Consider the following 144,179-nt stretch of genomic DNA (forward strand, 5'->3'; position numbering starts at 1 on the left):
GCATGGTCGTCATCCCCTCGTTTGGGATGTCATTAATAAAAACATATTGGAATCCCTTGAGGAACTTGGATAACTCTAATTCCTTTTGATTGGTTATATCTTCTTTTGCTAAAACATTAAGTTCATTTTGAAAATCATTAACAAAAATCATATACACGCTCTTTATTGATTTATTGAAAGCTTGCTTATGTACAATAGGTATGGTACTATCCAACTCCTTAGCATCTATGTACATATCTTTTTTCCTGAACCTAAAGTAGATTTGCCTTTCAGGGAATTTAACATTGGCAGCCATGCAATCAAACCATGGTGCCCCTAGGATTACATCCTCATGCTTGAGAGGAGAGATGAAGAAATCCTCCTTGTCCACATAGCTTTGGACATGGAGCCTCAATTTCCCAATTAAGGGAGTGATTGATGCTTCTTGCCCCTTGAAAGCACAATCGACAGGTAGGACATCTCCCATCTCATAGGCTTGGATGCCTTGCTTGGTGGCCAACTCTGTGGATATGAAATTGTGAGTAGAACCAGGGTCAAAGAGAATAAAAGCATCATGCTCTCTTACCTTTCCCCAAGCATGGCATAGAGGAGATCCTTTGTGATGAGCATCCTCTTCTTGAATTTCAACCAAGGTAGCTCTAGGAGGCTTGTTACGTGTATTCTTGTGGGGGCAAGCACAATAGGCATGCCCTTGCTCCCTGCACTTGAAACAACGGTTATCTTTCCGATAATGATCTAGCTCTTCAGGAGAGAGTTTATTTTTTCCTTTAAAAACTCCCTTCTCCTTAGCTTTGTTGTTGTTCGCGTTGCCTTTGGGAGACTTTTGGACGTCGTCCTTCCACTTAGGCTCATTACAGTCCTTGTTTTTCGTGGGCTTAAGATTTCTCTTAGCCCTTTGTTGGAAGTTGATTCTTAAAGCCACCATGGTATGATGTATGACCGCAGATATGGTGTGTGGCCTTTGGGAGTTAACATACTCCACCATATCCTCAGTTAAACTCGCACAAAATTGTTGATTTTGCTGTCCAAAATCCATCTTTTTGAAGACAGTGGCTTTGAGGCGTAAATCCCAAAACTTGTCTACATATATTGTGAATAGAATTGTAGGGAGAGAGCTTAAGCTTTGCCATTTGGTGAGTACTTTGTCTTTGGCATCGATTACCAAAAACTGCTTCATGATGGAGTCTCTTAAAGCTTTCCATGTTCGTGGAGCTTCACCGTTTTCTCGTAGACTAGACCACCATTGCCTGGTGGACTTTTGAAAATGCATAGCTACGTGACGTAACTTTTAGGACTCCGTGAAGCCCTCATCTCCAAACGCCGCAACGAATTGTTGGATAAAGGCCAAGACTTTGTTCGTAGCATCAAAAATGCCATCGTAGGTAAGGAAAGAGATGTTCTTTCCTCCCTCTCTGATCTTTTTGAGATTGGATGACCTCTTCCAAGCGGCATAGGATTTCCTATGGCCTCTTCTTTTAGGTGGTTCGAGAGCTCCACTATCACTTTCTTCAAAAGAGGAAGAGTATGAGAAGGATGGAGAAGAGGGTGACCTCTTTCTTGCCTTTTTCTTCCCTTGTTCCTCCTTGTCTGCACCATCACTTTCTTCAGAAGAGGAAGAGGATGAGAAGATGGAGAAGAGGGTGACCACTTTCTCGCCTTTTTCTTCTCTTGTTTTTTTCTCTTCCCTCTTTGCATTATGGTGTAGAGAAGTATGCGATGGTCTTCTCCGTTTAGGGGGTGTTGTAGAGCATTTTGCCCGCCGTCTTTGTGGAGCCAACTCCTCCGAGGTGGCAGGAGATTCACTTCTTTCTCGTTCTTTTGGTGGGGGCTCTATCGTTGAAACTTGGGTTCTCCTTTGGGAGGGAGATGCCTCATCAAGTAGTAAATTTTTGAGCCCTTTGTACGGATCCTCCTCTTCTTCCCTTATCGGAGAGAGCCCTCTTTGGGAAGTCTCACTAGGAGGTTTCCTAGGTACTCTCTCTTCTTGGTGGGGAGTTTGGAGAAATACCATGGGTGCACAATTGCTGTAGCACTTCACCTTGGAGGGATGGGTTGCCTAGGGCTTGTTGAAGCCTAGAAACAAGATAATTTACAAGCATAGGGGCATCATTAGTTGATCTTTCATTAGCAAAATCAAAGCTATCAACATTCATTTCAATCTCTTTTCCCTTGTCAGCCATACTATCAAATTTTAGGTGTAAATTTTTACTTGTACTTTGGCACTTCAAGCCCTAGTTGTTACTCCTCTTCACCTTCAAAGATAAGCACTCAAGCATCTATACCCATGGCTCGAATATTATTAATTGCAAGGAATAGAAGAGAGGGTTCAACAGAGCCAAGACAGCACCAGTTCCTGTCAAGCTTCTAATAGCTCAATAATGGTTAAGCCATAAGCAAGCCCCGTAGGACTCCATTATTAAGACCATAGCTCTCGACGGTATCCCCGTTAACTGCATAAAGCAGGCATGCTTCAAGGATGAAAAATCCCTATTCTACTTACTCTTTTGCAGTTAATAACACCAACCATTTGTAGTAAGCTTGAGGACTCTTCTTGAGCAAGAAAAGAGAAACCAATGGCTCTGATACCACTGTAACATTTAATGCACTAGTAACTTGTGTGTAGCGGAAATTGATAACATAGTGAGCATTTCCTTAAGAACAAGTTCCTTTTGAGCATAGAGAGAGTAATTAATTTGAGAAAACAATATAACAATTTACAGCTAGCTAATTTGGCATTGACCATACTTGAAAAGAGAGAGAAATAGAACAATTGACAACATTTGAGGACCGGATTTACATGGAGCCTGTCCCCCCTCCATAAAGGCTTTGTATTATAGCTTCTCCTATCAAAGGAGACTTTTGTACAATACAATTCTTGTGTTCCTTGATAAAACTCATTGGTGCAATGACGTTGGAAGCTTCATGCACCAAATTGTGATTGAAAAACACACCTAGTATCCCTAACCTCAGTCCCAAGACCTCACACACCTTCAAAAATGGCGAGAGCTAGTAGGGAATGAGGATAGATTGAGAGGAAGAAGATGTATCTTTCGAGAAAGAAGTATTCTTCTCAGATAATCACTCCAATAGCATAGTTTAGCTTAGTGATTAGCATGGTAGAGGAGATGGGCATGCCATTGAAGCTTGGCTCTTGGTTGGATTTGCATTCCATAGCCAAGAGTTGTTGGTGTAGGCCTCCACTTCTCAATGCTTGGAGAAGGAGATGGAGTTCTTGGTCAACAAATAACTTGTGTGTCTGTGTGTAGCAATGTGTATAAGACTAAAAATGCCAAGATTTCTCTCTCTTGGTCGACCCTTCTTGCTTTTATCTCATGATGGCCTCTCATTGGCTCATGCACAGCTTAGCCAATCACAAATTAGAAGCATAATTGATATCCTTGTGACATGTGTCCCCCTTTCCCCTTTTGTGATAGCTTTTGGTAATTAAATAATTCATCTAAACTCTCATTGGACCTTTTTGTCCTTTGGCCAATAGGAAGTAGGCAAGCCATTGGGCTGCTGAATGCTCATTGGAACCCTTGGTAGACTATCCAATAGTCTTCTAGGGAGCTTAATTTCTATTGATTCTTTTATCAAACATTTTTAAATTGATTATACTAAATTTACTCTAGCCTAATTCTCATTGGTCCACCTCTATGGCCATCCAATAGGATTTGAGGGGAGATTGGGAGCAACTGGGCTAGGAGCCTGACATATGTCTAGTATTCCCTTTGTGTAAAGGAGGAGCTTTGGAGAGAGTGTGTGTGTGTATGTGTGTGTGTGTGTGTGTGTGTGTGTGTGTTTCTCTATCCCCTACAATAAGGGCTCGCCCCCTCCTTCCTAGGGATGTGGGAAGACTTTTTAGTCTTCCCATGACCATCCAATATTTCCCCTACTTTGGCCTTTGGACAATACAATTAAAATTAGGAACTTTAGCCTATGGAAGTCTTAATGGGGTTGAACCTTAGGTCTTTTAAGCCCCATTGAAGCACATTGCTTTTTTTTGCAGATTGCCCCCCTTTGGATCCCTATTTTCCCTCCTTTGCATCCCCGACAGAGACCGGTCTAGCAGCCTTACCAATATTCTAGCTTTGACTCCCTTGGTACTTCCCCATATTAAATGATCTTAGTTTAACATGAGAAAATCATTTGGGAGTATTAGATATTAGTTTTATGACAAACACCATGCTTCCTCACCCTACTTATAAAACCCACGGTTGATCTTTGAATATTATTTTTGAATATACAAGGCACATAGAAACAAGCCCATGTATAACTTGGTTAAGAGCCTGACGATTCACCCACATATGCATGTGACCATATATTCTTCTTCATTAAAAACGGTTTATGCCCATGGTAAAGGAGCGGGGTATAATGAGTTTTTTTTTCATAAATTGGCCAACATTAGTTCTACTGCCTATCCCCTATAGTGGTTCAAATTCTAAGCTAACTTGCTTATCCTTCTAGAACTAGGTATCACCTCAATGCTATGATCCACCTTGATGATGTTGTTGTATGTGGAAGTAGCTTCTTGGGAGTTCACCCATCTAGTATTACCCCTACACATGCATGCACAAACCTAAATCTAATAACCAATGTAGGTGAGCTATAGCCTACACAATACCAAAGGGTTGGGACTAGGTTTTATGGATCACATAATGCTTGGACAAGGAGAAGCTTTAGTAGTGTTAATTTCATAAAGATCAATTATCCCTAATTGAGGACATATTGTGGTGTGTAGGGGTGAGCCTCATCAGACAGACCATAGTGTGAACCATGATGTAACCACCTTGATCATAATATAAGGAGTTTCACTCCATATGCGAGGCAAGCCATTGTTGGATAAGTCTCTCTTTTGTAAAACGAGTAAGTTACTTTGGTGAAGTTGATGAGCATTAGGAGGGTTTTTAGGAGTTTCATTTTTATTTTCTTTGTATTCTACAATGGAGCACGTGCTTATGACGAGCTTCTTGGTTGACCCGAGGTAGTGACTTATGTTTGCTTCCTCACTTCCCTTTCTTGATGATCAGCTCTTGCCATCACTATCAACTACAGCCTCTTGCAGTACATACGCTCTCCCCCCTTCCGAGTTCAATATTCCTCAATGCTCTTTGCCCAAATTGGATGCCTATTGGGTGTGCATTGTCATACCAGCAACGTCTTTTGTTCATTGATCGCCCCCTCCATTGGCTGCTTTCTACTTATCCATGATGTGCCAATGCTCCTTGTGTGGATCAAACGTTCATTTGCATACGACACTTGAAAGAGCACATGTGCATATGTGTGCATGAGAGAGAGAAGAAGGAGAAGATGGAGATTGTATGTGGGTGGATCCAACCTCATAGAATGGTGAGAGCCCCTTATCTCTATACTAAACAGAATACATAAGTGGTAAGTGAGTGGCTGGACACTGTGTAAGTGAGTGGCCAAGGTAAGGCACACTAATTTTACCCCAGCAACATTCCACTTAAAGGCAAGTGTGTTGATAAGTGGATCTACCATAGGACCTAGTAGAATATGCAAAATAAGGAGAATCTTCTCTCAATATCTGCCCATTGGACCTCTCAATATACATTCATGTCATCGTGCAGCCAGGCTCTAGCAATGTGTGGAAGTGTGTATCTCCAATAGAGTGCACATGCATATCTCGCAAGTATCCCATAATGACTTGCATAGCTATGTTAGTGTCAATCATCTCACGACTGACAATGCCAATGGCAAACGCTCCCATTGCAACTGCTATCTTGAGTCTCGACACTAGAAGGCCGTACACGAGACTCCCCAAGGTAGATGATAGATGCATTATATTTGCTAGCTAGTCCCTGGTATCTGTATCAATTCTTAATGGAACCTCTGTCAATCTATCCGTGTGGCAGGCACCTCAATGCTATGTGCATCAACTCCAAGATCCACATGTCCTGACATAATCATATCAACCTCTAGCATGAGCCTATTAAAAATATATATATCAGCCATCTCCGTAGTACGAGGCATCTTTTATAGGAGGATAAACCTATTGCGTCTCGCCAGAGCATGATTGCCCCAACTCTGTATCTACAAAAACATCGTGTACAGTGATGTAGAGATCCGCAAAAAAGACTCGTCTTGTCTTTTATTGGCACGCCTGCAACACAAACGCGAAGAAACATTCTCGTACCTCATATACATGCATATGATAGACCAAGTCACTCCTAGCCCCCTTCACCAATCACTAGCGATCCGCAATGCATGTGGAAAGAATACTCTCTAAACAGTATATGACATCCACAGTCTGCTAACTGTCTGATTGAGATCAAACTTTGTCTCAGCTGAGGAGCATAACTCACATCTTGTAGTGTATATGATGCACCATTGGGTAATGACAAGCATTCATCTCCTACACCTGCAATGTCATATGTTAAATTGTCAGTTGGATACACACTGCCAAGACTCCCACTACAGAAGGGCTAAACCACTCACCACACGAGTGTGATGTAGAGAAATGTATTCCCATCCAATAACAGGAAGAAGTATCACCTTGTCAAAGGTGGGAATAGGCTCTAATAAAAAATTCAGACAAGCGGCTGAACTCAAAATTATCGAGTTCAGTTATTATGGTAACTGCATAGTGGATAATCAAAATCAGAGGCCCATTCCAACAACTATAAATAAGACCTGCTATTCATTTTGTGGGTTACCTTGTTGTACCTTGTTATACTTTCCACTATCATGGAATCTATTGTCTTGGAGCTCTGTACACTCTTGTAACTCTTTTATCATTAAGCCAAGAGCAGACTATGGTGCATACTATTGTACTCCAATTACATTGATTTGAATACATATTCCAATTCCAGTCTTGTATTTCACTTTACTCTATTTATACTTGTCTGATCTGAACTAACTCTAATGGACCAACATGGAATAGCTGTCACAAGTGACCAGCTCATTCCATTTTGAAAATCATGGTGGCTTGAGCTAAGTTGCTCTTGAAAGAATAAATATATGAATACATATTCCAATTCCAGTCTTGTATTTCACTTTACTCTATTTGTTTGGATTATACTTGTCTAATCTGAACTAACTCTAATGGACCAACATGGAATAGCTGTCACAAGTGACCGGCTCATTCCATTTTGAAAATCATGGTGGCTCGAGCTAAGTTGCTCTTGAAAGAATAAATATCTCCCATTTGGTGTAAACTAGCTGAAATTCACCATGTCGCCCAGACGAGCTCCATGAGGCAAAAGGCCAACAACGAGATTCATAAGTCGGTTCAGCACCATCCAGGAGGAGTCAGAGCAAGAATTTTAATAATGAGAGAGATCGAGGGACAATTGATGATTTAGGGGATTCTCAACACTCGACTCGCTTTAGAAGGAGACATGAGGGGATAGCAGATTGATGGACTCGATCCAGTGTATCTCGTAGGTGCAAAAAACATATTGATGACGTTGAGGGCGGCAATCAAAGCCACAGATCCACAAGACAGAAGCCATCAAAGAAGCTTGAGATAGATACAATGATCGAGACTGATGATAATGACAATTGTGAAGTAGACACATATCATTACAATAAAAGATGATCCAAAGACAAGAAACAAGTTTTAAAAGCTAGATCTAGTCATCACGAATGTTCTTCTAATCTGAAGAGTTCTTTTCTAGGCTTCAAAGGGGGAAGGAAAGACAATCCAGACGTACACATTCAGGAATTCAAGCATTATTCTGAGTTGAAGGACGTTGATGAGGATGAATGGAGAGAGTATTTTCCTCAAACACTAAACGAAGAAGCCAAAAGTTGGTATTACCATTATTCAACATGCCAGTTCAAATTGTAAAGCAAACTAATCAAAGCATTCCACTTGGAGTATTCAGACAACAGAGGAGATGAAGACATTTTGTACGAGCTAGACAAGATAAAGCAAGGCAAATTGTCAGTCAGGATCTATTTTGAAAAGATCAAACAATCAACCAGACAATTGCAAGAACCTCCATTGGAAAAGAGAATGAGAGCTTGGTTTTTGAATGGTTTTAGAACTAAGAAGCTAAGGGAATACGAAGTTCCAGCACCTATGTATAAATTCAATGATCTAGTTTAGCGAGCTTTGAAATTGGAACAACAAGCCAAAAAGGAAAAGAGCCATAAGAACAAAGACTCCAATAATAGTGAAACATTGATTGAAGGGTCAGATTCCAGCACAAGTTCCAATGTCAAAAAATATATCTGAGATGGCCAAAACCATATCTTAAGTTGGAAAGGTTGAAACGTGGTGTTCCAAGTGCAAGTCTAGAGACCATAGGTCAAATGAATGTTCCCAGTGCACGTATTGTAAAGCTTATGGGCATGTGTGGAACAATTGTGGCATAAGGATTCATCACTTCAAGAAAGGGAAGGACTTATCCATGATTGCACTGATAAATTCAAAAGCAGCGAAGACAAATGGGGCAAGTAGCTCCAAAGAGAATGAGACCAGTACGATGTCGTGCAGCTCCGCTCCCATGCTAAGAAAGATGCTAGAAAAATGCACATCAAGTTGTTTGAAGCCTACATGATTAATGAACAGTAGTTAAAGCCTGGTAACAGGACAAGTTCAATGCTGAATGTATGTCAAATGCGGTTAAAAAGGCCAAGAGATGCCTTAATGACGCGAAAAGTGATTATGCTTAAAGTGAGCACAGAAGGAAGATTATGATCTAGAACTGCAGTGCTTGAAGTGCTCTACCAGCCTGTCTTTACGGCTCGTCGATTGGAGCTACGGTGAAGAAGTTATGGCAGTTCAAAGTTTGAGTCGATTGCAGATCCGTACCGGATTGGGAAACTGCAACCGAGGTGACAGAAAGGAAAAGAATGCACGGGCTTGAAGTGCTCACTTTGTGGAGCACATCGGTCTTTTCAGTTCAGTGATCGGAGTCCCGGTCGCCAAGATATTGGCCGATTAAGATACACGGGGGGCCGGCTCCGTACCAGTCCAGTCGGCTCGGTCGGTGTCTCGGCTGGGAGTTTTGTCTATTTTCCAGAGATTGGGATGTTGGAGCAGTAGTAGCTTGATGAGTCTCATGCCCAAGATGTCATTTCATGCAAGCATTGGCCTCCAAAGTTTTCCCATGGTCAGAAGCCCAAGGGCCGCCCACCTTAAGCAGTGCTCGCCCAATTGAAGAGCATAGGTTGCCCAAGGCAAGTGGGTCCAAGGCTGCCCATATAATCTAGTGACCGCTCAAACCCATAAGGAATGGCCGCCCAAGAGCATTAAAGCAATGGCCAAATAAGGCTTTAGTGTGTAAGCAAGGACATGAAAAAGAAAAAACGCATGGCGGGCAGACAGAGGAGGCGCGCAGGTGAAGAGATTCACTGGTAGCGGCTTGTAGAGAGCTCAAACATCGGCGAGCATGAAGCGAGAATTGTCCAGCATGGCAAGGTGACCCGCTTTGGCATCAGTGTTGGCGAATTTCGTCAAGCTCCGAAGCCGACCTGCCACGTCGTTGATGAGGCTCCCACGCCACGTCAGTCACGGTGCCGTGACTGCGTGGTGGGCAATAAACTCAAGGAGGCTATTATAAGAAACCTATCAACGAGGAGGGTAAGAGGAGGAGAGAACGGGGAGGAGGAAGGAGGCGCTCTCTCTCTCTCTCTCTCTCTCTCTCTCTCTCTCTCTCTCTCTCTCTCTCTCTCTCTCTCTCTCTCTCTCTCTCTCTCTCTCTCTCTCTCTCTCTCTCTCTCTCTCTCTCTCTCTCTCTCTCTCTCTCTCTCTCATGCTTGATTGCAAGCCAACGGAGGCATCAACGAAGAGAAGGGGCAGGAAGCAAGCGAGGAAGACGAGGCTATCAACGCGGAGAAGGCGGGGAAGAGCTCCATCTCTCTCGCTTTCGTCCTCGAGGAAAGCAAAGCTTTCTCTCCCTCTTGAGCTTGAACAAAGCAAACAAAGCAAAGAGAACTCGTGCTCTCTCTCGCTCTATCTTTTGAGCTTGGACAAGGCAAAGCTTTTGTATCTCAGCCTAAGCAAGAACAAACTCTCTCTTCAAGTTTTCACAAGGGGCAACCTTGCTCTCTCTCCCTCGTGCTCAATCGATCAAGGGAGGGCAATTGAGCTCCAAGCTCTCTTGCTCTTGAGCTTGGCCAGAGATTGGAAGGGAAGAAAAAGGGCTTTCTCTCTCTCAGCTTGAGAAGCAAAACGGGTCTCTCTCGCTCTCTCGAGAAGGGGAGGCAAAGCAAAGCGCTCGGAGAGTCGGCACAAGAGGCAAGCATTGAAGAAAGATCTCTCTCTCGATCTCCAACCAAGGCAAAAATAAGTGGTAAGAGGAGTTCTTTCTCTCGTTCTCAAACAAGCTTGAGAAGTTGAAGGAGGAGAAGGCATTCTCTCTCTCATGCATAAGCAAGTGACTAGAAAGATCTCTCTCTCAATCTCCAACCAAGGCATAAAGAAGTGGTAAGGGAAGTTCTTTCTCTCGTTCTTAGACAAGCTTGAGAAGTTGAAGGAGGAGAAGGCAGTCTCTCTCTCGTGCATAAGCTAAAGAAGCAAGAGGTCAAGAGCAGGAGAACGAAAATTAAGTGAGTATAAAGCAAATAGAGTAAGAAGCTGCACAATATTTGGCAATAATCAAAGCTTGATGATTGAGGCAGTGAACTCAATTGAAGCTTGCAGAATCCGCGAGGTATTTGAAGCAGATGAAGCAACACGAGGAGTTTCCATCACCATCATCCGTTAAAGATTACATTAGAATTTTGTTAAGTCCGGTGTCGTTAACGGCTCGGCTAATCCTGTAAACGGGGGCTTAAACTCCTAATTAGCAGATGATTCAAGTGACGGTGCTGCTAACAGCCCACCTTGGCTAAAGATTAAGTTGTACTAAGATGTATTAATTGATTAATTGATGATTACGATGATTTCCAGATTCAGTTACATCAGTAGTTCTTGTTCTCTCTCTTTCACACCTCCCACAGCCAGAGGCCCGGCGCCTGCCCGGCTCACGTAGCGAACACATATCCCCCGACATCTTTGGTGAACCTGACGCAAAACGAGCCGGGGTGGGAGGTAAAGATGGAGAATTTAGAGCAGATGATGAAGATGATTGCATAATTAAGTGCGAACGGGTTTGATGATAAGTCAACAATTCCAGATTTTTCAAAGATGCTTCAATTGGTTCAAGGATCTCTGCTTGAGATAGAGACCATAAAGAAGAAAAATCAAATCGATGAAGCTTTGGATGCAGCGTTAGATGCAGTATACGATGAGAGACGACTCTTTGATGGATACGATCCAAAGGGTTACCTAGAGTGCTACGAGCTGGAGACCAAGGTAAGAGGGATACCAGAAGAATTGATGGTCAAATCTTTTTAGCAGTTAGTGAGTTCAGATGTGAAGGAGCAAATTCAAGAGGTTACCAAAGCTTGCAACGGCAACTGGGAGTATTTCAAAGAAGCTATTGTACAGGTAAGATATGAGCAATATGAATGCTATCAAGAACAATGTGCAAGTCCACCAGATTACGTAGATATTCGAGGACAAGAACGATTAAAGTTAGAAGCTGTGATTGATGAGTTTGTTATGCAGGATGCTACTTTTTTACAGGCTAATGATGAAGACATAGTTGAAGCTGTGTATGCAAAGTTGGGTTTTGCAGATGTTGTGCATGAAGTAGAAGGCTTTGAGGGTGAGGCTTTACAACTTCAAGATACGCATGGTGAATTTTTCAAAGAATCTACACATGCAGTTCGGAATACACAGAATGAATTTTGCAAAGAACCTATGCATGCACTACATGAAGAAAAGAAAGTAGGGGATAAAAACAGTGAAGTGGCTAAAGCTCAAGAAGAAATTTTGCAGGTAAATGAGTGCAGCCAAATTCAAGTAGACATGCAGGAAGATTCAGTTACAGCTGATAATTTTGCTACTAAACCAGAATTAGAGAAAAAAAATTCTCGTACAGATTCTACCATAGAGGTGATTGAAGATACTGGTACAGGTTTTGCCAAAGAGTTAATTAATGATACAGATGTTATGGGTCAAAGCAGGGCTAATGTTGAGAGCAGCAAGACCATGGATTTTGGTATACCAGATTTATCGAATTTGGATGTACCAGATTTTGAAGACTTGGCTAAGCAAGAGTATGTGCTTGATTCAGAGGGGGTGCAGACTCCTTCAATGACAAGTTTTTGTGAAGCACAACTACAAAAGTGGAAAATCGGTCTTAAATGTGATGATAACGAATCAGAGGGGGTGCAGACTCCTTCTTTGAAAAGTTTATGTGACCTAGAGCTACCAATCTGGCAGACTGACCCTGAATTTGATGATGGTGATGTAGAGAGGGAGCAAACTTCTTCTCTATCGACAATCTGCTACACACTGCTTACACTATGGCAGAATGATCATGAAATTAATGATGTTGATTTAGAGGGGGTGCATAGTGAAGTGCAATCTCTTGATGTCGAATATGATTGGTTTCATTGTGCCGATGATACAGACAGGGCAGTAGATGAAATTTTCAATGTGCATGCTGAACTTTGTGCTACAGAAGTGCAAAGATATCTGGGTGAGGGTGAAATACTTAAAGAGAAATTTACAGCAGAAGCATTTACTATGCATGTCACATGTGGAAATCTTAGTTTATAGTAGCCTGAGATGTGTAAGATGGAGGAACCTTCTCTAGGTGTGGACCTAGACCTTATGTGCTTACTAGATGAAGCTTTGGAAGGGTTCTCAAACACAGATGCTAAGGATACCAATGAATTCAGAATCATGCATGAGCAAGTTTGTTCAGATTCAGAAGACGATGAACTTATGCAGTTGTTAGATGATGCACTACTTGATTTTGAGCCTCTACGAGATAGAGAATTGTTTTCAGATGCATATTTTGAGCCTAATGAAGAGGATTTTACAAGAGACTTGATGTATTCAGATATGCATGATCGAGATTTTGATACTAGTGTGAGTGAAGGTGCACTGCCAATGCTTTTACCTGTGATTGATGATCGGCAATTGGATAAGCCAATTGCAAAGGGCATATGGCAGTATCTGATGCTACCTGATGCTATATGGAATCTGATGTTTCCCCATGATGTAGGGGATTTTGAGCTAGCTTTTGACCCAGGAGGTGACAGATATATGCATGGTCCTGGGCAATGGACTTTTATGCCATATGATCCAGGTGGTTTGTATGAAGATTTGTGGGTTAATGTATGTTTATGCTGTAATGATTGGAAATTATTGTATTTTCCCTATGATCCTGGAAGATGGTGCAAAATTTTTAAAGGAATGCTCACAATGGGACAAATGATTGGGTTCCCGTTTGATCCCGGGGGCTACTAAAGTGCAAGTTGCTGATTTGAAGAGTACCAGTTATCTGTTGTAGCAGGTTCCATGGTACAAGATTTTGTTTTCTAGATCTATGTTAAGTCAGAAGAGTTTTCAGTTATGCAGTCAATAAGATTACATGGCTTGCTTCCAGTTGACTTCTTTGGATAATTGATGAAGTATCTTCACATCTATTGAGTTGGTTCTGCTACCAGAACTTGAGGTAAAGGACTTGACGGCCATTCCGTGTGCAGACATAGTAAGGCATACTTGAGTTTGACAGGGTTCCTTAAAGAGAGCTTAATGGTCAAGCCGTGTGCATAAGTAACTGGAGCACTTGAGTCTGGCGGGGTTCACTAAACAAGATATTCATAATTGAATGCTTTGAAGATACGACAGATACAGTTCAGAGATTTTTGATGGACAACTACCTAATGATTAAGCTAGAACATTGATGATTGGGTATAAGCCTTATTTCATTTTTCATACGTTTACCAGTTACGTGAGTCTATTGATGATGGCAAAGAGCTTAAGGTACCTGTAGCAGATGCAGATTGAAGTGCTATTGGCACAGATCGGAGGTTGTGCAGGTTCAGAGGGGGTGGCTGTCGTGCAGCTCCGCTCCCATGCTAAGAAAGATGCTAGAAAAATGCACATCAAGTTGTTTGAAGCCTACATGATTAATGAACAGTAGTTAAACCCTGGTAACAGGACAAGTTCAATGCTGAATGTATGTCAAATGCGGTTAAAAAGTCCAAGAGATGCCTTAATGATGCAAAAAGTGATTATGCTTGAAGTGAGCACAGAAGGAAGATTATGATCTAGAACTGCAGTGCTTGAAGTGCTCTACCAGCCTGTCTTTACGGCTCGTCGATTGGAGCTACGGTGAAGAAGTTATGGCAGTTCAAAGTTTGAGTCGATTGCAGATCCGTACCGGATTGGGAAACTGCAACCGAGGTGACAGAAAGGAAAAGAATGCACGGGCTTGAAGTGCTCACTTTGTGGAGCACATCGGTCTTTTCAGTTCAGTGATCGGAGTCCCGATCGCCAAGATATTGGCCGATTAAGATACACGGGGGGCCGGCTCCGTACCAGTCCAGTCGGCTCGGTCGGTGTCTCGGCTGGGAGTTTTGTCTATTTTCCAGAGATTGGGATGTTGGAGCAGTAGTAGCTTGATGAGTCTCATGCCCAAGATGTCATTTCATGCAATGCTTGGCCGGCAGTGGTCGTAATTGACAATACCCAGCTGACAAGAAATTAACTTTGACACCTTTTATCGAATGTGATGAGAAGGCTTTACTTCAATGCAATCACCTATGCTTGCATCTTAAAGGTATGCAAGATTATACAAGAGCTTGATACGGGCATCGAAGTTCAAGATGATAAGGCTAGTCAAGGAATGCTCACACAGAAAGCCATGTTTGGCAGTGCTTTGTTAGGTATGTATGCCAAGTGTGGTGCCAAGCCCATTAATAATGGCCAAGGGCCACAATTATGCCTGCCTTGTTGGCCGCCCAAGCATTGGCCTCCAAAGTTTGCCCATGGTCAGAAGCCCAAGGGCCGCCCACCTTAAGCAATGCCCGCCCAATTGAAGAGCATAGGCTGCCCAAGGCAAGTGGGTCCAAGGCGCCCATATAATCTAGTGACCGCTCAAACCCATAAGGAATGGCTGCCCAAGCGCATTAAACAAATGGCCGCCCAAGAGCATTAAAGCAATGGCCAAATAAGGCTTTAGTGTGTAAGCAAGGATATGAAAAAGAAAAAGCGCATGGCGGGCAGACAGAGGAGGCGCGCTGGTGAAGAGATTCGCTGGTAGCGGCTTGTAGAGAGCTCAAACATCGGCGAGCATGAAGCGAGAATTGTCCAGCATGGCAAGGTGACCCGCTTTGGCATCAGTGTTGGCGAATTTCGTCAAGCTCCGAAGCCGACCTACCACGTCATTGATGAGGCTCCCACGCCACGTCAGTCACGGCGCCGTGACTGCGTGGTGGGCAATAAACTCAAGGAGGCTATTATAAGAAACCTATCAACGAGGAGGGTAAGAGGAGGAGAGAACGGGGAGGAGTAAGGAGGCGCTCTTTCTTTCTCTCTCTCTCTCTCTCTCTCTCTCTCTCTCTCTCTCTCTCTCTCTCTCTCTCTCTCTCTCTCTCTCTCTCTCTCTCTCTCTCTCTCTCTCTCTCTCTCATGCTTGATTGCAAGCCAATGGTGGCATCAACGAAGAGAAGGGGCGGGAAGCAAGCGAGGAAGACGAGGCTATCAACGCGGAGAAGGCGGGGAAGAGCTCCATCTCTCTCGCTTTCGTCCTCGAGGAAAGCAAAGCTTTCTCTCCCTCTCGAGCTTGAACAAAGCAAACAAAGCAAAGAGAACTCGTGCTCTCTCTCGCTCTCTCTTTCGAGCTTGGACAAGGCAAAGCTTTTGTATCTCAGCCTAAGCAAGAACAAACTCTCTCTTCAAGTTTTCACAAGGGGCAACCTTTCTCTCTCTCCCTCGTGCTCAATCGATCAAGGGAGGGCAATTTAGCTCCAAGCTCTCTTGCTCTCGAGCTTGGCCAGAGATTGGAAGGGAAGAAAAAGGGCTTTCTCTCTCTCTCAGCTTGAGAAGAAAAACGGGTCTCTCTCGCTCTCTCGAGAAGGGGAGGCAAAGCAAAGGGCTCAGAGAGTCGGCACAAGAGGCAAGCATTGAAGAAAGATCTCTCTCTCTATCTCCAACCAAGGCATAAAGAAGTGGTAAGGGGAGTTCTTTCTCTCGTTCTCAGACAAGCTTGAGAAGTTGAAGGAGGAGAAGGCAGTCTCTCTCTCGTGCATAAGCAAGTGACTCAAGCTAAAGAAGCAAGAGGTCAAGAGCAGGAGAACGACAATTAAGTGAGTATAAAGCAAATAGAGTAAGAATCTGCACAATATTTGGCAATAATCAAAGCTTGATGATTGAGCAGTGAACTCAACTGAAGCTTGCAGAATCCATGAGGTATTTGAATCAGATGAAGCAACATGAGGAGTTTCCATCACCATCATCTGTTAAAGATTACATTAGAATTTTGTTAAGTCAGGTGTCGTTAACGGCTCGGCTAATCCTGTAAATAGGAGCTTAAACTCCTAATTAGCAGATGATTCAAGTGACGGTGTTGTTAACAGCCCACCTTGGCTAAAGAGTAAGTTGTACTCAGATGTATTAATTGATTAATTGATGATTACGGTGATTTCCAGATTCAGTTACATCAGTAGTTCTTGTTCTCTCTCTTTCACACCTCCCACAGCCAGAGGCCCGGCGCCTGCCCGGCTCACGTAGGGAACACATATCCCCCGACAACGAGTGTTGGAGGGGGCAGAGGTGAGTGCCAAGGTGGTATTGTCCAGGACAGAGGTAGAGCTGACTTTGGTAAATGGAGCCTAAATTGGTATACTTGTAAAAAATATGGCCATTTTGTAGGTCAGTGCCCAAAAATTGGCAAATCAGAAGGATCTGAACAACACTTGAACCAATGTCAGTAAGGGCAATGACCAGAAGCAAAGGTGTAGTCATTAAGAAGATTCTAGAATAACCTGAGAAGAATCAGGCTACTGAAATGAAGAAATGGGAGCATCAGAGAGACACATGGAAGGCAAAAGGCCACTAGAATGAATGAATCTATGATTGCTACAGTAAGGAGTTTGGTTGAAGAGGTAAGGCAAGCTAGATTAGACTTGACAAAAGGCTCGAGGTACTGACTTGGTGAAGGATCAATCTTTACAAGATCAGTTGACTACTAGATAGAGGAAGTCAGCTTAGACAACCAGTTGGTGGATGACGAGTATTCCAATTCAAGAAGTAGTTCTGGTAATGAACAAGACCAGATATATGTCAACATCTATGAAAGAATTCAAAATTTGACAGTAGAATTCGACGACATCAGACACCATTGTTTTGATGGACAAGGAATAAGCTGAAAGACAGAGATAGCAATACCTAGATCCGTTCACTAACTCAAACACTAGGAAAAGGACAATTCAACTGGATAGGTGTGCACCAGAACAATTAGAGGAGGAAAAGTTTAATTTCAGATCGGCAAGCAAAATCTAGTTAGACCAATGTGGGGAATTGAGATCAAATTGTTGATAGACCAGAGATGGATCTAAACTTGTATATGTAGCAAATTCATTTAATGAATATTCAGCAAGTATCTGTATTGAATAGTACTAGTATTGAAAAGGAAGCAGAGTCACTGGCCAAACGAAAAGGAAGAGGTCCAAACTGGCTACTTCTAGATGATCAAAAGATTGAAGAATGGAATCTCAACAGAAATGAGAAATCCAAGATGGTAAAGGTCAACAAACTTTTGAAGCTAGAGATTAAAGAGAAGACCAAAGCTTTGTTCAAAAAATACAAGGATTTATTTGCATGAAAACACATTGATTTGAAAGGAGTTGATCCAAAAGTGTATCAACATCATATACCACTGAAACATGATGCCAGACCAGTGAGACTACAAATGTATAGAATGAACCCCAACTATGCTAAGAAGGATCGAAAATCTCATGGAGGCACGATTCATTACTGAGATTTCAAGTAGTGACTGGTTATTCCCAACTATAGTGGTTCCAAAGAAAAATGGGAAGTTAAGGGTATGTGTGCAGATTACAAGAAGCTTAATGCTCAGACTATCCAAGACCCCTTTCCACTCCCATTTTATAGATATGCTAATCAATGAGATTGTTGGCTACAAGATGTATAGTTTTATGGATGGCTATAGTGGATACAATCAACTGAACATTGCACAAAAGATAGAGCCAAAATGACATTCATCACTGTGTGGGGGGCATTCACGTACTTAGTCATGCCATTTAGACTCTGTAATGCTCCAGCCACTTTTCAGAGGGTGTATGATTGAAATATTCAGTAAGTTCTTGCACAAGTTCCTGGCAATATTTATTGAAGATTTCACTATTTTCTCTAGTGAGAAAATGCATCTAATATTCCTAGAAATGGTATTTGAGACATGCAAGGAAAAGAGGATTTGCTTGAGCCCATTTAAATTGGTCTTTTTTGTATGGAAAGACCAGCTCTTGGGATATCTCATCTCTAGGAATGGCAATGAGATAGCTAATGATAAGACTAAGTATGTTCATCATGCCAGGGCGCTGACAAATGTTTCTATAATGAGCTCTTTTCTAGGATACATTAATCTTGATCGTAGATTTATCCATATGTTTGCAAATAAGGCACTTCCCTTGTATGAATTACCCCAAAAGGGGAAGAAGTTCATTTGGGCCCATGAATGTGAATAGAGTTTCCAGTGCTTGAAGGAGGCAATCAATAGGAAGCCAATCCTTTGCCAACCAAACGGGGATGTAAATTTTCATGTGCATGTGGATGCGTATGGAATGGCAATGGGGGCTATATTGGCCCAGCCTGATGGGAAGACGGGATATCTAGTCTACTTTGCCAGTCACCGATTCAGTTCAGCTAAACAAGGGTATTCCACTACATATCAAGAAGCACTGGGAATGGTTTTCAGTGCCACAAAGTGTAGACACTACTTGTTGAGTAAGCTATTCCACCTCTACATCGATCATCAAGCACTCCTTTTTTAATCAACAAAATAATCATTCAGGGAGGTTGATCAGATGGATGATATTGTTTATGGATTTTGAGTTTAGAATCTTTCATAAGCTAGGAGAGACACATTGTGGTGCAGATTTTATTTCAAGAAGTACAACGAGATGCAAAGCTTCAGACAACATTATGGGCTTATAGATTTTCTTATACAAGGTCACCACTAGCATGACGCCTTTCAAAATGGTCTATGGTACAGAGGTAGAGGTACCAATGGAGTTTGAAATTTGGATTCAGGTAGCAAGCCATGATGGAATATGCAATGGTTCAACAATGAAGGAAGCGCTTGAATGACAGCAAGATCAAAGTCAAGGAGTTCAAAAAGGGTGATATGGTATTGATTTACTAGTCTAAGCTGGGGCCCAAGAAGTCTAATATGAAAATTGCATGTTCAGGATCTTATGAGGTAGATTGGGTGTTCAACTTGTACGCACATGCATTCATATGAACTTTCATTCTCGTGCTTGTTGTGAATATGATTCATCGTAGCTAGAGAGCGCAATCTTTGACTTTCAACATGGTATTAGAGCCACAGTGTTGCTCTTTTATATTTAAGGAAATTAGTTCTGCATGCATCTAATCATTGACAACAATTGTGGATCTTGGTGTGGTTTAAATCAAGTAGACATTTCATTTGACATGCAATCTCCATAGAAAGGGGTGTCTTTTATATTCATTCGGATTTGAGATTGATAAAGAAGAGAAGAGAGAAAGAACAGATCCATGGCAACTAGCTCCATCATTCATCTTCTACTAACCCAAACCCAATAATGCTACACATCACTACAAAGACATTCAATGTATGGGGAAAACTTGTCAACAATGCTCAACTCACCTATGAACCTCTTGAGCCATAACCACACCACACTTCCTCTACAAATGGCACCCATGCCTACCATCAATAGTCTAAGCTTCTTGCTTGAGCTCGCTCAGTTGGCTTGTTGACCATTGGCCACGCTTGTAGTGGCATCAATTTACCCTACTACTGTAGAGCAGTCCACTTGTCATCACTTCAAACTCAAGCTTTTCATCTTGGAACCTAATTTACTTGAGCTATATTTGTTATCTTGCGTGCACATACACACGTTCTCTTTCACTCTCTTATGTGTGTACTTCGATTCCATCTACCTTAGCATAGAGACCCCAGCCATCAACTTTTAATATGACATAGGTCCACACAATATGTCTAACCTTTGAATATGATTGACACAATAACATATTATAAAGTGCAAGCACATGTCTACAAATTGTACATGTGCTCATTTTAATCAGCATGATCTCATCAATTATTGGGTTGAGGTTAATTCAATGTGTTGATAGTTGTTGAATTTGTGAGAGATATGACCAATAGGTTTTTTTATCATAGAAGGGTGGAGCACCAAAAACTTTTGTTTCCATCTTTACAGTTATGTGCCATAAAAATGTATTTTCGTGAGGTACCTATCTTCACTTATCATAGTCTTCTAGTATTTGTGAAGAGTTTGTCGTATCAACAAGACAATGTTTTGCTAGGGTAAGCTTTTGGAAGAATGAATAGATGCATTCACTTTGCGAGAAGTAAGCTTTCTCATGCATTGTGTGTTATTTAGCATTGCATTGGGAAATACCATACCTCGCATGTTCTTATGTGCATTGGAAAATCTAGATTTTATTCACCTACATCTTTTGCATGTTCTATATCAAGTCCCACATCATAATCCCCTTCTTGTTGCAAATGTTTTGTTAATCTTCAGTAGAATCTTTTTTGGTTTCTTTCGCTTTTGTGAGCTTGCATACTTGGGAAGAAGTTCGTAGGGATTGTTAAAGTAATGCCCATCATTCTTGATTATGTCCACATTGGCATCATGCATTTTGTCTTGAGCCCGACACTAGTCAAGGTGTCATTGTTCTTATCAACAAGGAATAAGAGATAACAAGGGCATTGCTCTTTGCAATAGTTTCTTGAGTCCTTTTTATTGTTGTTTCATCATACTGACTTTCTACACAAATTTATATTCCTTTGTTGTTGTTGTTCTAAATTGGCATGCTAGCATGTTCAATCAAGCTCAAGTGAGCAAGGGCCTTCTATAGTTTTCAAGTTCTCTTTGTATACAACATTAAAACATCTAATCTTTGAGACATTGGAAATGTTCAACTAGCTATGTCGAGCAAAAGATTGTTGTTGAAGATAATGAAAACTTGAGCAAAAATCTTTAGCCAGACTTGCATGTTGAAGTATTGGTGTCAAAAAAAAAAACTGGAGTGATTACTAAAGAATGGTTTATGTAAGTACTTATGAACCAACCAAGTTTATGATCATGCTGATTGTATTGATGTTGAAACTGGATTAGAAATTACAATATTCCATCTTACCAAGATGAGTTGCATCTCTAAACATACATAGGATTCCTATGGAGTTTTTTTTTCTTAATATTGCATTGCTTTATGTTGTAATGAACTCATTACAAAAGAGAGACTTACCCAAGAATAGCTTGCCTCACGTATGGGAGTACAACTCATGATTCACACTATGGACTATCTGATCGGGCACACCCCTACACACCACACCTTCCCCCTTAGGAAGAAAAAGATGGACATCTTTTTGTAATTGAAATAGAAGGGACTTGACATGATTGGATCATCTCCAACACCTCATCCGAGAGGAGCAATCATACAACCGCTTAGGGATTGGGGACTTGACTTGACAAGAAGGAGCATAGAAAGCATCTTGACATAGGCAAAGCAATAGGTCACTATCCTGTTCGAAATGGCTATGCAAGGAATGCTCGTAAGGACTGTGTAGTAACAAACAGAGATGCAACAATTTCGATGGCATACATCTCTCCCCCGATGGGTTTAGTGTGGTAGTGCTTATTCAACCAAGCTACATGCTAGAAAAGAGAATGTTAAGTTGGCGATGGAAAACAAAAGGTCTCATGCAAATGAAATGAACCAACTATATTTGAAAAATTGAGAGGAAAATTTGGCAAGGTCTGTAGCTTCTAAAGGTTGGTTGTCAAAAGGCACTGCTGCAACACCGTTGCAGCAACTCCATTTGACAACTCTATGGGGATGGATTCTTCCTTGGATTCTTGCTCAAAAGTCCTTCTTGGCTTTACTTTGTCAATAGATAGACCATAGGGGCTGAGAACTCTACAACTTTGTAGAAGAAATTGTCAGTTGATTTGGAGTGTTTGTGAATCAAAAATAAAAAACACAAAGACTGCTTTTTTGGTGTCGGGGTAAAGGCATTGCGCCTTTGCTCGGGGCCAGACATTTGGTGTCCTGCTGCCCATTGTATGTACATACACATTCCTTATTCTTCATATACAAAAAGAATAATGAGCTCCTCCTTGGAGGTTGCTCCACCCACACAGTGTGTCTTCTACACTTCTCCTCCCTCGCACTCTACACGCACCACGCATTGCTTCCGCTCCTAGCGTTCTCACAAGTGGTATGAGAGCTTCAGTTTTGGGTGGGTGTAGTGCAACAGTCGAGTTGACGGCTTCGTAACGACAAGCATATTTATGATAGTAGATTCAAGAAAAGGGAGAAGGGAGTAGCTTGGCAACGTGTGCACATCACAGGTTTGCGAGCAGTTTTGCTCGTGTACACAAAAGCTTCTACGTCCACATTGTGTGCACACAGATTGCAGCGCAAGAGAAACCCAAATTGCAGATCTAAGCTTAGGCATGTATATTCAGCTTGTATAGAGCTTGTGTAGCAAGCCATTGCTGAGTTTTGTGGAGAGAAAGCGGGAGCAAGAAGTGTTGCAGTTCTTTTTTGCTGTTTTCGGCTCTCGAAATAGTGTTTTTTTGCATATCTCCTCCATGTAGAGTCGGATAGATATGACCCACGAGTCTAGGTTGGGATCTTGGCACATTTTGGATGTGATGGTGATATCCATTTTTTGAAACTCTAATCATAATTACAGCAAGTGCAACAGCAACAAGTTTGTGCTGCATTTTTGGACCAAAAAAGGATGTTTTTGGCATATCTCTCACACCTAGACGCGTATATATGTGATCCAAGAGTCTAACGTTTGGATGTGCTATCAAAATTTTTGAAATTCTGAGCACTGAATTATGCACAGTAGCTGTAGCAACCTCAATATATCGAAGCTTGGCAGTTTGATTCCTACATTGCAAAGCATTGTGCGGTTTGCATCTATGGCTATGTATGGCACACTTTGGTGATATTTGAGAGGGAAGTCACCGTGCTTTTGTGTATACAAGTGATGCTTTGGGATGTGACTTTTGGATTGTTACACAAGCGGATGTGGTTTTGTACGCATTGTATGACTGTGTGGGGCGTTCCAGAGAGTCGTTTTAGCATGAGTCTGTGCAATTTATACTATGTATGCATTTGTGGACATAGCTTGAGCTAGGTATAGCTCGCAGGTACCAAGTTCACATGTATACAAGAGTTTTGGACAAGTGAAGGTGTCCATAGAGCTACTGATGGGAGAGTGAGCTTGGTTGTGATGCTTATGGTATATGTATACCTTATGTGGATCTGTGATTGAGATGGATTGGTCTTGGAAAGGTTTATGCACTTTTTCTAATTATGGTCCACAAGTTTTGTCTTGCTTCTCTTTGTCGTGGTTGATTGAGTTTAGTCACTTTTGACTTGGCGTATGACATTTGTGGATGAGAGACCAAGTCTCTATTTTGCGCATTACCAAAACGGCTTCATTGATGTATTTAATGCATTGTTTGTCTTGCCGATTGTTTATGGTTGAGATGTTTTGAGTTCTTACACAGTTTAAAGGGGAAACTCTGTTGGAGCAGGTTGGCAACGTGTGCGTATCATAGGTTTGCAAGCGCTTTTGCTCGTGTACACGGAAGCTTCTACATTGGCACGGTGTGCACACAGATTGCAATGCAAGAGAAATCCAAATTGCAGATTTGAGCTTAGACATGTATATTCAGCTTGTATAGAGCTTGTGTAGCAACCCAATGCTAAATTTTGTGGAGAAGAAGCAAGAGGAGGAAGTGTTGCAGTTCATTTTTTATGTTTTCGGCTCCTGAAACAGTGTTTTTTTGCATATCTCTGCCATGCGGAGTCGGATAGATATGATCCAAGAGTCTAGATTGGGATTTTGACACATTTTAGATGCGATGGTGATGTCCAATTTTTTATTCTGATCATAATTACAACAAGTGCAACAATAACAAGTTTGTGCTGCATTTTTTGGCCAAAAAAGGATGTTTTTGGCATATCTCTCGCACCCGGACTCGTATATATGTGATCCAGGAGTCTATCGGGGGGTTTGGCACGTTTTGGATGCGCTATCAAAATTTTGAAATTATGAGCTCTGAATTTTCTACAGCAGTCTGTAGCAACCTCAATATATTGAATCTTTGCAGTTTGATATCTAGATTGTAGAGCATTGTGCGATTTGCATCTATGGCTATGTATGGCACTGCTACGAACGAGAGCACAGAGAGCCCTACAAATATCAAGAATAACATAATACAATCCATAAAATTGACGGATCTGTGTATTTGGCACATCCACAAGCGGGATATCATTGGTCACACTCATCATTCAATAATCAATTCTCATCAATCTCAAGTCCAATTCCATGCATACTGTCGCGACATGCAATTGTCATATACCAAGTCCAAATCCAATATAAATCCAAATCCAAATATCTGCCAACATATTTTCGGGTAACAAAAGCATGCTAGGGACAGTGGTGGCCAACAACTGCAACATGATTTTGTGATCGGAGTTACCTAAATTGGTGAATCTACACCAATAAGATGTGTTGCCTAAATCGACGAATCTGCACTAAAGCTGCCTAAGCCGGCATATCTACATTTAGTACTGTTTAAAATAGTGAATCTATAATTTTTTGGTGTGCTTCCTAAATCAACGGATCTGCACGGACAAGTGGTGTTGCCTAAATCGGTGAATCTACACTAGGATGAGTGTTTACACACTACCTCGACAAATCTATGTGCAAGTGACCAATGGACTAGACAAGGCATAAAAAGAGAAAAAAAATTACTACTTGTTTGACACCACATTGGAGTAAGGCTGAGTAACAAAGTACGTACAAATTGTTGTTTATTAACTCAAGGCACCTCGGGTCATATGAGTTGTTGCATAGCTCAATGTGAGATGATCTCAATGGCAAATCCATTTAATATATGTATAGCCACAACGTTAGAAATTTTTGATTTGATAGCTCAGAAGATAATTCAAGTACGTAAGTAAAAGAGCCTTTCCTTATTAAAAAAATGTGCGGCATTTATTAACGGTGTTTATCAAGTATGTAATCAATTTAGGGGATCTTTATGAATGCTTTGTTCTTAAAAGAAACTAGAGAGAGGATAGGACTTAACTAACTGGTTCTCTTCAAGTGTGCTTAGTCTTGATGGTACGCATGCATTAAAACAAAAGAAACTAGAGCGAGGAAAGGACGGTTCTCTTCAAGTGTGCTTAGTCTTGATGGTACGCACTCACTAAACCAAAATAAAGGTGGCAAGCCACATTATGCTCCAAAAATTTAAAGAAATGTTGAGCTATTAACCCCATGTCCTTTAAAAAAAAGCTTTAACCAACTGCAAATATAAGGTTCACAAGATTATATGTTACATGTTTTTTCTTTTTATAAGATAGATCGTAAAAATCATGCCATAATAATTCACAATTCTTAAGTAAAATGACAACGTAAAAGGGTCAAATAAGGTCCAACAAAATTGCTATATAAATATTTGAGATAGCTGCTAATATATTCATTTTTTTCTCGGGAGAATGACTAATTTGGATTCTCTGCCAAGGCCTCTATGTCTTTAATGGGCTCGTAATTTATGTAGTAAAAACTTCAGTAATTTGTAAGCACTATAAAATTTGTACCCTATACATGCATTTCATACTACTTTATATCATCAGCTTAATGAAGGAGTGGTGCAAAAACTTTGTAGTGTAGGTCAACATCGATTGGAAACTGCAAGGAAAGGTCACAAGATTAAGCTTATAGTGGAAATATTTGAAGATATGAGCAATTAGAAATCTCTACTTCTTGGGCCAGTTTGTACTTGCGGGTGGCCTATTTTTATCTATATATAATGAAGATGAAGTGTTCGGAATTAAATTTTATTGGTCAAAAAATAAAAGAACACCCATGAGTTTCACGAGTGAGAAGTGACAATTGTAGCTTAAGTATTTTCTTGCTGTTGGATTTTGATTATATTGATGAAGCCTAGCCATGTACAAACAACAATCTGCAACTCCATGTGAGTTTAACATTTTCTGAATTGCATCACAACTTTGCTTTTTGAAATAGGGACTTGACATTCTCAAAGAGATGAGAAAATACACAGACACTAGGGAAAAACCAGCATGGGGAGAGTAACTACATTTTGAAGTACAACTTCTTCACATACACTAAATTGAACATAAATACAACTTCTTTCCATTCATTAAATTATACATAAATACAACTTCTTTGCATACATTAAATTAGACATAAATACAACTTCTTTGCATACATTAAATTAGACATAAGTAACCCATGTGCACTGCATACAAATAAGTGCACATCCATGAGGATTTAACCTACCTCAAACCTATGCATATGGGCTTCCCATACAACACTGATTTCCATTTTGTTGTTAACACGGTGCACTATACACTGCCAAATCTTCTTGTGAGGAGTCTCGAATACAAAGGTAGACCCCGCAATTGGTTTGATCATTGACATCGACGATCGTCTAAAGTGCAGGGGAGAGGGGGGGGGGGAGAGAGAGAGAGAGAGAGAGAGAGAGAGAGAGAGAGAGAGAGAGAGAGAGAAATAAAATGAAATGCTATATTAATTGTCTTCAAAAGGCCAAAATTACCCATGACACCAAACTGATACAATCCTTGGGGATCTAAACCAATGCCTAGGTACATAAATAAAATGAAGAAAAGTGAAAAACTAAAAAAAGAAAGAAAAAAGACTAAGATTAAAAGCCTAAAATCATAGGAAAATCATCATTATCATCGTCAATGCCCGCGGATGCCTGGCAGCGAGCATTGTATGAGGAAGTATTGTGCCTGTTGCTCCTTGTATCAATGTCGTGTTGTGTAGATTATTATTTTTTTCAAGTTATGGAGGGCGCTAGAGGTATATGCCACGGTGTTGCCCATTAAATATAGGGTTGCCATCGAGCTGCAGTTCCGAATGACTTCTTGTGTACTATTAGTATCCACTATTCTTGTCGATTACCATGCTGCTATCTGCAATGCATTACGGGTCATTGATAAGGGGGGAGAGAGAGAGAGAGAGAGAGAGAGAGAGAGAGAGAGAGAGAGAGAGAGAGAGAGAGAGAGAGAGAGAGAGAGAGAGAGAGAGAGAGAGAGGGAGGTTGCTAACGTTCATAGGGTGGGGAGGGGGGGTGGCTGCATGAAACACACACAGAGAGAGAAGGTGTGGGCGTCACCAAGCCGATGAGTGAGAAAGATTGAGAGGTTGCAAGTGTATGGGCGCCCTGAGTCACAGAGAGCAACGAGAGAGAATTAGAGGATAGTATGCAATAGATTGATGTTGTGTGACTCAAGGTGGAGCTCAAAAGCATAATATTGGTCAATCGACTAGAGGACTCAACTCACTATATGAGTGGGGGTTGCGTTGCATGAGTGGGGAGTGGTTTTGATGATGGTTGCACGTAGAGAGAGAAAGTCGAATGGTGGTTGTGTGGTTGGCGTTGAATGGCACAAGTGACTCTGTAGTTGTCTCACAAACGACGACCAAAAAAATAAAAAAAACAGTGCCACCATATATGAGAGGAGGGTGCCATGCATCGGGATGATGGCTATGAGGCTGTGCTACGATAGTCGATGCCAGCTAGTAAGTGAGGTGCTGAGGGAACTAGCACCAAATCCATGAGGCTGAAAATTGTGTGTACATGCGCGCAATCATTTGGCCAAAGAAAGAGAACAGTGAGTGTTGTGATTGTTAACAAACGATGCCGAAGTCCGTGACGTGGCGGACGACGAGCAACCTATGCTATTGTAGGTGTTCCCTTCTTGGCTAAATTTGAATGTAGCACATTGTAGGAATTTGCTGCTACAGAGCATGCCCTAGAGCTAAGAGCGTAGCCCTGGTCCATGAGTTTTCCATTTTCGATTGGCGATAGAGAAATCTCTCTGTCAATGATAACCATACCACTAATGATCAATTTTTAAAGGTCCTTAATGGGTGTTTCGCACTGCATGAAGTGCTTTCAACGTCAAATTATCCTTGTGCTTGAACTCCCTTGAAGACCCGAGATCTTGAGGGTTTCTTTTTTATGTTGATCCATGCAATCTCCGGGTGTTTATTTTGATTTCTTCCTTCTGCTACTACCCATCGGATTTGCATCCCTTTGTCTTAACACTCTTCTTCTTAAGCTTGTAACACAAAGCATAGCCTATCATTCAGGGAGATGTTCTTATAAACTTAATGCTCTCTCTAATTACATCTACATTCTATTCTATATTTTTATAATTATTATTAATCCCATATTCCCACTTAATTCCCTAAATCGATTCTATAAGCTGAAACAATCATCGCATAAGTATTTTTATAACAAACATCGGTGGATATTTACTATATATAATTAATATGATTACACTAACTCTCTTAAAATGATTAAAGATTAATGTTAAAGTCTCTAAATATTTTGTCAAAATCATCGAGAGATAAAACAACAAAATTTAATGGAGTAGAAGAGGTTATGTAACTTATATGTAATAATGTAAGTCTCCATAGACATGTTTGCTGCAAGCCCAAGAGCATAGTCCATGCTCTGATACAATTGCTACAAACGGGAGCACAAAGAGCCCTGCAAATATCAAGAATAACATAATAAAATCCATAAAATTGATAGATCTGCATACCTAGCACATCCACAAGCATGTAATCGAAGCTATACAAGAACAGAGAGTGACAAAGAGCGAGAGAACACGTGCAAGTGCACCTCCTAGAACGGAGTGCTACACCGGCACGACGAGAAAGAGGAGAGGAGAGGAGAGAAGAAAGACACAAGCACTAGGTGCAATCTCCCCCCGATGCAAGAGTGAGCGTTTCCCTCTTGCACGTGTTTACTTATAGATTTCTTGAATGCTAAAAAATGAGTACAAACTGCCAGCCGGTCATAAATGGCCGAAGCTCATAAAGAGCACTTGAATAATAAAAAATGTACATAAAATATATATCTTGCTCCATAGTCCATAGCTCGGTTAGCTTTTCCCACATGTTAGTTGCATTAAATAATAAAATATTAATTCCACTACAGGCACATTGTGGTGATATTTGAGAGGGAATTCACCTTGCTTTTGTGTATACAAGTGATGCTTTGGGATGTGACTTTCAGATTGTTACACATGAGGATGTGGTTTTGTACGCATTGTATGATTGTGTGCGGCGTTCCACAAAGTGGTTTTAGCATGATTTTGTGCAATTTATGCTATGTATGCATTTGTGTTTGCAACTTGAGCTAGGTATAGCTCGCATGTACCAAGTTCACAGGTATACAAGAGTTTTGGACAAGTGAAGTTGTCCATAGAGCTACTGATGCGAGAGTGAGCTTGGCTGCCATGCTTATAGTACATGTATACCATATGTGGATCTGTGATTGAGACAGATTGGTCTTGGAAAGGTTTATGTGCTTTTTTTAATTATTGTCCATAGTTTTTGTCTTGCTTCTCTATGTCGTGGTTGATGGAGTTTAGTCACTTTTGACTTGGTGTATGACATTTGTGGATGAGAGATCAAGTCTTTGTTTTGCGCAATACCAAAACGGCTTCATTGATGTATTTAATGCATTGTTTGTCTTGCCGATTGTTTAAGGCTGAGATGTTTTGAGTTCTTACCGAGTTTATAGGGGAAACTTTGTTGGATTTGACACAGACTCTCTCCATTTTATGCATATCTGCAGTTTTTCTCTCCGAGGGTTTAGTGGCTGAGTGTTTGACTCCCATTTTGACAGGTTTTGTCAGTCTTGTACACACTCTCACAGGAGTGAGAGTTGCATATGATCGTGTTGCTATTAAAACTTCCTACTTAACCACCCTTTTTCCGTCTCTTCTTGGCCTGCTTATCCTCCTCCAAATAATTGTTGACTTCATCAGTTGAACACAGTTTGGCTTTAGTGACAAATGGCAATCTCAACACATGGGATAGGGCTGATGCTATGGGTTGTATTGATTTGCCATTGATTTTAGCAGCATCAATGTATGGGTCAAGAGTATCGATGACCTGATGAATAATCCTATCATCAAAGTTCATCATGGTAGCTTCCAACACTACCTCTAAATTTTAGAGTTTTGAAAGGCTTCTTTATGCTTGGTGAAATATATATATATATTTTGATGTTGTTATGGGGTACAAAGCATTCTTGTTCAGTCTGATTGGGCAATGTCTCCATTTTCTCAATGGTTGATCCACATCTACCTGCATCGTTTTTTAATATGTGCTTGGTTTTGTCTATTTATGAGTCCTGTGAGCAGTCTTGTGAAGTAGAAGAAGACTCGCTTGTAGTGGATAGTGAACCAAAGCAAAAAACCCTAGGTGGTTTTGGCTGTGTTGTGAACGCAATGGAAGCAAAAGGAGATAGTGGGGATGCTGCATGCTCTGGATCTTGTGTAAAAGGTGAAGGCACATGTTGTGGCATAAGGATCTCTACGAGCCAAGGAACAAGTTGCGCGAGGTGTTGACAGGAAAGTGCATGATCGCACACTCTACGCATAGCTATACATATTCTTGCCATGAATGGTCCACGCTCTTGTTGCCTTGGGTTTATGGCCGTCACCTGTGACGTGGCACTCATGCATTGGTTGGGCCACCTAATCATTTTCAATGAGATTTTGCCCATGATTGTGTCCTTCACTTTACACCAGTGACCATCAAAGTTGTCAGATTCTATTGTTTTTTCACGTGTCTGAGTTTGAAATGGAGTTATACCCAAGCAATCTATTGGTTTCGAAAAATCCTGTGTCCCTTCTTGAACTGGTCTGACATGAATACATTTAATGGTTCATGATTTGATTTTGAACCGACCTCTTGCACTGGTGTTGTCGGTACCTCATCTAATCGTGCATAGTATAGCTTTAACTTTGCCCCATAGTAAATACATGGCAACAATAGATCTCTCAATCTCAGGTAAAGTAGTTGCCAAGATGGAGAGCTTGTGTTCATAAAGCAAAACTTGAGCTTAGAGCGATCACAAGTTTGAGCAGACAATTACATTAAAGATGAAAGAATGTGGATGGGTTGCATTCAATTGAGATCCATGGTTTATACCAAGGTGAGACCTTTTAGATTGCATGTGGGATTAATCTCCTTGTTTAGCATCACCAACTCACCATTCTGAGCAATCCCAAATTAAAACAAGAGCATCTTAAAAACAAGACAATAGTCACCAACTTAGTGAGTTGCTTTGAAAGACTAATCATTTCAAATTTGCACAATCAATGTGAGATCCTTGGAAACATTGATTGAAATGTATATTGCACAACTTGAAATACTCTAATAATCACTACTTGTACAAATTTAAGATTCCCAAGAAATATCACTTTATATCTACAAGATGACAAGAATAATAATTCCATCATTTAGGTAATGCTTATAAATCCTTGTAATTTTGACTCTATTGACAAAGGACATATATGATGTTTTAAAACCGTCGAAGAATCTCAAGACCGTGAGGACAAGATAGGGGGTTTGGCAAAAAGGACTACTATCAAAGCCAATTAAGTTAATTGAGCTATGTGGAGCCAACATAAGCATCACATTGGATATAATTATCAAAGCAACATGTGCATCAACAACCTAACCAATGCCTTAAAGAACATATTCACATCAAAGGCTTCCCAACTTTGATGTTAGTATGGACTTCAGCATGTTAGTAGCAAAACTATTCTTCAGTTACAAGAAGGAACATGGTGCTCTTGGCATCGAGATCCTCCACATTGTAGATACTAAAATTAGTCTACAAAGGGCAAATCAATAACCAACAAATGATTACTATGGGGCTTGAGATAGCACAATCGACAAGCTCTTTGATCGTTGATGTTATCATTGTAGGCCTTTGGCTTCCATCCAAAGTGATCCCCTTAAGTCTTTGACCTCATTTTAAGCACAGCTGATGGTCGCAAAATGAGAGCAATCACCATTAGAGATCCGTAAATGACAATTGAGCAAACATTAAAGAATGTGGCTAATTTTCACATTTGCACTGGATACAAATTGCATAAACATGATGGAAACACGCTGAGCTTTTGAAAGCTAACAATCAGGGCTTAGGGTTTAAGCTTCGACGACGAGCAAGGTGATGGGAGGCCGAGGTGCCTTGCTAAAGGGGCTATGGCAAGTACAGCTGCAGCGCTCGCGGGCGCTTCAAGGTTACAGCTACATATCAAGCAGGGCCATGTCTAGCAGGTTGTTTGTGGGAGGGCTTTCGTTCACGACAGAGGAGGATGGTTTGCGCACTGCGTTCAGCAAGCATGGCGAGGTTATAGATGCCAGAATAGTAACAGACCGCGAGTCTGGTCGTTCCCGGGGATTTGGATTTGTGACCTTCCTCACGGAGGCTGATGCAGATGCGGCAAAGGACAAAATGAATGGACAGTGGCTCGATGGACGAGTGATTAGGGTGGACCAGGCAACTCCCCGGCCTGCGCCACCACCGCCGCCTCCTCGGTTGAATGTGCCACCACCAGATGAGCAACCCAATCCCCAGGATTGGGGTACTATATCGTCTCCCATTGCTGCAGTGCCACAAAATGCCGGGCTAGTGCAAGGTCCTGGAGTGGTGGCATCTTCTGAACTCCCGAGCTTAAGCTCTTTAGCTTCCTCGCCGTCACCTCCACCACCCATTACCGGCTCTGTCCCCCCTCCCCCTCCCATCACATCAACTCCGCTGCCACCACCCCCTGTAGAGCCTGCCCGGCCTTCCTTTAACTTCAATTTTGATTTGAGTGCACCTGATCCTAGTTATGTACCCAGGCCAAGGCCTCCCAGGATTCGCCCCAGCATGATGGACTATGAGTTTGGGCTCTTCTCAGACACATCCAAGTTCCCCTTCAACACTAACTTTGGAACAGGTTTCCTGAAAGTGAGGGGCCCTGAGGCTGATTTTGATTTCTCAGATATTAAAGAGGCATTAGCTCGCAAGAAGGCTGCTGAGTTAGCAGCAAAACAGGAAGCAGAGGCAGCAGCAGCAGCAGCTAAAGAAGCTGAAGAAGCAGCAGGGACTGCAAAGGAGGAGGGAGCTGTAGCCACAGAGGCTACTCATACCACACAAACGCAAGAAGCAGCTGTTACACAGAAGGAATCGCAGGAAACAGTACCTGATGCTACAGCATCCGAAGCAGAAGAAGCAGCAGGGACTGTGAAGGCGGCAGGGGAGGGAGCTGTAGCCACAGAGGCTACTCATACCACGCAAAAGCAAGAAGCATCTGTTATACAGAAGGAATTGCAGGAAACAGCAGCTGAAGCTACTGCATCGGAAGCTACTACATCGAAAGTAGAAGCAGCAGCAGGGGCTTTGAAGGCAGCAGAAGAGGGAGCTGTAACCCCAGAGGCTATTCATACCGCACAAAAGCAAGAAGCAGCTGTTACACAAAAGGAATCACAGGAAACAGCAGCTGAAGCTTCTGCATCGGTTTCTTGCGGCTGATGCTTATTCTTTCAACACAATAACTGAAAATATGAGGTGTGGCAGAGTGTCCAGGCATGATCTATTGTTTCACCTATGCTGCCCTCTTCGCCTTCGCTCACCAAATTTTAAGGTGTTTGCGGATAGGACAGAAGCAAGTGGGGATGTAAGACTTCATGAATCAAGTCATTCACTATGCTTGCTTTCTTAAAGAAGAACATGCGTCGACAGTGTAGTCAGTTTTTCTGTTTCAAAATTGATACTTTTGGGTTGTGAGTATGTCCTTGCACCTTGTTTTTGTGGGCTGTTTTGCAGCGCACATTTACAGCCCAGCTTTTGTGGACCATCAGCATTCTGGGAACTTCTATTTCTCTGTGTCTGGAACTTTATTGACCAAGTTGTGTAGTGAACATGGCCGGACTTCATGCAGATGGGTATTAAGGTGAAAGTTTGTCAGACTTGTTTGTTCTTCAGGTATGTCTTATACGCACATTTTTTGAAACTTGAGAGTGCTAATTGAGAATGTCTGCAAGAATTTCCATTAAATCTTAGGGAGTTGTCTGCTATTTTGCATGGGGCGTCCTTGTTAGAATACTATCATCTCAATCTTCAACTTTAAAAGTGGCATTTTTATATATATGAGTTCTGTGCCGTGCTAGAAGAACATATTTTATGCATGTTGACATGTCACGTGGTTTCATTTGATGAAAAGATATTCAAGGAGAGTGAGGCAAAGAATCTACTCCATTTCAATTTTATCGCTCCTTTTGTTCGCTTGTCAATCATTAACTTTTCTTGAAGCCTTCATTGGCAGAAGCTTTCATTTTTTGGTGAACTTGAAAACTCTTCTAATTTTTTCAATGGTTTGAGGTCTCTATGAATAAATTTGAAGAGGAAAGTTGAAGCATCATCATTGAATAAGTATGTAAAGTGAATGTTGTGTGAAGATGTTAAATACAAAGCTGAAGTAAATAGATAGTATATTTGAGAGTAATGAAACTCAGCTTGGTATCAATAATTATTGGAGAGTGTTAGGAAGCTCAGTTTGTGGGTTCCATGATGTTCAACCTTCAAATTTCTTGTGTAGGACTTTATTTCAGGCCTTTTCATTGTAGCTCTCATTGTTAGGGTATTTTGGAAAGGGATGTGGTAGCTATTGTGCAAGCTATGTTTGAGCGCTTAACTTCTTGCTCGAGGAAGTGGTGGAGTTAATAGGTCATGTAATGTCAAGTTTTCGAGGTTATGATTAATCTTTTTGTGTTATCCTTCATTTCAAGCCTTTTTATTGCATGTTCTCATTTTAGGTTATAGCTTATCACAAGAAGTAAGATATTGCAATTTTGTCTTGTATCTAGCGGAAGTTGTCATTCTTTTAAAAGCTTGCGACTTTTGTTTTATCGACCTTCCTCATATATTTATTTGTCACTCTTTTGCTTTATCTATTTTCAAGTTCTTGCTTCCAAATTATCATATGTTTTGTATTTATGTTTCTTGATTGTATGTCCTTTGCAAATGTATGCACATGTGCATATATATGAGTGCATGCATATATATGTATGTTTGAAAGGTATATTTAAAGACAGACGAACAAATGCATATATACACATGTATGTGTTTATGTATACGTCGATGTATACATTTACGTGTGTGTATACATGTATATATATGTATGTATATATATGTGTGCTTGTCAATCTTTGCAATGTGGAAGTGTAGAGCGAAAGAATGAACTAGAGAGAGAAAGACAGACCGATTTCTAATTCAACACACTCAACAATGTATTAGATGATTACTAACAGTGGGGTCAGGCGTCTTAAACTTAATTTTTTGACCCAATTCTCATGTCAAATAAGTAAAGAATATCTAAAATTGACAAAATAAATAAATAGGATCACATAGGGCATTCACTTTAGATACATAATTTTAACACCCTCTCTGTAGCTCATAGTGGATATATGTAGGCAGACAGTCAACAAAGAAGCTACCATGGACACCCCAGATTTGCAACCATAAACTTGTCACCGATGATGATGCCATCCTAAGCACCCCCTCATAGAAATTTGAATTGTAGACCATACTAGTAAAAAAACGTCCATTCAAGGTTGTGAACACATTAACGTCCACTTTGGAATACACCGTGTCCATAATCTCTCTCTCTCTCTCTCTCTCTCTCTCTCTCTCTCTCTCTCTCTCTCTCTCTCTCTCAATGATTTTGAAGTTTCTTTTCATGTGTTGCTATTGATTTCTTGCTTTGAGTGTCCAAGCTTGTAACACCACGCCACACTTGCAGATCACGAAGGAAAGGTTGGATTTTGATGATCCTAGATCTTTTCTCATTGAGGAGGAAGTCGTCTTGCTCTCCCAAAGCAAGGCTCAAGTTTCGAACGCTAATGAATCCACAAAGACTACATTGGAAACTAAACAAAAGTGCAAGAGCCATTGTTACAATTTTGGAAACAATGGCTATTTGTCTCCGGATTGCAAATTCAAAGGTAAAGGCAAGAGCTCTCAAAAGCACAAAGGCAAAGGCAAAGGCAAGCTTGATGAGGACAACAATGACAATGATTCTATCGAGGACTCAACCGAGTCTGGTGCAGACCACGCTGGCAAAAGCTAGTGTGTTTTAGTCCGTTGGTAGGTGCTTTAGCAAGAGAGGCACCTGGGCGATAGAGTGATGTGGTGCTCCCGATACTTGATTTTAACCCGCGTGTCGAAGTTCAAAGCACATTGCATCTAGCAAGATTCAACATGACGTATACTAATCACTATGGATGTGTTAATTACATCCGATGAATTGCGACTTTCTTCGAGCGCAGAGTCATGCATTTCGTGGCTTGACCATGCCAGTACCTTCAGCTCCGAACCTTATCGATCTGGAGTTTGCTGATGACACTATGCTGATGTTGCGCTATTTGCTAGCAGCTCTTGATGCCATGCGGGAGGCCTTGGAGGTTTTTTGCATTGCCAGTGGTGCACGCATTAATTGGCATAAATCCTATGGGTTACTGGTTGGCAGTGATGACATACCTACTTGGGGGGTGACTGATGGTTTCACATGGCTGCAGTCGGGTCAGACATGCAGATATCTTGGCTTTCAGGTTGGATTAGACATTTCCTCACAGCAACAGTTTGCACCCGTACTACAGTCTATTCGCAGGAAGCTATGTCATTGGTCTTCACGTCATCTGTCGTTGGCTGGCCGTGCTTTGGTCGCCAACTTGGTCATTCTGGCTACAGTATGGTATACGGCCTCCTGTTGGATGCTACATTCTGGTGTGATAGCTCAGCTTCGCAGACTCGTGCATAATTTTTTATGGAGTGGCACAGATGGGACTATTGATACTCGTGCTTGAGTTCGCTGGTCCACGATTATTCGTCCTAGGACAGCAGGCGGCCTTGGCATTATTGATCCAGAATTACAGAGCCGCGCCCTTCTTACCAAGCTTATTGTTCGGGGTCTCTTTCCCGGGCAAGAACCTTGGAAGATGCTTCTTCAGGCCGCTCTTTCCACAGCGACTCCACGCCTCGGCACTAGAGATGGCCATACTTGGCAAACAGGGTTTCGTTTTCTCTTTACGGATGCCCCCTTGTGCACCAACACTCTCTCACCCTTCATCCGCTCACTCCTTCAGATTTGGGTATCCATGCAGCGAGCTATCATACGCTCAGCTCCCTCATGCCGTGAAGAGATTGAACGCCAACCTCTCATTTGGAATGATGCAGTTCTTGATTCTTCAGTTAATCCACCCCGTCAGCTTGGAGAGAGGACCCACATTGATTTGGCTGCTTGGGACACTGGCCCTGCTGCCTCTATGCGGTTGTTTCATGAGACACGTATGATGGATGCAGATTTGGTGGCAGAACATTATGACATTGGTCGCGGGGTAACAGACAGACTGCTTGAGATTGATTCCGCCATTCCTTCACACTGGGACGCAGTCAAGCGAGACACGGTTCAGATGCCTCCACATTGTGGCTGGGAAGGCCTCTTTGCTCAGAGCACTCTCTTATTAGTTCGTTTTGACACCATGCTGTTCACAGTTGAGACTGACTACTCTCCGGGGATGCATGCTCGATTGACATATGCTCCCTCCTCTCCGCACCTTCTCTACAGCGGCGCTCGATGGGAGGCTATACGAGTAGTTGGCTCTCGCGGGAGGAGGCGTTGTGTTGACCTCCGTTTCGCTTCCGCTGATGCTGCACTTTGGAGGCTTTGGGTGTGGGAGGGTCGTGCCCTATCTCAGCTTTATTGGGGCCCAGGAGAGTGGCATTGGCCTCATCCTAACCTCACCGGTGCACATGTATCATTCTTTGAGTACACTGTCAGAATTGGAAGATTCGCATTGATGAGACAGCACACAGAGCAGCCCACTCGTATGCGTTTCTGGTCACATTCAGGTCTCTCCCATGCCTATCTACAGCAGTTTTGGTCAGCCATCTGGATTTACATGTGGCTCGTCGTATTTCCTTTTTCATGTGGATGATTGCACATGCAGGACTTCCAGTTGGGACTTGGCTAGCTTCTATGGGTCATGATCCGTTATGTACTCGCTGTCCTTTGCGACTCGCTGAGTCACCTGCACATTGTCTTTGGTCATGCTCGTCTTCTCATGAAGTGTGGCTAGCAGTTTGCTCTTTACTTAGCAGAGCTGGTGTTCAGCATGGATTTCTCACTTGGGGATCTGTCTCCTGGTTGATGCCAATGCCCGGACCGCATCTTTTCTATGAGGGCTCAGACACAGATCCAGCTCTTATGCTTACCTCCACGGGTTATTGGCGAGGGACTTTGGCTATGTTACCACAGATTGCTTGGCAGGGGGATCCTCAGACGCGTGATGAAATCTTCTCAGTTATCACTAGCATTGCACTATGGAATGTTTGGAGAGCTCGTTGTCTTCACATTCTCAGTGCGGCTCCACAACTCCTTCCAGATACCCTCACTGCCATTTGGTTGGACATCATTCACACCCTCATTTGGCAGTGGGATTCTTCCTCGGGTACATCTAGAGCAGCCAAGGCTCGTCGATTTGCCTTCCTTCGGCGTTGGGCTCGATCTCCACTCTTCTTCACACTTACAGGTGGACAGATTACATGGCATTATGCACCTCCTCAGTGGTTTCTCCTCCACTCATCATATAGACCACCATGAGATTGTTCTAGTAGAGTTGTCACTATAGTGACTATCACCCTTACATTCAGCTTGTACACCCCACGTGATAGGCCTTTTTGGCATCCGCTGGGGATTATATTGTACTGAGAAATATACAGCCCTGATTTTTCCAAAAAAAGAGAGAGAGAGAGAGAGAGAGAGAGAGAGAGAGAGAGAGAGAGAGAGAGAGAGAGAGAGAGAGAGAGAGAGAGAGAGAGAGAGAGAGAGAGAGAGACGGCATGGCGGAGTGATGCGCCCAGAAGCATTGGTCCCAAAGATTGGCGCTCCTTTCGGTACTTCTTTATTATTGCTCACAGCAAAGTACAACTCGTGAGGGACCTTTGCTCTCAGACTCTGCGTCCATATGCTCTGCAGAGTGAGGCCTCGAGGTCCTTATAAACAATACAAGGGATGTCCAAAAGCAGAGCCCCAAAAGCAATCAACTCTAAAGCACTAAACCTTAAAAGCATCTGCTCCCCAAAGGTAGCGTTGGAATCAGCCAGCGCAAGTTTGCGAAAATCCGTACAGCCCTACCACGTGGCACCAACAACGCAATTCGAAAAATCCGTACAGCCTTGTCAGCATTCGTACAATCTTCCACGTCAGCATGTCAGTGCGTATTACGAAGAACAACCTTAGACCTCAAGCTTTGGGATTTTTAGGGTTTGGCCCCTTGACCGGTGCTTCATTAGTTCTTTACGTTGGTTGGCTCAGTTTCTCTTGTCCACTCGGCCATTTCTCTTCCAATTGGTCATGCCACATCATCACTTTGTGACGTGGCATGACCGTATTGATTGGATGAGGAGAGCCTTGGCCTAGCACTCTTAAGATTTGAGCAAAATACCAGCATCCGAATTTGACCACTCGTGAATTGTGTAACGCGGTGGCACCTATAACGGCCAGTACGCAATTGAAGGCGGTACTAATTCGTTTTACTTGCTAATTTCACACAGACGATTGAGAAGAAGAGAAAACACAGTTGCGTCCAGCGACCAGTTTGTCTCTGCGCTCACGGAAACTAACACCTTGTAGGCCCCAAAGACTGCGCCCCTTTCGGTATTTCTTTATTCAATTGAAGACCAACGATTTGTACACTCACAACAAACTCTCACCAAGCTCTCCAAACCTCTCAAGGGCTGAATTGCAGGTTTTTGACCCAATTTCGGCAGCAAGCCGCTAAAACTTATGTAGGTAAAAAATACAAGTCTAGGACGCATTCCCTTGCATTTCAGAAGCTTTCCGGTGAGTTGTAGCGTGTAAGTAAATTTCAGCCGGCTGCTTTTTTTTGTTTGGTTATTGACAAGTGCCCAAACTCTTCAATAACCACCCCAAGGCTACCCTGGTGTTATCTTGCAATTTAGGAGCGAAACACTAAACCTGCAAAGAAACGCAGCCAGCTATAGTTCTCTGTTTTGGATTGTTTTGAGCGTAGTAAACACGTCTATGCGTGTCTTAAGAGCTCCCGCACGAATCCCCTTTGATTTGGACGAGTTTTTACGCGAGAAAACTGGTCTCTTAGTAATTTATGGCGATGGAACTGCGTGTGCCTATGGGGGATTAGAAATTATCTAATCCGGTTCCTGTTTAGAAGGCTCTTGCCTTGGCAAACGCGCATAAAACCCACAAGACTGTACATAGTCATCTCCAACTAGTGGGGCATTGCCATAAGTGTAAGGGGGAGAGATGCAAGAGAGCAAAATCATCGCGCTACATGAGACGAGGGAAGAAGGCAAGCTTTCCACGAAAGCCTCAAACTTGAAAATCCGCTCACAAAAGTTGAAAATGCAGCCTCCGCTCTCATATTTGGGCGCCCCTAGTGGGGAGAGGACTTCTGGGGAGTGTGGTGTCTTGCAGGTTGCTCTCCTAGTGACATGTATCCTCTATGCCCCTTATGGTTCCGTTTCCTAACCCCTCCCAACCTATAAAGTTGTCAGTGAATTGTTGAGTGGCCCAAATTCTATTGAGGCGCACTAGTGTTATCGGGGAACGCCCTTTTTCGGCCAGGGAACGTCGGAACGGTGTTCCGGACACTTGCAGGTGGAAGGAACGTTCCAGAACGGCTAGACGTTCCGGGTGGCAGTCTGTCACCGGAATGGTCCGTTTTGGAACGGGTGGAACGATAGGGAACGAGGTCGAAACGGCGGGCAATTTTTTCTCAATATGGCAAAAAACACCATCATTTTGAAGACCCTTGCTTTCAGCCTTCCCTCCCCACTTATAGAAACACTCCCCCACCCCTTCACGTCTCCATTCAAGCTCTCAAGCTCTCTCCCTCTCAAGACTCAAGCTCCCTTTCGAGTCTCAATTTTCAAGCTCTCTCTCTCTCTCTCTCTCTCTCTCTCTATCTCTCCAATGACAAGCTCTCTCCCGCTCTAGCTATAGTTGTGAGGATTCGTGGTGCTAATCTTATAATTAAGACTAAAACTTCATACTTAAGATCAAACTGAGACTCAAGAGATTGAATGTGTGTTTGATTGATTGAACGAATGCTTGAAAACTAAGTACAATAGGCTCCTTATATAGGAGACGAAGAGACAAATGAAAAGACACGTCTCATGGTGAAGAGACGTGACTTTAAAGACCCTTGCTTTTTGCCTCCCCTTAGAGAAACACCCCCACCCCTTCACGTCTCCATTCAAGCTCTCAAGCTCTTCCCCTCTCAAGACTAAAGCTCCCTTTCGAGTCTCAACTTTCAAGCTCTCTCTCTCTCTCTCTCTCTCTCTCTCCCCAATGACAAGCTCTCTCCCTCTCTAGCTATAGTTGTGAGGATTAGTGGTGCTAATCCTATAATCAAGACTAAAACTTAAAACTTAAGATCAAACTGAGAATCAAGAGATTGAATGTGTCTTTGATTGATTGAACGAATGCTTGAAAACTGAGTACAATAGGCTCCTTATATAGGAGACAAAGAGACAAAAATGAAAAGACACGTCTCATGGTGAAGAGACACGACTTTAGACGTAAAGACATATCCTTTCGGCGAAAAGTTGCAACCATTGGACAAAGAGTCTCAACCGTAGAGCGAAGAGGTGTGACTAGTCGTTGAAGGAGTGTGGCTTTTGGCGAAGAGGCATGTCTCTTGAGCGAAGGGTCGTCACCATCCAAGCCTAGGGTTCTCCTTGGCATGGCATTTTGCGTATCTGCAACTAGGAGTAGATGCAATACTGCAACAGTCACAATCGTGACATTCCCTCCCATTTAAAATGAGAGCCCGTGTTAAGAAATGACTTCTGATGTTGATAGAACTCGGGAAAAGCATTGAATCTCCGGAAATCTTTAGTCCTTGAGTTATCTGAAACCTTTGTCTTCAACTTTTGCTTCTTGTGAAACCTTTTTGCTTTGATTGCTAAATCCCATGTCATTGCATTGTTCAAAGATTTTTTAGAGGAATCTGACATAATCAGGTTGACTGCAACAAGAGATTGATCTTCAAAATCCTTCATGTGATGTAAGATTTCTGGCTTAAAATCTTCCAATAAATGCAAAATATTTGGTGAAGAGGAAATATTCTCAAGGCACTTTTCAGATGGGGTAACTTCAACTTCGTGAATCAATGGAGAAGATTTTGGATTGAGACTGCAATCATCTTCCAATAATGAATCCCAAGATTTTGTCACTTCATGACTTGCAATTGGTATATCATCGTCCAACAAAGAATCAAAGAAAGCATAATTGTCTTCGGACTCGGAACCTGCAGTTATGTCCTTATCTTTGTCTGGTAACGAAGGACCACTTGGAAAACTTCTTGCTTGAAACCAACTTTGTCTTTAGCAATTGATTCGGCAGAAGTTAATGAATTAAAAAATTCATCAATAATAATTTCTGCATCTGCATCGGAAATCATATTCTCTTTTTAATCGACTGTATCATGTTGTTTGACTTGTACACGTGAGGCTTGAATCACTCGTTCGGCATGATAAAGCCCGTGGAAAACCAATTCACGTTCATCTTTGAACAAACTGATAGTATGTCCTCGAAAGCTAATAGTTCGATCATATTGAAATAACCAATGCTGTCCAAGAATCATGTCGTAGTAAGATAAAGGCATGACCTCAAAATCCAGTTGATCTGCATAATTTTGAATTTTGAACTGCAATTGTCGAACTGTTTCATCACATGCTAAAATTGATCCATCTGCTAATTCCACATCATATAAGTGAGATGTCTTTTGAGTTGGCAAGCCAAGCTGTTGAACTATCTGAGTGTTGACGAAATTATTGAGCATCTGCTGTCCACCAAAATGTTGATGGAGCGACAATTAAGAGTTCCAAGAAGACTCAAAACTTGCTTTGAGAGAGGCTCCAAAACTGAAGAATAAAACTGAGCGTGCTTCATAAGACTAGTCGTATCCTCTGAGACACGAATTGTGTTGACCACAAATTTTTCTTTATCTTGAGCAGAAACTTGTTGTTCAGAATTTGATGATGTTTACGCATTGGAATTTCTTTTCAGATTAGATGGATTCGGTTTCTTTGGACATTGATACCATCTGTGGTCACCACCGCAAATTGTACATAATCCTTCCTTCTTTGAAGTCGAAGATGCATTTGACAAAGAGCCTTGCTGAGTATTGGAACGTCGATCTTGAGAAAAATCACGTCCTTTACCACGATCAAGTGGAGGAACATTTGAAGAAGATCTGCTTTGAGATTGCCGATCTTGAGAATAGAACCTTGAAGTTGAATAAGGTGTTGTTGCTTGCTATCTGAATTGAGATTGATGCTGCTGACTTTGGATATAGCTTTCTTTGCGATTGCGCTCTGAAAAGCGAGTGGTGTTTGAAGATTTGGCACCAGGGAGAAATTTCCGTGAAGGGGATCGATTATTGCCAAGACGCTCCACATAGGCTATTGCAACATCCAAAGTGGTAGTTTGTATTTGTGCACATCGTCCTTTAGGTTGGGTTCGAGTTCGTCGATAAAGCTGTGAAGTTATTAGAGGGACTAAAGGTCTCTATCTCCATAGTTAGTTTTTGGAACTCTGTGATGTACGCGGCCAAGGAACCCGTCTGGCTCAGGCGACGAAGAGAGGACCACCGGGCATGAAAATCCGCATTGGCAGGTTCGAACGCCTTGCGAATAGCACGCCGGAATTTATCCCAAGAAGGTGTGTGTGTACCATCAGCAACCCGTCGTTGCCACCAAAGAAATACTGTGTCCTTGAGCAAAGAACTAGCAAGTGCAACTTTTTAACTCTCTACTAAGTCCGTGTTGGACAAGGACAAGTAGACCTCCATTTTGAATAGCCATTGGTCTAGCACGTGCTTGTCGCAGCGACCATTATACGGTTCCGGTAGTTTAACATCAAGCTTCTTCTTTTGTGCAGCATTAAAAAACTTATAAAGTAATTGAAGTTCGCGATTGTCTACCTCATCAGTTGGATCTGACTCGTTTGGCTCGTCTAGTGAAGCTTCGGAAGAAGGTGTTGAATCAGCATATGTAGTCCGAGAAGTTGTAGGACGATTCCAAGAATTGTTTTGCGTCTGCATGTGATCCAAGCGACTGTGAAGTGATGCGAGGCTTGTGGAAAGTGTGGCCATTTGCTCCTTGATAAGAGTAAATGGCATCGTCAGATTGACCACCTCCGTCCTGAGAATTTGGCATGGTTACGTCTCAAAGGGCTCTTGAACATGTGCTGGAGTAAGTGCTGGCACTGGTACTCCGACAACGGAAATTATGTTTAGAATGGGTTCCAGCTTTGCGGTCGGGTAATAATCTCGAATGAACTACCACTTCGAGTGCAAAGTGTTTTTTCCGCCCCCCCCTGAGAGAACAACGTTCGGAGTTTGTTGTCGGCTATGATGGCAAAAAGTCTCGCGCGCGCAAGGTGCACACAAGTCCAGCGCGAAAGAGTGGAAGAGAGGGTGACACCGGTTGTAAACAGATGCTGGAGTTCATTTTAATATGGTTGGTTTTTGTGGGGTTAATGTATGTTATTTGGGGGTTTTAATTGATCAAGTGAGTGAGTTCACATGGGTTTTAAAAAATTGGGGTTCTTTGGCAGTGGACAACTTAAAAAATTAAGTTGCAAGTGTAAAGCCTGATGAGTGCGCGGCGGTGTGTGCAAGTGATAGAGCACGCGAGGAAGTACAAGGTGTGTGCAGAGAGAGGTGGCGATAGCCTGCAGGAGAGAGGGCGCTAGTAGAACGAAGAGGGGGAGAGAGGGAGCGCTACTCGTTGGCTGGGGGAATAAGTGAGTGAGTTAAAAAACTCACATTCCCTTTATTAATATGTATAGGACCAATTTAAGATTAGTGGCCAAGTTCACATTGATTAGTAACCTTTAAAATATACATTAAAGGGGGCCATTTGGGCCTTTAACCCAACAACCTCCCACTTAAAGGCATAAATGGTGCCTTTAAGCTACGTGACTCTTACCATCTCTATGCATAGATGATGTTGTGCTTTGGATAAGCACTAACTGAGAGCATCAGCTGGATTTTGTGATGTATGGACCTTAACCAATGTAATAAGGCCATCCTCAAGCACTTCTCGTATGAAGTGATACCGCACATCAATATGCTTTGTGCGTGCATGAAACATGGCATTCTTTGCCAGGCATATGGCACTCTGGCTATCACAACCAAGCATAGGTGCCTTGGCAGGCAAACCAAACTCACTGCATAGGCGTGCTAACCAAATAGTTTCTTTAGAAGCCTCAGTGGCTGAAATATATTCAGCCTGTGTAGTAGACAATGCAACGATCTTTTGCAATCTAGAACACCATGAAACAACACTTCCCGCAAGAGTAAACACATAGCCACTTGTGGATTTCCGTGTATCCACATCACCAGCCATGTCTGAGTCACAAAATCCCTTCAACTCCAATGGTCCTTTACCATAGCAGAGGCATTTGTTTTTAGTCCCTTTCAAGTACCTCATAATGGACTTCACTGCATCCCAATGCAACTTGCTTGGATTAGCCATAAACCGGCTCACAACTCCCACTGCATGGGCTATGTCAGGCCTAGTAGCAACCATAGCATTCATAAGTGAACCACAAGCTGAAGCGTAAGGCACACTTTGCATGTCATTGGCTTCTTCTTTTGACTTGGGACAATCATCCTTGGAGATCTTGACATATGGCTGTAATGGCACACCAAGAGGCTTTGCTTCAACCATGTTAAATCTGTCCAACGCCTTTTCAATGTACTTTTCTTGCGACAAATACAATAGGCGCTTGTCTCTTTGCCTTGTAACACGCACCCCAAGTATACGTTCAGCTGCCCCAAGGTCTTTCATTGAAAATGCAGATTTCAGTTGCCCTTTAAGAGCATCAAGAGTGCTTCTTTTCTTTGCAGCTATCAACATATCATCCACATAGAGCACAAGAATGATAGGGCTGCCATCCTCATCACGTTTGGTATACAAACAATGGTCTGCATGGCTTCTTTTGTAACCATGTTTAAGCATGAAGCGATCAAACTTCTTGTACCACTGTCTACATGATTGTTTCAGCCCATACAAGCTTCTATTGAGCATACATATCATATGTTTCTTGCCAAGAATAACAAAACCCTCGGGTTGCTTCATGTAAAGCTCTTCTTCCACATCACCATGCAAGAAAGCGGTATGTACATCCATTTGGTCCATTTCCAAATCAAGAGTAGCACTATGGCAAACAATAGACGCAAAGTGGTCATCTTCACAACAGGAGAGAACACTTCTTGAAAGTCTATGCCCTTGGTTTGGACATATCCCTTTGCAACTAGCCTTGCCTTATACTTGGGTTTTGCATCAAGTGTCTTGATTTTATACACCCATTTGTTAGGAATAGCCTTCCTTCCTTTGGGCAATTCCACCAAATCCCAAGTATGATTAGCATGCAAAGCTTTAATCTCTTCCTGCATAGCAAGCTCCCGCTTGTCGCTGTGCTCACATGTCTTTGCCTCTTTATACGTAAGAGGCTCTCCCTCATCTGTCAACATAATGTAATGCAAAGAGGGATCATATCTACTCACAGGCCGTCTTTGACGAGTAGACCGTCTCATCCAATGATCCACATTATCCGGCAATGGGTTTACATCAGGTGGCATGATAAAATCATCAACAATGGGTTGTTGTACATCATTTTCAGCACCATTTTCAACATTGTTTCTTGGCTGCAAATGCCCTTCAGGAGCCTCAATTTGCTATCCAACATCATCTGTCTCAAACACCACTGGTGAAGGAGTACGAGCGGAAGTGCGACGCGAGAGAGAGTGCGAGAAGAAGAGCATGACGATATGGTGAACTCGCTCTACTGTAATGTGTAGAGCATAGTGAGTTCTTATTAGGTTTTTACGAAAGAATATGTGTACATACCTGGCGGCCCGCCCACTTACCTGGGCGACCACATTGGGCTTTATACCCCAACAACCTCCCACTTAAAGTCCAATGTGGTACTTTAAGTGTGAGAGAAGCTACTATACAAGCTAATATACAAGAGATGTAGAGAAGTGATGTACTACCCTACACCTAACTGCTTGCGAAAATGCGCAAAGCTCTCTGAGGGAAGTCCTTTTGTAAGTAGATCAGCAAGATTTTTTGTGGTGTGAACTTTGACAAGTTGAAGTTGCTTATCCTTGAGCATTTCCCTGATGAAATGATACTTCACATCCACATGCTTTGTCTTTGAGTGATAAACTGGATTGCGAGCCAATTGTATAGCACTTTGACTATCACAATATAACACAGGCATCTCTTCTTTGATTCCCAAATCTGTTACTAGTCGATTAAGCCAAATTGATTCTTTGCATGCCTCTGATGTTGCAACATATTTAGCCTCTGTAGTAGACTGAGTAACACATTCTTGTAATCTAGAACGCCATGATACTGCTTCACCAGCCAATGTAAAGACATACCCTGACGTAGACCTTCGGTTGTCTAAGTCACCTGCATAATCTGAGTCTGTAAAACCCTTTACACTTAGCTCCTGACTCCCATAGCATATACGCATACTCTTTGTAGCTTTCAGGTATCTCAATATTCCTTTCACCGCCTCCCAATGTTTCTTGCCTGGGTTTGACATGTATCGACTTACTATTCCCACTGCAAATGCAATGTCTGGGCGAGTAGCAATCATTGCATACATCAAACTACCCACTGCAGACGCATATGGAATCTTATCCATTTTAGCTTGTTCTTCCTCAGACACAGGACAATCTTGTTTGCTAAGTTTCACATATGGTGGCAATGGAACACTCAGTGCCTTTCCCTTCTCAATATTGAAACGTTGCAAAACCTTGTCAATATACTTTGTTTGAGATAACCAAATCAACTTCTTTGATCCGTCTCTCTCAATGCGCATACCAAGTATATGACTTGCCTCACCCATGTCTTTCATGTCAAACGATTTTGCCATCTTTGACTTCAAAGCTGAAATTTCTTCCAAGTGCTTGCCAGCAATCGACATGTCATCCACGTACAAAATAAGGATCAGCCAACTACCATCCTTAGCCTTCTTTGTATATAGACAGTGATCGAACTCACTACGTTTGTAGCCTTGAGAAAGCATAAACTTGTGGAATTTATGGTACCATGCCCTCGGTGATTGTTTTAAGCCATAAAGACTCTTTAACAACTGGCATACCCAATCTTCCTTGCCTTTCTCAACAAACCCTTCTGGCTGCTGCATGTAAATTTCCACATCTAAATCACCATGCAAGAACGCTGTCTTGACATCCGTTTGGTGCAACACCAAATCTAATATGGCAACCAATGCAAGAAAGCATCTCAATGTAGTCATCTTGACCACTGGAGACTAGACTTCATCAAAGTCAATGCCTTGTTCTTGCTTAAAGCCCTTGGCAACAAGCCTTGCTTTGTACTTTGGTTGAGTATCATGAGCGGTGATCTTATACCTATAAACCCATTCACAGGGTAGAGCCTTTTTGCCCCGTGGTAATTTAACTAGCTTCCATGTCTGGTTTTTATGCAGAGCTGTCATCTCTGACTGCATGGCCAATTGCCAATTCCCGGAGTCCTTCATTTGCACTGCTTCCTTGTAACATGAAGGCTCATTGCAATCAGTCAACATGACATAGTTCATAGATGGAACAAACCTATCAGGAGGTCGCGTGACACGTCCAGATCTATGCACAATAGGTGGCTTAGGCTCAGCCACAACCTGTGGTTCCACTCTATCCTGTCCTTGCTCCTCTTGAGCCGTGACATTTTGTCTTGCACGTGCAGGTCCATCTTCTTGGAAGACAACTCTTCTAATCTCCTCAACCCTCTCTGGTTTAGAATGATATTTGGATTCATTAAAGTGAACATCATTGCTGCGGACAACCTTTCTGGATTCGGGATCCCAAAGTCTGTACCCCATCTCACCAGAATTACCATAGCCTAGAAAGATGCACTTTCTACTCTTTGGCTCAAGTTTGTTCCTAAATTCCTTTGGAACGTGAGTATATGCCTCACAGCCAAAGACTCTGAGATGCTTGTATGAGGGCATTTTGCTTGACCATACCATCTCTGGCACTGAATGCTTCTGCAAAACCTTGCTAGGAGATCTATTTACAAGACGAACAGTTGTTGATACAGCTTCAGCCCAAAACCCATTTGGCAGCTGTGCATTAGACAACATACTTCTGACCTTCTCTTGTATGGTCCTATTCATCCTCTCAGCAACACCATTTTGAGGAGGATTGTAAGGAGCAGTAAGTTCACGTTTTATACCTTTTGACTCACAAAAGTCCTGAAAGGCCTTTGAAACATACTCTCCAACCATTGTCAGTGCGTAAGCATTTAAGCTTCTTGCCACTCTGATTCTCCACAAGTGTCACAAACGTTTTGAAAACACTAAACGCTTCATCCTTGTGCTTGAGAAAGTAAACCCATACTTTCCTCGAGTAATCTTCTATAAATGTCATAAAGTAAGAAGCTCCCCCTAGAGATAGGTTAGGCATAGGTCCACACAAATCACTATGAACAAGTGCCAACTGTGTATCTCTTCTGCTGCTTCTATGCTTATGTGGCTGCTGTGTTTGCTTACCATACAGACAATGTTCACAGAATTCAAAATCATTAAATGAAAAGCCAGGCAAATAACCAGAACGAGACAAGATTTCCATTCCCTTCTTGGACATATGTCCTTACCGGCTATGCAACAAAGAAACGTTCGGCTGCTCGGTTACATTGATTATATTTTTAGAGACATTTGATACATAAATCATGTAAAGTCCTCCAGACTTTACTCCATGTGCTACTGTCATAGAACCCTTGGATATCTTCCACATGTTCTGTCCAAAAATGGTGACGTAGCCAGCATCATGAAGTAAACCTGTGTTGATCAAGCTCTTTGTAATTGCGGGAACATGTCTCACATTCTTCAGCGTGAAAGAAGAGCCATTTTGAAACTTCAATTGAACATCTCCAACACTTAAGATCTCACATGTCTGCCCATTGCCTAGCCGAACATGATCTTTAGTGGTCACATAAGAAGTAAACCACTCCTTGTTTGGAGACACATGAAGTGATGCCCCTGAGTCTATAATCCAGTCACTCAGTGCATTTCCATCAGATGCTGTAAGAATAGCTGAGTCCATTGTATTCTTCAAGAAGTAGATGTCTCCTGACACTAGACTGTCATCCTCTGCAACAGTGTGTCACATTTATTTCTTGAATCTTCACTGAGGACTTGTTCTTCTCACCATGGTCTTCAGCTTTCTCTTTGCCTTTTTCTGCTTTCCATTCTTTGCAATCTCTTTTCATGTGACCCTTCTTGCCACAATGGTAGCATTCTATGTCACTTTTGCCTTTAGCACTGCGGGACTTGCTATGAGACTGATTTCTCTTTCCACCTTTGTACTTTTCTTTGGTCCTTCCCCTGACAACTAAGGCTGTGCCTTTGCCTTTGTCCATTGTCTTTCTATTGGTTTCTTCAGTAAGCAGACTTCCTTCTACACCTGCTATGTTCAAACCATCTGGAGGTGTAGAATTACTCAAAGCTGTGCGAAAAGTGTCCCAACTTTCCGGCAATGTGATCAACAGGAACGTAGCTCTAACAGGTTCATCAAACTTGACACCTTGAGTTGACAACCGACTATAGATTGTGTTGAATTCATTCAGATGATTGGACATAGGTGTCCCTTCTTTCATCTTCAAGTCAACAAGCTTCTTAAGCCAGTATACCTGTGAAGCTGCACTCTGCTTCTCATAAAGATCACTCAGCTTTAACCATGCTTGATAAGCCGACATCTCGTCTGCTACATTGAAGTAAACGCTTTCTGCCAAAGTCAGCATAATGGTAGAAAGTGCCAATTCATCCATTTCGCTCCATTCATCTTCGTCCATATCTTCTGGTTTTATCCCCTTGAGCTTTATAGGTTTTATCTGCTTCTTTTGTACCAACACGTGCCAAATCTGCTTCTTCCACAATGGGAAATTGGTTCCATCCAGCTTCTTGATATTGTAAAGAGCAGTGTCCTGTGATCCAGCCATAGCTACGCTTCACAGTAGTTTACTTTTCTGGGAAAAATTCGGCAGAGTTTCCCTTGTAAACTGACCTCTGAACCAATATCAACCTATCAAATGAACCAAGAAAGCTTCAAATTCTGGAGAAATTTTTGCAGAGTCTCCTTTGTAAAATGGCTCTGGTGTACTAAAAACAGACCAGAAAACAGCTCAAAAAACACTGTCTCTCTGACACTGTAAGCTGCGGGTAAACCTGTCCTGCACCTGTACTGTCTGTCACTGTCCTGTCACTGTCCTATAAGCATAGACTGCGACAATGCCTCAACGGCAGTAAAGCAAAGATGCAATCCCAACTGTCTAACTCACAGTCAATATATCCTAGCTGCCTATCTAAGGGTGCTCGAGGGATCGCTCCAAGACCTGTATCACCGAAAGGATCTCAACATTCGAGAATCCCCCAGCTCAATAAAACCTCACTCGACCCTCAACAAAGGCTGCAGTAAATCTGACAGTACATAGACTTCCCACAAAGTCATACATCCACAAATTTCCCACTGTATGCTGTAACCGTTGCGGCGGTTGTTTGCTGCGTGACTCACAGCCAGTAAACCCTCAACAGACATACATCATCTCTGACAATACAGCCCATGTGGAAGTACCTGCAATGTCAGGATGAAATCTGTAATATCAAACAGCAAACACAAGCTACCTGATGAACTAGTGGATGTCGCCTATAGTCTGTGTGTAGATGCGCTCGTGTCGTATGTGACACGCCTCCAAGAACTGTGAGCCGTCCTTCGATGTGTAGACAACCACAAATCAACACTCTGGGAGTGTCGATATCCTTAGCACCTGCAGTCGTAGGCCGAAAACCCCAAATTTGCAGAGTCGGATCTGCACCCGTCGAGACCACGTAGTCAAAAATGGCATGCGCAGAACTTTGTCGAAGTCGAACGGTGTCCGAGATGACCTCAGAATGAAATTCTGAGAACACCAAGCCCTTCGGGCTTGCCCACAGGATTTGGGGCCGTGTCTTCGCCTGTCGAATTTCACTCCAATCTGAGCTGGTGACTCTAGCCTCTTGCAGTGCTGCCCCGAGCCTCGATCTGAGCTCTGATACCAGTTGAAGGAGTACGAGCGGAAGTGCGACGCGAGAGAGTGCGAGAAGAAGAGCACGACGATATGGTGAACTCGCTCTACTGTAATGTGTAGAGCATAGTGAGTTCTTATTAGGTTTTTACGAAAGAATATGTGTACATACCTGGCAGCCCGCCCACTTACCTGGGCGACCACATTGGGCTTTATACCCCAACAACTGGATCATCTACATTTTCAGCTATATGCGGAGCAACCTGAGGGTCAAAAATAGGCCTAACAGGTGGTTGGTCGTGCTGAAATTTGACCCTTTTATGGTCATGCTTTGAGGCACAATTGTTTTGAAGCAGCTTTGTCTCATTAAAAACAACATCCCGGCTGCGTACGACCCTTTTGAGCGGAGGTAACCAAATCCTGTAACCCATTTCGCCTTCTTCACCTTATCCCATGAAGAGGCCTTTAATGGACTTGGCATCTAGTTTACTCCTCAACTCAGGTCTAACATGCACAAAAGCCTCGTAACCAAAAATGCCTAAGTGATCATATGAAGCAGGCTTGCCAGACCAAACCTCTTCAGGGATGTCACCCTTCAAAGACACGTGAGGGGATCGATTGCATATATGCACAACACTTTTCAAAGCTTCTCCCCAAAATCCATGAGAGAGATTAGCTGTGGACAGCATGCATCTCACCCTCTCACAAAGTGTCCTATTGAATCTTTCAACCACACCATTAGAAGAGGGGCTGTATGGCACAGTAAGCTCCCTCTTAATGCCCAAATTTTCACAAAATTTGTTAAATTCAACACTTGTGAACTCTCCCCCTTTGTCCGTACGCAAGCATTTCAGCTTTCTACCTGTTTGGGCGGTCACAAATGCATGAAATTTCTTAAACGCAGCAAAGGCTTCATCCTTAGATTTAAGCAAATAAACCCAAATTTTCCTAGAATGATCATCAACAAAGGAGACAAAATAACATGCACCTCCCATAGACTTAGTAGGCATGCTACATACATGAGAATGTACAAGATCAAGCACACAAGATTTACGAGACACCAGCGTAATAAGAACGCTTTACTTGCTTGCCATATTGACATTCATTACAAAAGTCAAGCTTTGTGCCTTTAGCATCAAGCTTGTTCAAAGTACAAAGCTTAGAAAGGCCCTTTTGGCACATATGGCCAAGCCTCTTGTGCCACAACTCCATGTGAGAGTTAATTTCAGCCAATGCAATAAACTTGCCTAACACGGCCGTTCCATGCATGCAGTAAAGTGTCCCTTTCTTTGTGCCCTTTACAATCAGCCTTGAGCCTTTAGTCATTTTCCATGATCCTCTCTCAAACAAAATGTTGTAACCATGCATATCCATCTGACCAATAGAAAGCAGACTCTTCTTGATTCTCGGCACATATCTAACATCATGCAAGACAAGCTCGTTTGTGCCATCTATGGAGAGATGCACAGTGCCAATACCCTCAATGGAACATGCATGATTGTTTCCAAGGTATACATGGCCACGCTTGCCTGCATCAAAAGTAGAGAAACACTCCTTGATAGGAGTCACATGAAATGAAGCACCGGAATCAACAATCCAAGTCTGGGATAATGCATCATTGACAATCAACAAAGCATCAATAAGATCACTCTTGGTGATCTACATGTCCTGTGAATGAACATTAAGAGAAACATCAATGTCATAAGCATCATCATCTGACAAAGTGGCACACAAGACGTCCTCTACATCTGACAACTCCTCAATCACAACACTAGAAGCCACATTGGCTTTCTCTTTGTCCTTTGAGCTATCCTGTGCATCTGTCTTGACTTCCTTCTTCTCTTTCTTTTTGTCTCCGCCATTCTTTTTCCTTTCTAACTCGGCTTTGTAGTACGTGCAATCGGGTTTCTTGTGACCTTTCCTGCCACACTGATAACAAGTCACATCACCCTTGCCTTTGCTGGTATTTCCCCTTTCCTTACTGTTACTCTTACTCCTTTGTGCATAGGCATTCTTCTTTTTTGTCCTGCCTCTAACCATGTTGGCAGAGCTGCCTCCCTCTCCACTTGCTTTCCTCCTGATTTCCTCATTCAAGGTAGAACCCCCAACACCATCAAAGGTCAAATTGGGGTTATTCGACAATGAAACCACCAATGTTTCCCATGACTCAGGTAAGGTCATAAGCAAGAAGATAGCTTTCAGCTTATCATCAAAAGGGGGCAAGCTTGAATCCTGTAACTGCGACAAAGTAACTGCGACAAAGTACCTGCGAACAACGACAAGTGCTCTGCAGCGCTCTCGGACTCATCTAGTTGCATGGCAACAAGTTTTCGCATCAAATGCACTTGGTTGACAGGCGTTGTATTCTAATACATTCCCTTTAACTTCTCCCACACATCAAAAGCACTTGTGAGACCTTTCACATCAATGACTGTCTCATCGGTCATAGCCATTTTAATGTATGTAACAGCCTTCTTGTTCAGGCTAACCCATGCTTCATCCGTCATATTCTGCGGCTTTACCTGTTCAAGTGTCCCTTCACAATCCTTAAGAAATAGGATTCCGTGGATCTTGTCTTTCCAAAGGTCGAAACTTGTTCTAACGAACCTCCTAATCTCGAAGAGATTCTTCACATCCGAAGAAGATGAGGCCATAGTTGCACGAATAAGAGGGCTAATACACTGAATTTTTGGGCAAAATGCATGAAAACCGGAGTATAGCCTCACAGAGGTGTGCACTACAGCTCCAAATGGTCACAAGAGCAATTTAGGGCAAAATAGGTCGATTTGGGCACAAAAAACAATTTTTGAAATTTATGCGCAGGAAATTTCAGCGAGCAAATTTGTGCTAAAAAACAACAAATTTAGTTGTTTTTAGCCTCATAGAACATACATAAGGCTAATGCATAGCCTTTAGTAGCATGTATGAGCAAAAACCCCAATTTGTAGCATCAAATTGCATGAAATTGAGCCACAAATGGTCATACATAGCCAAAATTTGTCAAAACGTGCGTAGATTACATCAATTTGCACTTTCCCCAATGTAGTCGCATCATAAAAACACTTGCAAAAACCTACGTAAATCTGAAATTTGCTGAAAATACCGGTTTTGGGACTTGTTTTTCGGCAATTTCAGTGTTTTCGGGTAGCAGGGTCTTAGCAAAGATGTTCCCACACCTTAATACATCATTTGCAAAACCTGTATTTTGCTGTCATAACTAGTAATTTGCTGATTTTGACCTAATTTCAGCCTGTTTTAGGTCAATTTGACTTGCCGGGAGCTCTCTAGTGTCCGGGGACAAGTCCTTTGGCGATAAAATTGCAAAATCTCGCGTGAAAGTTGACCTCATTGGCTGAAAATCAGCGTTTGCAGGTTTGGGAGAAAACCCTAATTGGGCTCTGATACCAGTTGATGAGCGTGCGGCAGTGTGTGCAACTGATAGAGCACGCGAGTAAGTGCAGGGTGTGTGTAGAGAAAGGTGGCGATCGCCTGCAGGAGAGAGGGCGCTAGCAGAACGAAGAGGGAGAGAGAGGGAGCACTACTCGTTGGCTGGGGGAATAAGTGAGTGAGTTAAAAAACTCACATTCCCTTTATTAATATGTATAGCACCAATTTAAGGTTAGTGGCCAAGTTCAATGTGAACTTGGCCAAAGGTTAGTAACCTTTAATATATACATTAAAGGGGGCCATTTGGGCCTTTAACCCAACAAAGCCTAGCCAGCGTAAGGGAAAACAGCCAGTGTAAGAATTTAGAATAGCATCCTGCTCTGAAATTCAGCCAACATTTCAGCTCAACGCTTCAGTCTCAACCCAGTGTTTGCAAAATCCAAGGCAGCGTTTTCATAATTCAGCCCTTCTGGGTGTGTGGCGAAGGGTGCCGCGAAGGGGCACATCGCCTTGGGAAAAGGTGCGACCATTTGCAGGGGAAGTGGCCGATCGCGATGACCTTTCGTTAGAAAGGGTGCGAGCACGGAGAAGCGAAAGAGTGCATAATTTTACCGGGTACATTGCACACACTCATGGCTGTGCCGTTCTGTTTATGTTGCTTTTATATCGGTATTAAATCAGTTACCTCATACCATCGATGAAGAAGTTGAATTCCATCTTTCTTTTGCTTCCGTATAACTCCGGGAGAGGGGATAGAGTGTAGTGGCGAGGGTGAGAGGCTTACAACCTTCGGGTCCCAAGAAAAAAATTTGCTCTGATACAGTTGTGAGATTAGTGGTAATAATCCTATAATTAAGACTAAAACTTCATACTTAAGATCAAAATGAGACTCAAGAGATTGAATGTGTGTTTGATTGATTGAACGAATGCTTAAAAACTAAGTACAATAGGCTCCTTATATAGGAGACGAAGAGACACAAATAAAAAGACACGTTTCATGGTGAAGAGACCCGACTTTAGACGTAAAGACATATCCTTTTGGCGAAGAGCTGCAATGTCACTTGCACATCTAACCCTATGTGTACGTGGACAAGCTGCTTCATGACATGGGTTCAATTCAGTTCAGTCAGTTTAGAATAAGAAGTGATTTGGCACTTTTGTGAGTCTGTTCGCAGACTATGCATGCCCAGACACTTAGAGTAGATGCATATCCTCTGGTTGCACACAACATGATTATCAGATTTCCATAAGAACCCATCAGGAGCATTTTTACGGTGCATAGACCTATTTTCCCTATTTTTGACATTTTTCACTTATTATTTTTAAGTGACTTTTGTTGGGAACTAGGTAGGGCAATTTTGCTAAGCTTGTATATAAGAAACCTAGCGCTAGCAATTTTTGGCAGAAGAAGCAGCAGGAACCAGATGTTCATCAGGCAACTTCTCAGCAAGACCCGTCCCTCCCCCCCCCCCCCCCCCCCCCCCCCCCCCCCCCCCCCCCCCACACACACACACACACACACACACACACACAGAAGACCTAGCGTTTTTGCATTGCAAGGCCTAGCGTTTTCTACCCAGATCAGCCTTGGCGATTTGGATTGCAGATTAGCCCCGACAGCAGCAAGACACAACCGGAGCCCTAGCGTTTTTGGCATCAAGACCACAGATCAGCCATAGCGTTAGCAGATTTGTCAGACAAGAATCAGCCCTAGCGTTTTTGCATTTGCAGAACCTCCCTGTGTTTTGCAGATTCTTCGTGACAAGACCTCAAGAAGGACTAGCGTTTTCAGTTTTCAGCAGTCAGACTCCGTAGTAGAACCCCCGCGTCTCGTAGATCTCACCTTCCCGCAGTAGATCCTCGCCGCACGGTCAGATCTAGCGGAGTTTGCAGATTCAGCTCGGAAAACGCAGATGTTCAGCCTGTCTCGTCATCGTCCTCATTGTCGTGGACATCGTCGGCAAGTCCAAGCATTGTAGAGATTTGTGCAATCAATAGTAGACCGCTCTCGCCATAGAGAGTGGGGCCTTCGGAGGAGGGTTTTGACAACATTCTGGTGTCGTATTCTTCCCTCTCTATCTCTTAGTCTCATGCATCTTCATTCACAATGTTCATCACTTTGTTTGTGTCCATTGCACTCTCTCACCAAAGGAACGGAAGGCTCTCCCTTACGTAAGTAAAAGGAACCCTTGAGCATAGTTCGGAGCACTCATCTTGAGCAAAGTTCAACATTCACTTCTGCTGCACCTTACATTGGTATCAGAGCTTTGGCAGTGTTCTGTATCACTCAAGAAAAGAACCACAATTTTTTTTTTTGCTTGTTGAGGTCGCACGTAACCCAAGTCCACTTGGGCGTGTCGATTCCTAATCGTGTTTTTGAAGAGTGACGGGGAACCCAAGAAAGAAGGGCTTGTCCAGCCTCCCCTTGTGCCTCTTTTCACTCATTGAGAGTGAACCGTGCACTTAGCGACCGGCCAATCGACGTGAGGTGGGAAAAAGCAATCTTGGTGTGAGCGCAAGGCCGCCAAGGGGTGCGCCTGCGGAAAAGAGCAGAACTCGGGTAAGAGAAGATCCTTCTCTAACACAGATTGCAAGCGAAAGAAGAACCTCAAGAACCTCAAGACTCCAGAATCTTAAGAACCTCAAGACTCAAGAACCCAAGAACTCACGACCCTTAAGAACCTCAAGACTCAAGACCCTCAAGAACCTCAAGAACCAAGATCCACAAGAACCAAGTTTCTCGTGAACTTACAAACCCAAGACTTCAGTGGATGGTCATCACTCGAAGCGGAATGCATACTTCGTTTGGAGGTGGTGAGCATGAGGGTGGTGAAGAAGAATTTTCCCCACCAGGAGGTTTTTCCGATCCCCCCCCTTCCCCATCTACGCCAAGGATTGCACTTACTCCTATGGAGGCTTTTGACAAGATGATGATGGACAGTAAGCTAGAAAGCGACGAAAGAATGGTAGCCATAGAACGTAAATACGAAGAATGAATGGCAGCCATAGCATGTGAACGCGAAGAAAGATTGGCAGCCATCCAGAGTAAATATGAGCAAGCACGCTTGGAAGCCAAAGAAAGATAAGCAGAATTTGATCGCGAGAACAAAGCAAGAAAAGCGACCAACACATGAAAGAGTTCTTGTGACTCTTTTCTATTTTGCAGGCGCAGTTTGAACAGAATCAGGAGACGGAGGCTCTCTCAGTCTCCTCTTCTCCAAAGCATGACACACATGATTTGGATGATAATGACAAGCATGATGACGAGCATAATGATTTGCATGATCAAGATGTGATTATTCACGAGCATGATGCTTTGCATGATCCAGATGTGATTGTTCACAAGGTTGATGGTTTAGTTGATACTTTTTCTAGTAAAGCTAACCTCATTGCAGATTCGATCAATCACGAAGCATCGATCTTGGCGCTCGAGTCGAGTTTCAAAGAACTCCCACAGGAAGTATTATGTATACGAGTGATTAGTCAGCACGCATTGTTCGAGTGTTTCATTCGTGATGCTTTCCTGTATTTTAGTTATCGTCCTTATGTGATTCCTTTTCGTAGGCAAGACAATTGCACGTTGAGCACGATTCACTCATGAATGAGCACGGATGTATGCGGGTGATTCATGAAAAGTTTGCACCCAAGGAATTCACATTCTATGTCTCTTCCTTGGCATCACACAATATCCGAAAGAGCATAAGAAAGATTGAGCATCAAGCATCGGCATTTCCATTGTGGTTTGCCACAGTTGATTGATTTAGATCAAAAAGTCCAGATTCGACCCCATTGTTTGCGTGTGCTTGATGAATGGTTTGGCACTCCGTCACTTTGTTCATCTGCATTGCATGCACAGTTTGTTCGAAAGAATAGTTTTTTTCCAGTCACTTAACATGGAATGGGTATGTTCATGTTTGTGTGTTGGAAGTGCTTTCAAGACTTTTCATCCTTGGAGATTCTTGAAGAAAGTAGACACATGACTCTAGACGAAGTTGAAGCATTGAAGGAGCTTCAGAAGACTGTCACTTTCGGCGCGGCCCAAAGAAGCAAGCGTTGCAGACCTTTATGAAGTTCAAGTATCACATAACCCACGCGTCAGAGTGGCCCGGCGAAGAGTCATTTCCAAGATTTTAGACATTGTTGGCGCTCTCCCTCGACGCCATACAGTTTGGTACTAGTCCTCACTTTGAAAAGGAGGAGATGTCACGTGCACATCTAACCCTATGTGTACGTGGACAAGCTACTTCATGACATGGGTTCAATTCAGAACAGTTAGTCTAGAATAGGAAGTGATATGGCACTTTTGTGAGTCTGTTTGCAGATCGTGCATCCCTAGACACTTAGAGTAGATGCATATCCTCTAGTTGCACACAACATGATCATCAGATTTCCATCAAAACCCATCGGGAGCATTTTTACAGTGCAGAGACCTATTTTCCCTATTTTTGACATTTTTCACTTATTATTTTTAAGTGACTTTTGTTGGACACTGGGTAGGGCAATTTTGCTAAGCTTGTATATAAGAAACCTAGTGCTAGCACTTTCTGGCAGAAGAGGCAACAAGAACCCGGTGTTCATCAGGCAACTTCTCAGCAAGACCCCCCCCCCCCTCCCCCCCCAACACACAGAAGACTTAGCGTTTTTGCATTGCAAGGCCTAGCGTTTTCTACCTAGATCAGCCTTGGCGATTTGGATTGCAGATTAGCCCTGGCAGCAGCAAGATACAGTAGGAACCCTACCGTTTCTGGCATCAAGACCACAGATCAACCATAGCGTTAGCAGATTTGTCAACAGAACAAGAATCAGCCCTAGCGTTTTTGCATTTGCAGAACCTCCCAGCGTTTTGTAGATTCTTCGCGACAAGACCTCAAGAAGGACCAGTGTTTTCAGTTTTCAGCAGTCAGACTCCGCAATAGAACCCCTACACCTCGCAAATCTCACCTTCCCGCAGTAGATCCTCGCCGAACGGTCAGATCCAGCGCAGTTTGCAGATTCAGCCCAAAAAACGCAGATTTCAGCATCTGCGTTTTCAGCGCGTCGTCGTTGTATCGTCGTCATTGACATCGTCACCGACATAGAGTCAAAATTCAGCAGATAAAGATTTGCAGATTTCAGCCCTTAGCATTTTCAGATTTCAGCCCGTCTCATCGTCGTCGACATTGTCGGCAAGTCCAAGCATTGTAGAGATTTGTGCAATCAATAGTAGACCGCTCTCGCCATAGAGAGTGGGGCCTTCGGAGGAGGGTTTTGACAACATTTTGGTGTCGTATTCTTCCCTCTCTATCTCTTAGTCTCATGCACCTTCATTCACAGTGTTCATCACTTTGTTTGTGTCCATTGCACTCTCTCACTAAAGGAACGGAAGGCTCTCCCTTCCGTAAGTAAAAGGAACCCTTGAGCACAGTTCGGAGCACTCATCTTGAGCAAAGTTCAACATTCACTTCCGTTGCATCTTACATGCAACCATTGGAGGAAGAGTCGCAACCGTAGAGCGAAGGGGTGTGACTAGTCGTCGAAGGAGTGTGGCTATTGGCGAAGAGGCATGTCTCATGAGCGAAGGGTCGTGACCATCCAAGCGTAGGGGTTCTCCTTGGCATGGCACTTTGCGTATCTGCAACTAGGAGTAGATGTAATATTGCAACATAGTCACAATCGTGACAATAGTAGGTTGAAACAACCTTCAAATAGGGTTATTTGTTAGTAGTATTAGTCAAAGGACTTTTAAAAATTTCATTATTTAAGTGGTTTTAATGCCTCTCGTTCCGCGCCATTCTTGTTTTGGGCCCTTGGCCGTTCCCTTTGGGGGGGGGAGGGGGGTGGTCCCATTTCCCGTTCCGCGTTCCGGGTAACTGGATTGTTTGAGAACATGGGCACTACACTCAAGTTCTCGTCTTCGTTTCATCCACAAACTGATGTAGACAGTGAGAAGAGGCTAATTCTACTGTCTTAGATCTGCTGAAATGCTATGTGTCAGATAATAAGGGCAAGTGGGAATAGTATTTGCCTATGCTTGAGTATGCGTACAATAATACGGTGCATTCGTCTACTGGCAAAGCACCTTTGAGATTGTTCAAGGCGGCGAAAAGGTTCCTCCCATTTTGCATACAAAGGACAAGGTCCTTGAGGCAGATCGATATATTGAGAACATGGATGAAATGTATTAGAAAATTAAAGTTGCCTTGGAGAAGACTCAGGCAAAGCAAAAAAGGCTGTTGATCGTCACCGTCGTGAGTTGCTGTTATCGCGTGGTGTTTGGGTTCTGTTAAGGTTCAAAAAGGCAAGGTTAAAGAAAATGAAGGGCAAGGAATTGCTGCTTCCTAAGCTCAGTATGCGTTACTACGGGCCTTTTCAAGTGCTTGACAAGATCAACGATGTGGCTTACAGTCTGAAATTGCCTAATGCGTGGAAGATTCATAATTCGTTCATGTAAGTCTTCTTAGACCCTTCGTGGGTGATGTGCCAGATGAGGATTAGCCAAAAGTTTACGAACTTGATGAGATCTTGGTACCTGAGCAAGTTTTGGCACATAAGGACAGAAAAGTTAAAGGACAAGTTGCAAGACGTTTTTTGGTGAAGTTCAAGAACTATCTGCCTATGGATGCAAATTGGATGGGAGAGCATGAATTGTCAGAGTCACCAAATGTATTGCAGCTTTACCTTGAAGCCTTTGGGTTACAACCTACTTATGCCCCAACCCAACATGTGCAAAGGAGGGGTAATGATAGAGCTAGCACATCAAATATACATATGAATTCAGTGTAATAGATGGAAATGACAAAAGGATGAAGGTCTTATTAAGTCATTTGTATCTATGTGTACGACCTTTCTTGCGGATACATGCGATGATAAAAGAGTGTTGATAGCACAAGATCATCAGTGGCATGTATTTATGGTATGCAATGGAGGACGTTTGCGATTTCAAATGGGGGGTATGTCACGAGGACGTGGCAGCTGTTAACTGTCACGAGTCTGTGGCAACTTTACTTGTTGATTTCTTTTTGTGGGAAATTTATTTGACTTGTTTGAAAGCACCCCTTTGATAATGCCAATCCCCGAGTTGCATGGTGTGAGGCAGACAGTGAGAGTCTAGGCTGGACGGCCAGTGAGCACTGAAGTTGGGCAAATGGACTAAGGTTAGCCACGGTGGGGCTACAAGTGTAAATCACTTGATAGTGGCCGACATTGCATTTTCCGATGTGGTTCGAGTGGTGATTGATGGTCAGACGACCAATGTGAGTGCCGTGGAAGCATCTCCTAAAATTTAGGGAACTGCAATTTTGGACCTGAAAATGTGTTCGCGTCATTAGCTCTGGAATGACAAGGGGAATACTTTATTGCTCTGCTGCCAAGTCAACTGACGCATCAGTTGAGATATTTTTAGCCAAGTTGGCCAAAGTCGAAAACTGGCTAGGTGTCACTCTGTGAGCACTTTTGCCACTCTGGGCGAGTCTACAAGAGAAAGGGGGCGCCATTTTCAGCTGTAGGCGGATGGCAACAGGTTGCAAGAGCTATGGAGTGCTTCCTTTCCCTCTTATGTACAGTGTGGTGCCAGAAGTGATGCCCTGCACGCTACGCACTGCTCTCTCTCCCCCCTACGAGCAGTTATGTTATGCCCCGCTAGTGGGCTTCTCATTTGACCAATGTACAGTTGGGTGGGTTCATGTGCGATTGCCGAGGCAAGAGCCTCTTGCACAGGTATTGGATTAGCTAGTGGCTAATCCCCCGCAGGTACATGTGAATTCAGAGAGGTTTCGCGTGCGAAATCTCGTCCGATTCAAAGGGCAAGTACCCCTACTGGTGCAGGAGCTCGAGGACATGCTACGGATGCGACCGACACGCGTAACGGAGCTCGAAAATGGGAATTACAGTCTGGTGTGTATTTTTGCAGGTTTAGGGTTTCAGCCCTAAACGGTCTCTAATACCCCCAGGAGGTTCGGGGACGCGAAAGGACCGCTGTGGAGGTGATCTGGCGCATTTTCGAGGCAGAAAACAGAGAATTCATCGTGGTGCAGATTCTCGCCAGGTTTTGCGAAGTGTCCGTATGCGTCGGGAAAGTCATCTATTGCATGGGGATACTGACTGTGGAGTGACCTAGTACAGTTATGTTGCCGAAATCGGGCAAGAACAAATGAAATTCAGCCCAGATTGTGCGGGGCAGCTTGTAGGAAATCACAGGTTTTATTCCCTTTGTTAAAGAATAAAGAAATACCGAAAGGGGTGCCAACCTTTGGGGCCTACAGGTGTCGTCGTCTGCTTGGGAGCATTCTAGCTTCCTGGGCGTGCTTTTGTTTTGAAGTGTAATTCCAGCCTCAACTACAGGTTCCTTTTAAGTCATTGCTTTGTGTCGTAAAGTCAAGTGTTGAAGAATTGGGTGAAAGCTAACGTCTACCGCCCTACGGGTTGGTTTCATGGTTCCGTTGCCGGGATAAGATCACTTTTTCCTTAAGAAGTGAGCCTTGGTTGGTTTGCGGCGAAGACACAAAGCACAGGAACTTGGAATTACAGTATGGCTGACAGGACAAACAATGCTAGAGAAGAGGGTTCCTCTTCCCAAGGTAGACAAGCTATTCCTTTACAGTATGAAGTTGGTGAGAGTTCACGACCTCCATTGTCTACGCCTTTTGTTCGTGTGAATGCACAGCGAGAACAGGTTCAGGGGTTCTTGACTGGGCACTTTGAAGAGGATGCGTTCAGGACACAATTAATTGGTGCTGTGAATGTCTTCACTCAGTTGGTGCAGAATCCCAGGTTTATGGATTATCTCCAACCACCATTAAGGTCACAGCATGCAAGGGAATGCCCTCAGCGTACAGAGCCCATTGAGGCTCAAGCCCAGGTCCCTCATGCGACTGAGCAGGATAGGGAGCATTCACATGTTGCAGAGTTACGTCAGGCTCCTAACAGGTCCCTTCTGTCCATGAACAGGTGGCGAGGATCCCTACTCCACAGGTTTTACCAGTTCAGCCCGCCACCTTTCAAGGTCAAAATTTTGCATTGAATGGACACGGAACCAGTCTCCAGGCAATGCGTCAGGTTTTTCCACCACCCACAAACATCCTGGGTATTTCGGGGGTGGATCCGTGTTCCAAAGTATGGCTGGTTATCCGGCTGGAAACCAGTAGTACATGCCTGGAACAGTGTTTGGGTGTATGCATGGCATGACGCCAAACCCCATGTACGGTAACATTGGCATGCAGCAAGGCTTTCAGAGCAATTAGGGCCAGTTTGGGGTGCCACAGGTCAATTTTGGAATGGCTGGTTTTTCTGGACAGCAGCCAGATATGGCACCTTTGATGCAAAATCTCAATGACCAAGGGGAACAGATGGTCCCTACTACAGTGCCCATGCTGCAGACGCTTCCCTATGACAACTTGGGGCCAATAGAGAAGCCAAAGCCATACAAAGGAGGAGGTGCAATTGTGAAGTTCAGCACCTGTAGTGGCTTCGAGGATAAAGCAAAGGCTCTTACTTTCCTTCAGCAGTTTGATACAGCTTAATAGCTTATGCAGGAGGGAATTTTACAGAAGCCTCTAAAGTAAGAAAAGCTATCACTTTCTCAAAGGACAACGCGCTCACATGGTGGACGACATTGTTAATGCAAGGACACGCATCCGCCACTTGGGTTTACTTCAAGCAAATGTTTGCATCTGCTTGGCTGTCAGATGATTTTGAAGCTGACATCATGACAGATTGGCACCAGCTTACTTCGGCTACATGTAAGAGCTTGCTGGAGTACAATAGGAGGTTCTGTAAAGCGTTACTCTCAGTGACCTCCTACAGATTTGTGCCATTGATAGAGCAGATAGAGAAGTATTGTTGTGGGTTGCCTAAAGGACTTCGCGATTACTGTACCAAGAACAGAGTGGCTACCCTCACTCAGCTTATGGAAGTTGCTAACACTGGTCTTGCCTTGTTGAAAGGAGAAGACAGTGGGTTTCTGAGCAACGAGAAAGGAGGGCAGCAAAAGAAAAATTCAGCAAAGCAGCCCTTTATGAGAGCGGCTCCTGAAGCGTCCCAGGGCCCAGCTAGGTTCAATAAAGGCAAAGGTTCAGCCGAGACTTCTAGAGCGCAGGCAAGGAAGCAGAAAAGGAAGCCTTTTATACGTAAGACGCCCGAGGAAAAGGTCTTGATGGTTGAAAACAAGTGCTTTATATGCCAGCTGACTCAGATGACAAAGAGGACAAGAAAGGAAAGAAGCCGTTTAGTGCCAAGACATGTTGGGCGACAGGCCTAGTACAGATGCCAGTGAGTTATGCAGAGCGTGGGGTAAAGTTAGAGACCAGATGGCACTTATCTTCTTTGATCCAGGTGCCAAAGCGAACTTTATCACGCCAAAATTAGCTATGAAGCTGGGCATCAGAGTTGAAGAGATGGGGTATACCGCAGAGGCAGGATTGGCATGTCCTGGCCACTCAGAGTGCGTTACTCCCATCATTGGAAAGCTACGTCTGCATATTCAGTCGTATGTGGACACAGAAGAGTTGTACATCATGCCGCTGGAAGGATGTGATGTCTTGTTGGGGATCCCCTGGATGTTCCAAGTGCATGGAGTCTTGGATGCCTACAACAAAAAGATCACTGTACAGCATAGGGGCAAAACTCACATCTTGGATGTAAAGCTAAAAGGAGAGTCGGTCCCTATTGTATCTGCTTCTGCTATCACTTCTGTATAAAGAATCATTTTTCTGCGTACTTGGTTTTTGCACGTGATGTTTCACATAGTTGCCAGTCAAATTTATCTGTGTTAGATAAAGACATGTTAACATTTTTGCAAAAGTTTAATGGCTGTTTTTCTGATTCATTATCGTCTCAACTACCGCTGGAGAGGCTCGAGGATCATGCCATTGATTTGGTGCCAGGTTGTAGCCCACCAAATAGGCCACCGTATAGGGTTAGTGAGGCGCAGCGGAAAGAGATTATGAGTCAAGTAGAGGAGCTCTTAGAGAAAGGGCTGATTCAGCCTAGCTCTTCACCTTATTGCTCTCCAGTGCTCTTAGTATAGAAAAAGGATGGCTCGTGGCGCATGTGTATTGACTACCGTGTGTTAAATAAGAATACCATCAAGAATAGGTTTCCTATTCCAAGGATTGATGATATTCTTGACCGCCTAGAGGGTGTGGCGATTTTCAGCAGGATCGACCTTAAAAGTGGGTACCATCAGATTCGAATTAGACCTGAGGATGTGCATAAGACTGCGTTTAGAACGACATTTGGTCTCTATGAGTTCTCAGTGATGCCATTTGGTCTTACGAATGCTCCTGCTACGTTCAATAGGATGAGGGATAGGATTTTCCGTCCATATCAGAACTTTGTTGGCACATTCTTTGATGGCATGATAGTCTACTCGAAGAATGAAGAGGAGCATAGGCATCACCTGACCATTGTGTTCGAAGAGTTACGCAGGAACATATTGCTCATCAATGGCAAGAAAAGTGAGTTCTTCTTGGAAGAGATCCACTTCCTCGGACACATTGTGTCAAAGGACGGTGTCCGAATGGATCCTGCGAAGGTGGAAGCAATCAAGACATGGCTAGCTTTTTAAGGATTGTGCACGATGTCCGTAGCTTCTTAGGGCTATGTTCTTACTACAGAAGATTCATTTGCAACTTTGTAGAGATTGCTTCACCTTTACATGCTTTGCAAAAGAAAGAGGTCACTTTCAGATGGACCCAGAAAGAGATTTCAGCTTTTAATCTCTTAAAGGAAAAGATGACTTCAGATCCAGTCATTGTTTTGCCAGATCTCAGGAAGTCATTTGTGGTTCAGTGTGACGCTTGTGGCAGTAGCATTGGTGCAGTGCTAATGCAAGATGGCAGGGTAGTAGCCTATGAGAGCAGAATCTTGCAAGGGCCAGAGACGACTGTAACAAACTTGGACACTCCAAGTCAAGAATCAACCGCGACAGCACCAAATAACCACTTCAAAACAATTCACAGATCACAATAGATTTGCACTGGCCCGGCGGAGTTCCGTGCCTAGAGATATTGGCCCCAAAGACTGGCGCCCCTTTCGGTATTTCTTTTTATATTAATCAATCATCAAAGTACAAAAGAGCGGTTAGGGTTTCACTCTCAGACTCTGCGTCCCGATGCCCTGAGAAGTGAGGCCCTCACCACTCATTTAAAGGTTACAAGGGATGCCCAAAAGCAGAGCCCCAAAAGCTTTAAAAATCAAAGCATCAGTTCTCTCTCTTAGAGAGAGTCTCTTTTTTTTTTTAATTAAAAAAAAGCAAGTTCTCTCTCTTTTATGCAAAAAGCAACGCCCAAAAGCTGCCAGCGCAAATTGCGGCGCAATTTCCGGAAAATCCGTACAACCCTGCCACGTGGCACTGGTGCCATAAATTAGCGTTTCAGCCAGCAGTTAGGGTTTCCAGAAATTAGGGTTTGCTGCGAATTAGGGTTTCTGGCAGTTTTTAGGGTTTGCAGGAATTTTAGGGTTTCTGGCAGAAATTAGGGTTTCTGCTGTCCGCCACGTCATCACTTTGTGACATACCCCCCTCTTGAAAGCATTGTAATCGACCACGATTACGCCTGCAAAATTGACAAAAGCCATAAACCGTCTTAGCAGACACTGACTGTTAGTACCTACGTACTAGGAACACACATCTAGCACATGTACAAAATCGACAGTCACATCACACGACATCACCAGACATCACAGGACATCACATGACATTCAACATTCATTCGGATCTTAGACCATGATTTATCGGCAATGTAGCTAGCAATCACATCTAGGTCCAATCGGGACCTCATCGATGTCCGATTGACTAACCCCTATTGCAACCATGTCTATTCGAGATCAATCAGACCAAAATGCTGCAGTCATTTCGGCTATCAGTTCCTGCACAAAAGAAGTGAAGAAACAAATCAGTATCATTATCAGGAATTCCATTTCATAAAGTCATCCAGTAGAATACTGTCAGCTCTCAGTATCCCTGAAGCTCAAAGAGACATCAGTGACTTTAGTATCAAAATCGAGGCATCTGTTGACAAAGGAGTGGAGTAACTCCCCTCTTGTGCATCCCACTGCACCAGATCTTCGGCCAAGCTGAATTCTGGGTTCCATTTGGAGTAGACTATGCTAAACCAAAAGCATCGAGGTAAAGTTTCACAATCCGAGGAGTATCTGCTAGGTTCTCCTCCTCCATCCACTTCGCATCAAATGCAGGAAAGTTCTTGAACTAAACCAAGAACCGCCTTCGGACTTTACCTTTCTTCGTATCGTTATGTGCCAAAATCTGTTCAGGACCAAGGATCTTCTCGTTTTCTTCCACTTCGGGTTGCTCATCAGGCTCCCCATCATCAGGCACATCACCCTTAACAGGTTTCAAGAGACTCACATGCAATGCATTGTGAATCCTCCAAGTATCTTGCAATTTCAATCGGAAGGAGACATCATTTATCTTGTCAGTAATCTGGAAAGGTCCGTAGTATCACATACTAAGCTTTGGAAAAAGCCTCTCCTTTCCCTTTTTCTTTCTTAGGCGTGCCTTCTCAAAAGTAAGAGCACCCAATCATCCTCCTTCAGTTTCCAGTCGCGACGATGGCGATCCGCTGCCTTTTTCTGTCGTTCTTGAGACTCCTGCAAAGTCTCGCGAACCTTGGCAAAAGCCGTATCCAAATCTCGCGAATATTCATCCGCTTCAAATTTCTAATCTTTCGTGCTCAGGAAGGATGGAACCTTCGCAGCAGTTTCAACAATCTCACATGGCGTCTTCCTCGTCGAAGAGTGTATCGTGTTATTGTAGGCAAATTCCACCAAAGGTAAGTTCTTTTCCCATTGAGTCTTCTGATGCGAGATACAAGACTTCAATAAATCTAAAATCACTGAATTGGCAATCTCAGATTGCCCGTCAGTCTGCAAGTGGAACGTGACGAGAACTGCAACCGCGTGCCAATGTTCTCCCAAATTGCCTTCCAAAACAAACTCATAAATTTGGGGTCTCTGTCGGAGACAATCGTCTCAGGCGTGCCATGTAATCGGAAAATCATCGTGGTCATTCTGTATTCTCGGGAGATAAAAAAAAATGAAATCCATTTCAATATTTTCCCAGGGGCGGGTGGGTATGGGTAAAGGCTGTAACAATCCCTGTGCCTTATGCCTGTCAAACTTGACCTTCTGGCATACCAAGCAACTGCGCACAAACTCTTCCACATCCTTCTTCAGTCTCCGCCAAAAGAAATCTCTCTCTACCCCTTTCATGGTGGTAGCAATGCCGCGGTGACTCGTAAAAGGTGGACAGTGGCAATCAGTCATAACCTTTTCCCTCAATGGCTGTGTAACGCACAACATAGTCTTTCTCATCAAGTAGCCTTCCCGAAGGGAGTATCCAGCTACTGTCTCCCCATCCCGTATCCGTGTGAAAATATCTGCAAAATCTGTATCTGTGGCACACTGATCGACCATATCCTCGAAGCTCCTATGATGTATCGCGGAAATAGCCAGAACCAACGGTTTTCGAGACAAAGCATCTGCCACCACATTCTTCTGTCCCTGCACATGGACAATCTGGAAGTGGAATTGTGACAAGATGTTCACCCACCGCATCTGCTTTTCCGAAAGCTGCTTCTGTGACAAGAAGTAGCGCAAACTCTGATGGTCTGTAAAAATAGTAAAATCTGCTCCGAGTAGGTAATGCCGCCACTAAGTAAGAGCGTGGATAACCGCCAAAAGCTCTTTCCCATAGATCTGTGCTGTCATAAGCTATGACATGGCCTTCTTGCATCAAGACCGCACCCAGACTACGTCCACAAGCATCACAATATACTTCAAATGACTTCTGCAAGTCCGACAAAGTCAAAATAGGTCCCGTAGTCAATTTCTCTTTCAATGTCCGAAAGGCAGTCACCTCTGTGGGTCCCCACGAAAAAGGTACTCCTTTCTGTGTCAAGGTATGCAAAGGGGAAGCAACCTCTGCAAACTTTCGTATGAACCGCCTGTAGTACGAACATAGTCCCAAGAAGCTTCTAGCTTCATGGACATTCCTCATATCGGGCCAATCACGGATAGTCTCTATCTTGGCCAGGTCTATTTGCACTCCTGCTGCTGACACAATGTGTCCCAAAAAGTGTATCTCTGGTAGGAAAAATTCACTTTTTTTTTTTTTTTTGCATTAATCACTAGCGTGTGATCTTGTAATGCCCGAAAGACTTGAAGCAGATGATCTCTGTGTTCTGCCTCATTCTTCGAGAAAACAATGATGTCGTCAAAGAAAGTGCCAACAAATAGCCTGTACTCTCGAAAAATCCTATCCATCATCCGGTTAAATGTCGCAGGAGCATTGGTTAAGCCAAAAGGCATCACCAAAAACTCAAATAACCCAAAAGTCGTCCGAAAAGCTGTCTTGTAGACATCTCCTGGCGCTATCCTGATCTGATGATATCCACTCTTCAAGTCAATCCTGCTAAAGCACGAGGATCCCTGTAACCTGTCGAGTATATCATCGATCCTAGGAATCGGAAATCTGTTCTTGATGGTGATTTCGTTGAGAGTGCTATAATCGATGCACATTCTCCAAGATCCGTCTTTCTTCAAAACCAACAAGACTGGAGAGCAATACGGTGAAGTACTAGGCTGGACAAGACCCTTTTCCAAGAGGTCTTTCACTGAGTTCATAATCTTTTCATTCTGTACTCGGCTCACACGATAAGGTGGCCGATTCGGTGGCGTGCTTCCAGATATCAGATCAATGGTATGATCTTCAGGTCCTCTCAAAAGCAATCGGCATGAGCGTGGAGAAAAAATCTTGGCGTTCTTTTCTTCAGGTCAAAACATATTCAACCTTTATCCATCGTTGAGTTCTCCCAAAAGAATGAGTAAGAAAACTGAAGTTCATCAAGTACAATCTCTAAGCCCTTCATTTATCAAAGTCGCTTTCTCGGCCCGGTAGTCAACCACGGCGTAGTTCTTGTGGTACCAAGGGATCCCGAGTAGAACGTCACTCGCGTGCCCAGACACCCCTGTCATTGCAAACAAAGTTTGCCAATGCTCGGTGTAATGGCAACATCCCATCCGGGTGCCAGTCGAACTACCTCCGCCTGTGGCGTCAGTCTGTCGGGCGTAGTTCCAAATCGAGCCGCCAATTCCAAGTGAAAAGAAGTTGGCCTTGGCTCCTTCAAAAGAGCTTCCTGATCCTTCACTTTGTCCCGAAAGCGGCAAAGTTTGTACTTTCATTCATTAGATTCGATGCAGGTCTCACGCCATGTGGTACCAGTTCTACTTTTCTATCTGCCTTTTCTGCCACATTCCTCAGCTGCTCTCGAACTCTCAGACCTGTCGTCGTCTTTATCATTCAGTTCTTTCTGTGCCTTATCAGGGCACTTTGCGGAAATATGTCCATGTTCCCCGCATCCAAAGCACTTCCCCTCTCTGATGAAGCGAGCTCTCTCCTCAAGAGTAAGCTTGGGTCGTGCATCCTTATTTTTCTCTGGGTTGCTCTTTTTCTTTCTACTTTCATTCCCAGAAGTCTGTTCGGCTCGTTGTGTCATGGCCTCATCTGTGGGGTAGGTCAGACTGCCAGAGTGAATGGCAAAGCCCCGCTTCGCATGACTCATCAACTCCTGAACAGAAGCTGACTTCTGTTCCAAGTTGTGATTTCGGATCTCTGTAGGTAGACCCAAGGTAAACCGCTCAATCTGTTCTCTGAATGAGATCTTCTTGAATGAAGAGGCGGGTAGAAAAGAGCTCTAGAATCTTTCACAATAAGAATTCACTGTATCGCTCTTGGTCATCCGGAGATGGTTCCAAGCAGCTCGTACATCTCGTGCATATTCTTGCGTCAACCAAGAAGAAATAAAAAGCTTCTTAAATTTTAGCCATTTAACTGGCGCACTCTTGTTAAAGAAGCGTGGACCACCAAGTACGAGCATTCCCCTTAAGGTAAGAGGTAGCTCTCCGAATCTTGGAGTGCTCTGAATAGCGTCCTCGCGTGAAAGCGATGTCAAACTGCTGTATAAAAGACAAAGCCTTCGAAGCATCTGAGTATCCTGAAAAGTATCAAACTTGATCGAGTGGCCACCTTCCTTAAACTCTCGGACTTTCTTGCTTTTATCTTCGAGAAAGTCATACTGGTTAGCTTTGTAAAAAAAAATTCTTCTTGTTCGCATAAAACTTTCCGTCATCGGAATCTGAGTTGTCTGTAGACGATTCCTCAGTAGAACTGTCAGTCTTTGGGCGAGATGTAGCCTTCTTTGCCTTTTTTCTTGCCTTTCCGAAGCTTTGTTTCTTGCTTCGCTTTTTTTTTTACCTTTTCTGTCTTCTTCGCTCGAATCTAAAGAGCTAGAAGAACTGTCAGAAGAAGAAGAAGAACTGCTGGGTACTCCTTCAAATCGAACACGCTTCTTCTGTTTCTTTGCCTTGACAAGCTGACTGACGACCCAAATAACCTTGGAAAGTCAGTGCTTTTCTTCTGCTTTTTGCCGTACTTTTTGGCTTTCTTTTGCGCGTCAAAAAGCTGAGCAATCCGTGCATCAACCACGTTCTCCAGTTCCTTCTCCGTATATTTCTTGGAGGCAGAAGGTTTCTTGAGAGCGGGTTTCGGGAGTGGTGTTGTGGTTCTCTGCCACTCCGTCTGTACCTCTTCCAAAGAGGTCTGGTTCATATATTTTGCCATCTTCGGGTCCTTGGCAAAATTGAGCATCATCTTTGTTGCATTGCCGATCAACTGGCGACGCTCTATCTCTCGCCGCTCCGCCTAAGTAGGCCAAGGCGGGCCATACTCTCTGCCTGAATCTTCGTTGTGATCCCAGCCCGCATCTCCAGATGCAAAGGGAGTCGACTGATCATTGCCTGAAGCCATAGGTGCCGCGGAAAAAAATTCGGGGATCGGATTTCCTGTAGAAGAGAAATCGGCCGTGCTCTGAGACCACTGTAACAAACTTGGACACTCCAAGTCAAGAATCAACCGCGACAGCCCCAAATAACCACTTCAAAACAATTCACAGATCACAATAGATTTGCACTGGCCCGGCGGAGTTCCGTGCCTAGAGATATTGGCCCCAAAGACTGGCGTCCCTTTCGGTATTTCTTTTTATATTAATCAATCATCAAAGTACAAAAGAGCGGTTAGGGTTTCACTCTCAGACTCTGCGTCCCGATGCCCTGAGAAGTGAGGCCCTCACCACTCATTTAAAGGTTACAAGGGATGCCCAAAAGCAGAGCCCCAAAAGCTTTAAAAATCAAAGCATCAGTTCTCTCTCTTAGAGAGAGTCTCTTTTTTCTTTTAATTAAAAAAAAGCAAATTCTCTCTCTTTTATGCGAAAAGCAACGCCCAAAAGCTGCCAGCGCAAATTGCGGCGCAATTTCCGGAAAATCCGTACAACCCTGCCACGTGGCACTGGCGCCATAAATTAGGGTTTCAGCCAGCAGTTAGGGTTTCCAGAAATTAGGGTTTGCTGCAAATTAGGGTTTCTGGCAGTTTTTAGGGTTTGCAGGAATTTTAGGGTTTCTGCTGTCCGCCACGTCATCACTTTGTGACAACGACCATGCAGGATTATGAAAAAGAGTTACTGGCTGTGATTCATGCACTCTTAAGTTGGAAACACTATCTGTTAGGTGCTGATTTTGTTGTCCAAACGGATCATCAAACCTTGCGATACTTTCTGACACAGTCAAAGCTATCGGAAAAGCATATGCGATGGGCAAACATTTTCTCCATGTTTCACTTCCAAATTGTGCATGTGGAAGGCAAGAGAATGTTGTGGCTGATGCGTTATCAAGAAAGCCACAAATTTCAGCTGTGTCAATTCCTTATTATCATGAGCTTGATGACATGAAGGAACAGTATGCGAATGACGAAGATTTTGTAAGGATCTTCGAACAGTTACAGGAAGGACAACGTCATGAGCACTACCTCCTCAGAGATGGTTTTATGATGATGCATGGCAAACTTTGTGTCACTGGGCCATTGCGACATAAGGTGATGGTAGAGAGTCATGTCCCACCATATGCAGGGCATCGTGGCATTGATGCTACACTGAAAGCGGTTGAGACATTCTTTTACTGGCCTACCTTGAGGAGAGAGGTGGATGCCTTTGTGCGAGCATGCGTGATTTGCCAAAAGGTCAAGTTTGACAGGCAAAAGGCACTAGGGCTGTTACAGCCATTGCGGATTCCAGATAAACCATGGGAAAGCATAGCTATGAATTTTATCTTTGATCTTCCAAGAACACAGACAGGAAATGATGGAATCTGGACCATTATTTGCAGATTCAGTAAGCAAGGTCATTTTATTCCTGTTGGGAAGAAGATAAAAACAGATTAGATGGCACGTCTCTTTATGCGCAATATCTTTAAGTACCATGGTATGCCACAGTCGATTGTCAGTGACCGTGATCCACGGATGACAAGTCTATTCTGGGGATTTGAGAATATGGGCACTACGCTTAAGTTCTCATCGTCGTTTCATCCACAGATAGATGGGCAGTCAGAAGAGGCAATTCTACCGTCTTGGATCTGCTTAGGTGCTATGTGTCAGAGCACAAGGCGAAGTGGGAGCAGTATTTGCCGTTGGTTGAATACGCGTACAATAACACAGTGCATTCTTCAACATGCAAAGCACCTTTTGAAAGTGTCGAAGGTCATGTGAAAGTTCCTCCCATTTTGCATACCAAGGAAAAGATCTTTCAGGCAGATCAATATGTACAGAATATGGATGAAATGTACCAGAAGATAAAGCATGCCCTTGAAAGGACACAGGCAAAGCAAAAGAAAGCTGTTGATCTCCATCGTCGTGAATTGCTGTTTTCACTTGGTGATTGGGTACTGTTGCGGTTCGAAAAGGCACGCTTAAAGAAGCGAAAAGGTAAAGAAAGTCTCTTTACAAAGCTTAGTATGTGCTATTATGGGCCTTTTCAAGTAACAAAGAAGATCAGTGACGTCAGTTATAGGCTGAAATTGCCTGAGAAGTGGAAGATTCACAATGCTTTTCATGTGAGTCTTCTCAGACCATTTATTGGTGATGTGCCAGAGGATATGCCAGTTGAAGAGCAGCCAGAAGTTGATGTCAGGAGTCTGTGGCAACTTTACTTGTTGATTTCTTTTTGGGGGAAATTTATTTGACTTGTTTTAAAGCACCCCTTTGGAAATGCCAATGCTCGAGTTGCATGGTGTGAGGCGGACAATGAGAGTCTAGGCCGGACGGCCAGTGAGCACTGAAGTTGGGCAAATGGACTAAGGTTAGCCACGGTGGGGCTACAAGTGTAAATCACTTGATAGCTGGCCGACATTGCATTTTCCGATGTGGTTCCAGTGGTGATTGATGGTCAGACGACCAGTGTGAGTGCGGTGGAAGCATCTCCTAAAATTTAGGGAACTGCTATTTTGGACCTGAAAATGTGTTCGCGTCATTAGCTCTGGAATGATAAGGGGAACACTTCATTGCTCTGTTGCCAAGTCAACTGACGCACCAATTGAGATATTTTTAGCCAAGTTGGCCAAAGTCGAAAACTGGCGAGGTGTCACTCTGTGAGCACTTCTGCCACCTTGGGCGAGTCTACAAGAGAAAGGGGGCGCCATTTTCAGCTGTAGGCGGATTGCAACAGGTTGCAAGAGCTTCCTTTCCCTCTTATGTATAGTGCGGTGCCAGGAGTGATGCCATGCACGCTACACATTGCTCTCTCTCTCTCTCTCTCTCCCCTACGAGCAGTTATGTTATGCCCCTTTAGTTTGCTTCTCATTTGACCAATATACAGTTGTGTGGGTTCATGCGCGATTGCCGAGGCAAGAGCCTCTTGCACAGGTACTGGATTAGCTAGTGGCTAATCCCCCGCAGGTACAGGTGAATTCGGAGAGGTTTCGCGTGCGAAATCTCGTCTGATTCAAAGGGCAAGTAGCCCTACAGGTGCGGGAGCTCGAGGACTTGCTACGGATGCGACCAGCACGCGAAACAAAGCCCGAAAATGGGAATTACAGCCTGCTGTGTATTTTTGCAGGTTAAGGGTTTTGACCCTAAACGGTCTCTAATACCCCGAGGAGGTTCGGGGACGCGAAAGGACCGCTGTGGAGGTGATCTGACGCATTTTCGAGGCAGAAAACAGAGAATTCAGCGTGGTGCAGATTCTCGCCAGGTTTTGCAAAGTGTCCGTATGCATCGGGAAAGTCATCTATTGCGTGGGGATACTGACTGTGGAGTGACCTAGTACAATTATGTTGTCGAAATCAGGCAAGAACAGATGAAATTCAGCCCAGATTGTGTGGGGCAGCTTGTAGGAAATGATAGGTTTTATTCCCTTTGTTAAAGAATAAAGAAATACTGAAAGGGGCGCCAACCTTTGGGGCCTACAGGTGTCGTCGTCTGCTTGGGAGCATTCTAGCTTCCTGGGCGTGCTTTTGTTTTGAAGTGTAATTCCAGTCTCAATTACAGGTTCCTTTTAAGTCATTGCTTTGTGTCGTAAAGTCAAGTGTTGAAGAATTGAGTGAAAGCTAACGTCTACCGCCCTACGGGCCGGTTTCAGTTAACTATGTCACGAGGACGTGGCAGCTGCTAACCTTAGTTGTTGGTTTCCTTCCAATGATTTTTGTTTTATTTTTTAGACCCTCTTTTTGAAGTAGCAAACGGTCGGACATTGTATGGCCCAGGTGAATGGTAGTTTCACCCGTAGACGGGAAGTTGGTCGGCATTGGAATTCGTATAGTAAGAGGATGTCTAGGCTCAATGCGAGGTCATGTAGGTTCCCCTGTCGCACTTAGCAAGTTGGTGGATACTAGAAAGTGAACTCAATAAAGGTGTAAAGCCAAGGGTGGGACTACCAACAGAAAGTATTCGACAGCTGGGCCCACATTGCACTTTTGGATGCGGTCCCAATGAGGATAGATGGTCAGATGACCTGTGGGAGCCCAACGGAAGCATCTCCAAAAATTTAGGGAATTGCTATTTGGGCCATGAAATGTGTTCGCGTCATTACCTCCGGTATGACTAGGGGAACATTTAACAACTCTGCCGCGAAGTCAACTGGGCAACCAATCGGGAGATTTTTAGGCGGCAAACCCGAAACGGGAAAATGCTTGTAAATGCGCCAAGTGGCACATTTCTGTGAAGTTGCCTCACAAAGGAAGAGGTAGTGCTGAATTATAAGCTGGGAGGCATCATTTTTGAAGAACTATCACAGGTTAAGAGCTATGGAGTGCTTCCTTTCCCTCTATGTACAGTGTGGTGCCGAGAGTGATGCCCTGCACGCTACACACTGCTCTCTCTATCTCTCTCCCTTATGTGCAGTTATGTGATGCCCCACAAGAGGGCTTTTCATTTGACTGATGTACAATTGTGTGGGTTCATGCGCGATTGCCGAGGCAAGAGCCTCTCGCACAGGTATTGGATTAGCTAGTGCCTAATCCCCCGCAGGTACAAGTGAATTCGGAGAGGTTTCACGTGAGAAATCTCGTTCCATGCAAAGGGCAAGTAGCCCTACAGGTGCGGGAGCTCGAGGACTTGCTACGGATGCGACCGACACGCGAAACGGAGCCGAAAACAGGGAGTTACAGCCTGTTGTGTATTTTTGCAGGTTTAGGATTTCGGCCCTAATCGGTTCCTAATACCTCCAGGAGGTCCAAGGACGCGAGGGGACCACTGTAGAGGTGATCTAGCGCATTTTCGGGGCAGAAAACAGAGAATTCAGCGTGCTGCAGATTCTTGCCAGGTTTTGCAAAGTGTCCGTATGCGTCCGGAAAGTCATCTATTGTGTGGGGATATTGATTGTGAAGCGTATCAGTATCCCGTCCTAGTACAGTTATGCTACCGAAATCGGGCCAGAACAAGTGTATTTCAGCCCAGATTATGCTGGACAGCTCATAGGAAATCACAGGTTATATTCCCTCTGTTAAAGAATAAAGAAATACCGAAATGGGCACCAATTTTGGGGCCTACAGGTTGTCGGCGTTTGCTTGGAGTATTCTAGCTTCCGAGCCGTGTGTGTACTTAAGTGTTCATTCCCGTTGCAGGTTTCCTTCGCACGTTCTCTCTGTGAGTGTCTAAAGTAAAGAATTTCGGGTGAAAGCTAAAGCCTACCGCCCCACGGGCCGGTTTTAGTTGTCGCTGAATCAACCCGCAAAAAGCGTTGGCATGTTAGCAGTACGGACGCCCGCAATTTGCAACGGATTTTACAAAAGTCCGTATAGGGCTTGCCATGTCATCCTGCCATGTCAGCCTGCAGTTTCCGGGAGTAGGCAGTAGGGAGTAGTGTGTTGTGGGTATGCCACGTCACCAGTTTGTGACATACCCCCCTCTTGAAAGCATTGTAATCGCCCTGATTATGCCTGCAAAACAAACAGAAGCCATAAACTGTCTTAGCAGACACTGACTGTTAGTACCGACGCACTAGGAACACACATCTAGCACATGTACCAATCGATAGGACATCACATGACAAATCACATTTCACATTCATTCGGATCTTAGACCATGATTTATCGGCAATGCAATTAGCAATCGCATCTAGATCCACTCAGGACCGCATAGATGCCCGATTGACTAACCCTTATTGCAACCATGTCTATTTGAGATCATTCAGACCAAGATGCTACAATCATTTTGTCTATCAGTTCTTGCACTTAAAAACAAGTCAAGAACAAATCAGTTTCATATTTTCCGGAATTCCATTTCATAAAGTCATACAGCAGAATACTGTCAGCTCTCAGTATCCCTGAAGCTCAAAGAGACATCAGTGACTCTAGTATTTTAAAAATCAAGGCATCTATTGACAAAGGAGTGGAGTAACTCCCCTCTTGTGTAACCCACTGCACCATATCTCAGTCCAAGCTGAATTCTGGGTTCCATTTGGAGCAGACTATGCTAAACCAAAAGCTTCAAGGTCAAGATTCAGAATCTGAGGAGTATCTGCTAGGTCCTCCTCCTCCATCCACTTCGCATCCAATGCATGATAGTTCTTGAACTTAACCAAGAACCGCCTTCGTACTTTACCCTTATTCTTTCTGTCCTTATGTGCCAAAATCTGTTCAGGAACAAGGATCTCCTCGTTTTCTTCCACTTCGGATTGCTCATCAGGCTCCCCATCTTCGGGCACATCACCTTTAAAAGGTTTCAAGAGACTCACATGAAATGCATTGTGAATCCTCCAAGTGTCGGGCAGTTTCAGTCGGAAGGAGACATCATTGATCTTTTCGGAGATGTGGAAAGGTTCGTAGTATCTCATACTAAGCTTTGGAAAAAGCCTCTTCTTTCCCTTCTTCTTTCTCAGGCGGGCCTTCTCAAAACGTAAGAGCACCCAATCATCCTCCTTCAATTTTAAATCGCGACGATGGTGATCCGCTGCCTTTTTCTATTGTTCCTGAGATTTCTGCAAAGCCTTGCGGACCTTGGCAAAAGCCGTGTCCAAGTTGTTTGTGCACTCATCCGCTTCAAAAATCTTATCTTTCGTGCTTAGGAAGGGTGGAACCTTCGAAGCACCTTGAATAATCTCAAATGGCGGCTTCCTCGTCGAAGAGTGTATCGTGTTGTTGTAGGCAAATTCCACCAAAGGTAGATACTTTTCCCATTGAGTCTTTTGATCCGAGATATAAGACTTCAATAAATCTAAAACCACTGAATTGCTCATGGTAAAGTGCCATCACGAGCAGTGTAGCAAATTGCTGTACTCTGCCGATACAGGGTGGAGATATTGCGTGAAGGTCCCGAACTGAGTGAAACAACTCCTTGTCGTAAAGGAAGTGCCAATGGACCTGCAAGTGTCCCGCCCAATAGGATCTGTGGTGTCTGTAGTCAAACCGTCTGGAGAAAATGGAGAAGCCCAGGAACTGTCATGAGAATGACCGGAAGCTTGTCAATGCGTGATCCTGTAACCTAGGGTGGCCAGGTGGCTAAGCTGTGTAAAACTCCAAGAAGGCCAAATATAGCGATTTGTCCTGTAAACGTCCACCGAAATAAGGAAAGCTAGACTAAACAGTTTGCACTATAGAAGCTGTCGTAAGCTGCAGCAGTCATCGAGAGACCGCACGGACCACCACCAGATGGTGTCGTGTCAGTAGGTAGGGTAATCCAAGATGAGGGGAAAGCCAGACTCAACAGTCTGCGTTGTGAAGGGCCTCTGAGAAGAGGTGTGGTTAGACCAAGCTATCTGCACCGTAATCATCTTGTAGAAGAAGGGAAGCCAGATTGAGCAATCTGCATTGTGAATAATCTTTGAGAAGAGGAAAGGCCAGACCAATCTGTCTGCGCCGTCTTGCATGTATCTCCTGCCTCTAATCCTCTGGTGTCAACCAAAACAGAATCCGCGCCAACAACGCCACCAAACCGCATCTCGGTGTGGCTCTCAATGTGAATGAGCTTGGAGTGGCCTACTGCCCAGGTTGGGGGATAAGTCTGCTGTAAGGTTATCTTGCATGTATCTCTTGCCTCTAATCCTCTGGTGTCAACCAAAACAGAATCCGTGCCAACAACGCCACCAAACCGCATCTCGGTGTGGCTCTCAATGTGAATGAGCTGGGAGTGGCCTACTGCCCAGGTTGGGGGATAAGTCTGCTGTAAGGTTACCAAGGGTGAGTGTAAGCAACTCTGAAGGTAGCAATCCAAATGATCAGGAGTGTAGAAGAGCAACTGCACTACCATCCAAGCCAAGCTCCGGGTGACTCCGGATGTAGTCGTGTAATGGTGCATGTTCCAGCATCTCGCAGGTAAATGTATCTCGAGGGTAAACTCTCCAAGAGAGTCCAAAGCACTGAAGTCCCACTCCAATCTCTAGGAAGAGATCCATGATCCTCTCCCTAAGTCCATGTAGATGCTCCTGTGTAAGCAAGTGATCTGACGTTTTCTGGTCAAGTGGTAAGTGTGTGTCCACCAAAGATGGTGGTGTCTTCTCTGGGAATGTCGCAATCCCATATGCCATGAGCATGGCCATATCTCGTGTGAACTCCTCTGAGGAGTGCATAGGTGTGTTCATAGCAAACCACAAGTCACCACCCCCCCTAGATTGCGCAACCGCCGAATGATAGCTGGAATGAATGGATCTCCCAAGGGTCAAGGAATAGGATCTCGCGTCGCAGTAGAAGGTACCGTCTCCAAAGCTGTAGCAGTCCACAATAACCGCTCAGACAACCACCGGATGGTGTCTTGACGAGCAATGGAGTGATCGACCACACAATAGGCAAAAATTCAGCCTGCTTTTTGCCCAAAAAACGCTACAAAGGGTGCTGAAAACGCTGCTGTAACAGAGATGTCAGCGTTCTTGTACGCCACCAATCGGTACGGGAGCGTTGCAGAGGTTCATACGAGGGGGTCCTCCCACTTCTCAGCCATCGAGGGGCTAAAAACAGAGGAAAAACAGCAAGTAATCAATTCCAAAAAAAGTGCCAATGTCATTTAGATACCTAACGAACGAGTGTATCTACTGGAACCAGGCGGTAGAAGAATCTCCCATGGAGGTCTTGGCCGCTCCCGTGTGTGCAAGAGGTTTACCGTTTTTTGAAAACGTAGCAACCTCAGAAAACGCAGCAAGTGAATAAAAACACCAGCTGATCCAAAAACACAAATCTGGCCAGAAAACGTAGGACGGATTTGCAAGTGTTTTTGGTGCGTTTTGTTGCAAAGGGGAGTGAGATCGCAGCAGATCTGCCAGCAAAAGATGCAAAAACGCTAGGTAGATTCAAAAACACTAGGCTGTTTGGCAGTGTTCCTGCAACGAGAGTGTGTAGAACTGCTAGCGCTAGCGTTGGTTCCTGAGATCGATGGTGTCTTCACTTGCTGGTGACTGATACCGTGAGAGAGAGAGAGAGAGAGAGAGAGAGAGAGAGAGAGAGAGAGAGAGAGAGAGAGAGAGTAGATCACAAACCAAAACACTAGATTAGGGAAGAGGGGGCGATCAGCCCCCTACTCACTACCAGAACAAGAGGACCCGTACAATGATTAGATGATGTAAGTGAGTTAGGGCAATGCCAGATAAAATCCCCCACGACCTTGGCTGTAATTCTCCGTTTTGGATCGTTTTTAGCGGAAGAAACGTGTCTACGCGTGTCCCAAGGGCTCCTGCATGCAATGGGACAGCCCCTTGTGATATGGACGAGTTTTCAGGCGAGAAAACTCTCCAAATTCGCTATCTTTCGTGATGGACCTGTGCGTACCTGTGGGGGATTAGCAACTAGTTTATCCGGTACTGTTCAGAAGGCTCTTGCCTTGGCAAATGCGCATAAAACCCTCAGAATTGTACATGATCATCTAAGTAGTCCAACTACTGGGGCATTACCATATGTGCAAAGGGGAGAGAGAGATGCGCGAGAGCAAAATCATCGCACTACATGAGACAAAGGAGAAGGCAAGCTTGCCATTAAAGCTGTGATCACCTGCACCCACTACTCACACAGACTGTAGGTCAATTATCAGAAAATCAATTACACAAACTATAGTTTTGGGCGCCCCCTCTTGGGATGAGAGCCTCTGGAAGTGTGTTGACTTGCAGGTTGCTCTCCTATCGCCATGTGTGCAGTTTGCCTCTTTTGAGTCAATTCCCTAGTTCCCACCAACTAATAAAGTTGTGACTTCCCGAGTGGCCCAAATTTCATTTGGCGCACATAGGCTTCCATACTCATAAGAATTCAATGCTAACTGGCCTGACCAGCCCTACATCGACTGACCTAAATTCACGTTCGGCCACAATTGTTTCACATTGGCTGCCATGCAATGTTCACTTGCAACTTTTCAAGAATTTTGAGTAAAAAAATTAAAAATAAAATAAATAAAAATAAAATAAATAAAAATATGTAGTACATATTTGAAGAAGGCAATAGGAAAAATACACTTCTTGGTGACACAACCCACCCTTGAAATACTGCAAGCGACCTCGCTTGCATGCCAATAATACATGCTGATTTCTCTTGATATCACATATATTCTATGATGGGAATCAAGGATATACATGCGTCCGGAAATGTAGCGATGGATGATTAGACAATCCCACCAACTTGGATTCACATATATCAAGCATAGAAGTCTTCTGTTGTACTCTCAAACAGAAACTTCCTCTAACCAAATTCTGTATGGAAAGAGTAGACACAATTGCCAAACTACTACTTTTGAGCATCATGAACCATGCTCTCACCTGGCTCCAAAGAGCTACATCAAGTCACTGCGGGTTCCATTTGAAAGGCTTTAAAATATGGTTGCAATAGCTGAGGTAATTATTCAGAGATTATCATCATAGAATGATGACATGGCAAGACCCAGACTGGAATAGGCAATTAGAGAATGCTGACTGCTGATATGGCCCCTGATGATGTGGACCTGCTGACATAGCACTTGTACTGCGCTTGATGATGTGGCATCTGTTTGGCTTGCTAATGTGACAGCGTGGAGGCATGGCAGCCTGGTTATTGGGGATGAGACTCGGCACATGCGTGTTTTTGAGCCAAAATGCTTTTGTAAATCTCAATTCTAAATAGCAGACGCTTTGAGTGCTTTTGGAATTACCCAAGAGCTGTAAGTAGTGAGGGTGCCAGTTGTAAACGGATTATATGAGTTACAAAAGGAAATACAGCAAGAGGGTCTTTGTTTGAAGGCAGTGGTCTAAGACGGGAACTCTGCCCCTCTGTGCCTTGAGTAAGTTGCATTTCTAAGTTCTGGTATTGATCTTTCACTTCAGTTTGGTGTTGTAACTTGTTGCAGCACCTTCTATAGTGGCCAGTCAATTTTAATGGTATCAGAAAGCTTGCAGATTTTCTATTTAAAATAATCTGATCTAGTACTGCAGCAGTTCAGCATGGAAGCAACACCACCTTCCCATCCCAACCATGAGGAAGTGTAAGTGGAAGTTGAAGAGAAGGTTGCAGGCGAGGTTGATGCTGATGAAAAGGCATTATGTATGCGCCCACCATGAATACTAAGTATTTAGTATTACGAACTTGGCCCGCCGGCTATTTTTGCACCAAACCCATATTTTGATCATCTTCCTAGTAATTGACCTTTTGTAATGGCCTTTTTGATACCTAGTTGAGCTTTTTCTATTCAAGCTATAAACTACCACTCAATTCAGGTGTGAACGAGGGCCTTCTCATACGAATGGGTGCATTGACCTCTTCGAGCTGTGATCTTACACTTCGGGGCCAATCCTTGCGTCAAGTATTTGGCCTTACTTTCCCAGCCTCTGACCCAAGTTTATCGACAACTATTTGCTCAAGTCAATCAACAGGGCATTTTTCTTAGGCGGTTTATCGGTGGACATTGAAGACACCTTGTTCCCTGCGGACGATTGCAACATCCCTTGGGATTGAATCCGTTCCTGTACCTTGTATTTTCCGGCCCATCAGAGTAGGGTATGGTACACACTAGCCTTTTAAAACAGACATCTAGTGATGACGATTGGATGCTGCAGAAGTTTGGTAGAAGTTGATCCTGCGTGACTTGCTTTGGTTCTTCAATGCCACATTGAAATAGCAAGTCAAATTATCAATTTTGTCTGAGATGTGTTTGTTTTATTACACACATTGTGATACAAGTTTTTCCTGACCAAAGTCTTCCATTCTTTACCGTTTAGCATGTGCAATTGTTGATATGTATGATTGAATCGGGTTTTGATTTCAGGTTCTCATGCTTTGAAATATATAGTAGACCTAATCTAAACAAGTGGGAATCACTATTGAGCCGATGGAGACACTTCGAGCAAGCGCGTGTGCGTGCGTGCGTGCGCACGCACACACACACACACACACACACACACACACACACACACACACACACAGAGAGAGAGAGAGAGAGAGAGAGAGAGAGAGAGAGAGAGAGAGAGAGAGAGAGAGAGAGAGAGAGAGAGAGAGAGCTAAAATAGCCTTGAAAAGCTAAAAATAGCCTTGGAAAGGTGCTCCAAGATTGGATAGGTTACATGCCTATACCACTACCTGCAATGCCAACAAATACGGTGTATGATACCTACGTGGCTGGTAAAAGCACATTCTTCAAATGTTTTTGATAAAGATTAATGTGTAATGGTTTGTAAATGTCTAGATTATGTAGTGGGGGGGTTGTATCTAGCCTTGTTAAGTGCATGGGTAACTCTGGCCTTGCATTGTAGTTCTATTTTCTTATTTTTGGTAACTCTGGCTTTGCATTGTAGTTCTATTTTCTTATTTTGAGCAAGTTCCATAAGCAAACTCAACTCATTTTTAGCTTTTTGGCTAGAATCCCTTCTCTTCAAGCACACGTGGTTGGGGCGTATTTGCATGCCCCATTAGGACCTTAATGGAGTCTTCTTGGGCGACATTTAGTGAAATGCAAAAAATGCTAATCCGACTTTGACAAGCCCAAGGGCTTGAATTGAAAAATAGATCTTTACTTGGTAAGTCTAATGTAATTTTAAGTAAACAAAGTCAACATTATCAATGAATTTGTCGTGTTTTTTTAAATCACTCTGCGTAACAGTATTTGCTGCTTTTAATAATATGGCCAAATAGTAGCATGTAGAAGGCTGACGAAAGCTTTAGAGTACTTGTCCCTGGTTGTTTTGGCAAAGTGTTAGCAGAGCTCATCATCAATAATAGAAGAAGATCTACAGACCAGATCCAAGCAGCTAGAAAAGGAACATTGTCTTCACTTTGGAGGTTGCTCTTAGGTTGCCAGTTGTACCTCACTTGTTAGTGACATCATTCCACTCACTTTTCAAAAATTCTTCACTCTTTTTCCACTTCTTTTGTGTGTGTGTTATATATTATCTCTCTGTACTCTCTAAAATACAATATACAATCTCATGGAAAATGCCTTTGTTTTCTCTCTTTAGAAGCCATAGCTTGCAGATTTGCATTCTCTCTTCTATCACCCTCCTATTTCCCTAGGAACCGTAGCTGAAATATAAGGAGCTTACCATGATGAATATTTTTTCAACACCCTCTCCATAGAAGCTATATCTCAAATTTGGAGCTTACCATGGTGTATGAATTTGCAAGTCCTCTAAGTATGCAACTCTCCACGCTCTCTCTCTCTCTCCACTTCTGTATGGCCATCTATGACCCTTGCATCTTTAGTTTGTGTAGATTTTCACATTCTTCTTCTCTTTGATGATCTTCCACTTCCCTTCCCACATTCTCTATGTTCCTCTTCCCCCATCTCCATCTTCATTCACACTTGCATCACCTTTTGCATGACCCCCTACCTCGCTCTTTAATTTGTCTTTGCTCCCTTATCTCCTTGCCCATCACCCGAGTCCAATCTTGCTGAAAGTGTAGCACAATGTCATCAATTTTTAATTTGAAGTGCCACATGGAATACCCCACGTACCCATCTCAATGGACATCATGGAAAGTAGACGAAGCATAGACTTGTGGGGCTCCTTCCCATGCGATGAGGCATGTGCAAAATTGTTGTCAAATAACCAGCTAAACAATGTTAGAAAAGTTATAACCAACTCCATAGTGTGGTAGATGTGTATTGCATCATCTTATAGATTTTTTGATGTAGCTTGGTTTTGTGAAAATAATTTTGTATGGATTTTGGTTCTCCCTTCACACTATATTTATTTATTCAAAGAGCCATGGTACACTCTAAACCTCATACTCAATGAGATGTCAAACTTTGGAAGGTTTTAGTCAACACCAAAGACAAGGATACTTGGTTTTTGCTATTCAATACATAATTTGTTGATGGGAAATAGTGCAGCTCTATGTGGGCTCCCATCAATTCATTATGTGTTGTGTAATAGTGCAATACTCCCAAAATCCAACCTAACCTAGCAGCCTCTTTATCGAGTAAAACCCATCTAAATTAATTTGTCATGTAAGTGATGTAATGCAATTTTAAATCAATGAGAATTTGGAGGCAATCATGTTCGTTATGCCATTGCGTAATCTTTTTTCGTTGGTTTAGTGTGCATTTGATGAATTATGTATTATTGCACATTAGACTTTGCTTGTGCTATGGATGCAAAATGTATACTCTAAAGTGGCTCAACCACTCGGCATCCCAAAACCTTGCCAAAAAAGGGAAGGTTTTTTGGAGGTTGTACATTCATCCATGACATTGAAAAATGGTGGGTATGACATTGTTTTACCATAGTAAGTGTTTGATATTTCAACTTTAATGGGCAGAATCCAAAGGGGAAGGACTCCAATGGAATTGTTCTCTCTTACTATCCGAATCTGAGTGTGTACGACATCCACATGGAATAGATATTGTAACCACGCATGGTTGAAAGGTGCAGTGATTGCTTTTTTTGACGAATTGAATTTGAATTTGGAGGAAAGAACCGGTGTGGCATGAGAGGCATGGGGGATGTTACATGATTGTTTGGGATCCAAAAAGAGATGTGCGTCATGGGGTGAATGAATCCATTTTGACCTTCGTTGTGTGTTTCAAGGGTCCTTTTTGTATGGTTGAAGATGAGTATTTCCTTCTTGGCCTCCTTAGATTGGTTGTTGTTCAGCTATTGGCACAGAGATATGCTAGTAACGCTTCACTAGTTTTGTACATGTTTTGCTGAAAATAATGAAGTTTCATTCACATCCCTTATATAACAATGTTTCATACATCAAGCCTTCTTCTATCATTTTATTTTTCTGAGTTCAATGATACATATGATGTTGAAAAAAATTGAATTTTTGTTCGCATATTGTGTGTAAGAATGCTTCATACATTAAGCCTTCTTGTATCATTTTAGTTGTCTTAAGTGGACGCCTCCTTGGGAACAATTTTGTTATGTTGTGCTATTTTACTAGTGAATAAATAAATACATATGTTAGGCACAAGTCCGCCTTCAAGTTTCTCGGGATGCTCGGAAACTTACTTATGTTGGTGGTCTCTTTTGTGCTTCTTTAATTCAAAAGATCGAGATCATTTGCACATAATCATAATTGTAGCTCTTGCAGATTGGTTGAAGGATGTAGGAGTTTTAGTTTTTATTTTCTCTAAGGAGTATCTTGACTTTTATTGCTTTGTTGCTACAACCACCTAAGGTACTTTCAAGAAGACTACGAGAATGCCCTAAAAAGACCTCATATTTCTGTTAATGGTTGGCCGTTGCACTAGAAGAAGACCCTTCTCTCCCTAGAAATAGGACTAGAGCTTATCTACACAATGCTACCAAGCGTTAATCCAAGAAGTATGCGAATTGATCATGTATTCACCTTTTTTGTGCCTTATTCAGAACCTTATCTTATTTCATGGAATTGAACTTCCTTCTAAACCTCTTATCAAAGCAAGCCATTATGTACTTTGGTGTATTAGTGATTTTGAGGCTTCACAAAGTTTTTCTTTGCCTGGTAGAAGATAGTACTTCTCTAATGAGACCCAACCCACTCATTACACCTACAAGTTCTCATTACTTTGTTTTTGTCCACCTTGGAATAGATTGCTTTAGGAAAATATTAGGGTCATATCTTTCGATTTTAGTATCCTCTAGTTCATTGTAACCTCTATAGCCTTTTTTGAATACAAATGGATCACAAAAAATATAACCGCCCCTACTCGCCTAAGAAATTGGGTTGGGGTGGGTGTCACACACAAACACACACACACACACACACACACACACACACACACACACACACACTCACTGACACACTGGTGCTACTAGTAGAGGGGCCTCTTTCTAAGGGCCTTGCTACCTTCTTCTAAACCTTTCTCCATGCAAAAAATGGGGGCTATGTCGTCTGATTTTACTTTTCTCTTTGTACTTTTGAAATCCTTTGAATTTGTGTACTTTGGGTTTACATCGGTGCTCACAAACTTGAAGGAAAAAATAGGAATGTTTATTCTAAAGATACCCTACTTTGCTCTTCTAAATTACTTCATTGGAGTGGCCTCCTACTCTATTGCCATCCTAAACCACTAACTCTGAATAGGAGTGCTTGGTTTGGTGTGTCACCACTTGAGTGCCTTCCACTTACTCCCACAAATAGCAAGAATCACCCCTTAATTCTCTTACTCTCAAGATAATGGGCTCAGGAAGGCAATTATTACTGCCTTCCTCATTGAGCTTCCCCGACTTAGAGGTTCCCCCGATGGTTTTGCTATCTGTCTCCCCCGTTGAACAATGGCTCACTATTCTTGGGATGGCTTTTTCTTGTCCCGCTTTCTTTGCCAAAACTGCACATTGTGTTGATGTGTCCCTCTCCCCTTGGTATGCGAGCTCTCTAATGGAGGTTTGCATCTCCCTCTTTCTTAGATTCGAGGCTTGTCTCTTACGTTTTACACATTTCCTTGCTATTTCGTGCATCCATTTTCTAATGTAAGTCAAGCAAGAACTAGCTACTTAGTGCACGTACTTACTCTGGTGTTTTCAAAGATGCGTACACGTGCGCGCGCACACATACAAGCTATACACAAGTTGTCCTTGCTTGCCTTGGTATGCTAATGTGTGTTCAGGGTATTTTGCCCATTTTTAGGAATCTTATGTATACAAGGCATCTTATGGCATATGAGGCCTTGATGGGAGTATGTCCTTTTGCCCATCACGTTCTACTTGCCTTTGCTTACCTACAGGTACATACTAATGATGATGGGTCTACTTCTATTGCTTGATGTGCTTAACACTAGCTGTTGATTGTGGATTATGACTTGGCATGCTGGACCCTTTATATTTGAAGGTGAGGGTATTAGCCACAATAGAAAACCAAGATCTATAAAAAGCCTAGAAAGAAACCATGTAAGAGTAGTGTTGCAAAATACATTTACATTTTATCCATTATTTTCGACTGATTACATGCTTTGAGAGCATAATATAAATATGACTATTTGGGACGATGTCCTTCTATATTTGCACCCAATTAAAAAAGATTCTAGAGATTTTTTTGCCAACCCTTTTCTGTAGTCCACTCCATACACTTCATCTACAAAGAAACCCTTGCCTTTCGTCTGCAAAAAACAACCCATAGCGTTTTTGCTTGGCCCCTGTTGGGTATAGGGTAATGGTGTATACAAAACATGCTATAATGTTTTCTATGCAAGGATGTTGTCCATGGACACTAGATACAAAAACATGCTTCCATGTTTTCTTTACAAGGCTCATGTTATATATTAATGGATGGATCTTTTAGAGTACAATAATAAACTGAGACCTATGAAAAATTTTAGCAGATTTTGTAAAAAACTACTATGTCCCTAGTTCCATGGTTCACTATATGATAGTACAAATAGCTCTTCATCATTACATGATTTTACCCTATACTTACGCTTTCACACTCCAAGAGATGTAATCCCCAATAGGGCTCTTAGCAAAAAGTTATTTTGATTTTAGAATCATACTACACGACATCCATATTAACCTCAACATTGACAAGGGTGACATTTATTTCAACAACTCCAAGTCTCTAATCATTAATTTGTTTGCAATCATGAATAGCTTACAAAATTCCATGCTTTTCAATGCAAGCATGGATGCTCTAGACCTTTCCATGTTTGGAATTCCTTGCCATGCACATATATTATTAATGATCACACAAGAAAGGATCAACTTCTCACTATGCATCAAATATTGCAAGTGGCATACAAGTTAAGCTTAACACTAGGTTTGTGTTTGGGCCACATGTCAAATCCTAACACTGGTGTTCGTGTACACACACACACACACACACACACACACACACACACACACAAATCTACGTAATGAGATGTGAAAATAGTGTGTGTGTGTGTGTGTGTGTGAGAGAGAGAGAGAGAGAGAGAGAGAGAGAGAGAGAGAGAGTCTGTGTGTGTGTGAATGAGTGAGTGAGAGAAAGAGTAATGTTGAAAGAAGGGATTGGTATAAACTATCTACCACACTTGGGCAAATATAGAAAGTCTTTTTCATTTTTTGCAACTTTATTCACACCCACACAACTTTGTAATGCCATCTAAACAATCCAAAGAGACCTCAAAGATCTATTCAATGAGTCTTGAATTGGATATCTACTATCCAAGAGGGAGCATCTCTCTCTCTCTCTCTCTCTCTCTCTCTCTCTCTCTCTCTCTCTCTCTCTCTCTCTCTCTGTGGACTCCAAGAATTAAACTTCACATTGCAGAGCTATTGAAATACATGATGTCTGACAAACACAATACGAGCTAAATAAGCTAGTCGAGGACGTGAGATAAACCCAAGAGACCAATGAATCAAAATTCTAGCTCATGAGTGATGCTTGAGATCATAAAAATGCGACATCCATTCTTGCAAGAGGAACAAAATTGGTGTATAGATTGAAGGATAATGAAGGGCCATTGGTGTCAACGGGAGGAGCACTTGGACTTGTTGAAGCCCTAGAAGTAGTAGGCCCTTGTGAGGTAGCAGTTGTGGTTGTGTTCATGGTTGCTGATCCACATGCAAAAATCTTGTTAAGGCGGTCATGTGGGAGAGGCCCAACAATTATGGACAGACAACAGGCTTGGTAGCAACATTGCAGTGGGTTCGAGCATCAATGAAAGGGACGTAGCGTTCATCTTTGGAGTCCGGTAGATCCATTTACGCTTGCAACAATTAGAGCACATAGGCATTGTGGCTTGGTCTCCTAGATAGTCTCTAAGTCGATGCAATAGTCCTTAGTAGGAACTAGAGTGGTTCCTTGTGACAACGACAAACAAGGTAGAAGCTTTGTAAGGGTGTCCGGCAAGATCTAATGTATGCCACATCTCTCTCTCTCTCTCTCTCTCTCTCTCTCTCTCTCTCTCTCTCTCTCTCTCTAATAGGCTAACTGAAGGTAGGCTTCATAGAGCCGATAACACACAAAAGGTGGATGAGGGTAGGGGTAGAAGTACATCGGTTGCTTGGGTGGTGCCCTCTAGAGGAAAAGCAGACGGATGGCCTTTGGTTGAAGCTCTTGGATAAGGATAAACATAGTCTTTTGCTTACAACTTGAACAATGCCTTTTTGAAAATGTTGTCCCGTCAAGGCACATGTAGTACTTTCTGATTGGTACATTATTTGCTGAGTTAATATAACATCTCCACTCACAATTGTTAGTATGGCTTAAAAGAAATAGTTGTTGGTCACAGTGGAAAAGACATTGTATGCCACTCTAGGTGCTAATGGTTTTGATTGCCTGATGTAGTGCTAAAAGAAATACAAATTAAACATTGAATATATACATAGTGGAACATAACTCTAATGACAAGAGAACTAAGCTATGATTACCATCATTTCATACATATGAAAAGAGATGTATACATGTAAGACATGGACTTAGGACTTTAGCTCAAAAAGCTTAGGTTATGACTTTGTATCTTCTTTATGTATTGCCCTACCTAATGAGTTCTCATAGAATTTTATACTTTGTATGGTGGGGTGGTTTGCCCTTCTAGCCCTCTAGCAAGGAATCAGAGTGCACCAACGAACAAGAAATGTTAAAAAATGCTAGAGAGTATTTGGAACTAACCTACCACAAAAAAGCTTTAATGGATTAGTAGCATTCACAACTATTTTGTGTTTTGATTGTTCCGTTTTACCTCAAGGAAGGAAGAATCTACATATTCATTGTCATTGAGTATCCCTTAAAGATCTTCCGCCATAAGTCATTTGCAATCAAGTCCAAGGGCCCCTCCAGAAGAGAAACCAATATTCCTTCAACTAGCTAGATGATGCTTTTTCTCATGCCCTTGCCTTTCAAAGTGGAGAAAGAATCATGCTCAGATGCATTCCAATAATTTTTAGGGTGTAAATCTTGATAATGAAATGCCAACCTCACTCCATAGCTATCTATTAAAATAGATGTTTGTGCATTTCTCTGAACACTTCTTACCCCTTGTTGGCCACCTTAACATGCTATATCTCCATTTCTTGCTTTGCTTACTTGCACAAGAATTTATTTCTTGAAGGTGGTATCTTTAGAGGGGTGAAAAAACTTGCTTTGTAACCACCCTATGCTGCATATTATGGATGAAAAACTAAACATATTAATGATGATGACTTCAACCTTAGTTATTACATTTCCTCTTAAAAGAAGGAGCTTTTGAAGATATGGTTGTGTTAGTAGACGGACAATTTCTCTCTTTGTAATCAAGGTTACTATCAAGTCATGGCGTATTTGTACGTTTGTGCTCAATGCTATGGTACCAACTTCAATGTATATGGTCCACTACTAGATCAACACTTGAGCTTAGATCTTATGTAGATTTTAAAGACAATGCACTTACTATTGGGTTTCCCTTGGCTTGAAAATCTATTATATGAAATATGGGGAGTATACTGTTTTGTTTTTAGAGTTCATCAAGTTGCCACAATATAAAAAAGGATTAAAAAAAAAAATTTAGTCTAGTTTAAAACATTGAGAGGTGCAATGGAAAATTGGAAACTAGAAGGCTATGGGAATTGGAAGGTTGAACATGGATTAGGAAAGTGAAGGTTGATAATATATGAAATGAAAAGTCTCATTAAATTGGAAAGTCAAAGGAACTTGTACAACTACAAGGATTTTCCACATTCTACCCGCAACTTGAAAGACATAAATCTTTTAAAACAAGCTCTACTCCCAACAATTAAGCACTCTTTGTTGGGTGCCGATAATTTTGAAATTCAAAATGTTGATGCCAACATTACTGTCTTGATTGCTTTACTGATATCCTTGGAATGCTAAGCCTTTGATAACCTAAGGATTGGCAGTCTTTTGATTTAACTTCATGTATTGGACTTAACATGGGAGTTTAATCCCAGATTATATCTTGATTTGAATAAATGAGTGCCATATACTATTAGTTTCCCTTGTAGAAATTGAGGCTTATCCTATTTTTTGGATCTCAAGAATTTTGACCTCTTGAAATCGTGGACTAACTTGGTTTCTTTTGGGTTTTATGGATTTTGTACTAATTTTCATACTGGATTTTGGTGGAGAAAAGAATGTGCTTGCCGAACTTAAAAAGATGCTTGCTTTGATTGTTAGTAGAACTGAGACTCCTATTGTGTTTCTACCAAAACAAAATAGGTTTTTCTCAACCTTATCATTATTTAACAAGCTAAGAAACTTATTGTTAACCTTACTAAAAATGATTTGATTGGACTTATAAAGCTACTTGGATTGACTGTTGTAGATCTGAGACTTATATTGTGTTTTGGACAAAACAAAATAATTTTTTTAGAACCAAAAATTAATTAACATGATAAGAACCTTGTTGCTAAAAGAAGGTTGGAGTACTTCATGTGATTGGGTTAGTTACTTAGATTCCATGGTGAATGAAAGTTACTTTAATTATTGTTTCAATTTGTAGTATGCTTAAGAAAAAGAGTAGCTTTTAATTCTAAGAATTGATCAAATAAATAAAATTGACTAATTCTTTCTTAAAAATACTTTTAAACACTTATTACCATCCCCACCAAAAGGGGGTGATGGACTTTTGATGGTAATCAAGAGGCAAAATAACATTTAGAGCTTGACAAAAAAAAGAACTCTTTCATTTGTAAGGACTGTAGCTATTTTGATAATCTTTAAGTAGGACAAGAATAACAAATAATAAGTTCTTTGACATCTGTGTAAAACGTATCCAAGGCTAACAAATATGTTGTCTTGTTTATATGGATATATGTGAGAATTCTGTCTTTACTTAAAAATGTTTAGTTGTGATGCAATTTAACCTTGAAGATGAAGGCTTATTTCATCCTTGTAAACTAGTGTAGTCTTGATGTATAGGATAACTGGAATGTTATTGCATTCTAATCATATAGTACATAAGTGAGTCAAATACATAATCGTTGTTTTGCAAATCAAATTCTTAATGTCTATGTCTTTTGAACAATATGTTCTTTTGTGTATAAGTACTGTCTTAATACAATAACAACAACAACAACACACACACACACACACACACACACACATTCTCTAATGAGATACTTTATTTAGACTCTTTTTGTATAAATTCTCCAACATAAATTGTTTTTAAGAAAATAATTAAAAACTACCCTTTATGCAATAGGGTTGGTGAAGGATTTAACCTCAACACATTCACTTACTTGAGATAAGCATGATTGCATTGAAAAAATATGATATGGAGGTCTTCGGCCACTTGTGACCAACACTAATTGCAAATATGGATCTTCGGCATAATATGTTATGGAGGTCTTTGGCCACTTGTGACCGACACTATTTGCATGCATGGGTGGGCATGCCACGACACTATTTGTAGTTGCTCTACCTGGGTCATTGGTAGTTATGGCATCAACGTAGTTGTGTCATGGCATGAGCATCATGGGAATGGATGTTATGATTCCACTTTTAGATACGTGGTAGCATTCGTAATAATATACATTTGTAAGTGTGTTATGACACTAAGTTATCAACCTCATTAGCCAAATAACCCTCAAGGTAACTTTATAAAATTTATTGTTGAGATTTATGAGGGCAAAAAGCTTCAATGGTTGTGCCTCTTAAATGTGGGAAAACATTGAAGTTGTTTTTTACTTATTAATTTTTAGTTCATATCTAGAGCATGTAGATATCACGATTTTACTATATTTCACCTATTTTCTTTCTTATCATATTCTATTTTCATATATATCTACTATGAGGTCTTCAAGTCCAAGTTGAACACTAGCTTCTATTTCGCACATTTCTAAATGATAATTGTTGGGGGCGAGCATTATAGCACCTCAAACTCGTGGAAAAACCACCCAATCTAAGAGTCATGGTGAGTAACATGTGTGTGTGTGCCATTGATAAAGGTAAGAAGTGTGTGTCAAAATGAAGCTTGTGTAAATGGCAAGGTCCATGTCACTGATTTTTGGGATGCATAAAAACTCTTGGACACTCTTTTCAAAGATCAAGGTCATGCTTACATACACCATGATGTGTGCATTCTTGGAGCCATAAGGAAGTTCACCCGAAAGGGGCTCACTTTGAGACTTTTGTAGAGCGAAAAAAACACACGTTTTTGTGGAAATTTTTTGGACCACTTCTCATCCAAAATCTGAAAAAGTGTTCCAACATAAAATTTGTAGCTCATGAGTTGAAAAATATGCTCAAATTTTTTTGTACCTAGGAACGACTTCAGCTTCTTTGTCGTCATGAGAAAAATGCACTTGCTTTACTCTCCAAGTCGATTGGTAGCATCCTACCACACCTTCATCACCCTCCCTATCACACAAATGTATCCCCTATAAAATCAAGGTTTCACCTTCAACCTATGAACGAAAAACCTCAACAAGAATTTACCTCTTTTGATGATATCAATGATCTACTCATGGAATTCATGCTTGACTATGCCAAATCCCAAAATAAACTCAATCTTGCTATTCAAACTCCTATTCTCCAAGAATTTTTTTAAATATCAGATTGTAGTTTATAAGTTGGGCCCTTTTGATTACCTTTTGTTGGTTCTTTCTTCTCTGTTGTAGATCCCTCCATGAGTACTTCACATGAAGATGCTCCTTGTGTCAAGGGTGTTTGGAAAGGCATTGAGTCACTTCTTCTCCCACTTCCAGAAGCTCTTTATGATGGTCATTCAACAACATTGTTGTTTGTTCTTCTCTTGTACAATAGCCTCATTTTGTTTGCATTTTGTAAAGTAGGCATGCATTGACAAATGAGTCCATTAGATCATTCCATCCTATCTCTAGGTGTATGAAAATCTCCTGTCTCATGTAGGATCTCCTTTGTAAGCTTTCCCTTCCTAGACAATTATCTAACATTTGGCCACAACTTATCATTATCATCAGTCATAGAACCCTTGGAGTGCTTGATCTTTGCTCCATAAGTAATAGTTTCAACTACAGATACAACATGGTTAGAAGCCATAACCTCTACTAAATTTTGCATTCCTCCCTTCCTCAAAGTTATTTCTCCCTTGAGTGGATCTTACTATCCTTAAAGAACACAACATTCTTTCTCAAACCATCAGTGAAACTATTGCAACCCATTCTTACATGATCTATGCTATCACACCATATACATATGTGAACAAGCCCTTCTTTGGTTTTTTGTCTTTGTCTTGAAGGTGGTGTTAACGGTTGTCCCTTCTCTTCAAGATTTACAAGATTTATCTTTAGTCAATCTCATCTAGCACATATTCATCAAATTTTGGAGTTACAATAGAAGGCTTTACCATCTTTTTAGGAGTCAAGGAGGTTGAAGTAGCAATATTGATTATCATCTCATCTCTTCTTCTTTGTGTCTTTGCAAGCACTAAGATGACATCTTCAACCTTATTCCAATTAGTCTTTAGTCCTTGCTCAGTATCTTTGCCTTCAAGTAGCAACTCCAAGTTTTCTTGAAGTTCTTTTCATGCTGCTTGTAAGAAGAGATATGTCTTCTCTTATTCCAATGTGGCCTTCTATGTACTTCTTAGTTGAGCATAACATCACTCAAATTCCCTGAGTAACTCTATTGGAGAGAGTCCCTCTTTGGCTGGGCTATCCGTTCCAAAAATGATCTTTTTGTCACTCTCTAAATCTTCCATGAAATACTCGTCCCTTAAGGCCAATTTTAAGCCTTCCCAACTTGCCCCATGTACTTATCTAATTTTTCTTACATGCTCCCTAATCTCAAGAGTCACAGATAACTCAAAGCTTTGTATCATCTCACCTTCTAGTATTTGATGTACTTCCATCTCCTTCACATATGCACAAAGGTACTTTGTCACATTTTTCCCATCAAACTGATCCATTTTGTTGACAACTGCTTGAATAGGTTTGATTGTTGAAATGTTTTATCTTTCTATAGCATGTTGGTGTTGCATGAATGAAGCAAACACTTGAAACATTTGCATTGTAACTGGATCAAATATTGTGCACCATGTTTCCCTACATGATCACCCATTACTCCCACAAACTCAACTTTATCTTGTGTTTGTATCGGGTTCATACAAAATATGTTGAGAAGTTGGTGTGCTTTCCAAGAAGGTACCGAACCTCTAGCTATGAGAGCTTGTGAGTAGATAGCAAAGGATTCACTTGATGAAGTTTGGTATTTAGTGTTGAATATTTAAAGTGCAACCATAGAAGTCTCTCTCCCACACACTCATGTACACACATAACCCTCAAAATAAGACAAAGATGAAAAATAAAGGCTTTGATCACATCTTATAAAGAGTAATAGGAAAGGTTTACTAATGCATTTACAACGGCTAGCCTTTGTCGCCCAAGCAAACCCCAAATTGTTTTTTTACGTGCTCACAATGATTTAATTATTGAAATAAGTTGTGTATATAAGTCTTCTTGGTTCATGACAAATCAAGCAAGACTCATCCCCTATAGCAATATAAATATGTGTACATTGAATAAATTAGAATAATCTAGGAGTGGTAAAATAATGACACGTGGAAGGAGAGGAATTTCTTGCAATTTTTTGGGTCCAAAAATAAGTTAAATTCTTTGTTGGAAGTGAACTTTATGACTTATAAACACATTAATCCTAAGAGATTGCACAAAATGAAAAGGGTGAAAGTTCACTTTATGTCAGTTATTCATCTAAGATGACATTAACAAAGGATCTAGTTACGGTTGGTAATTAGGATATGAGAAAGATAGAGATAGAGATAGAGATAGAGATATTTGTAGAGGTAGAGATTTAGTTAGAGAGGTAGATAGATGGAGAGAGAGAACAATAAAGAATGTAAAGAGTTACGCCTTATAAAATATAGCCGTAAGTACATTGCTGATTTGTTGAAGAAGCAAGCGACTAGTAGTTTTCAACACCTTCTTGGACCAACCAAGATCCTTTATAAATGAGTGAAGCTATGTATATTGGATGATCACAAGCTTATCAAATTATGTGGGTGCTTACAAATTTGTGAAAACTTCCCCAAGGCATATATAAAAGTTAGGATTCTCCCTATCTCTCACTCCTCCTACCAACTAGCATCACTCTATTCACTAACTCTTGATTGATTTACAAGGAAGAAAAGGGTCCTTTATATAGGTAGAGAGAACCATCAAGAGTTCCACCTGAAAGAGATGATCCAGTGTAAATAAGAGATGAGAAGACTTAAAAATGACCTATTCTTTTATGATGTGGATAGGCAGACTGAGATCCATCATTTTGAGGCAAGGGCTACTACAAAAATTGCCCCTTTTCACAAAGTCAATAGGCAAGGGCTACTACAAACCTTTGGTCAAGGTAGGTGATCTTGCACAGCCTTTTTACCCCCCTTAATTGACCATGGTTTAGAAATAAATATAATGTCAAAGAGCCTCTAAAACAAGTGCAAATGGCCGATGTACACAGATCATGAATGGATGGTGAAAGTGCAAAACAACTCATTTGATGAATTGTACGCAGCATGCCCAGGTGTGAAGGTGACAATAAGGTGAATTTAAAATTGACCAAAACTTGTTTGTACAGGACACATTTTCATATGATCTTATCTTGGGGTAGCCCTACATTGTCGAAGTTCAAATGGAAACAAAGGTAATGGATGATGGTTTTGCTTATGCTAGAATAAAAGATGGAAAACATAATATTCAATTTCGAGATGATGGGTTTTGGGAGCGTAGCATTGTGTAGTGAGATTGTAGTGGTGCAAAAATGGGAGGGTTATCACTTCATCCAAAAGTAGGAAAAGTATTTTCTACAAATTCACAAGTAACAAAACATGGATCAATATGTTTTACAAAATTTGAGGACTTAGAAGAGATGTGAGAGAAGATAGGTACATAGTGTGCAAGAAAGAATTGACAAAATATGGTTTGCTTGAGCACAATGAAAATGGTTTTGGTGTGTTTTGAGCAAGTTTCTTTTGTGGATACTATGGGTGAATACATTAATGGGATCTAGTTTTCCTCATGGGAGTGAAGTTGTCGAAGTATGCTCTATGGAGATGAATCATGTGATAGAAGCTTTTGAAGAGGAGAAATACCTAAAGAAAGTGATTGGACATGAAGTGCGTGTGGAAACTAAATACAAAAGTGCTACAAAGAAGTTGAATCTAGTGGATTCACCCTTACCTCTAGACACGACAGAAAAGATCGAATGAGCTTCTTTGCAGCCAAGCTTAAGGAATCCTAAAATGTTTGGACAAAACTTCACAAAGTAATCTTTTCGGGAAAGATAGCTGCACATAGGTGTGAACTCAATGCTGAAGAAGCAAGGTTATTCTTCTACATTGGGATCAAGCTTTTGTTGCTACACAAAGTGATAATTGCAATGCAGCCACTTCTTGTGGTTCTGCTATGAGTAGCAAATCACTTGTGTCTAGTACTTCTATTGGCATCAATTTATATGGAAATTCGGGCAAAAAGGACAAGAATAAGATAAGCTTCCATTATTGCAAGGCTAACGATCACTTGAGGAAGCAATGTTCTAAGTTGAAGGCAAAAAAATCCAAGAAGAAAGAGGCTGGATCTACTACCAATGCTGTGAGTGCACATGTGCACGGATGCATGCATGCGTGGCACAATGTGTGCGAGGAAGGGGAGGAGCACAAGAGTGTGGAAACTTCACGAAGTCCTAGAGTGAGGAGCTCCTTATTCTTCATATATGAAGAATGAGGGTATGTACACGGTGGATGGGTGGCCCGACAACGGATGTCCGGCCCCAGGGGAAAAGGCACAACGTCTTTACCCCAACAAACTCCCACTTAAAGGCGATGCTCCGATAAGTGAGACCTACTAGCTAAACTACTAGTATGTACAAAAACTAGGTGAGAGACTCTCTCAACCTATGCCCACTTGCTCACTCAGTCGATCTACACGCAGTCGTATTGGCTCTATTGGTAGGCGAGTGTGCATATCCACGCTAGAGCCTGCATATAGATCCCACAGACAACTATGCATGGTATGCAAAGCTCCACAAAGCATTATGCTAGTGTCAATCACCGTACAACTGGAAATCCATGCTTCAAATGCTCCCGTTGGAGCTGCTAGTGTTGGAATTAGGGTTGCAGAGAAACACACACAGCTTGGAGAAGACAAAGGAAGCTCAAGGCACACCATAGAGAGTGTATAACTTAGTGTGCAATGGAAAGATAGATAGCCCTAGAGTGATGGGTGTATATATAATGCACGGGGGAAAAAACCTCCTAAAGAGGGAAAAAATTCCCCGGTGGTCCTAGTGTGTTCACACACATCACTACCACATGTATATGGTAACAAATCCCCCCTAGAGTGATGCGGTGAACAAGAGCTGGCACATGAGTAAAGGGAAGTGCCATGCCTTGAGGACATGATCAGTCCACAAAGGGGAGTAAGACCAAAGCTTTGTGGAAAGCTTCAAGCTTCTCACGGGACAATGCCTTTGTGAAAAGATCTGCAAGGTTGTCTTGTGTTGGCACAGTGTATAACTTAGTGTGCAATGGAAAGATAGATAGCCCTAGAGTGATGGGCGTATATATAATGCACAGGGGAAAAAACCTCCTAAAGAGGGAAAAATTCCCCGGCGGTCCTAGTGTGTTCACACACATCACTACCACATGTATATGGTAACAAATCCCCCCTGGAGTGATCCGGTGAACGAGAGCTTGCACATGAGTAAAGGGAAGCGCCATGCCCTGAGGACAAGATCAGTCCACAAAGGGGAGTAAGCCCAAAGCTTTGAGGAAAGATTCAAGCTTCTCACGAGACAATGCCTTTGTGAAAAGATCTGCAAGGTTGTCTTGTGTTGGCACATAAGCCAAGCCGATCTCTCCTGCTGAGAGCCTCTCCCTGACATAGTGGTAATGCACCTCAATGTGCTTTGTGCGAGCATGAAAAACTGGGTTCCTTGCAACTACCAATGCGCTCTGATTGTCAGTGTAGATAGTGTTGGCAGTGTCGTGTCCAACACCCAAATCATCCATAAGGTGTTTGAGCCATACACACTCAACCGTAGCTGTGAAGACTGCCCTGTACTCAGCCTCACAACTCAAAGTGGCCACATTAGGTTACTTCTTGCTCAACCATGATATACATGAACTGCCAAGCATGAAACAAAAACCACTTGTGGACACTCGTGTGTCAAAACAACCACCCCAATCTGAGTCCAAAAAAGCATGTAAGTCTGGCGGCAATGATCCCCTCTTGGGATAAAGCAAGCCAAGATGTAAAGTGCCACTAAGGTAGTGGAAAATCCTCTTGACAGCTGTGCGCTCCTTGCCGCACTATCGAAGCAAGGGACTTGCCGATACATCGTGTGCGAGCCACAAATGGCTCCAAGCACACAACAAGACTAATCTAGCAAGCTCAAGAGAGCAAAGGGTGTGTCACTCACCGCTCTACGCTCGCCTTCGTGGTGGATTCCTCGCCGCGATGAAGAAGAAGCTGCAGTCGTGCCGCGCTCAACCGCTTCGCCGCCGTCGTGCCTTCGTAATGCTCGATCGCACACACACTCTCCCTCTCTCTCTCTCTCACATACACACGCACACAAGGAGGTGAAGAAGAAGAAGATGGAGATGGAGATGGAGCAAGAGCACTCGTCTATTGCACAAATGAGAGAATAAGTGAATTTTAGGTTTAGTTGGATTTTATATGAGCTCACCCCATTCACACTTGGGCGCCCATGCTTAGCCCACTAATCCCTTGAATGTCCCGGTTAGAGTGCGCCTCTCATCGGCGATCACTCTTACCCTTTTCCTATTGGACCGACAAGCCCGGTACCTGACTCTACCAAATACATAATACACGTCCGTCATAGGTGATGGGGTGTCCGTGAGCCGTGAGGGTTAACATGCCCCCCTTCCTGATGTAGATTCCGTCCTCGGAAGCTATTGAGTTGAAGCTCGTTCGTCGAGGTGGAAGAGCATTTGAGATGAATGTCCTTAGCCTTCTTCAGTCACTGCAAAATCAAACAACAATTGCACAGTAATTGCATTCTCATAAGTGTTCTAGCCTTTGTAGGTTCTCAATTTCCCCCTCCCTTGTTGCTTGCATATAGCGTTCGATCTCTTGTACTTCGGCAAGACTCCTACCATCGGGTAGTAAAACCTCAGAGGGAGATAGTCCTAAAGGATCAGGAGGTGCAGTGGATGGAACGTTCACATGCACACTCTCAAGAAGCATAGGGTCTATTTTAGGTATGAATGACGAATTTACTTCCCCACTCCCTTCATTTATTTCATTAACCGCATGTTCGGAGCGAGTAGCTCTACTAAGGGTCTCTTTTACGCGGCTAAACACGCTGGACCCGGGCCGTGGGCCCATGGCATGCATGTCTTGACTTGAACTATCAGGGTTTGGTGTAGGATACCCCTCCATGACTTCGTAGTCAGAGGAAGAATCACTAGACGCGATATGAGGATCTTGGGTCGCGCTACCTTGAGTCCCGGCCGAAGGTCCAGAACCTTCCATCTTCTTCTTCTTCACCTTCTTGTGTGTGTGTGTATGTGAGAGAGAGAGAGAGAGAGAGAGAGAGGGAGAGTGTGTGTGCGATCGAGCATTACGAAGGCACGATGGCGGTGAAGCGGTTGAGCGCGGCACGACTGCAGCTTCTTCTTCATCACGGCGAGGAATCCACCACGAAGGCGAGCGTAGAGCGGTGAGTGACACACCCTTTGCTCTCCTGAGCTTGCTAGATTAGCCTTGTTGTGTGCTTGGAGCCATTTGTGGCTCGCACACGGTGTATCGGCAAGTCCCTTGCTTCGACAGTGCGGCAAGGAGCGCACATTTTTGGCGCCGTTGCCGGGGAATCGCCCTGCACTAAGCCCAAGAGGCACTTTGTGCTTCTCCTATGAGTTGTTTGTACTAGGAAAGAAGAGGAAGAGGAAGAGGAATGAGTTGTTTTTCTGCAAGTTGTTAATTTCTGTGTTGTCTGCAAGTTCTGTGATTTCTGCATAATGTTGTGTTTTCTGTTTGCACACAGTCTTTGCACAATTAGTAGTCGTTAGCTTGTTTGCAGTGAATGAATAAGTAGGAAGGCAGTTAGCAATTTCTGTTTGCACACAGTCTGTACACAGTTTTCTATCAAGGTTTGCCTGCACACAGTCTTTGCACAGTAAGGTAGTGAGAGAGGAAGTAGGTGGACAGTTAGCTCACTGTCAGTAAGCAGTTAACAGATTAGTCAGTAGTTAGCAACACTGTTAGTAAGTAGATAAGGTAGTGAGCTGTCTGCGAGCTGTGAGCTGTGAGCTGTTGACGGTCGAAAGGCACTAGAGATCGAATATTAATACCATGGGTAAGCTTCTTAATTTTCTCTGGTCAATTAAGTTGTTTAATCGCGAGAGCCAAGTATTTCATGTTCGAGGGCTGACTAGAGGCTATACTTAGAGGACCTTGTAGTTAAGCTACGATAAAAGGAATTTCTCATGAAATCATCGCCTGACTGATTACCTTTTCTTTGACCTCCCAAAGTGTTTTCACAGTGATGCAATTTGATGTGTGTGCTTATTTTGTATGCCTTGGGTTTTTTGCTTTTCAAGGAAAAGCGCCCATACTGGGAACCTCTAGGGCTCTAGTACCATAGGCAATACATGTGAGTGAAGTACCAAATCAAGCTGAGATTTCTCTTCCAGCTTAAGATTTTATAGTGTGGCACTTTGATTTTTTGTTTGTTCATTTTCAGCATTTTAATTTTGTAACTTTGGGGGGTCATATAACACTGATACACCTCCCCAGGCTCATCACACTAGTTAACTCCCTTTATAATACTTAAACTAAAGGTCAATAGGGTCAAGCCCACTAGAAAGCCCTAGTACCTTTCACACAATGCTGCCTAAATCGGATTAAGAACTTAAGTAACCATTGATTATTAGGAAGGCATTCCCCATGGTATTAAGAGAAGATTTCTAACACCTAACTTGGTCAAACTAGTTTGTCGGACTACTTGATTTTTAAACCTAGACAAGTGATTATGACAAAACATTACATTGAATTAAATGTTTGATACTAAGCAAATGCGGTGAATATTAGGCTACCAATCACAATTAAAGCAGACAATCATAGATGCAAAAAAGATAAGGGGCAATGCTATAATGGACAAGAAACACCTGTTTGTGTCGATGGTTGCGCTTGATTTGAAGAGTGAGTCAAGATAAAGATTCCATGAAGGTCCAAATCCTACCAATAGCAACACGCTCCTGTACACACTAGGAAACAAAAGGAATACCTCCAGGAGGCACATTAGTGGAAAAAGGTACCAACACTTATTGAACACAACAAAAAACATAAGGAACCCTAACCTAATTATTTGCACTCCCCCTAGAGAGTCAAGGGAATAGGATATTGTAGAGGTTGGGGGGAAACCCTAAGGCTAAACCCCTATCCTCGTCGTCGAGATAAACAAAGTCATCATCGATGAGACCATATGTGCCATCCGTGTAGTCGTGTAAATTTTCTTCTTCATCATAGGTGCCCATGTTTACTAAGAAGGTCACTAGACGCCTATAGTCATCTTGGTCAAAAGGGTAGGCTTGTGCAATGGGAGAAACTCTCTCTACTAAGTATGGATCAGACGTGGTCAAGAGACATATCAGCCATTCTAACTCCTCAAAATTCCTCTCACATGCTAGCGTACCTTTCAAATCCCATTCACATGCAAGCACTGGAAAGACCATGTGAAATATTTGTGAAAAGTAACGAGGGTACCTCTCACCCAAGGCAGGAGTGGATGACTCTAGAGTACTAGCCATATCTGTACACGCAAATAGATGATGGTTAGAGTGCAAATATTACAAGGGTCGTGTTCTTGTGCATAATTTGGTTTTATGGTTTTGTGTTATGGCTCTTGCTCTTTTACTTTTTTATCTTGTTTTTGTGAGTATAAGGCTTTATATATACATTCCCTAAGATTGGAGATTAAGGGGTCAGGGGGAAAGGTTGAGAGGAAAGCAAGTGAATAATGGATGTCCACAAACACTCCCCCCTTCCTTGGGTAGATCATACCGTTTGAAATGATGTCGTCACCCTTTGAAACCAATTGTTCCAGTTGGTAATAGGTGAGGATTTTTGCCAATAGTTTTCTATTACCCTAGGTGCCTCGTCAAATTGCAAGGGTGGTACGGTACTCTCCGAGGATCGAACTTGAAGTGGTTCATCGGGTGATTCTTGAACACTGGGAGGTGTGGATTCTTTTGTACCTTCATGGAGGTCCACTACTATAGATGGAGGCTGTGTAGAAGCTTTTACCTCTATGGATGTATTACATGAGGAGCTAGAAGCTTCATGAAACTCCCCCCTTCCTGAGCTAGGTGGAATAAATTGGTTTTGCCTTGGAGCCCAAACTAGCTCTGGACTAGGTGTGTAGCATTCTGTGATCTTTCCCTTCCCATGGTCTGCCATTGGCTTTAGCGTTACACTGTTTGACTCATATGGGTTTGTTGTCGATAGGGAAGGACACATTTTACGTTTAGGTACCCAAATTTGCTCATTTCCATCATAGTAGCCTTGGGCTTCTAATAGTTGTTTTGGAATCCATCGTGATTTGGTCTTGACTCTCCTAGGGCGCGCGCGCTCTTGGTTTTCCCGGGAAATTTTTTCTTGGAATGGATGGGAGGGTTGAGGTAGTTGGAAGTAAGGCCTTGGGGACCCATTGATATGTACTCTTAGGTCGTGCAGGTTGAGTACTTGCAATATTACTGCTTGTTGCAACTACAAGTGTTGAAGTGCTAGGTTCATGGGTAGCCGGCAAAGACGAGTTAACCACCTTGGCTTGTGAATGTTGGCTATCCTTCAACTTTGTTAGAGTTTGCAACGTAGGTGACTTTGCTTGAATGATAGGGGTAAGAGTCGATGATCGCGTCGTGACACTACCAGTATCCCAATCAATAGTGCATTTGGTTGCCAACATCCACGTGCGTCCCAGGTTTACGTTGCCTTCCATAGCTCCCGCGGGCATGACTAGAAACCTCTGCACTATGCTTCCATTGTCATAGACAACAGGGGTCTGAAGGACTCCAAGAATAGCAGTTTTCTTTTTATTAATGCCCTTGACTTGCATCGTACTCGGGGATAGGGTCGGTTTCCCTAATTGACACCAACCTCCATAGGATAACAAATTGTGTTTAGCTCCCATATCTAATAAGGCATTGTATAGTACTTTCCCATAGGGGCTATTTAGCTCAATTGGGTATCGTAGGGGTGGCTTAGATTCTAATGAGTCGTCATCTGTGTCCTCCAAAAATGCTTGCGTGATTCCCAGATTAGCCTCTCGTTGGCGTCTAAGGCGTTGTTGTCATTCTTGAGCCTCAACTCTTGCTTGGAATTTTTAAAGCTCTGCTTGTTCCTTGGCAGCCTTCTTTTGATGGATGGCTTGCAACTCTTCCTGGCTTAGAGGATCATAATATCTTTTGAATTTACTCCCATTAAGGAATCCAATGGTTTCAACTCCATCTAGAGTCTCCACACGAATGGTACCTTGCGGGGTAATTTCACACACTCGATATGGTCCCTTACAAGCGTATTTCAATTTCTTCTTTTCATTACGTACCCCGTACATAAGAACTTTATCACCAACCTTGATGTCTTTATCCTTTAAATGGCTATCAAAACACTTCTTTCTCCTATCCTTCTCCACTAGAGCATTTCGCACAGCTAATTGCATCTCTTCATCTAGCCTTTCCAGGATATATAATCGCTCCACTAAGGGGTTACCATCCCAACCTTCTTGAGAAGCTACTCGAAGACTAGGAATGACAAACTCCCATGGCATAACTGCTTCTTGGCCATACACCATCTTAAACAGTGTGCAATTAATAACAACTTTATACGCAGTACGATAAGCCCATAAAGTTGATGTAAGCTTTAGGTCCCAATCAGTGCGATGAGCCTCGACTGTCTTTGTCCAAATGGAGATGAGAGTTTTGTTGGTACTCTCAGCTTGGCCATTTGCTTGGGGATAATAGGGTGTAGACTTGTGGTGAGATATCATGAAGTTTGATGTGAGTTCTTTTATTACTTCATTTATACAATGAGTTCCATTGTCACTCACAAGTTCAAAGGGGCATCCAAAACGTGTGATAATGTTCTCAAAGAGGAACTTAGCTGTTGTTTTTGCATCCGCCTTTCGTGTTGCTTTTGCTTCAGCCCATTTGGTTACATAGTCTGTAGCCACAATGATATATCGTGATTGCGTGTTACGTGCAGCCGGACTAATCGGTCCTACAAAGTCTAAGCCCCACTTTTCAAATGGTTGGGTTACCTTGATGGGATGTAGAGGCATCCTATCACTTCTTTGTGGCTTCTTGAAGCGTTGGCATTCATCACATCCCTTTGCAAAAAGTGATGCATCCTTAAACAGAGTGGGCCACCAATAGCCTGACTGTAAGATCTTTCGGGCAGTCAAGTTTCCTGAAAAGTGACCACCAGCTACGTCCATGTGTGCCTCTTGTAGAATATATAAATACTCATCCTCGCGGGCACAGCGTCTAAGAACATCATCTTTTCCTCTCTTATAGAGAGTTCCAACCAGTAAGCAATAGGGTTCGTATTCCTTGATTAATTTTCGAGCTATATCTTTTCGCAGTTCTTTGGGTGGAAAACCATTAACTAAGAAGTTAACAATCTTTTCACTCCATTCAGGCATTGTCTCAACAATGAACAAAGGAGTATCAGACAATTCATCATCAACCCCAGTAGGAGCTTCGCCATTAGGGATACGAGATAAATGATCCACCATGACATGTTTTCTCCCAGGCCTCACAACAACGGTGAAGTCAAACTCAAGAAGAATTAACAACCATCGTGTAATTCGACCTGTGGAACACGGCTTGTTTACCAAATATAGCAATGCTTGATGATCAACATAAAACACAAACTTGGTAGCAAGAAGGTAATAGCGAAATTTCTTTACTGCGTAAATCATAGCTAGACCTTCGCGCTCTGTAGCAGTGTAGTTCATCTCAGCATCATTTAATTGGCGACTTGCAAAGCTAATAGGGTAGTCCAATTTATGTTCTCCTAGTTGAGTTAGAACACACCCAATAGCAAAATTTGATGCATCAATATGCACATGAAAAGGTACATTCCAATCAGGTGTTCGCAGGATTGGAGCACTTGTTACGGCCTTCTTTAATAACTCATAAGATTGATGACATTCTTCCGTCCAGTGAAACTCGATAAGAAGCTTGTACAATGGACGCGCTATCTCGGCAAAGTTTAAAATAAATCTTCGATAATAACCAACATGGCCCATAAATCTTTGAACTCCTTTATAGTTTGTAGGTGGTGGCAAATCGGCAATGGCTTTAATCTTACTCTCATCTGTGGATATCCCGTTCTTGGACACTATATGCCCTAGAATGACTCCCTGCTTAACCCAAAATTGGCATTTGAAAGGGTTCAATGAGATGCGATAAAATCTGCACCTTTCAAATATTTTTCGTAGATATAACAAATGCTTCTCCCAAGAAGAATAAACACAAAGGTCGTCTAGGAAAGCTTCACAAAACTCCCTTAGAAATTCTTTAAACGCAGTGTTTATTAATCGTTGGAATGTAGCAGGGGCATTTGTTAAGCCAAAAGCCATAACAGGAAATGCAAACACTCCAAACTCTGTGATAAAAGCAGTAGCTTGGTCCTCTAATGCATTTGTGATTTGATTGTAACCAGAGTACCCATCTAAAAAGCTATAAGCTTCCTTGCCCACAACTCTTTCAAGCACATGTTCTGAATATGGCAAGGGATAATGATCTCTCCTAGTAGCTGCATTAACTTTCTTTAGGTCCACGCACACTCTTAGTTTCCCATTATTTTTTGGCACAATGACTATTGGAGAAACCCATTCTGAGTGTTCAATAGGGTATATGAATCCACATTGGATAAGTTTTTCAATCTCCTCTTGTACAATTTTGGCGTACTTAGGATTCATTGGATAGGGTCGTTGCTGGACGGGTTTAGCAGTGTTGATCATGGGAATTGTATGTTGCACCACAGAAGGTGGAACGCCCTTCATGTCATGATATGTCCAAGCAAAGATATCCTTGTATTCCTTGAGGAGCTCCTTAAGTACAGCCTCTTCAATTTCGGTAAGGTCTTGAGCAATAAAGACTGGTTTAGACTCCTCACCTGATTCTGCTAATTCTATCTCTTTAACTACCGTTGGACCATCATAGACTCCACTGCTTTCATTGGTAGGTATTCGTTGGGCCTTGGCATACACAACCTTTCGCTCCCTCGTGGTATAAGATTTAAAATGTTCAGGAGCCGTATGTAAGTCAGCAGGCTCTTGTCCTGACGGAGACCTTTCTTTTAGTTCTGCCTCCTTTTGTTGTTAGGCTAACTCTCGGTTTTGACGTCTTCTTATAGTTCGACTCAATTTCGGCTCTGTAACCTCCAATTGAGCGAGGTCAATGGGTCGCCGGTTGCACCACATGACACTTTGGAGATGTTCACCCCAATTGTCTACTAGCTTTCGATGAGCATCACATGCCCCTAGATAGCTAAGCCATTCTGCAGTAGATCTTTCCTTGTTTATCCTAGCTCTCACATTTGCTCGATATCGTCGTCTCTTATATGACCTTTGTTTCTTGTTAAGGTTTTGATTTTGGTAAATGTTTGAACTCGACTCGCTTGATAGGTCTTCGCTTGTATCTTCTTCACTCTCATATAAATTACCATAGATGGTTGTACTAGACCTTGAGTGTTCAGTTTCTATACTTGGCTCACTCGATGTTTCTTCAGGTTCTGAATCCATTTCTTCCTGAGATTCCGTTTCCGATGTGTATTGGCCTGAAGCCTTTGAGGAATCATCAGTTTCACTCTCAGGTAGGTGTGCCTCTTTCTTATCATCGGATGTTACATGCGCTACACCTAACATGTTTACTGGTGCAATGTGTGGTATCTCTTCCCCATCTGGTGTTACCCAGGTTGTTCCTCTAGCTCCCCATGTATCTATAGTTGCCGCTAGGTGTACCCAATCAACATTGTCTGACTCAGCCATTCCGGGTAGGATATCCATATAAGGAGAGTTCTCCCCAATATCCGTGTCTTCGTTACACGTGTAACAATACTGTAATGGAGCTGAGTGAATTGTTGTGTCTGATCGATTATCAATGATGAATTTATTTCCTAGAGGATGCGTTCGACCACTTAAAAGATCAACTCGAATGACAGAGTCTTGGAACTGTAAGTAGACGTGGTTTTTGGACCAGTCATGCACCATTTTTGCTTCCCTCATGAATGGACGCCCTAAGATCATCTCAAATGAAATAGGATGCTTGGAAAAATCCATAACAATGAAAGTTTGCCTTACCTTGTGTCCCAAGACCTTGATTCTAAGATCCTTTAGCATTCCAATAGGCGTAACAATAGATCCATTAGCCATTTTTACCACTACGCTTGTGGCTTCAAGGTGAGGTCGCCCCATAGACTCCCAACGACTCTTTGTCACCATGCTGATTCCCGCACCACCGTCAAGGACCCCCTTTACAGTTAATCCTTTAGTAGTGATTGGTAGAGTAGTATTAGATTCATCACCTTCAAAGTATTGCCCCAACTTGTTAACGGGTACTTCAATTACAGATTCATGTCCCGCTAGGTCAGATGGTGGTGCTAAATGTTCCTCATCATTCATTACCGAGTCAGGTTTTTTCATATGTGCAAACTGTGGTAATCCGGCGTGTAATTCTCCATTGAGGAAGGCTCGAAGAGCTGAGACTAGCTCGGGGTCTTTATATAGTTTGGACATGATGGTGGTTCTAACTTCTGAAGACATGAAATCCATCAATTTGGCAACATTTAATGGCATCTTGTGGGACGTAGGACCCTGACAAGAGAATGGTGAAGATGGAATCTCCACTTCCTCAAGGGGGTCGGGCATTCCCTCATTGAACATTCTCTCTAGTAGGAAAGGTATGTGTTCACTTTCAGATGTCCTACCTTCACTCTCTTCCCGAATGATACTGGGTATAGCTAACGGCCTGTAGTTCTTGTGAGGTTGAACTTGTGTGGGAAACACTGTGTCCGACATCTGGATATGTTTGGGTTCAGGTTCTAATGTTCGTTGAGTTTCTTCTACCAAACCCCTCAGTTGTTGGACTCGTTCAATTTCCACTGTTGGGTTTGGATAGGTTCCAATCTTTCTCTTGCAATCCTCATTTTTTGCCTCTCATGGCTTATCTTGGGGGTTCGCAACTGGGTGGTTTAACTTTGAATACTCTTTTGGTGTTCGTCGTAAGTCCCTCTCGTGATCCTCCTCACTGGCTTTTTCCTTTGTAGAAACAATTTTGGTCTCCGTGGTCTCTATCGAATCTGAGTCATCCTCAGGGTCATTCATATACACGGGATCCTCTCCTGTCCCTATGTTAGTCTTTGAACTAGGTTTTGAGCTAGAAGCATTAAGGGATTTCTTTCTTCGTGTTTTCTTCTTTCTCGCTCGGCCAATGGATGCAGCATCTCTCTCTTCAAGGATGTAATTTTGCTTTTGGAGCATCGACCGTGTGAGTGCATTCATTGGTGCTATGTTTATAGTTGGTGGTGTCCCATCAACAATCTCTATTATGTTCAATGGTGTGATTTTCGGTGCGTTTGGATTGTTAGGACACTGTGCGATCAAATGATCTATGCCACAATGATTACAAGTGAGTATTGGCATTGCCAATGCATTCCCTTGACTTGTTTGCATTAGTGCAGCATTCTTTTGCATTCCAATGGGGCACTCAACTACTCGATGTGGTTCACCACATTCGTAGCACTGAAGAGGTGGTCTCCTGGCAAAACTATTAATGTTTTGGCCTCTTGTTGCTAGCGCAGTAGCTTGATATACCGGTTTGATTTGTCCCCAATGGTCTTCCATATAGTACATGGGACACTCCTCAAGCATGTCGACTCCATAGGTGATACTAGAGTCTATGTCTTCTTCGAAATCTACATAAGTACTAGATGACTCGCAACCTATTTGGTTCATAGGTGTAACTCTTGGATGAGGGGGTTGCGGTCCTAGCACTGGAGGTGGCAACGGTGTGGTTTGGACCACATTTTGGGTTCTAGGGACTATGTGCTGTAATGGCAGCTGTTGCTCCATGGATGGGGTAGGCATGAATGCAGGAACTCGAGGTGAGTCTGCCCAAGCTATAGGCGGTCTATTTTCCATGATGCGTTTAAGCATTAGGCAATCCTTCGCTTGATGGCCATACCTACCACACGTGTTACAAGTCCCGTTAAACTTTACTCTGAAAGTAGGGCATTCACTCGTAGTATGTGGGCCCAAGCAAATTGAGCACCATTGTTGCTCCCTTCTTGGATACATATGAGTGTTTTGTGGAGCACGATTACCCCTAAGGATTTCTTGGATGGCCTTTGTGAGATCTGCCAAAGTCATCTCAGATATCGTTTGCTCTTTCACGATTGGCTTTATCTTCATTGGCTCATGCCCTGATGCTTGCGAGCTACTAGACTTCGGCTCGGCAGACACTCTTTCTCCTGCAATCATCAAATTATCCTCCAATTGGATTGCATTCATGGTGACTGCTTCCCAAGTAGTGATACCTCTAATGACTAGGCCATTATAAATACTTTCATGTCGTAGTCCCCTAATGAATCTATCGAGCAATTGGTTGTTGTTGAATCGCTCGTTTGGATTGCATCGAGAATTCAAATTCTTTAGGCGACTAATGAAGTCTCTCACGGATTCACCTTCTTCTCGTTGGGCTTTCTGGAGCTGAGAGGCTACACCCCAAAGTACTCCCTCTCGTATGTATTATTTTAAGAACAGTCTCCTAAGAGTAGAGTAGATCGTTTTCTCTTCTACTCTTAAGGTTCTATACCAACCTCCAGCCTTTCCGCTTAGGGTCAAACTCAAAGCCTTACACTTATGTAGCTCATTGTGCTCTTCCAAGGAATCGCACACATGTTCAAAGACTTCCATATGCTTTCTAGCATCTCCGTCTCCACTGAATTTCTGTGTGAGCTTAGCTACTTGAACTGCCTTGCTCCTAGGCTCTCTATCAGGTGCACTACGCATGTTTTCCGTAATAGAGCGACTGATAGTTTGAGCAAATGTTGCCAAATCTCCTATTTGAGCAGGTATAATGGGTGTATGTGCTCCTGGAACCACATGTGAGATGGGAGTTGGCCTTGGCCTTGGCATACGCGCTTGGGTCCCATATTTCGTATGGTGGTGTATCAGACGGTGGTCCAAAGTTTACAGGCGTGGCCCTAGGCATAGGGGGTGCTTGATATGGCATGTTATTATTAAATGGCATGGCTCCACTTGTATAAGAGCTTGGATAATGCCATTGTGTAAGCTCTTGGAATAATCGGAGGTGTAGGAGCTACATGAGGCTGAGGTACGACAGGTGCACATGATTGATACATACATGTAGGTATAGTTGGGGGCACTATGCTACTAGGCATCGGCGCAGTGTTAACAAATGAACTCCATGGTGTACTTCTTGTCATGCTCACCACTGGGATATGCATGGTAGCCGTAGTGTCATTAAGAGAAAGATGAGCTAGATCTGGGAAGGTAAAGCTGCCACTTGTGGACTCAGATTGTACTGAGGCTCCTGGCGAAACAACATATGGAGGATCAATGGGGCTCACTGAGGGAGTCTCCATTTGTGACAGGGTTGGTTGGTTGGCCTTTCCCGTATCCAAGAATCTCATTAGGCCTGTTGAAGGCATGTTGATCCCTATGTTCTGTCTTTCTAACTCGACAATCCTGTGGAGGACATCACAGACTTTCTGTTGTTGCTCATCTATGCTAGTAGCACCCGATGTGGATTGTAGAACATCTAACCAACCCACATGATAGGTGTGTCCTGTGTACCGATCAGTTAAAGCTTCTGCTTGTAGGTCATACTCCCAATTTTCGTTTAGGAATATCCCATCTAGGCCTGGCGTGCACGAGGTTTCCCTCAAGGTGGAAGCATTATTGCTCCCCATCGCTTGCCCCTCCGTGACTGCTACCTTGGGAGCACTCGGTTGCTCGGCTGGCATGATTGTTGTCATAGGAGCCTTTGCTTTCAGGGTTCGACTTTGTTCTAGCCTTCGTAGGTTCTCAATTTCCCCCTCCCTTGTTGCTTGCATATAGCGTTCGATCTCTTGTACTTCGGCAAGACTCCTATCATCGGGTAGTAAAACCTCAGAGGGAGATAGTCCTAAAGGATCAGGAGGTGCAATGGATGGAAAATTCACATGCACACTCTCAAGAAGCATAGGGTCTATTTTAGGTATGAATGACGAATTTACTTCCCCACTCCCTTCATTTATTTCATTAACCGCATGTTCGGAGCGAGTAGCTCTACTAAGGGTCTCTTTTAAGCGGCTAAACACGCTGGACCCGGGCCGTGGGCCCATAGCATGCATGTCTTGACTTGAACTATCAGGGTTTGGTGTAGGATACCCCTCCATGACTTCGTAGTCAGAGGAAGAATTACTAGACGCGATATGAGGATCTTGGGTCGTGCTACCTTGAGTCCCGGCCGAAGGTCCAGAACCTAGGGTGGAGGAATAATGGGTGCCCGCGTAAATGGAGGCACTACCAATATGCTCGTGCTCTAACACTCGTCCAGAGAGTAGGTTCATATGACTTGGATCCCCTAGACGTGTCAGTGAGGGCCCGTGAAGGCTGCTCACCTAGTAATTTTGGGTGTTTTGCAACCCAAGTCTTTTCTTATTTATTTATTTATTTGATTTTTTGGTCCTTTTTTTCTGACCCAGCTATAGAATAGAACGTATGATAGCTCAAAACGAGCGTCTCGGTCAGAGGGACGTGCCGTGCTTTACAGCCCTCCGTTTGGTCACTTTATGCCCTCGGAATCCCTAAAACCATCAATTTCTAGTAGGGAACTAGGGCCAAATTAGAAAGTCTAAGGGTGCAAGTGGGAAGAGAAGGGAGGAGAGTGGAGGACTTGCCCCACATGCTCTCATTCCCTCTTGAGGGGGTAGGGTATATATATAAGAGTGACTCAAGTATATATCATAAGACTGAGGACTTAGGCTTGGGCTTGGGCTTGGGCTTGGGCTTGGGGAAATGATCCCGATCAAAATTTTAGTGTAGCCCCCCAGTCACTCACGCTTAAATATTTTTGTTTTTTTTTTAATAAAAATTTTCGGAAAATGATCCCGATCCCAATCAAAATTTTAGTGTAGCCCCCCAGTCACTCACGCTTAAATATTTTCGGTTTTTTTTTTAAAAAAAAAGGCGATGACCGCACGCGGTTTCGGTGACCCTTTCTTGGCCACACACACTGTCACCTACATAACCTCCCAGTCAACAGCTCACAGCTCACAGACAGCTCACTACCTTATCTACTTACTAACAGTGCTGCTAACTACTGACTAATCTGTTAACTGCTTACTGACAGTGAGCTAACTGTCCACCTACTTTCTCTCTCACTACCTTACTGTGCAAAGACTGTGTGCAGGCAAACCTTGACAGAAAACTGTGTACAGACTGTGTGCAAGCAGAAATTGCTAACTGCCTTCCTACTTATTCATTCACTGCAAACAAGCTAACGACTACTAATTGTGCAAAGACTGTGTGCAAACAGAAAACACAACATTATGCAGAAATCACAGAACTTGCAGACAACACAGAAATTAACAACTTGCAGAAAAAAAACTCATTCCTCTTCCTCTTCCTCTTCTTTCCTACTACAAACAACTCATAGGAGAAGCACAAAGTGCCTCTTGGGCTTAGTGCAGCGCGATTCCCCGGCAGCGGCGCCAAAAATGTGCGCTCCTTGCCGCACTGTAGAAGCAAGGGACTTGCCGATACACCGTGTGCGAGCCACAAATGGCTCCAAGCACACAACAAGACTAATCTAGCAAGCTCAAGAGAGCAAAGGGTGTGTCACTCACCGCTCTACGCTCGCCTTCGTGGTGGATTCCTCGCCGTGATGAAGAAGAAGCTGCAGTCGTGCCGCGCTCAACCGCTTCGCCGCCATCGTGCCTTCGTAATGCTCGATCGCACACACACTCTCCCTCTCTCTCTCTCTCACACACACACACACACACACACACATACACACACACACAAGGAGGTGAAGAAGAAGAAGATGGAGATGGAGATGGAGCAAGAGCACTCTTCTATTGCACAAATGAGAGAATAAGTGAATTTTAGGTTTAGTTGGCTTTTATATGAGCTCACCCCATTCACACTTGGGCGCCCATGCTTAGCCCACTTATCCCTTGAATGTCCCGGTTAGAGTGCGCCTCTCATCGGCGATCACTCTTACCCTTTTCCTATTGGACCGACAAGCCCGGTACCTGACTCTACCAAATACATAATACACGTCCGTCGTAGGTGATGGGGTGTCCGTGAGCCGTGAGGGTTAACAACAGCCTGCCAATGCTTAGACCCTGGGCTATGCATGAATCTGCTGACCTGTGAGATTGCAAACTGAATATCTAGCCTCGTGTTGCATACATAAATGAGGCAACCAACAACAGCTTAGTAAAGAGTGACATCACCAGGATCGCCAACATCATGTAGACTCAACTTCAAACCTGTTTCCATGGGAGTGGCAACAGGTTTGCAATCCTCAAGTCCAAACTTACATAGCAATGTCTCTATGTAACTTTTCTGACACAAGGCAATACCACCATCACACTGTTTAAACTGTATACCCAAGTAATGATGCAACAGCCCCAAATCTTTCATCTTGAAAGTAGCATTCAAATCAGCCTTAAATTCAGCAATATGTCTCTGATTTGGTCTAGTGATCATCAAATCATGGACATAAAGAACCACAATGAGAAGTACATCACCCTCACGTTTTACATACAATGTGCTTTCTGTTGGATTGTTACGAAAGCCTCGTTTAACCAAATGAGTGTCAGCTTTCTCATACCAAGCACGAGGATATTTCTTCAACCCATACAAATCCTTCTTACATCTGCACACTTTGTCCTCTTGTCCTTTTACGACAAAACCGCAAGGTTGCGTTACATAAACTTCCTCAAATATGTCACGATTCAAGAAAGTAGTAACAATGTCTGATTGATGTATATCCCAACCAAAATGAGCTGCCAATGCACATAGAAAACGCACAGTAGTCATGCGATAAGTGGGAGCAAAAGTCTCTTCATAGTCTATGCCTTTTTGCTGTGCATAATCCTTTGCAACAAGTCGAGCCTTATGGCGATCGATCTCACCATCCGGCTTGCGTTTCAACTTGTAAACCCACTTCATACCAATGGCCTTTTTGCCAGGAGGCAAATCACATAAAGTCCATGTGTCATTTTCTATAAGTGCATCATATTCTGATTGCATGGCAGCCATCCAATTTTTTGAATTCTGTGCTTCATCAAAAGACAGAGGCTCCTCAACATCATGTAAACTAGACACAGCCAAAGCATAAGATGCATGGCGAGAGCCTGAACGAGTACGACTAGACAAAGGTGCATCCAATTGACTGTCATGCAAAGTGTGCACCAGCCATTTTGGCATACCTCTAGCCCGCTCATTTTCAGCCCTTTCCTCATCAAGTACATCATGTACATCTGCATCAGTAATAGGCTGATCTGTAACATTTTTAGAAACCCCCATAGGCTGTACATTTGCCTCATTGGAAATTACATTCATATTTCCACCACTGAAAAGAGTCAACAAAGTGTCATAAATGTCCTGTGAGCTTACATTACTGTCTCTAGTACATGACAGGAAGGGCTGAACAGAATCTTCCACAAACACTACATCCCGTGAAACCAGAATACGTTTTGTTTGCGGATGATACAACCTGTAACCTTTGCTTTCAGCACTATAACGAACAAAAATACATTTGACAGCCTTATCATCCAATATTCTGCGCTGCACTTGTGGCACCAAAGCATATGCCAAATAGCCAAAAACACGCATGTTCTCAATAGAAGGCTTTGTATCATGCCATGCTTTATATGGAGTAATAGACTGCAAAGCTTTCGTAGGACACCTGTTGAGTACATAAGTGGCACACATGATGGCCTCAAGCCAAAATGAATGCGGCAAAGCTTGACTTTTGACCATACATCGTGCCATTTTCGTCAGTGACCCGTTTTTCCTCTCAGCAACACCATTTCACTGAGGTGTATAAGGCACTGTACATTGGTGTTTTATCCCACGACTAGCCAGAAATGCGTTAAATGCATGAGACATATACTCCCCCCCTCGATCGGAACGGAGGGTGCCCATAGTACATTTCGAGACATTTTTAGCCATAGCCAGAAATTATTTGAAGCACATAAAAACTTCGGACTTTGATTTAAGCGGAAATACCCATGCATGCTTGGAGTAATCATCAATAAAAGTCACGAAGTATAGGTAATTGCCCAAGGACGGAGTTTGCATGGGCCCACAAACATCACTATGCACAAGCTGCAACCTGCATGTGGCCCGAACTGAACCATCCTTTGGAAACTTAGAACGCTGCATCTTACCCAAAATACAGCCTTCACAAACATGTTTGACAGGTGCTTCAAGAGGTGGCAAAGAAGCAACCACATTAGATTTTTGCAAACGCAGCAAACTGGGAAAATTCAGATGACCAAAACGTGCATGCCAAAGTTTTGCATCTGAAATAGCCCTTGAATCTGCAACAGCATTTGCAAAATTTTGTCCACACTTGTCATACAAAGTGAACTTATACAGCTCACGGCACAAAAGGCCAGATGCAACAATTTCATCACCAAAACTGAGATCATGAACTGTACATCTGTCATCCACAAATTTGACTACAAGTCCAAGTCTAGCAAGTGCGGATACAGACAAGAGATTCTTCTTGATCCCAGGTACATAAAGTGCATCAACAAGTGTGAAAGAACTGCCATTAGCAACAGTAAGCACAATCTTTCCAACTCCCTGAACTGGATTAGAGGCATTGTTGACACAAGTGACTAATTCCCATGAGGGACAGACTCGAGAGAGGTAAACAATTCACGATGTGAGGTAATGTGCTTTGTAGCACCACTATCGAAATACCACACATGTGAATCTGCAGCAACTGATAAGCATGCATCATGGACAATAGGATTATAAGTGCACTCTGTGCTAAAATCCCATTCTGCATCAACATCAGCATGACAGTCTCCTTTCACAGAAGACTCAACAATAGCTGCATTTGTAATGGAACCAGCATTTGTAGTGGAACCACCCTTTTTCTTCTTAGCCTCTTTGGCCTTCAACTTAGGACACGATTTGATCAAGTGATCATTAGCTTTACAATAATGGCAACACATCTTCTTTTTGCCCTTATCACCAGAATTTCCAGACGAATTGCTGCCAGCAGAAGCATTAGGAACATAATTTTTTCCACTCGCAGCAGAACCATAAGAAGTGGCTGCATTACTGTTACCACCCTTTCTTTGAGAAGCAATAAAAGCCTATTTAACTGCACACTGCCTAGTCCTGTTTTTTCTAGAAAGTGACTCTTGCAACAGCAATGTGCATAATGCATCAAACTTGATAACTTCAGGATTTCCTTGGGTCATTAGTCTCCAAGTACTAGCAAAATTCTGGTAGGAATCTGGTAAGGCATCAAGAACAGTCTGCACTAGGGAACTGTCTGAAATGACTTCACCTGCAGAAATGAGTTGCTCATTGATATCCTTGACACTAGCAAGAAAAGTGTCCATATCATCTTCCTCATGCATAATCTTCGACTCCAGCTCTTTACGTAGCAAAACAATTTTAGCCTCATTGCGACTTGCATAAAGACCAGCTAGAATATCCCAAGCCTGTTTTGCAGATTTTGCTGAACGGATGTGAGGAACTATGGTGCGCTTCACAGACAACGCAATCAATGCATGAGCCTACACATTTTTTACATCCCAACGAGCTTGTTCTACCGCCGTAGGAAAAACAACTCTAACAGCAGCAATCCTTGCAGCAAGACCTGCAGCATCCTCAACATCGCCTACATCCTCAGAACAAGGACGTACATCAATGCCCTGCACAATGTTCCAGATGCCCTTTGACACAAGAACATGTTGCATCATATAAGCCCACATAGGGTAGTTGTCCCCATCCAACCTGTCCTTAGCAGCAAACATCTTGAACACATCTGTGTTGTTGTTGTCAGCCATGGTAAATGCTGCACCTGATGTGAAAACTGCTCGAAAATAGGAGAAATGGAGCGAGAACAACACGTGCTATATAGAACAAACCATAGAAGACTATAAGACACCTATTATGCTGAAAACGGCACTGACAAAAGTTTTGCACAAAATGACGAAATAGCCTGTGCATTACTGCCCGTTGTGGAAACGGAGGCCGAAATGAGTCCGAATAAAAAATCTGAGCAGACCAAGCTCTTCAAGCTTAGCCGAAGTATTTGTCGACCTGGGAACGCTTGCTAAAGCTCACTGAAATCGGAGAAAGTAAATAGGCATGTGCTGGAACAACTAGCGACTAAGCCCAGGAGGACATGACCTGCTCTGATACCAATTGTTGGAATTAGGGTTGCAGAGAAACACACACAGCTTGGAGAAGACGAAGGAAGCTCAAGGCACACTAAAGAGAGTGTATAACTTAGTGTGCAATGGAAAGATAGATAGCCCTAGAGTGATAGGCGTATATATAATGCACGGGGGAAAAAACCTCCTAAAGAGGGAAAAAATGCCCCGGCGGTCCTAGTGTGTTCACACACATCACTACCACATGTATATGGTAACAGCTAGGTCATGCCCCCACATCAATAGTTCGTACATGAGACGCCCGAACGTTGACAAAATCTACGCTAACATGGCTGTACTCATCTCCCATTTGCTATGTGCATGTACTGCATCATCAAGACTACCCATTACGTATGGATGTTACAAAACCAACACTAGGATAGCTACGTTCCTCTCACCCATATGTAAAACTGTGAGTCTTGGCACCAACTCATCAACCTCTAACCTGAGCATATTAACAAAGAACTTGATGTCTGTCATCTTTGTCTGTGTCTCTAGGGAGCACACCTGCTCTACCTCTGCTTATACAAACTCTAACAACACCTGCTGTGTCTCACTAGAGCAGGGCCGCTCTACCTCTGACTCCATAGAGTCTACTGGCACGTCCTGCATAGCTAAATGCTCTATCTCGTGAGTATGGTGGAGCTTACCCGCAAAGGAGACATGTCTCGTCTCTCTCTCAAAGCCTGCCAACAAAAAAACCAGGACTATGCCTGCCATCTTGAACCTCTGACACATGCATAGAATATACCAAGCCACTATGGGCTCCTCTAGCAATCACTTGTGAGTGCACATGTGCGCGGATGCGTATGTGTCCACGCTAGATCCTACATCTAAATCCCGCAGACAACTCTGTAGAAAACTTTGTATGGTCTGCAAAGCTCCACAAAGCGTCATGCTAGTGTCAGTCATCGTACGACTGACACTCCTTGTTGCAAATGCTCCCACTGTAGCTCCTAAGTTGGGCCTGGACACTAGTAGGTTGTACACGAGGCGCTTGAACATTGACAAATTCTATGCAAATGGTTGTACTCGCCTCCCCTACGCTGTTTGCATGTACTACATCATCAAGACTACCCATCCCGTATGGATGTGTCAACACCGACACCGGGATAGCTACGTCCCTCTCACCCATATGCAAAAATGTCATCCTGGCACCAACTCATCAGCCTCTAACATGAGCATATCAAAGAACTCAATGTCTGTCATCTTTGTCTGTGTCTCTAGGGAGCAGACCTCCTCTACCTCTACCTGCACAAACTCTGACAACACCTGCTATTTCTCACGGCCGCTCTGCCTCTGTCTCTACAGAGTCTACTGGCACGTCTTGCACAACTAAATGCTCTATCTCATGAGCAATTGGTGTAGCTCACCCGCAAAGGAGACGTCTCATCTCTTGCTCAAAGCATGTCAACAAAAAAACCGAGACTATGTCATCTCGAACCTTGGACACATGCATAGGATATACCAAGCCACTATGGGCTCCTTTGGCAATCACTAATGAAACGCAATGCATCTGGAAAGACTCCTCTCTAAGAAGTGTCTGACAACCACAATCTACTAACTGTCTCACTGAGATCAAACTCTATCTCACCTGAGGACCATAGCGTACATGTTGTAGTGTGTATGACGCACCACTTGACAATGACAAACAAATGTCTATTGCATCCTCTATGCCAAACACCGAACCATCAGCCAAGTGCACACAACCAAAACTCCCACCAGAAAATGTGTTGAACCACTCACGAAATGGTGTGACGTGGAAAGCAGCATCGTCTAGTAACCAGTGTGGAGAAGGTGTGCTATCTATAGAAATATCTGCAAGAGGTACACTCGAGGCAAGCATGACATCATCGTCACTAGCATAGACTCCCATTATAACTGCCTCTCTAACATGTGTCAAAGCCGTATCTACATCTTCGCTGTTGTCTCATACGTCTGAAACAATAGTGCCTAATGTGTCCCGTGTGACCATAATGCCAACATCGTACGTATCGGCAAGAATGAGACCGCCGTCTCTCACTGTCACACATGTCTGCTGCTTTAAGTGAATGCAAAAATGGTAACAAATTGGAAGATCACTCGACCAATATACAATCATGAAAACCATGATTAATCGCATCAAAATTGCTAGCATGTGCATAAAACAACTCCACAATCTGCTATCTTAAGCATAAATTGGGACAAATTGCTCAATAGAGCGTAAAGCGCATAACCATATACACAAGTAGAGGCAAACTATCTCAAAACGCATCCCACAAGAGAAAATGCCTGCAAAAACCTGTGAAACGTGTGACTGTCTATCTGTAGCCACACAAGCATACACTATGTCACTCCTGTGAGAGTGGGTACAAGAACACCAAACTGGGTTCAAGCGTCAAAGTGAGAGTAAACACTCGATCACTATCAAAGCGGGAATACATCAACCACTGTATAAGATGACATAACACTGCAAACTTTTATGGCAAGAAGACGATGAATAACGAACAAAGTTCCCTTTGCAAAACGAGCCAAAACTCAACGCAAACCACAAGCCAAAAAATTGCAGATAACTGCGAAAGTGGGAGTAAACTCGACCACTAAACCATTAGAGAATAAATTGTGAATATGCATAAACCATAGCGAGACTCTGGAAAAAATCCAACAAAATTTTCCCTGTATTTTGAGCAAAGTCTTAAAAAATCTCACCAAAAAATTGTACCAAAAAACTGATTACTAAGACACTCAATGTCTCAGTAATCAGATCCACAAAATGGCATACATAACATTGCAAAAACCTGTCAAAACAAATCACTCTTGACCGAGTGGATCTATGGACGTATACTTGTCCAAAAACACTTGTAAACCTGCTACCTGTCAGCTATACCAAGCTCAAGTTGTATCCACAAATGCGTACATAGCATGAACCTACACAAGACCGTGCCAAAAGCTCTCGGGAATGCTCCACACAATCGTACATGAGCACTACATGTGCCACATCCACTACCTCATCAATCGTTAAACTCGTCGATTGGAAAACACTTGCCAAGAGCTGAGCATGCTTGAGGGAAAAACCCGCTCTGAAATGGGACGTTGGAGCTCTATGTGGTGGTGTGTGTTGTCGTTGAAGCAGAAACTTGAGAAAACTGTCGAAGGTCGAAACACCATGGAGACTACGTCAGAGCCAGGCCGCTTTGGATGGGGGCTAGAGGAGAGGCAATGCCGCTCTTGCTTTATCGTCTCCTGTTGTGTCGAGATCGAGAAGCCAAGGATGTCCGTCAGAGCCAAATCTGCTCCGAAATGGGCATGGGAGGGAAGGCGATGGCAAGGCTATGCTGGAGGAGAGCCTACCGGCTCTCGCTGAGTCGAAGCCAAGGAAAATGTCATCAATGCCATCTTCCGCCACCGAGCGGAAGCGTTGATGCCGTAGCTGCCTGTGGTCAAAGCCAAGAAAACGCTCGATGTTGCCTTTCTTTGCCGGGCGAAAGCACGCTAGTCAAGTAGCCGCCTGAGTCCGCACCTATCTCCTTAGTCAGCACTTATCTCCTTAGTCAGCACCTATCTCCTTATTGACTTTGTATATAAGGAATAGGTTAGTAAGTGAGTGGGTGGCCGGACACTGACGTCCGGCTCAAGGCAAAGGCACAACCGCCTTTAATCCCAACAAATGCAACTATTGTAATTTTTTTTTGGAAATGGAGATTGCGATGTTGATGTTGTTGCTACAAAGTCACATTTTTGGTACTTTGATAGTCGTGGTGCAAAGCACATTACTTCATACCGTGATTTGTTTGCCTCTCTCAAGGCTGTTCCTCATGAGAATACGGTCACTTTGCCTACAAGACCTCTTATCCAATCAAGGGAGTTGGAAAGATTGTGCTAACTAATGTACTTTATGTACCAATGATAAAAAAGAACCTTTTCTTTGTATTCGCTGCAAGACTTGGTCTTGTTGTTGTCAAATTTATGGATATACGAGGCATCGTTCATGATCTTACTTTTGGTGATGAAATTGTTGCATCTGTCGTTTTGTGTCATCGGGTATGTAAGCTCACTTTGTTTGAATTTTGCAAATCCACTTGTGGATTCAGAGGCTGTTTCAGATGCCAAACTTTAGCATGCACATTTTGGGCATCTAAAGTTTGTCAATTTTTTGCGTTTGCAAAAATCTGATATGGTTGCTTCTTTGTCGCCTCTTGAAGCACCTTCTAAGCATGCTTGTAAAGGATGTATTTTGGGTAAGATGTAGCGTTCAAAGTTTCCAAAGGATGGTTTAGTGAGGGCTACATGCGGGTTACAACTTGTGCATAGTGATGTTTATGCAAACTCCATTCTTGGGTAGTTATCTGTACTTTGTGACTTTCATTGTTGATTACTCCAGGCACGCATTGGTGTATCTACTTAAAGTTAAGTCTGAGGTGCTCATGTGTTTTAACCTATTTTTGGTTATGGTTGAAAATGTCTCTAAATACACTTTGAGCATCGTTCAGACCGAGGGGGCATCATATGTCTCATGAATTTAATGCATTTCTGGCTAATCGTGGGATAAAAGACCAATGTCTAGTGCCATATACACCTCAGCAAGATGGTGTTGCTAAAAGAAAAAACAGGCTGCTTACAGAGATGGCATGATATATGGTCAAGAGTCAAGCTTTACCACATTCCTTTTGGCTTGAGGCCGTCATGCGTGCTATTTATGTACTTAACATGTGTCCTATCAAAGCCTTGTAGTCTATGACTCCTTATGAAGCATGGCATGATAAAGAGCCATCTATTGATCACATGCACGTTTTTGGTTGTTTAGCTTATGCTTTTTTGCCACAAATGCAACAAAAATTTTTGGATTGTAAGGCTGTCAAATGTATTTTTGTTGGTTACAATCCTGAAAGCAGCGGTTACAAGTTATACCATCTACAAACAAAACATATTTTGGTTTCACGAGATGTTGCATTTGTGGAAGATTCTATTCAGCCTTTGTTATCATGTATCAGAGACATAATGTAAGCTCAAATGACATTTATGACACTTTTTTGCCTCCCTTTAATGGTGGAAAATTAAATATAAGTTCCAATGAGGAAAATGTACAACTTATAGGGGTTTCAAAAATGTTATAGATCAGCCTACTACTCACGCAAATGTACATGATGTGGAAAGGGCCAAGAATGAAGGGGCTAGGGGTATGCCAAAATGGTTGGTGCATACTTTGTGTGATAGTAAATTGGATGCTCCTATATCTAGTCGTACTCGTTTAGGTTCTCGCTATGCATTATATGCGTCAGATTGTTATGCTTTGGTTGTTTCTAGCTTATATGTGGCAATGCAATCAAAATATGATTCACTCATAGAGAATGAAACATGAACTTTATGTGATTTTTCTCCTTGCAAAAAGGCCATTGGCACGAAGTGGGTTTACAAGTTGAAATGTAAGCTGGATGGTGAGATTGATCGTTACAAGGCTTAGATTTTTTGCAAAAGGTTATGCACTACAGAAAGGCATTGGCTATGAAGAGACTTTTGCTCTCACTTGCCATAGGACTACTGTTCGCTTTCTTGTGCATTGGTAGCTTACTTTGCATGGAATGTATATCAATCAGAAATTGCTAATGCTTTCTTGAATGGTGATATATCTGAGAAAATATATGTAATGGAGCCTCGTGGTTTTTTCAAGAAAGGACAAGAAAAGAAAGTGTGCAAATGTAAGAAAACTTTATATGGTCTCATTGTGCTTGGTTAAACAAGGCTTTTGTAACTTTCCAACTGAAAGCATTTTGTATGTCAAAGGTGAGGGTGATGTATATCTCGTCGCCGTTTTGTATGTAGATGATTTGCTAATTATTGGTTCGAATAAGATACACATTGTTGAATTCAAGGTTGAATTGAATGCAACTTACAAGATGAAAGGCTTATGGATTTTGCATCATTACTTGGGCATATAGTATAAGCACTGTAATGGAGGTACCGCTTTGTGTCAAGCAAGATACATAGAAACATTACTATGTATGGAAACATGTTTGAAATTGAGTCTTCATGATGTTGGAGATCTTGCTGATGTCACTCTTTATCAGATTACTATTGGATTCTTTATTTATGTATGCAATACAAGGCCGGATATTTAGTTTTTGCAGTCTCATAGGTCAGCATATTTATACATAACCTAGGGTCTAAGTATTGACAGGTTGTTAATATGATCTTTTGCACTTTACATCTTGGGTTGTTTTATCCCAAGGGGGGTTCATTGCCTCCAGATTTGCATGCCTTTTTGGACCTAGATTGCGCTCTTAAGTTGTTATGGCACACGAGTGTCCATAAGTGGTTTTTGTTTCATGCTCGACAGTTCATGCATATCATGGTTGAGAAAGAAGCAACCTACTATGGCCACTTCTAGTTGTGAAGCTAAGTACAGGGCAGTCTTCATAGTTATGGTTGAGTGTGTATGGCTCAAACAACTTATGACTGATTTGGGTGCTGAGTAGGACAGTAGGACATTCCCAACATCATCTACGCTCATAGTCATAGTGCACTGACAGTTGCGAGAGGAACCCAATTTTTCATGCTTGCACAAAGCACATTGAGGTGCATTATCACTATGTTAGGGAGAGACTCTCATCAGAAGAGATTAGCTTGGCTTCTGTGCTGACACAGGATAACCTTGCAGATCCGTTCACAAAGGCATTGCCTCTTGAGAAGTTCAAAGATTTTCACAAATCTTTGGGCTAACTTCCCTTTGTGAATTGATCGTGTCCTTAGGGCATGGAACTTCCCTATACACTATGTGCCAGCTCTCGTTCATCGGATCACTCTCAAGGGGGATTTAGTGCCATATATGTGGCAGTGATGTGTGTGAACATATCACTAACACACCTAGGACTGTCGGGGCACTTTTTCCCTCAATACGAGGTTTTTCCCCGTGCATTGTATATATGCCCATCACTCTAGGGCTAACTTATCTTTCTATTTGTATACTAAGCATCATACTCTTTGTTGTGTTCTTTGAGCTTCTCCATCTTCTCCAAGTTGTGTGTAGATCTCGTCAACCCTAATTCCACTAAAATCTCCTGGTTGGAACAAAAACGTTGTTGAAATCTAACGAAAATCCAACTTGACCCTTTACCTTGTAGGAAGAGGTGGCTTCTCCCATACTCAAGCGCATGAGCACGCGCTCACGCACACACATAAATTGTGTTAATTTGGGGGGACTAATGGCCTTTGAATACAAATATTAAAGAGTCAACTCAAAGTTGCTTCACATGGATCTAAAAGACAAGTGTTAAGCAATGGCTTTCAATGTGCACACAAAGGGGTAAGCAAAGTTGGAGTTGAGAATTGATGGAAGCATTGCAAAGCTCTCAAAATGTAGTAAGTGCATGCACTGCAAGACTTGAAATAAGGAGAAATTAGAACTCCAATTAATAATGCAAAATGATGCAAACGTAATGTAAAGATTGACTCTACAATTACTAATTATTCCAATCAACACATAATTTTCTTAATGCGAGTAGCAGCACATGGACATGCTTACAATCAAGCAATCAAGGGCTAATGGAAGGAGACAATTTAATTAACAATCAAGTGTGTAGCACACAAGATCTAGCATAGGAAAGAGGAGTTGATAGGGATCAAATAGAGTGATTAGGAGGTACAAATCACCATCAAGGCTCTGATACCAAGTGATATAGCTTATGGTGGATGGACCAATGATCCATTCATAGTTTGTTCATAATTAGACTAGACTTGATAGGACATTATTAATGGCCAATATGCCAAGTGAATAGGGCTGTAAATGTTATATATAAAATTTGTACATAATAAACTCTTTTGTCAACAAGCTAAGAAGAGTTAGTTGAGTCATCACACATTCAAGCACCGTCGGTGGCTTATTCTAAGCATTACACATCATGGTTGAGTAGAATTTCCAATTCCACTTCCACATAAGATACATCACATGACTATTGTCTAATAGGCTTTACGCATAGGCAAATGAGCTGGAGAGAACATTCACATGGACTGCAACAAAACTTGTATCCCAACAAAGGAAGGAATATCAACAATATAATCAATTATAGCTTATAGGCCACAATGCTCTACTGGTGCTTTGACATGAGGAGCTAGTTGTCTACATTTAAAAAAATTATAGCTATAGGTATTGAGATTAGCTTGTAGAGACACTTAATGTTTTTAATATACCTATAAAAGACTTGGCTATGGCTCTTTTAAGTCCTAAGGATGCAAAGGTACAATTCAACTTATTGTCTTGTTTCAAAAAAGAGAAGCACATACTTAAGACATGATTTTATTTTGAATATGTTGCATGCTTGATGATATATGCGTTTGTATGCTCTACGTGTTGTACCTCATTGTAGTAACATCGTGATCAAGTACCCGAATTGAGCCTTGGTGATCACCTTCAATTTGAGCAAGATCTTATCATAGATATGTGAGTGGAGCCTTGATGTTTCTTTAGGTGTGAGTATTTGTGTCATAATACCCATAATAGGATTTTCGTTCCCACTTAGGGTGCAAGAAGAGGGTCTAGTTAGGAGGAAGGGAAAAACCATGGAGGAGTGGTTGTCAAAGAGAAGGAAAGCTTGCAAGTATATCATTGTATTGTATAGCCGATGGTTTAGGATATTGTTATTGATCTTTTTCTTGACACAAGTACTCTATGGCTAGCGCTTAGGGTAATGGATCGACATGTTGCAATGTTCCAAAGATGAGCGCATTTATGTCAAATTGCTTAAGCAATTTTTTGTTTGGGTATGGTGACTTTTTGTTGGGTCCTAATGCTGGATTACTCCCCCTTCATTGTATCATGTTATTACATTCTAAAGTTTTATATGTGCTCCGCTTTTTCTATGCGAATTGGTTGAGAGAACAAGGCTTTCAAATGTGTCTTTGGTGTCGAGAACCTCATTACAAGAAATAGAAAGATTAGATGCAATTATATGTTTTGGTCCATGGGTCTTCTGTGATTTGAAAAGTTAGATGCTTTAGGAAAGTTTTGTTAATGCCTACAATCATGAACCGTGTTTGTGTCAAAATTGGTAAGTAATTTACCAGAGAATAATTAGGTCTTCCCAATCTCAGAATGATAAAAATTCTTTCAAACCATATTAAGTACCTAAGTAAAGGGTGAGATTAAGAACTCAAAAGACAAATGAAGATGAAAAATCAAAAGACAGATGAAGACAAAAAGTCAAGACATACGAAGGTGGAAAGTCGAAAGACCTTTTATGTCCATATAAAGAGGTGATCTGCTTTCCATTGGTCCATTTGTGTTTCTCTCTCTTTCATTTTCCTTTAGTGTTTTCTTCTCTTTAAAGTCTCTCTCTCTCTCTCTCTCTCTTGCAACGCTATATCCTTTCTTCTCATGCCCAACCGATATTGTTGCAAGTCTTTGTGCTTTGTCATTGTGCCCGTTGCTATATGCTATAGGCTAGCGCATTGTTTTTGTTGTTGTTGAGAGAATCTTTAAATTAAAAAATATCTTTTAAATTTTTTGAAGCCATTAGGAATACCTTTAAGTATCATACTATGATGAAAATATTTACCTCTCTCTCTCATTACTCCTTTTAATAAATCTATTCTCATATGTGCGTGTGCATGTGTCTATATGAGTAACAAGAGGAAGTTGATCTAACCTATCATCCATGTCGTTGATTGGTCAACCTAGTTCCCTATTGAATATTGGGTTGAGGTCAAGACTTGTTGGATAGATCTTTGAGGTCCTTGGGATTGCTCCTAAAGCTTTTAAAATATATAAATAAATAAATAAATAAATAAATATATATATTTAGCAAAGTAGTTTGTGCTCACTCCTAGTAGTATAAAAAATGTCACTCTGCTCAAACAATGTGTTAGTAGTGTGTAGAAAGAGATTTGCTCGCATCAATGGGCTCGCTAAACAACCACAGCTTGACATCTATAGGAAAAGAAACCATGAGCATGAGCAAGGGACAAGAAGGGGTCCTACTTCACCACCAGCCCCATCACTGAATCAACAGTACAAATAGAGGACAAGATGTGTTTCTTGAAAACTCAACAAATCTTTTAGGAGTGCAAAAGGAAAAGGAAATAATTTACTTGAATTTTGGGGGGGAGAGTGGAAAAAAAATTATCAGTGACATTTCAAAGATTTTCTCTGGTAAAGGACAGAAAAGAATGGTCATCTTTCCGGAACACTGATCGTAGACAACTCTCTCTCTCTCTCTCTCTCTCTCGCATTTTCATACTGCCAAAATGCTTGAATGAATATTGAAGGATGAAACTTGAGAGGAAAACTTCAAGGATTTTCAATATTAACAAACTAGGAACAAAAACCTCATTAATATTAAAGAAGAAGGTTACAACCCTCGAGTCAACCACATGAAGAAAAATGTGGAAAGTAGTATGCTGTGGAGCTACTACAACAGACAACATAGATGCATCCAAACCAAGCAAGCGGAATATAGAATCCAAAGGCATCTGCATGCTATGAAGGCTAACCAAACTGTTGATACCTTAGATGCCTTCTTGTAGTTTTCCATAAAAACATACTAGAGAGCACCCCCATTGATGATCACCGAGTTTGTGGCAACAATTGACCTCTACATGAAAAGAAAACATGAGCATGAGAGAGAGACAATACCCTCCACCGACAAAATGAACACATGAACACAAGCCATGCAAACCACTCACATTTACATGCAACACACACAGAAAAGCACGTTCACAAATAGACGCATAGGCATGCATAAATAAGCAACAAAGAAAGATGAAGTCCCCATGCTCACAAGAGATCAACCATCGTCACATACCTCATGGAAAAGAGCGTCTCAGATTACAATCTAGCTGCTTGAAATTCCATAATTCTTGTTGGGAGTAAAAGAGCCTTGAAACTCCAAAGAGCCTTGAACCAGCCTGTTCATTGCCCATCTTCTACTCAACTCCATGTTTGGTTAGGCCCATGACATTGAAAAGCACCTTGCTACTCATGATGTCGAGAAGTCGGGCCCATCTCCATCTCAGCAACTAGATTGGACACTGTTAGAAGGGTTTTGAGGTATTTTGTGCATCGACATAGCCTGAAGGTGACAATTATTTAATGCTGTCTGTGCTTCCTCCTGTTTTGCCGCTTCTAACTCAACAGCCTTCTTGCAAGCTAATGCCTCCTTAATATCTGAGAAATCAAAATCACCCTCCAGGCCCCTCACTTTCAGGAAACCTGTTCCAAAGTTAGTATTGAAAGGGAACTTGGATGTATCTGAGAAGAGCCCAAACTCATAGTCCATCATGCTGGGGCGAATCCTGGGAGGCCTTGGCCTTGGTACATAGCTAGGATTGGGCCTACTCAAATCAAAATCAAAGTTGAAAGAAGGCCGGGCAGGCTCTGCAGTGAGTGGTGGCGGCGGCAGGATTGATGGGCTAGGTGGGAGGGGGCCGGAGCCAGTAATGGGCAATGCCGGTGAGGCGGAGGAAGCTAAAGAGCTTAAGCTCGGGAGTTCGGAGGACGTCGCTGCCACTACAGGACCCTGCACTAACCCGGCATTTTCTGGCACAGCAGCAATGGGAGATGGAATAGCACCCCAGTCCTGGGGATTGGGCTGCTCCTCTGGTGGTGGCACATTCAACCGAGGAGGAGGCGATGGCGGTGCAGGGCGGGGAGTCGCTGGGTCCACCCTAATCACTCGTCCATCAAGCCACTGTCCATTCATTTTGTCCTTTGCCGCTTCTGCATCAGCCTCTGTGAGGAAGGTCACAAATCCGAAACCCCGGGAGCGACCGGACTCGCGGTCTGTTGCTATTCTGGCATCCATAACCTCGCCATGCTTGCTGAACGCAGTGCGCAAACCCTCTTCCTCTGTCGTGAACGAAAGCCCTCCCACAAACAACCTGCTAGACATGGCCCTGCCTGATATGTAGCTGTAGCCTTGAAGCGCCCGCGAGCGCTGCAGCTGTACTTGCCATAGCCCCTTCAGGAAAGCACCCCGACCTCCCATCACGCTGCTGGTGTTCGGAGCTTAAACCCTAAGCCCTGATTGTGCTGAGCATGTTTTTTCTAGCAACTTGAAATTACAACGCCCTCCAATTTGTGGAAATTCCCAAAATACCCCTCAAATTTCAAAACTTCCCAAAGTACCCCCATAATTTGTCATAAATTCCCAAAATGCCCTTGAAATTTTCCAAAATTCCCAAAATACCCCTGGTTGTGAGAGTAAATTTCTCGAAAAGCAAAAAAATTTGTAGCTTTTCATAAGAAGAGTGATTGTCTACCATACAGGATGCTAAAACTAAAATTTGAGTTGGTTATGTAGGCTTTGGAGATGAATTCCTTCATTAATTTTAGACATAATTGCCTTTTTTTGGGAGGTAATTTGGAAAAAATTTACATGCTAAGCACTCAAAAACCAATCTCAATTGTCAAACAAGAATAAAGATTAGAAAATCTTGAAGATCCAACGAAAATAGATACAAGGGTATTTTGGGAATCTTTGAAATTTGAGGGGTATATTGGGAATCTCCACAAATTAGAGGGGTATTTTGGTAATTTTCCTATTCTGGCATCCATAACCTCGCCATGCTTGCTGAACGCAGTGCGCAAACCCTCTTCCTCTGTCGTGAACGAAAGCCCTTCCACAAACAAACTGCTAGACATGGCCCTGCCTGATATGTAGCTGTAGCCTTGAAGCGCCCGCGAGCGCTGCAGCTGTACTTGCCATAGCCCCTTCAAGAAAGCACCCCGACCTCCCATCACGCTGCTGGTGTTCGGAGCTTAAACCCTAAGCCCTGATTGTGCTGAGCATGTTTTTTCTAGCAACTTGAAATTACAACGCCCTCCAATTTGTGGAAATTCCCAAAATACCCCTCAAATTTCAAAACTTCCCAAAGTACCCCCATAATTTGTCATAAATTCCCAAAATGCCCTTGAAATTTTCCAAAATTCCCAAAATACCCCTGGTTGTGAGAGTAAATTTCTTGAAAAGCAAAAAAATTTGTAGCTTTTCATAAGAAGAGTGATTGTCTACCATACAGGATGCTAAAACTAAAATTTGAGTTGGTTATGTAAGCTTTGGAGATGAATTCCTTCATTAATTTTAGACATAATTGCCTTTTTTTGGGAGGTAATTTGGAAAAAAATTACATGCTAAGCACTCAAAAACCAATCTCAATTGTCAAACAAGAATAAAGATTAGAAAATCTTGAAGATCCAACGAAAATAGTGTTGGAATTAGGGTTGCAGAGAAACACACACAGCTTGGAGAAGACGAAGGAAGCTCAAGCTACACAATAGAGAGTGTGTTACTTAGTGTGCAATGGAAAGATAGATAGCCCTAGAGTGATGGGCGTATATACAATGCACGGGGGAAAAAACCTCCTAAAGAGGGAAAAAATGCCCCGGCGGTCCTAGTGTGTTCACACACATCACTACCACATGTATATGGTAACAAATCCCCCCTGGAGTGATGCGGTGAACGAGAGCTGGCACATGAGTAAAGGGAAGTGCCATGCCCTGAGGACAGGATCAGTCCACAAAGGGGAGTAAGCCCAAAGCTTTGCGGAAAGCTTCAAGCTTCTCACGAGACAATGCCTTTGTGAAAAGATCTGCAAGGTTGTCCTGTGTTGGCACATAAGCCAAGCTGATCTCTCCTGCTGAGAGCCTCTCCCTGACATAGTGGTAATGCACCTCAATGTGCTTTGTGCGAGCATGAAAAACTGGGTTCCTCGCAACTGCCAATGCGCTCTGACTGTCAGTGTAGATAGTGTTGGCAGTGTCCTGTCCAACACCCAAGTCAGCCATAAGGCGTCTGAGCCATACACACTCAACCGTAGCTGTGAAGACTGCCCTGTACTCAGCCTCACAACTCGAAGTGGCCACAGTAGGTTGCTTCTTGCTCAACCATGATATACATGAACTGCCAAGCATGAAACAAAAACCACTTGTGGACACTCGCGTGTCAAAACAACCAGCCCAATCTGAGTCCGAAAAAGCATGTAAGTCTGGCGGCAATGATCCCCCCTTGGGATAAAACAAGCCAAGATGTAAAGTGCCACTAAGGTAGCGGAAAATCCTCTTGACAGCCTGCCAATGCTTAGACCTTGGGCTATGCATAAATCTGCTGACCTGCGAGACTGCAAACTGAATATCTGGCCTCGTGTTGCATACATAAATGAGGCAGCCAACAGCAGTTTGGTAAAGAGTGACATCAACAGGAACGCCAGCATCATGTAGACTCAACTTCAAACCTGTTTCCATGGGAGTGGCAATAGGTTTGCAATCCTCAAGTCCAAACTTACATAGCAATGTCTCTATGTAACTTTTCTGACACAAGGCAATACCACCATCACACTGCTTAAACTGTATACCCAAGTAATGATGCAACAGCCCCAAATCTTTCATCTTGAAAGTAGCATTCAAATCAGCCTTAAATTCAGCAATATGTCTCTCATTTGGTCCAGTGATCAGCAAATCATCAACATAAAGAACCACAATGAGAAATACATCATCCTCACGCTTTACATACAATGTGCTTTCTGTTGGACTGTTACGAAAGCCTCGTTTAACCAAATGAGTGTCAGCTTTCTCATACCAAGCACGAGGAGATTGCTTCAACCCATACAAAGCCTTCTTACATTTGCACACTTTGTCCTCTTGTCCTTTTATGACAAAACCGCGAGGCTGCGTTACATAAACTTCCTCAAATATGTCACCATTCAAGAAAGCAGTAACAATGTCTGATTGATGTACATCCCAACCAAAATGAGCTGCCAATGCACATAGAAAACGCACAGTAGTCATACGACAAGTGGGAGCAAAAGTCTCTTCATAATCTATGCCTTTTTGTTGTGCATAACCCTTTGCAACAAGTCGAGCCTTATGGCGATCGATCTCACCATCCGGCTTGCGTTTCAACTTGTAAACCCACTTGGTACCAATGGCCTTTTTGCCAGGAGGCAAATCACATAAAGTCCATGTGTCATTCTCTATAAGTGCATCATATTCTGATTTCATGGCAGCAATCCAATTTTCTGAATTCTGTGCTTCATCAAAAGACAGAGGCTCCTCAACATCATGTAAACTAGACACAGCCAAAGCATAACAATCTGATGCATAAGATGCATGGCGAGAGCCTGAACGAGTACGACTAGATAAAGGTGCATCCAATTTACTGTCACGCAAAGTGTGCACCAGCCATTTTGGCATACCTCTAGCCTGCTCATTTTCAGCCTGTTCCTCATCAAGTACATCATGTACATCTGCATCAGTAATAGGCTGTTCTAAAACATTTTCAGAAACCCCCATAGGCTGTACATTTGCCTCATTGGAACTTACATTCGTATTTCCACCACTGAAAAGAGGCAACAAAGTATCATAAATGTCCTGTGAGCTTACATTACTGTCTCTAGTACATGACAGCAAGGGTTGAACAGAATCTTCCACAAACACTACATCCCGTGAAACCAAAATACGTTTTTTTTGCGGATGATACAACCTGTAACCTTTGCTTTCAGCACTATAACCAACAAAAATACATTTGACAGCCTTATCATCCAATTTTCTGCGCTGCACTTGTGGCACCAAAGCATATGCCAAACAGCCAAAAACACGCATGTGCTCAATAGAAGGTTTTCTATCATGCCATGCTTCATATGGAGTAATAGACTGCAAAGCTTTCGTAGGACACCTGTTAAGTACATAAGTGGCACACATGATGGCCTCAAGCCAAAAAGAATGCGGCAAAGCTTGACTTTTGACCATACATCGTGCCATTTCCGTTAGTGACCTGTTTTTCCTCTCAGCAACACCATTTTGCTGAGGTGTATAAGGCACTGTACATTGGTGTTTTATCCCACGACTAGCCAGAAATGCATTAAATTCATGAGACATATACTCCCCCCCTCGATCGGAACGGAGGGTGCCCATAGTACATTTTGAGACATTTTCAGCCATAGCCAAAAATTGTTTGAAGCACATAAAAACTTCGGACTTCGCTTTAAGCGGAAATACCCACGCATGCCTGGAGTAATCATCAATGAAAGTCACGAAGTACAGGTAATTGCCCAAGGACGGAGTTTGCATGGGCCCACAAACGTCACTATGCACAAGCTGCAACCTGCATGTGGCCCTAACTGAACCATCCTTTGGAAACTTAGAACGCTGCATTTTACCCAGAATACAGCCTTCACAAACATGTTTGATAGGTGCTTCAAGAGGCGGCAAAGAAGCAACCATATCAGATTTCTGCAAACGCAGCAAACTGGCAAAATTCAGATGACCAAAACGTGCATGCCAAAGTTTTGCATCTGAAATAGCCCTTGAATCTACAACAGCATTTGCAAAATTTTGTCCACACTTGTCATACAAAGTGAGCTTATACAGCCCACGGCACAAAAGCCCAGATGCAACAATTTCATCACCAAAACTGAGATCATGAACTGTACATCTGTCATCCACAAATTTGACTACAAGTCCAAGTCTAGCAAGTGCGGATACAGACAAGAGATTCTTCTTGATCCCAGGTACATAAAGTGCATCAACAAGTGTGAAGGAACTGCCATTAGCAGCAGTGAGCACAATCTTTCCAACTCCTTGAACTGGATAAGAGGTGTTGTTGGCACAAGTGACTGAATTCCCATGAGGGACAGACTCGAGAGAGGTAAACAATTCACGATGTGAGGTAATGTGCTTTGTAGCACCACTGTCAAAATACCACACATGTGAATCTGCAGCAACTGACAAGCATGCATCATGGACAGCAGGATTGTAAGTGCACTCTGCGCTAAAAGCCCATTCTGCATCAACATCAGCATCACAATCTCCTTTCACAGAAGACTCAACAATGGCTGCATTTGTAGTGGAACCAGCATTTGCAGTGGAACCACCCTCTTTCTTCTTAGCCTCTTTGGCCTTCAACTTAGGACACGACTTGATCAAGTGATCATTGGCTTTACAATAATGGCAACGCATCTTCTTTTTGCCCTTATCACCAGAATTGCCAGACGAAGTGCTGCCAGCAGAAGCATTAGGAACAGAAATTTTGCCACTCGCAGCAGAACCATAAGAAGTGGCTGCATTACTGTTACCACCCTTTCTTTGAGAAGCAATAAAAGCCTGTTGAACTGCACGCTGCCTAGTCCTGTTTTTTCTAGAAAGTGACTCTTGCAACAGCAATGTGCATAATGCATCAAACTTGACAACTTCAGGATTTCCTTGGGTCATCAGTCTCCAAGTACTAGCAAAAGTCTGGTAGGAATCTGGTAAGGCATCAAGAACAGTCTGCACAAGGGAACTGTCAGAAATGACTTCACCTGCAGAAATGAGTTGCTCATTGATATCCTTGACACTAGCAAGGAAAGTGTCCATATCATCTTCCTCATGCATAATCTTCGACTCTAGCTCTTTACGCAGCAAAGCAATTTTAGCCTCATTGCGGCTTGCATAAAGACCTGCTAGAATATCCCAAGCCTGTTTTGCAGATTTTGCTGAACGGATGTGAGGAATAATGGTGCGCTTCACAGACAACGCAATCAATGCATGAGCCTGCGCATCCTTAACATCCCAACGAGCTTGTTCTGCTGTAGGCAAAACAACTCTAACAGCTGCAATCCTTGCAGCAAGACCTGCAACATCCTCAATATCGCCTACATCTTCAGAACCAGGACGTACATCAATGCCCTGCACAATGTTCCAGACACCTTTTGACACAAGAACGTGTTGCATCATATAAGCCCACATAGGGTAGTTGTCCCCATCCAACCTGTCCTCAGCAGCAAACATCTTGAACACATCTGTGTTGTTGTTGTCAGCCATGGTAAATGCTGCACCTGATGTGAAAACTGCCCGAAAATAGGAGAAATGGAGCGGGAACAACTTGTGCTATATAGCACAAACCGTAGAAGACTATAAGGCACCTGTTATGCAGAAAACGGCACTGACAGAAAATCTGCACAAAATGACGAAATAACCTGTGCAGTACTGCCCGTAGTGGAAACGGAGGCCGAAATGAGCCCAAATCAAAATTCTGAGCAGACCAAGCTCTTCGAGCGCTCCCAAAATATTTGTCGACCTGCGAACGCTTACCAAAGCTCACTGAAATCGGAGAAAGTGAGCAGGCGTGTGCTGGAGCAGCTGGCGACTAAGCCCGGGAGGACGTGACCTGCTCTGATACCAATTGTTGGAATTAGGGTTGCAGAGAAACACACACAGCTTGGAGAAGACGAAGGAAGCTCAAGGTACACAATAGAGAGTGTGTTACTTAGTGTGCAATGGAAAGATAGATAGCCCTAGAGTGATGGGCGTATATACAATGCACGGGGGAAAAAACCTCCTAAAGAGGGAAAAAATGCCCCGGCGGTCCTAGTGTGTTCACACACATCACTACCACATGTATATGGTAACAAATAGATACAAGGGTATTTTGGGAATCTTTGAAATTTGAGGGGTATATTGGGAATCTCCACAAATTAGAGGGGTATTTTGGTAATTTTCCTATTCTGGCATCCATAACCTCGCCATGCTTGCTGAACGCAGTGCGCAAACCCTCTTCCTCTGTCGTGAACGAAAGCCCTCCCACAAACAACCTGCTAGACATGGCCCTGCCTGATATGTAGCTGTAGCCTTGAAGCGCCCGTGAGCGCTGCAGCTGTACTTGCCATAGCCCCTTCAGGAAAGCACCCCGACCTCCCATCACACTGCTGGTGTTCGGAGCTTAAACCCTAAGCCCTGATTGTGATGAGCATGTTTTTTCTAGCAAGAAACAACCAATGTGGCAACTTGAAATTACAACGCCCTCTAATTTGTAGAAATTCCCAAAATACCCCTCAAATTTCAAAAATTCCCCAAAATACCCCCCATATTTTGTCATAAATTCCCAAAATGCCCTTCAAAGTTTCCAAAATTCCCAAAATACCCCTTGTTGTGAGAGTAAATTTCTCTAAATAATTTGAGCTGGTCATGTAGGCTTTGGAGATGAATTGCATCATTATGTTTAGACATAATTACTTCGTTAGCATAGGGGGCAATTTGAAATCCCTGCCCTCTCGTTAACCCACGTGGCTTCTCTTTTAAAAAAAAAAACCCCAGCCGTCAAAAGCTACCAAGTGAATAAAATAAAAAAAGCATTCTGCGTTGCTCTCAGCAGCAATTCGATCTTCTCCACAAGCAGTTCGCAGGTTCCCAGAAGCAGCCACAAGCAGTTCGCAAGTTGCCAGAAGCAGCTGCAAGCTTTGTCTATAGGTTTGTCTTTGGCCACTGTTTGAGAGAGAGAGAGAGAGAGAGAGAGAGAGAGAGAGAGAGAGAGAGAGAGAGAGAGAGAGAGAGAGAGAGAGAGAGAGAGAGAGAGAGAGAGAGAGAGAGAGAGAGAGAGAGAGAAAGAGAAAAGGTTATGAAGCTAGTAGCATCTTTTGACGCTCCTCCTTTCAACCAAAGCCATCATCGCAGCATGTTATAATTTCCGCACACACATACTCACAGGAGTAATTGCTATAGGAGGCTGCGACTTCTTTCTAGCTAGTACTGTAGGAAGTGACAAGCATTGCTAGATGTGGCTCTACAGATTACCCTTCTCTTTCCATGCTTTTCTTCTGTGCTCCAAAATAGCTTGCATTTACCCTACGCTTAAGCAACTTATTAGGAGGTTAATTAGCAGCTTCTACTCACATATGAAGTCATATAAGAGAAAGCAATGGAGACAAAAGTTAGAAGTACTTGTTCGCGCAGAGCTTTAATGGAACCATCAAACGCGGACCCTACTGCCTTCGACTCATCCACTGATCCATGGTGTTGGGAGTGGTAACACCCATCTATGGTGTTGGAAGTGCCAACGCCCAACTAGCTGTTGTACTTGCACCTTATACCTGTTCACATGAAAGCAAAGAGCCATGAAGAAAAGCCTACCTCGTCAACATGGCAAGAGCATTCTTCAATATTATAGAATCTGTAGGCCAAGCTCCTCCCTATTCATTCCAGCAGTAGAAGGTCGACAATGTCACTGTTTGCCTCATCGGCATATTGGAATCGACCTTCTTTTGCAGTAAAGCCTTTGCGCCTTCCCCGCGTAGCAATCATAGCAGCTTAGTGTGCAACAAGACCCGGTGGCTAGTTGAACAGTTTGTCCAGCTTCAACTGCCTTACTCAGCTCGTTTCTGCAGCAGGCGCAACTAGTTATGACCAGCATTATGCCACTGCAAGTATGTGACCACGATTTTGAAAAAATCTCATTAATGAGAATCTAGCAGTATTCTAATGCAAACTTTGAGTGAAAGTAAAGGAGAGGCATGGCGGCGAAAACAGATCGTGGGCTGAGGAGGCATGCATGAAGGAAAGCCATGGACGCAGGCCACGAAGAAAATAGGTTGCGGGCTGAGAAGGCATATCGAGGATGTCACAATGTTGCCAGCTCGCCTGACCACGCGCGAAAGGTGGCGTGCAAGGGTGCTCTGGAGGTGTTGGAAACGTGCAAGCAGTCTTTTTTTTGAGCTTACAAATTGCGATTTTTGCTGCAACATCACATGTTAGCTCAAGCAGTTACATAAGTTATTTTGCATTTGTTGAGATTTGAGCTCGATTCGTAACTCTGTTCATTTTTAAAATGCTCACGTTAGAATCAGAATGTAGGCTAAGGTTAGAGTTGGAGGTGAGGATGGAATCTGAGAAAGTAATGAATAAAATATGGGACGAGCCAGTATGAGCCATTAAGTATAGCTCATGCAGATTCAACAACCGTGTGCCCTCGACCATCCTTCAATGTTCATGGAAATGATATACAGCAGGTCCCATGCCTAATTCTCAAGATTCACACCAGTCCTTTTCCGCGCCGTATGCCCACGTAGCAGCAAGCCGGACAGAACTAGAAAGGAGTTTCGAAGATCTTTCAAACCCTAGTAATATTTTGCAGATCATCAAGCTGGAGAGTACTTCGGATGCTTGCCGATGTGATGGGTACTCCCAAAGCTCAGATATTTCATGCGATCAACCCATGGTAGAGGTATGTTCTACTAGTGCTATTGAAGTAGAAGATATCAGATTTCAATCGATGATCAGTTGGGCTGATCTGTAGTCGAATCACCAAAACTCATTGCCTTTGCTGGTCCGTTCAGCACATTCTTTTGCTAATGCTATTGGTTGAAGCGAAGGATACACAAAAAGCTGACGCTAAGCTTATGATGGATGTTATCTTGAAGTAATTAAGCCAGGGTCTTCAGTGCTAGCTACTTGCGCTTTTAGCAGAGAGTGTGAGGGGATTAGTGACAGACAACTCAATGTCGAGGGAAAGGCATTGGAGAATATTTCCAGGAGTGCAAGTCATGGTCTGATGAGCCGTTGGCAGGGCCTGCAAGTCACATGTGAGGAGGTATAGGGTAGCCCTAAGGGTGGAACAATTAGAGGAAGACTATTGCCAATAAAGGCAGCAGCTAGTGCAAGTGATCGCACCCAAAGAGCAGCCATATCACCTGACACCCTTGCATCTTTATTGCTGCCACTCTCTGCATTTTAGATCATCCACACTGATGCTTGCTGCAGATCTTACACGAAAGGAGCATCCAAGGACCCCTTTCGGGACATTGGGGAAATTAGCTATCTCTTGCCTCTTCCCAGCTCGAAAGCCCACAACAACACAATCCAGCACCATGTACATGATTGTTTCAAACGCTTGCATTGTTCGTTGCTTGGACGTGACTAGTAAGTAAATATCACAAAGTTCTCATCGCATTGAATCATACAGATTGACTCCAGCTTAAGCCTTGAATGGACCATCACCGAAAGCGTAGGATACACCTCAGCAGATCGAAAGCGAGATATCGCACTTCGATCAAGAAGAAGGCCAGATTTCTACCGTGCTCACAATCATGGATTTATTTCGTCGATATAGGCTACCAATGGAGTTCATACGTTGCAGCGATATTTAGACCTTTAAGCATATGTTTTGTTTGTGGTGTAGTTTTCATCCAAAGAAGTGCCTCTTTCGATTGTACTCAAGTTCCAGATGAGACATCGATTGCAATGTTTGCTAGCAACCTATTGGTATCTAGCTTAGAGGCTACACAAATACAAACGCAATGGGTGCAGTGCTCCACTTGTGAGAACTCAAGTGCACGTCGCAGATATTGTGTGCCCTTACTTCCATACTACATAAGAAGAATATTGAACGGAAATCAGCTTCACATACAGCTACTGAGCTTCATTGACATATCTGTCACCGCCATCTCAACAGTGACAACAATTGCACGAGGTACACTAGACAGACGTTCAATATTCGATAACCATCTGCTATGATGGAGTAAAGATCATAGAACAACCTTCACAGAGCAAGATCTAGCTACATCAAAAGTGGCAAACATACTTGCATTCAATCTCGAGAACAACTTTGTACTACAGAAGTACACGTCGATGGCTCAATAGCCAAATAAGAAGGTTGGCCTCTGCATACTAAGTCAAGATAGTGTGAGAAAGATCATTCAACAACAACGAGACAACGCACCGTTTGCACTAATGGTGCAGCTTGACACAAGTTTCATGTTCGGTATCATCGAGAACATCCTTGAACCAGCCAGGAGAAGAGCATTCACCGCTAGCGATACTTACGAATTTGCTTCTGTGCAACTCCGTGGCCGTCAACAGTTGCTTGAGAGAACAATTACTTTCAAGCCCAACGGCATGCGTGTCCCATCAAGCTCTGCAAACAACATCACAATAGAGACAACAACGTTTCCATT

At 42.7% G+C, this 144,179-nt stretch overlaps 2 protein-coding genes and 1 pseudogene across 6 annotated transcripts; 1 reads left to right on the top strand and 2 right to left on the bottom strand.

Moving 5' to 3' along the window:
• The first annotated feature begins 32,062 nt into the window (after positions 1 to 32,062).
• Positions 32,063 to 85,247, top strand: LOC147423368 (uncharacterized). 5 transcript variants are annotated; one of them, XM_086501924.1, is made up of 3 exons: positions 32,063 to 33,631; positions 33,781 to 33,939; positions 84,180 to 84,885. In XM_086501924.1, the coding sequence occupies exon 1, from the start codon at positions 32,140 to 32,142 to the stop codon at positions 33,484 to 33,486; it is 1,347 nt and encodes a 448-aa protein (XP_086358050.1). In that variant the 5' UTR covers positions 32,063 to 32,139; the 3' UTR covers positions 33,487 to 33,631; positions 33,781 to 33,939; positions 84,180 to 84,885. The 5 variants fall into 5 exon arrangements, with proteins under 5 accessions (XP_086358050.1, XP_086358049.1, XP_086358048.1 ...); XM_086501923.1 differs by lacking the exon at positions 84,180 to 84,885 and adding an exon at positions 85,010 to 85,247 and having other exon boundaries at positions 32,063 to 33,939; XM_086501922.1 differs by having other exon boundaries at positions 32,063 to 33,939; positions 84,172 to 84,885.
• A 6,280-nt stretch (positions 85,248 to 91,527) lies between these two features.
• LOC147423369 (uncharacterized) lies at positions 91,528 to 97,963 on the bottom strand (annotated as a pseudogene).
• Positions 97,964 to 131,777: 33,814 nt separating this feature from the next.
• On the bottom strand, positions 131,778 to 133,517 carry LOC147423370 (uncharacterized). Its single transcript, XM_086501292.1, has 2 exons — positions 132,284 to 133,517; positions 131,778 to 132,073 (listed from the first exon to the last, which is right to left on the bottom strand). The coding sequence occupies exon 1, from the start codon at positions 133,463 to 133,465 to the stop codon at positions 132,491 to 132,493; it is 975 nt and encodes a 324-aa protein (XP_086357418.1). The 5' UTR covers positions 133,466 to 133,517; the 3' UTR covers positions 131,778 to 132,073; positions 132,284 to 132,490.
• Between the last annotated feature and the right edge of the window lie 10,662 nt (positions 133,518 to 144,179).

Source organism: Adiantum capillus-veneris, chromosome 26 (genome assembly GCF_014529385.1).
Source record: "Adiantum capillus-veneris isolate H3 chromosome 26, ASM1452938v2, whole genome shotgun sequence".
NCBI lineage: Eukaryota > Viridiplantae > Streptophyta > Polypodiopsida > Polypodiales > Pteridaceae > Adiantum > Adiantum capillus-veneris.

Coding starts and splice junctions, on each gene's coding strand:
- LOC147423368 (XM_086501923.1), top strand. CDS start 32,140: ATGGGAGGCCGAGGTGCCTTGCTAAAGGGGCTATGGCAAGTACAGCTG.
- LOC147423370 (XM_086501292.1), bottom strand. CDS start 133,465: ATGGGAGGTCGGGGTGCTTTCCTGAAGGGGCTATGGCAAGTACAGCTG.